Source organism: Athene noctua, chromosome 1 (assembly GCF_965140245.1).
Source record: "Athene noctua chromosome 1, bAthNoc1.hap1.1, whole genome shotgun sequence".
Taxonomy (NCBI): Eukaryota; Metazoa; Chordata; class Aves; order Strigiformes; family Strigidae; genus Athene; species Athene noctua.
The window spans coordinates 56,374,007-56,516,089 of record NC_134037.1 but is presented as its reverse complement, the minus strand read 5'-3'; the positions used below and the strand labels follow the sequence as shown (position 1 = coordinate 56,516,089).

At 40.2% G+C, this 142,083-nt stretch overlaps 1 protein-coding gene across 1 annotated transcript; it reads right to left on the bottom strand.

The window, feature by feature from the left end:
* Positions 1–82,378: 82,378 nt before the first annotated feature.
* RFX6 (regulatory factor X6) lies at positions 82,379–118,632 on the bottom strand. The gene is made up of 19 exons (XM_074923706.1): positions 118,434–118,632; positions 118,008–118,164; positions 116,277–116,400; positions 114,662–114,723; positions 106,777–106,854; positions 103,727–103,754; positions 99,277–99,384; positions 96,857–96,934; positions 96,650–96,763; positions 94,610–94,659; positions 93,690–93,849; positions 92,138–92,282; positions 90,973–91,082; positions 88,815–88,932; positions 87,591–87,713; positions 85,960–86,175; positions 84,919–85,428; positions 83,715–83,933; positions 82,379–82,545 (listed from the first exon to the last, which is right to left on the bottom strand). The coding sequence occupies exons 1-19, from the start codon at positions 118,630–118,632 to the stop codon at positions 82,379–82,381; spliced, it is 2,766 nt and encodes a 921-aa protein (XP_074779807.1).
* Between the last annotated feature and the right edge of the window lie 23,451 nt (positions 118,633–142,083).

The following is a 142,083-nucleotide window of genomic DNA, read 5'->3' as shown; positions in this document are numbered from 1 at the left end:
ACAGAGGGAGGTTACACAGGCTGGCTCCTGTGAAAGATCTCATTCCTGTTGTTGCTGAAACTCTTGCTGTATCCAAAGACTGAGTCTTGCAGCCTCTGCCAATAGGCTTCCTCCAAACTGATTTTAAGACAGAAATGCCTTACTGACTCTTGAAGATTTTGATTGCATGCCTCATTGTGTGTGATTTATCCATGGAAAGGGTGAGAACTGGGTGTTTAATAAGACTGTGATTGTTACCCAGTGATGAGTACTTCCCCAGCCTTTGCTCCTATTCCGTGTTCTCAGGACCCAGTAGAATAAATGAGTTCATGTGATGAACTCACATTTTTATTTCACATTATTGCTGTTACAGCGGAGATGTGATTTGTCAGGAACATAAGGACCTGCAGGGACATGCCTCCAAGTGGCTTGTGTAGATATTCATGACAGGAGATAAGGCCTAGTACTTCTTAGAATCATTGACTTTAACCTTGTTTTCTTCCTTACTATTAAGAAAAGGAGGGAGATATGTAAATTATATTATCCTGACAATGCCCTTTTTGCTTTCAGAGTAGGAACAATCTCTCATTCCTCTTTCATTTCAACTTCAGAGATAGCCTCTGCTTAATAAAGTTGGTTGTATCTCTCTTGTATCAAGTATGTTCTAACATTATGTGACCTGCTGAACCATGACATGGTTAAATCAAATGCTCAAAATGGCTTATTTGCTCAGAAGTATATTTCATGTATTTTTGATGCTCTGGGCAATTTCTCCTTGCTTCTAGTTAGGGCTAGAGGTACAAAGTTTCTGGAAGTTTTGAAGCTGCAGGAAGCAACATTCCTCCCCAAGTATTTTCAGGTTTTCTTGTAGTTGTTTATTTTCTAATAACTGAACTTTGAAACATCAATGTGGGCTACTTATTTGTAATCAACCCAAAATTTCTTAAATTTAAGAGTGAATTATACTGTTTAGTTAGAAAAACAGGTGTATCTTTCTAGAGGAAATAGTAGAAATATTAGTGTTCAATCCTGGATGGTTTAAGAATAGAAGAGATGGAAACTTTGACAGAAAAGTAATGTCTTTCTTTTAGCTGCTTGCCTTGCTACATCACATCTTCATAAAAACTTTGTGTTTATATATGTGTTCTTTTGGTTCGAATAATGAAAATAGAGCTAATAGTGAATACTCCATTTCACTCCATGAACATGTATGTATGTGGAGATATTTTTGTATTATTAACACTGCACAATGTTAAGTAATTTGACCTAAGGAACAGAGGAATTTTGATAATGCAAAGCTTCAAGTTTTCTAGTGAAGTAACATCATGTGAAAGGCTTAACTTTTATAGAGGGAAAACTGATTGCTTGATGTTCAGCAGCTATGTATGTCCTTTAAGAAAATACTCAAGAGATTCTCTCATTGTTGCTTCCAAGAGAAAATATCTCTTCTGTGTGGAAAATGTTTCCTTTTAATTTTTACAAAGCTTTACAATTGTTTGCACAGCCAACCACAGAAAAAAATGATGAAGAAAACAGATTCATATTCTGAAGTTTCCAGGTTCTCTCACAGACCCTCAGACCTTTAAGCAGCCTGCAGGGACCCAGCAGAAGTGCTGTACCTCCCATGTATTTATCAGTAGAAAGCATCTTGGTTGGAGCGTGTGAGAGCTGTACAAGAAGACAAAGATCTTTCATGTTACCTTGCTTCTTTCCCTTCACTCACTTGAAAGCTGCTATGGAAATAATCCTGTAGCCTGAAGAAATTGTGACCATACTTGGCTAACACTCAGGATTCACTCAGATGAGAGATTTTTTTTGCATAAGCTTTACACTTTGTGGACTTCCCTAATGTTTAGATCTGAATTCAAGCCTTGAGAGTGTTGAGATCTGCAGTTTTGTTCACAGATGACGGCTGGGGATGCTAGTGACTAAGTAGCTTTGTAGGTAGTGGACAATGAAGAGAGTTAAACTGCAGTTGGCTGTTCTGCCTATACTAAGGTAGCCTGTCCTTTGAACTCCGTGGTAACTTTTTTACAGATGTGTGAGGAAGCTCCAGCCTGGAATCAGATCCAAGTAATCTGGGCTACTCAGGACATGCTCTGACCAAGAGTTGAATATGACATTGTAGTCATTGCTTCCTTACTGATGTGTGGGGTGTTTTTATCTTAATTTATCTCATTGTATTAACATTAGCATTAGCATTAACATTAGCATTAGCATTAGCATTATCTGTCTCTTAAAGAGGAAGAACCCATGGCCAGGAAGAACATATACAAACACTCTGCCCTTGAATGAGTGACTAAGATAAAGGGTCTGGAGCCACCAGCAAGGGCTTTGCTGTCATGGGGTGACCTGTGACCACTGACCATATGTGGCCACAAAGTCTTGGACTGTGCCCTGTGCTTTGAGACAGTCTATTCTCTTAAAGAAGAGAATATGTGACAGCCATCTCTGTCCCTGGGGACTCCCAACCTTATCCTTGGGTTGAAATCCACTTTCAGTAAGTCAGATACGGATGGTGATATCCCATCTTTCCTTCCTCTGGTTTACTGCCTGGAAAAATCCTATAGTCCAGCCCCCTCTAGGCAGTGTGGGGCTACAGGGTCTGGAAACTTCCCCTGAGTAGAAACTGTGTCACAGGGTAGGATACCCTGGGGCTGCCGGTAGGTTTTGTGTCCAGATGTCAGCCAGGGCCAAAGGAGAAGCCTGTGTCATCTCCCCAGGAATAGGGACGGGCTGAGAATACAGGACCTGCACTGGGGATCTCACTTGTGACTGCACAGGGTCTGCTCACCACATGAGACCTTGCTGGTGGCTGGGAACATTGATGACCACACAGCTTTGTAGGCCACCTTGGATGGAACATTATGTTTGCTGGAAAAAATTAAACTGGAGTTTACTTTTTTGCCTGTGCTAAGGTAGGCTGCCCTTTGAACCACCTTTCAGCTTTTTGGGAATGTAGCAGCACTGGTTAGTGCTGTAGGACTCAGCATTATTTGATTTCAGGAGAGAGGGTCTTCCAGGTAATTCATACATCCTTGAAATGGAAAATTTCATTTTTCCCTCTGATGCACTGACTTTTCAAATCAATGTCTATTTTGCACATACCTACATTAAAGTAACATACATGCAAACTGTATTTTTTTTTTTTTTTTAAATCAGGGTGGGGAGAGGATTATCAATTTACATGAAAAAATATGAAAATGTAGCTGATAGTATTGAAATATCTGGAATATCTTATCATTGGAGATAAATTCCAGAGATGAGAAAATTTGTAGTTACACGAAGCATTCAGTTAAGTACAACCTGACAAGATCTAAAAGTGGGTCTACTTTGTTACCACCATTTACCTTATTGTGTGAGCACCATTTTGATCTATAACTTGGGCTTGAGTTGGGAGACATGATGAATTTAAAATCTAAGTCCCCACAGCTGAAGCTGAAGAGCTGCTTTATCATCTTTCTATTTACTGTGTGGTGGGCCCACACGGAGAAACTTGATTACACAGATACTAAACCTCATTTCAATATTAGATATTCTTTAATGTTCTGTATTTTTTATGGCCTGAATGTTGCCTCAAACTGTCCTGGCACATGTGCAATGAAAGGTCCTTACAATCAAATGCATCAAAATCAGGGTTACTCATTGTCAGAAATTTCTGCTTGCCTCTGATGTCAGACCACGTCTGCTGGTGCTAGTCCAAGGGAGATGTCCATACGCACAGAAATGGCCAGGAAGATGCAGGCAGTTTGGGGTTTATATGGTCATATGTACAAGTGTAGGCATGTTGTTCCTCATATTCTCGACTATATGTTGGCCATCAATTGAGTGAGCCATCTTGGTTATCTGAAAGGATTCTCAATATCATAAAGAGTCCAAATTGTTTTGAGTGACTCTTTGTTGGGATTCAAGAGGACTTTCTGCGAGAGAATGGACATGTGAGCAATCCCACATGAGAACAAGACTGATAAGAGCCTCAGCTGAGCAAGAATGCGATAAGGATGTGACCCTGAATGAGGGGGGAGAAACTCGATGAGACAAACACCCCCCGGAAGGGGTTGGGACGGAAGAGGAAGTTACACAAGGCAGGAAGCCTGGCAAGGCTGATGTGGCACTTTTTATCCAATCATAAGAAGGTTTAAAGCGCGGGCTAAGTTAACTGTCCAATCTTGAGGACTTGTACTGCATGTTACTCACGTGTGCGGGAGAACATTATAAAAGGGCTTTCTTAGTTGTAATAAACGGGCATTGCTTGATCACATTGGTCGTGTGCGTGCTCAGCTCTCCCGCAACTCTTGTCAAAGATGGAAAATGAATGCTCACAGGAAATCTCTAAAGTGTGCTCTCTGAAGAGCATAATACTTGGATTTACCCTTCATCAAACTGCTCACTGAAATCAAAGACTTGGAGAGTTCAGAGTTCCTGTGTCAGGACTTCTTATGTGACCTTTGTCAAACTGAGAGTTTGGGGCAGTTTTGACCTAAAGAGTGTTTGTAAAATTAATTCCTTAACCAGTTTCACTCAGCTCAATGTGTTTGAGGGAACCCTGTTGCTTGACTGTAATCTGTAGGGCTACACTTCCTTTCATAGAATGAGATCATCAGATTAGCAGAAGGAGAGTAAAACCACCCAGAAGGGTGGAAGTACACAGAGTATGAAGTTAGATTTGCATAAAATGGATGGGAACCTTTGGTCCAGGCCATCCATGATCATACCATATTTGGTACCTGAGCTGGCCATTCAGTTGGAGAAACCTTGAAGCACCTATAAGGCTGGAGACACCAAGAAATTATATTATGTAGTGTGGATAACACACACCGGATTATAGACCAGGAGCTATCCTGTACAAGGGGAGGAGTGGATTTGACAAGTGAACTGAAACAAGATTTAGAGATCCTGGACAGATACAGTGATGCACAAATAGAAGTTCATGAGGACATTGCTTCAGGGTTATGTAATGGAATTGGTAGCTGTCTATAATTGTCCAGCTGGACTACTTAAATGAACTGAATAACTAATTGAACCTGTCTCATGTTATAAACTTTTTTCATCTGGGCTTTTTTTCAGTGATCCCTGTAATGTCATCGTGGCTAATTTTAGCTGCCATTTTCCCCTTGAGGATATTTACCAACACCGTGCCCACAGCCTTTGTAGTACAGGAAGTTAGGGCTGCAGGATGTCTCTCCAGGCTGAATGCTCTCCTGTCAATGAGATCAAATTATAAGTAGCTGCACTAATCTGCCTATCATCAGAAATAGCCAAAGAAAAATGCACAAATGTAAACATAAAAGGGATCTCTCATAATCTGCATACTTGTCATAGTTCACCATAAATCAGCCTAAATGCCAGCGGGCTTGTTCTTTTTGACACGATCTGGAGGCTAGCTTCACTTGTTGACATCTTATCTTCTCACAAGATACTGTGTATTAGTAAAGTTAATTGACTAATCATTTTCATCACTGGGAGTGTAAGTAAATAATTCCATCTATTTCTACCTAGGCTTCTGTTTACGGTCCGAGGGTGCCAAGCATTCAGACTAAATGAAAATATACCCTCTAGTAAACATGCACGGCATCCCCCATAACAAGCTGCAGAAACTCTCTGAAGCATTGCTGTTATGTTGTGGGGAATCCTGAGAATCTTAGGCTTAACTCACCATGCCGGTCAGCCTCCCGCAGGGCTGACCAGGCGGAGGCTGGGACGGTGGGGGGATGCATCTGGGCAGACCCATGTTAGAGCACCAGCATCTGTCATTCTTAGGGAAAGGGTGCAGGTCTGCAAGTAATAAATTAGCGGTGGCTGGGAATGTGCCTAAGACGATGTGGTAACACTCTTCAGCTAGATGAGAGGAGCTGGAGGGTTATCTAATAGCTGATGTTTTCCATCTTTGTCCCTGCACAATCAGCCATAAATATTTTGTTCCTTTGAGCAGTTTTTCCTACTGGTGGTGAAGGGAAATTTGCTGCTGCTTCTTCCTTCCATATCTTTGCCGTCTGGTGAATTAAAGAAAAACTGACTGTGAATTAGACTTTGGCTGTACTTGTGGTTTCAGTGACAAGACTTCAGTGAGGGTTAGAGTTAGTAGTCCTGAACTTTTGCTTTAATTTGTGATGAAGATTTTCTAGATGATGTAGGGGCAAGTTATAAAATTGATAGCTCCCCATTTGTCCCACAGGGATACAGGACCAGGGTTTTTTTCAGCTGTATCTCAGAATTAGTTATGGATTGTTTGATATCTCCAGATTCCCTCTATGGTGCGTTGTGTTCTGTTTCTTTGTGCAAAATCTTACTTTGTCTAGAAAAGTGTCTTGGATTCTCTTTGGGCACTGGGTGTCTAAACGATACAGCCTGGACACTGTAACCGATTCCAACCACACTGACTTGTTTGTGTGACTTGCTCCAGACACTTTTTTCTTCACGCCACCCCCTCCCATTTACAAGAAAGTAGAGTCCTGTGCTGGCTGATATATTTCCCTGCTTACTTTGGTGCTGGTTCTTTCAGCTGTGACTTCTGCCATCAAGGGTATCGATTAGTGCTGGGGATTTTTGCCATGCACAACCACCTGGTTTGAGACCACCAACTCATTTTCTCTGATGGGCTGCAGCCATGAGAGGCAGCAACTGCTGACTGCTGCTGAGGCTGGCCTTGCTCACACACAGGATTTACAGGTGAAAGGCTTGCAATGAAATGCTGAGACCAGAATGGTTCGCTCCCTGCCAGACCAAACTAACCCGTCTGTCGTCAACAGTTTTGGCCTACTCTCTTGTGTTAACTAAACTAAACCCTACTGTTTCTACTCATTAGGTCACAAGAAGTGGTGACAGCTAGTTGCTTCTTCATAAAGTGATCTTTAGAGAACAGCTTTTTAAGACTTAAAAAGCTGAATTGTAATTGAGAAAAGGACCTAACCACATACTTATGTACCCCTATATTCATCTGTGCTTAAAATAGGGCTTTCTTGAATAGGTAGGGACCTAAACACAAACTAAACACTGAAGATTTTAGTACACAGAGACAGGGAACTGCAACTTTATGTCCTGAATGCTTAAAATATATTTCACCAAATGAGAAGGCCACTTATACGTGAATTTAAATAAGTGATTCTAATGTATATTATCTCACATCTATAGCACGTTCCCATTTCCAAAAAGCTATCATGTTAATCCCCCAGATGAAATTCTGTTGACATCTTTGTTTAGCTTATAGATGATCTTAGTTTACGAGATCTTTTCTTCTCATTTTAGCATGCAAAAAATCTTTTATGTGGCTATTTCAAAACACAGTCTTGCATGCAAGTCATATTTACTTCAGACCAAGTTGTCCTCTGAGGAGCAGGGTTGCATAAAAGGTATGGGGGAGGGAGTTAAATGTAACATTTAATGAGAAGTCCATTCAAACCCTCTAGCAACTGGAACTAATGGGGACAGACAGGGTTGTGAAATGTGAGCCCATAAGATCTCCACTGAGAGATATCCATTCCACTTCGTCCTCCCAGGCCTTACTTCCCAGAGATGTTGGGTTCTTTTCTTTAAATCAGTCCAGATATTTATGAATAAGAGCAGTACCACAGTGATTTCTTTCTAAAGGTATTTCTTGAAATCCAAGAAATCTTCTTTCCAGAGAGTCTGTTTTTAGCAGCGCTTTAGGCGGTTGGCTTTCTGAGGTAACATGTTGATTCTTTTTTCTACTCAATGCAATGAATGGGTTTCTGACTGTGATTTGATTCCTACAGAAAACAAAACTTTTTTTTTTTTTTTTTTTTTTTGTGGTTCCTCAATGAAACAAGCTTTAATAATACAAGTTTGTTACATTAGAATTGGTAACAGTTTACCCTTACACAATCCTTAGGGGTATAGCAGGTGTTAACAGAGTAACAGCATCTTGGGTAGAGCTTTCTGTGGAAGGACAGCAAATTACTGTAGCTCACGAAAGAGGGGATATTTTAACAAAGGAAAATATCTGTAGATGAGCATATCCTGCAGATTTCTGAGTCCAATTATGAATTGCTTATGTATTGGACACTTGACAGTGCACCATGTGAACACTTTGATCATCTGAACGTCTATGAACATCCAAACTATGAACATCTGAACAATTTATGTATTGGGGAAATTAAGTAAAGACACTTCTGTATGGTCTTCCTGGTCAGAATTCAAAATTTGAGTCCAATGTAATCAACCACCTTTAATAGTTGGAAATATGCTTTATTACTTTGCTGGTACCAGAGTAACTTTGTGTCAAGCTCAGTATAAACACCCCCTGTAACAGTGCCAGCCTAATTCAGGTTACTCAGTACTCTGTGGCTCTGGTCACAGAGGACCCTGAATACACTGAAAGGGATAAAGTAGGCTCAGACAGTAAAAAGGACAAAGGAATTACTCTGGCTGGCGAAAAGAATATCTTTTGACTTCAGAGTGGTGGATGGAAAAGAGAAGGAGTGGGGAAAAAAAGATGTTCCATTGATGCAACCATGAAGAACTGCAGATATTGCTGAGTGAAGACTAAGGAGAAGTGCAGTCTTCTGGGATGCCATGAGGATTTAGTCAATTGGATCCTGTGCTTGCCTCTGGGTAATGAGGCATTCCAGGCCGAATGTTTTGCATGGATCATATTTATTATTTTCTTGGCCACCCAGCTGGCTGGAAGACGGCTGGCATGGTAGTGAGAAAGTCTTCTGGACTTAGTTTGGTGTACAGCACCTTTGATATTTATGTTGTATCCTTCATCCAATAATATCTGAGCTGGAAATATCCCCGATTGCAAGGATTAGGGAAAAAAGAGAGTAGGGAAAAAATATGGTAGGCCAGCAAAGGAATTTTCATGATGAAAAGTACCTCCTTAAGATTCTTTAGTGGCTTAGCTGCTTCAGAGACTACAAGAGCAAGCAAGCAACTGGGTATACTTGGAAGTCTTAAGCACAAACTGAGGACACTGCAGGATGTGCTGGGGAAGCTGGAGGCATTTATAGCTGTGGTGCCAAGGAGGACACTTGCATTCTGCACTGGGATTAAAACCAGTGTTACTGTTCCATTGACTGCATTTATAGCAAGGAAAGATGTTTAAGCACAAGAAGAGAAATTCCTTTTAAATGAGAAGGAGTACTGTTCTCATCTCTCCACTAACATGCTCAGCCAATTAGACATGGAAGAGAATAAGTATGGACTACTATACATTTTCACTTTCATACAACTAGCTTCAATCAACATACCCACAGTATATGAACATTATATCAACATGTAGTCAGAAAATAGCATATAACTGTAAAATAATTCAGACACTTTTCTGCCTGACATAGACTTTAAATTACACTAGTGTTTCCATCAAACAAGATCTTACTTCTGTCAGCATCTTTGCTTGAAAATACTGTGCCCTTCCAAAATTAAAGCTCCTGCTCTTTGAGTAGTGAATGTATATTATTGCTAAAAGTACAAAGAAGTGGAATACCTCCCTTCATACAAAATTTAGTGCAATCTTAACGAGGGTGGCAGGACCATAATTGAAAGCTTTTATGTGACTGCAACAATACATGTGCTGCATAGAATTAATTATCAAGAAGTGAAATGTGTGGGTGATGTCAGCCTGGAAATATCTAATCAAGATGTCTGCTGGTAGGTTACCTTCAAACATGTAACCTACTTAACCTGTAACATAATGAGGATAACTGTAAAGCTTCAAGTAGCTTCCCAGCAACTCTGGCTATTGTTTGGAGATTATTTATGTTTAGCTAGTCTGGTACACAGCTCCAAAATGTGATGCTCTCACCTGCCTGGATGGTTTACTCATAATTCATAACTGTGATCAGCTTTAGCAAAAATGAACTATGTATGCTTTTTTTTAAGTGAATTTGACCAGAACTCATTTTTGGCCCCTTAAGAAAGCAGTTCAAACCAAATTTCACACCCCTGACAACCCTATCCCTGGACATGAGAATTAGAAGAGCTCACTGAATACTGGAAGCACTGACTTCAGTCCTGCTCCACTTAACGACGCAACAGGTATATTATGGAACTGTGCCTGGCGAGACTCTGTGTGCCAACTGTCCCAAGAGATATCTGTGGGTGGTTTTCCTGGCTATGGATTAGTATTGTGAGAACTAGTTAACTGACTCCCCCCTTGTACATGTCCACTAATATGATCTTGTCAAATTTTCCTTATTTACAAAATTCTAACTAGTTTTGTTAAGTAATTTAGCAGCACAAATCTAAAGAAAGTCAAGGACACTTGTCATTGTCATCCCACTTAAGGATATAAGGTCTATTAAGTGCATATACAGGGGAAAACTCCACATCCAGTTGTAAGACAAATATCACAGTTTAATAACCATTCATATTGCTTTTATCCTATATTTGGATGGGTAATACCAGACGAGGTGATATAATTAACAGGCAGATGGATATAATCTGGGGAAGTCATTTATGCTTAGTAAAGATTGTCATGGAGCCTTGGACTGGTAGGTGTTATGTACAAGATTTGATCTCCCTGTGCCTAGACTGTCATTACCACCAGATTTGTCAGGAACTTGGAGAGAGAGCTGAGACTTTGTCGTTTGAGATTCTCTGTATGTCTTGTTTAATTCTGTTTCTTGCTGCAGGGTCACAAACACTTACCAGGAGTTGTTCCCACTAAACTATCAAAACCCAACATGGTTTCCTTTTTCTGAACGTAACACACACAGAGGAAGCAACTAAAACCGTGAGCAAAGATTATTAAAAAAAAAAAAAAAAAAAAAAAGTCTTTCTGGGACAGGTACTATGCAAAGTATCTATTGATTGGGCTAAATTGGCAAATTACGGGTATCTCAGAGTTGACATGGTCACCACCTTGTAGACTCTACTGTTGCTCTGTGGCAGCCTAGAATACCTCTTTGACATGCCTGGAAATGCCATTTTTCCAGGGTCATTATCTTCCTAGTTGCCTATCCAGAAATTAATTTCACTGATCAATGTAATTCTCAGTTATGTTGTAGCAGAGAAATCACCAAAGAGGGTTGCACCAACTTAGAACAATGCACAGGCATTGTGGCTTTCTCAAACGTAGTCTGTAGTACACTGATTAAGAAGGGATCTATTGTATTGGAAAGGTGTTTACAGTCAAAATGAATGAAATAGGATATGGATAATTAGGATGGCCATGTTACTGGAAAAGAAACAGGGAGCAAGCTCCTAATTCTATTTGAAGCTAATTAGGTGGCCTGTCACTTTGATAAAATGGTTGGGCTCACAGAATCTGCTTTGTTGAGGGTATCTCTTCTTTAATTGGCCTGTCAATTACAATTTGCCATGAAATGCTGCAAACTGCTTGCATCCTGTTTTCAGTCTGTCTTACAAAATGGGTCCCAGAAACAGGGTTTTCTTTTCTTTGACCAAAAAAACCCACCCCCAAACCATTAAAATGAGTACTGGTTGTTATTCTCCTGGTTTGTTTAACTGTTTTTGCTATTCACTTTGATGCCTTCAGGACTGAGCTACTGAAGTCTTCCATAACTGCAAAGGCAGGAGTTCTGCTCATGGTTAAAGTTGCAGTGGAAGAATTAGATGTAAATTGGGCATGGTACATGGGACGTTGCTCTTTCCTGGGGTGATGAGCTGAGAATGCTAAAACTGAATGAGAGAAGCAGCAGAATAGGTGCCTTACTGGAACAAGATATTTTTTACATCATTAAGGGTTAGCTGAGAAACTGAAAATCAGCAAGTACTTTTTAGAAGGAGCATGGAAATAAGCAAATGTGAAATAGCAATCTATTGACCTCTGGTAACTTGATGTCTTGATTTAGGCAACTACTTAACAAGCTTGAAAAAAAAATTAGTGCCAGCAATACTGGACTTTTTATGGTAGTTCACTAGTTACTCAGATGAGGAACTGCCACCATGTGACAAAACATTAACAGCTGACTCAAAGACATGCTTGGTCAAAGCAAAGGCCATTTTTTCCCATGTTTGTATTAGTTGTTTCTATTTTCCTGGCTGAGAAAAACAGTTTGGCTAAATGCAAGGGTGCTCTATGCTAGCTGAGGGGCAGTTTTCCTTTAGGAAGCAAAAACCAAGAAGAATTGCTCTGAATTTACCCTGTTGACAGACCCAATAGTGCTAACCAGTACATGAATTTAATTCTCGTATTCCTGGGCATGCAGCTTTTTTATTCTCACAGAGCTGCTGTAGCCAGTATCTAGTCCCTATTCTTGTCCTTTCCCTTTGCACCATTCAGGTGGTATGAAAGCTATTTCAAAGAGATTTCTGTAGGGAAATCATTCTTTCTCTGTCTCCAATGTCAGAATGAGCTGGAGAAGGCAGAAGCAACCATAAGTGCTCTTGTGAAAGTGAAATTAAACGGGTGCCATAAATCCAGGAATAGGTGTGGTATGGATTTGGATGTCAAAATCTAAGTCACTATTGGCCTCTAGTAACTCTCATAACTGTTGAAACTATTTGAAGTTTCTGGCTAAGCCAAATCCTGTTTCTCTCCTCTTATGGACTGTAGCAAAATGTCCCTGATCTTAGGAGGTGTGAAGCCTGTTTTGCAAAACAGCATTTGTTTGAAAGCACTCAGCCCTGTCTCAGATCTGCATGGAGAACAGTCTGATTTAAGATTTTTTCCAAAGTTTGGATTAGGTAGAGAAACACTCATTTCCTCTCTGAATTTCCTCTCCTTTTTTCCTAAGGCCAAGTTCTATTAACACATATTCAGCAACTTTCCTCTGCGACAAAATGTTTATATGTTTGTAGCCTTTGCTTAACTTTCAGACTGGAATAATTCAGCTGGAAGACCTACAGCCATCATCTAGTCCAACAGCTATTTTAGGTTTTTGCCATGACTCGGATTTGAAGTGAGGTGGCTGCAGCCACAATGCAGAGTAGTAACCACTCTACAGTCATGGCTGCCTGGCGTCTGGTGCCACCGCTGTGCACAGACATTGAAAGCTTGCCTTTATTCTGATGCTATGTCTAGTGGTGTGACTTAAAATTTGATTTGGGTAGGAGAATTCAAAAACCTAAATAAAATGATGACTCAAAACCTACACGTTTGCCAACCCCTTGAATAGCTGTTTACACTCTACTTTTACTATAAATTGGTACCTCATGGCTTCTTTGTATAAGACAGTGAGCTAGTCTAGGAGGATGACCTAGTTATTTTTAAAGCCCGCTTATGTCAATGCTCTCTGTCCTGTGACCATGTTGGCCACCATTATTTCGGGGTGAGGTCAGTCTTTTTCTTTGCTCGGGCCGCTTGCCAGTTTCTCAACACCTGCCTTGAAAGTGACAGCTCTATGGGTGTCCTCATAAATTACAAATCATGTGCCTCTGCCCTGATGCCTTGGGACAGGCACAAAGTTAGAAACTGCCCTGTAACCCAAGCCCCGGGGCTGCTGGATGGGACAGCTGAGCAGCAGGCAGCTAGCCGCAGCAGCGGGGGGCCGGCTATGCCGCAGCCCCCCGGCAGCACCCAGACTGGTGTGGAGGAAACTCTGTGTGTGCTGGTGCCAGCAGGCATGTGGCTGTGCCCGGTGAGAGCCAGGGCTGGCCCCCAGGTAGGGGTCTTCCCCCACGGGGAAGGGTCGAGAGACCAAATGACTAACAAGGGGTTGCTGCGGGTTTTGCGCAGCACCTCTGCCCTCGCGTGCCCGGGATGAACTGAACCGACAGGAACAGGACAGGGAGCAGGGAGCGGGGCATGGGGCTCTCCATACTGAATGGACAGTCCTGTGCACAGTTGTCACTACACTGTTTGCCACCTCCCAGCTCCTCAGTTACAGCTCTGGCATATATTTTACCACAGCACCAACTCCATGATGTCTCTTCCTCCTCCCAGTGTGTACCGCAGACACTCAGCCAGCATACACGTGTTCCACAGCCTGACACAGTCCTAAAGCTTGAATTCAGCAAAACACTTAGGTGTTCCCCTTCCCCTCAAACCTAGCTGCTTGGTCTACCCTGCTCTCACCACCCCACCATGCAGGTTACATCCATCCACAGGGAAACTGTAAGGCCAGTGAGACAAGCTGTAACACCCCACTGCCCTAAGCTGCCCACTGCTTTCCCAGATATGTGTTGTCCCCACTCTGTTGCAGGATCCATACCTGGTAGTGCCCAATGTCTGGGGAGCAGCACCTGCTCTATCACCGTGCTGTAGTCCTCTCTGAGCTCCACAACTGAATATACCTGACACAATTGCTAATGTGATCCCCGATGGACTGGTATGCTGTGAGCTCCTGGCATGGAAAAGCAATACAAGCACTGAACAGAACAGAGACTGCTCAGGCATCCTACTCAACCTACCATTATGCCTAAAGGCACAAGCAAACTCCATCACTGTTGACATGGAATCCTCATCTGTATGATTAAACTGCAGCAAAATGCAACCATGATTTTTTTTCAAATGATCCATGAGGTGTATTTCAACAGAGACTGTTTTCTCTCTTCTAGCTAATGGGCATCTTCTATGTTCCTTTGGAAGACTGGATAGCGTGTACAGCTGATGGCCTTTCCCATTCACTGGTAAGAGAAGGCTGCATAGGGGTGCTGATCAGAGCTGCCTGTAAGCACACACCACCTTGCTTTCTTTTGATTTTAGATTCATGTGAAGATAAATTGTACTTCCTTACAGTTGTGCTTCTGAAACACTGAGCTGGGACTGATGAGTAGTCTGAAAAACAAATTTACCTGCTTTGTGAAATAATGAGGTTACATCTCTTTTTTTGGGCGGTGCTACAGATTAGGTCTCAAATTGGCTGATTGAAGGTGGATGAGTGAGAATCCAAAGACAATTTTCTCGAAGTTTTGTAACATTGGCTGCTCCAATTCCTGCATGTGATTCATCTTCCAAAGCACACTGTATTGTGTGTGGTTATCACCTTGGACCTGGTACGGATATTTTTTCTAGAGGGTGGTATCTTCTCAGAGAAAACATCTATGACCTCCAGCCAACTCAGAGTAAACCTTGTAGGGATTTCCAAATCCGATTTTATTTTCTGCAGTTCGTGAACACACTACTACCACAGTAATGAAAAAAATGTTTTGACATAAAAACATGCCATAGCGAAGGAGCTATTAATCAGAATGACAAGAGGTAGTGCCTTGGAGCAGTCATCACCTAGTGTTTCTCAATACAGACCTTTAGTGATAAGGTCCAAGTCCCATTCAGTACTTCCCATATCGTATATCAAATTAAGTGCATAGGCATCTATTGGAGTTGGAGTGCTACTTGTAGTGCTGCACTGTGTAGTTTGTCAAGTCCCTTGGTACACATGTTCCTTGAGCTCCTTTCAGCTATTCTGCAAACTCTTTTCTTCTTCCTCTCTCAGCCCTGTTAGCAACTGCCAGCACTGAGGACTTGAAGTCCCTTTTTCCAGATAGCAGCAGCAACAGTGATAAGAGTATGGGCATACAGGATTTGAGATCTTCTGCCTTAGAAGCATCTATCACCCCATCCCTGCATTTGGTTACATTTTATATGTAGATGGGACAATCCAGTCAAAACTGTAGTTTCATAATGCTCAGTTTCCATGATACAGGACATACACACACACATACACACACAAACCCTGAAAAGGCTTTCCTTAGGTGGTAGTATCAACAGGTGCAGGAAGATACCTGAATTGGGAAGAAAATACATCCAAGTGATTTCCTGATGAAAACAGGGGAAAATTAATTTATTCCTGCAATGAGGATTTGGACCTGATGATAACATAGGATGCACACCCCTCTTTTGGTAGGGAAAAATAAAAGTATGAGAAGTTGAAGCTCAGCCTAAAGGCCAAACATCTAATTTGTTCTGTCTTAATAACTCTTTCTTACTGTTTCAGGGAAAGGCTGGGTGGGGTTTGTCACCTCTTTGGTCTGAATTTTCTTTGGATGTGAGGGAATTCCATGAACTCTAGGGATGGCAAGGGAGGAGATCCCTAGTAGGGTGTAACAATTAAAGGACTATGTATGCACACAAGGTGGCTGTATATATATTCGAAAGGCCAGATCTCAGAATTTTATGTTGAACTTTAGGCTATTTATCTTATCTAGCCTTCAGGGATGCAAAAGTCTATGTCCAGCTGTGTCTTTCAAGAAAAGAATAATCTTCTATCTATTATTTTCCATAAAACAAAAAACCAAAATGTTTTTTGTAGTTTCAGGGTTCTTGAAGTAACCTATGTAAGCAAAAGGATTAAGAATAGAAATGAAGCAGGAGGAGCATCTCTGGGGAAGGCTGCTCCACTGCTGGGAGAGTGGTGGGGCCAGTTCCTGCCTCTGTGGTATCCTTGTCCTACTCGTCCCACCTGGTGCAGCTCTGGAAGGCACACTAAGTGGGGTATGTGCCTACTCTCCTCTGGGCCTGGTAGTGACAGCAGCTCCTGGCCCCAGGCCAGGGTAGCTGTGGCCTGGGACGAGGCTTTCAGAGGGCTGAGAGTCATCTGCTGGCCCAACAGCTGCTCGCAGCTCCTGGGGTAAGCGGGGGACTGGGATGGAGCAGCCTGCTGGGTGCTGGAACATGGCCCCGCAGTGGGGAGGGGAAATGGTCGGGCTGCAGGAGAGCTCAGTGGGGGCTAAGGCATGACGAGGAGACTGGGGAAAAACAAATGGGAAAGAGCTCTGAGCCCATTAGTAATAAGAAGAAGTAAAGGTAAATCCTCAGCACAGAAGGTAAGTACTTCTTGCCATGTCATGGTTTTGCTTTCTTCTTTTCTTCCCCTAATAGAAAGCACTCACAAAACCAATATTGTTAATAAACTTTGGAAAAATATCACCTCACACCTTTTCAAACCTTAAGGCAATGATGCCATTGCCAAGGTTATTGTCTATTTGCCATCCACGAGCAACAGCAGCAAATATTTTAAATCAAAGTAGGGGGTCACCCCAGTGACAGCAGCACCTGGCCTTTGGTGGACTAACGTGTTGGGTAACTCAGCTAAAGGTCAGGCTGAGATTGCCTTGGGGAAAATAAGATGGTGTTTGCCACACTGATCTAATAGCACTTACAGTTGTCTTAATCAGATCATCAGTAATATGGAAATAAGGAATGATCCACTGAAGAAATTTTTCCAGGGAAAAAAATTATGCTAGTTGTTGAAGAAAGCAGAGATTATGATATTTCTGCAGGTAAGATTGAACAATTCAGAAAAAACCATGGGGCTCAAAGAGCTAATAATCGTGCTTTTTGTCTTTAAACAGAACTTTTGGAGTGAGCCAGCATGTTCTGAAATCAGTGGAAAATGGGACCTTTAAGTTATTCAAAACTATCAAAATCCTGGTGCTCTAGGATTAAGCTTGTCTCAGAAAGGTGGTAGTCCTTCATGGATTTAGAGCATGACAAGACGTCAGATGACTGTTAATTTTATTCTTGCTCTGAAACACACCTGTGCCTCCAGAGACCTGATTCTCCTTGAAGAAGTAATTTAATATTCTGCAGCCTCCACTTCCCTTCCCTGCATTTTCTCTTCTCATCAACTTTGACCGTCAGTGACTGGGTATGAGGCCTCTATCTCAGTCTTAGCTTCTCAACCCTCCAGTGTTATAGGGATGTAAATAAAAGCAATGTCATGTGAAAACACAGGACCATTCGTTACTGTACAATTTGTGGTGCTGAATTAATCATACACTGAAAAAGTGGCAGCTGTGGGACTCATGGTGAGTTTACTGCACAAAAATGTGGTTTGTCTGCTGAAACATTTCCTAGATATTCTTCATTGGATGCAGAGTGCAATTATGTTTGAATTTCTGTTGGTAATGTAGTTAGTGAAGAACACAGAACAAAATGAAGCATGCCTTTCTCCTGAAGGGTTGATAATCCAAGGTCCTAAACCTGGACCACACTTATGAACATGTTTAATTTCATGAAGATGAGCAGAAGATTCTTACTTGTGTGTAAAAATACTTTTCAACTGTAACTACTGTGTCAAGAAAGGTCTTGACAAAAGTTTTTATCATTCAGGATGATTTTTACTTTTTACCCATTCCTCTCCCCATCAGTTTTACGTTTACTTGACTTGATTTCTGTGGGACAAATTGTGTGCCTAAAGTAGCCTGAGAACCAAAAAAAGTCTTGGTAGGATCTGAGCCATAGAACAAGATAATTATGGCCTCACTTCAGCTTGTGAATAGCTTTCAGCATTTCCATAGTTAGCCCACAAAACATTTAATAATTCAAGTCAGAGAGTAATACTAGGAGGAAAAACATTTTATTTAATTAGGGTCTTACATATTTTCTTGGTTGTGTCCATCATGGGAAAACTTCTGAACTAAAATTTGCTAAAGAAGGCTAAAGAGTCACCTTCCAATTTCATTATACAGTCAGGTTTTTATGAGAAAAAATGGAGTAGAAAGCACATCAATGACACCAGATCAGTTTTATAATTTAAATGCCAGAACCTTGAAAGGCCACAGTTACTAACTTGTTTTACACTGCTACAGAGCAGAAAAGTAGTTAATGTTGTAGGAATCCCTGGTCAGAAGAGAGAAAAACATGAGTTGGTTTCTGTGACCACGTATGTACAGACAGGAGCCTGTGAGAATGGGAGGTGTGCATGGTTGTGCCCATGATGTGCTGGCGGGTGCCAAATAACCATGTCTTGGTGTGGCTATTGATGATGAGCATATCTTGCGACGAGAGGAAGAGGTTCTGTGGCTGTCATGAGACAGAATAAAATTTCCGTAGCTTGATCTTCTTAATCCCATTTGTGGGGCTTTTACACCTATGACAAGATGCTGCCTCGCCATTGCTTTATCTATGATTCTGTACCGATGCCTTGTTCTGTGGGAAAAGTGAGTGTGTCTGCATAAGGCAAAAAGTGAAGGAATGGACTAAGAATGTTTATAAATATAGTCTAGCAATTTATATATTTGCATGTGGGAAAAGATAAGTGTGTGTTCTACAAAAAAAAGTCAATTGTCCTGTTTGTATGAAAGTAAATGTCATTGTTCTCTACCCTGGGTCTGCATCACCTTTCAAGATCTCTTCAAGTATTATTCTGACTTCCCTAACAGTCACAAAGCAGACCCTAGCACCTTGTTCGATCCAGATACACATATACAAACTCTATTTTGTAAATTTTTATTCAAATATTTTAACTTAAATAATTTGTTTTGGTAACAACTTCTCACTGTTATCAGATGCAGTACATCATTTTGTGCTGAGAAGAGGTAGATTTATGGCTTCTCCTGTCTGTCAACAGTACTCCCACCGGCAATTGAAAAGAATGATGTCAGACATTCACCCATGTTCTTGGGCAAGAAAAAAGGCTGGTAGTAATGAGGGACCTGTTCATGGAAATAATACAAGATCATTAAGCTTCCCAAAGGGATGTGTTACAGCATTTTGCTTCTGGTCTTCTAATATATTTGAAGAGATACATAACTATCACCGGCAACAAAGCATCTCCCAATCATTGACCTCCCATGAAAACTCTAGGCATTTTTTATTATAATCCAACAAAAATAATTGAACAATAAAAAGAATATGTTTAAAAATATTTTTTCTTGTTTAATCACTACACAGGTTTTGCTGTGTTCAAAGAGTTTGGTGTTCAGATCTTGCCTGAAGCTAGAGATAAAAACACCTTTCATCCTTATAAAAGCTGAAAGGCCGCTTTAAGTGCTGTGGAAGCAAGTTCAGCACCTCTTGATGTCAATTTGGATATATGCAGGTGAATCTGTTTACACTTAATACATACAATGGTTTAATACACTCCAAGGCCAAGAGAATTCAAAAGCAGCACTTGCTGAAAGCTTTCCTTCCTTCAGCTTGTTCCTCTGAATTTAGCACCTCATTGGAAACCATGACAGTAAGTTTTCTACCCTAGCAATATTTTAATAAGGGCAAATAACATGTACCAAGATGATCTGGAGGATACCCAGCACTCCCTTTTTTTTGATGTCTTCATTAAAGGACAAATTTAATGCCTATTTGATTTCACATACCTGGTTTGTGCAGTAGGGAGGTTGGCATGTTCATTCACTGTTTCCACATATCAGTTGCCTAACCACCGTGCTGAGAATAACAAAACATTTGGGGGACTTTTTCTGCCTTTGTTTTGCACCAGAGTGTTGTTGAAATGCACACCTTAGGGATAATAACAAATAAATGGAGGGACATCGCATTGAATTTCAGATTTCTGTCTTTGAGTTATGCTAGAGCCACCTTATCAACTTCAGTGAAGTTTACCTAAACACCTAGATATCTCCAAAGATGAATATTTCCACATTTAGTTGAGCAGAAACAAGAATATATTGTCTGTTTCCCTCTTAAAACACAATGAGGTCTGGGTGGAGGAGTGAGCTGAAGTATCCACAGCAAAGAAAGACTTGAGTGCTGTGCTTTCAAGGCACCAGCTGCACTGGAGCCATCAGGGCTCCATGTAATAGGGTGCACCGATGCAGCCTCTCTCTCCCTTTAGGGGATCAAATTTGCTAAGTGCTTAATGTCAGTGGAGTTCTCTTGGTGATCAGGTTGGTATTGCCTTTCCAACGCAGACTGTTAAAGTGCACGGACTATTATTCGCTTACTCAATTAACTGCTAAGGAGACAGAAAAAATATGTGCCCAGAGGAGAAAATGAAGCCATCTTTATTTGCTGGCTAATCAAAATCCAATGGCTTTTGAAGACAGCATGAAATGATCATTAATTAGGAGGAATACCTAAATTTGGAGTTCAAAGAACCTTGTACAAGGCAAGAAAGAAAGGCCTGGAGGACAGAGTTTGTTCCCTGAGTTGATGGGGCCTTTGTGGATTTAGTCAGCCTGTATCTGAACTGGCCCTGGCCTGAAACACCCTCCAGTTCCCACAGGTATATGTATCTGCAAGCCAGAGATTCAGTTCATTGTAGAATATGGGTCCCAAAGAGCAATATGTTAATTCGGCAATAGTTTCAGTGTATGGTAAACAGAGAGTCCTTAAGCTGAGGGTAGGTTGAGACCACTACTGACTGCTCCTTGCTCTCTCATGCTCTGACATCAAAGAAGCCATCAAAATGCTGGGTGATAACCCAAGCTGAACACTGCCCCTGCTCTCCTTGGGGCATGTGTGCTAGTGTACAAGCAAGTCAAGGAAACACCTAAATGGCAGGGAGGCTTAGCTGTGGCCACCACCGCGCACACACCTGGGGCCATGTCCGTGGAAAGGCTCTGAAGATGTGCTTATGATAAGGACAGTGGGACAGTCCCGCTGAAATCTAAAGGGATGTGGAAAGGGCAGGGGAAATGCTGTAGGAGTTGACACCCAGGGCTAGGAGGAAACAAACCATGTAGTTGCTGCACAAAACCTGCCTTGTGGTCCAGAGCAGTGCAGCCAGTGGCTGTCCTGATGGATATCCCAGAGCTGAGGCTGAGATGGCAAAGGCACCTGGGTGAGAAGGAGCAGGGAAGAGAGGTGGCATAGCTATGGCCTGAAGAAAGGGGGACTGGGAAGAGGAAGACCTGCCCAGCCATGGAAATTTTTTCCTGTGTTTTCTTCTTTATCCCAGAAGGGAGATGGTCAACAGTTTCTACTCACAAGGTCCTATGCCTCTATGTCTGTTGTTTTTCCTGCCAGGGTTTCTGGCAAGGCATCTCTGCATCTATGTGGTGACCTGATTGTAGCCACTGCGGTGAACCATGGGGGATGTACTTAGAAAGTACTTAAAATTAGTATATAAGGCAGTAAAAATAAGACAAAATTAATTTCCAAAATAAGAAAAATCTGAAAGTCTGTAGGTCTCGTAACAGTGAGCACCCTTAGCTTACAGTCAAACTTTGTTTTATTTTCACTAAAAAAAAGCTGATTACAAAATGTGCTGCCAATTGTGTCCAGAGGAGTAGATTTAGGATTTGTATATTCCTCATTCAAAGGATGTATACACAAAGTATAATACTTGAAGGTGTTATAAATGTGAAAAGATATTCTGCGAACACATAAATACAATACAGCACTACTGCTTTTTTTTTTTTTTTCAGAACAATATCACTGCAATTCTCTGTGAGTAGAAATCTGTCTTCAGATACGAGGCAGGGTTGGACCATGTTTTTGAGAAGAAATTTTGTCATTAATATGCTAATTTATTAAAATAATTATGAGGTAACCCAGACAGCTATAGGGAAACCTGAGGAAAACAGGAGAGCAAAACTAGTGACAGAAAATAAAACACAATTTTCTCAGGGTCAAGGGGCTGGGGTATTTGTCTCCTGGGAAATAAACACTTTAATATGTGTAGATCTGACCTCAACCACTATCTTAAAGATTAGCCTGAAAGATAGCTCTCTGGAAGGGCACACAGAGAACTACATGTGATAATTTCCTGGAATTTCTGGATTGAAACAGATAAGAGCTGTCATGTTGACATCTGTGAATTGATATGACCTTTTTATTGCAAGCTGATAAGACTGCGATCAGCAAAGAACCATGCTCAGAAGCGCTTAATAGAGGACCTAACTAGTTAAATTTGAGAAAAAGAAGCAAAACTGAAAGACTTCAGTTCTACATAGATCAAAGTGGTATTTGCAGACTCTCTCATAGAAGGACTGGTTCCTGGTCAAATTTATTGTCTTATTTCTATATGCTAAATGACATTAAAAAGTGTATCCTGGTCACAAATCTTCAAGAAAGCAACATCTGCGGTTCCAGGAAGTACAAATATGTGAAAAAATGAGTCTTGTCTACAAGTACACCATACTTTGCACTTTTTCTTTGCAAATTACTTAATTTATGGATTAAATCCAGAAATGAGGAAATAGGGACCTGATAAATAACATTTTAAGATGTCATGGTTTTGAAGAATACCGCTTGAAATTGTATTCACCATAGTTATTTTACCATTACTTTTCATAGAGAAAACTGTAACAGAGCTTTCAGAATATGTGCTTCCTCTTTATTTATAAAGCTTAGATATTTTCATTGGGCTTTTCCTTTGTAGTCAACCTATATTATTTATACAGGAAAGACTGGGAACAGGGGCAGAAATCTTGTTAAGACAAAAAATTGAGTTTTGCCATGGATTCTAATAAAGCCAGACAAAGGCTTTACTAGGTCTTCTTTCCACTACCATGCTACTGACCGTGACAGTCACAAGTCCTAACAACAACTCATATTAGAGTAATGATATAGTTCAGTGTGAATAAAGACAAAATGTTTGTGGGAGAAAGGCTATTTAGACCTTTTTGTCTGTATGGAGACGTCTTAGTGTTCCAGTACAGAAGTGCTGGGCAAGCATATGGCCAAAAGCTGAAGGCTGAAAGCTCATACAAAGCACAGTGAGATCCATCGTTATGGAATAAAATCACTTCCTCTCAAATGACTCTCCAGATTTGTCACTCTGAATATACAAGTGGACAGCCTTCCCCCCAGAGACCATCCATTCCCAAGTGTGGCTGGATATTTACTGTGATAATTTATCACAGTAAATATATTTCTCTGCGACTGTAGAATCATAGCTTCATAGAATAAATTTAGGTTGGCTAAAGGTTGTCCAGTCTAATCACATGCTTGAGACAGGGCTAACTTCAAAGTTAGAACAGGTTGCTCAGGGCTTTATCAAGACAGATTTTCCAGGATGGAGATGCACCAGCTTTTTTGGATAGGTGTTTCAGTGCTTGCTGTAAAAGATGTTTTCCTTGTGTTCAGTCAGCATTTCTACTGCTGCAGCTTGGGAGTGTTGTCTCTAGTCCTTTCATTTATATCTCTGGCTCTATCATCTCTGCAATCCTCTGTAGATACACTGGTAGAAGACTGCTATTAGATTTACCTTCTTGCTGTGTCTTCTCCAGGCCAGAAAAACCCATCTCCCTCAGTTTTTTCTTTTATATTGGATACTCCACACCCCTAACGATTCTGCTAGCCCTTTGCTGGACTTGCTCCAGACTGACCATACCACTTGAGCCAGTTCTTCAGCTTTTAGGAGACAGCTCTTTTAGGAGACAGCTCAAACCATCCTTACAAAGCCGTTCTGGTAAAATGGATGTCATAGTGGTGCCCATTTTCCACCATTTCTATACAATGGTAGTAGCAAGGTGTATTTAGGGACACAACTTTATATATCCTGGTTTTAATTACCAAGGTACTAAAGAGAATGTGTAAAGCACTTGATAATAACATGCACGTTAAAGACCTGCTGGAGCATTTATTAGAAGAGCATTTCTTTCTTCTTTATCATGTCAATGTATATAGGGAGGATGGTTTTCCTGTCCCTTTTAAAAGAAAAATATTAGGCTTTGATTCTCTGGTTTCTTTTCATCTTCTTCTAGCTTAAAAAGCTTGTGGAAAGGAATAAAAAAAGGATAGAATAGAAAAGAAATCACAAAAGGAAGATATCAATAAGAAGCTCTACTGACTATTCTCTAAGCAGTTTCCAAGCAACTTTTAATGGAAGGTCAGGCACAAGCAAGATAAAGGGAGGAAAAAACAAGACATTATTTCATACAATAAAGTGACTGTGAATGCTGCCAGTTACAGAGGAATAGATTGGCCAGCCTGAACACTTATTTATGTTTTTCTGTGAATACAAATGAAAATCCTGTATAAAGGGCACTATCAAATTTGAGCGGGAGTGTTAATTCCAGCAATAGGTTTGCATTGCTCCTCCGAGAGGCTTTCATCACTGAATATGAGATGTTGACTCTGTGGTAATAATAATAGTCCTGTTGGACTCCCTCAGCTCCTTCTGTCAGATCTATAATACTTTTTGTATTTAATTAATCATGTCCCACATTTGGCGTGAGTTATGCGGATAGGGCAACAGAGACATAGAGAGGTGGAGTGACTTTACCAGAATTTCTGTAGCTATCCACAGATGTCCTAAGGCAGAGATTGCAACGGCCAGAGGTGTGCCTTTGTTCAAGAAGAGATAACCATACATGCAGACAACCCTAGCTACCCAGGAGTTCTGGTCCCCTACAGCAGCTTCCTGTGGAAAGAAAGAGGTTGTATCTGAAGCGCATATATCTGTATGAGTAAGTTATGTATAGTGTCTACTTCTTTCTTCATCCACCATCTGGCAGCCTAGACAGCTGGCAGCTGAAATAGTCCTTTTGAACTCGAGTGCCATAGCAGGCAGTCCATCCCTTAGGTCCCAAAGTCATAGATCATGAAGCATCCCTCTGTACTCTGTGACCTGTATTGTGGTCAATGAGCAAAAGCTCATGTGTCCATGTCAAGAAAAGCCCTAGGAAGGAATCCAGGTGTTGATCTAGAGGCCTAAAAATTGAAGCGTCTCAATTATTAGTTACCTTGAGAATGCTGGCCCACTGAGTGGTGATAGCAAGTGCAAAACAAAACCTTTTTCTTTTAGTTTCAGTCTTGGAGTGAAGAGTTAAGATGACAAGCTGATAATGTTTGGTTTGGTAAAGCTTCGCTTCTCACAGCTGGATTTTCTGATGTCTGTACCAAGATGATACTACAGGCTGTCTCTCCACATAGCACTGACAGTTCTCCCCTCCTATCCTGCCTGTCTTCAGGTTAAAAAAAGATAGGCAAGTGAAAAAAAGTCTGTATTTGAATTTTCAACCAAAGAAAATATTTTTGTCAGGTGTTATTTATGATGAGGTTCTGGTTCAGAATCCTGTATGGTCAGAGGCCTGAAGAAGAGCATCGAGTCATTTAGGCACTTAGGAGGTCCCCAGCCTTGATCCTGTGTTTAATCTGCTAGCCCCATATAGCAGTCTTGGATACCCCTAGGACATGCCAGACTCACATACCACCTATATCTAGGCAACAGAAACCTGCCCTTTCCCTCCCAGTGCTGCTAGCTAAGAGAGTTAATATTGTCAGACTGCAAAGGCTTTTTGCTATCTGGGAATAAGGTCCGCACACACACATGTACAAGAGCTGTGATGAATTGCTACAGCTGAACATGGTCTTTCAGAAGCATCTCTCTGCACATGCTCTTATGTATGCTTTCCGGGGCTGCAGGGTAATGCTGAGGCCACTCTCCTCTCTCTGGATCCTTGCTTGCCAGGCACAGCTGGTTCATAATCCAGTCCACTGGGATCCTGAAACAGAGAGAAGTCACATTATGCCCTAGCAATACATGAGAACTGGTGACCAGATAGTCCTGGTTTTAAAATGTGAGGTCTGAGTACATCTTTGATGTCCATGCTACATTTTGTCCAGACAAATTGATTACAGATATTAAAGTGAAGGGATCAGGTTTTTAAGACGATTTTAGCTACAGAAGTCTGCTCAGCTCTTACTTTTGATTTCCAATCATGTACATAAGACTTGCTGGAGGGCACAAGAAACAGTCTCAGAATTCACCCCATAGTATGCTATGGGTTGGTTATAGTGCATTTCCCCTGTTATAAAAATAGACTGAGCAAGGTTTTGAAGGACAGTTTTTGATAAATGAATCTGTTCCTGTGTTCTGCAGACATGTTATGAATGAGACTCTTTTAGTATCAAGGGTAACCAATGAACCAGGACACTGATGTCTGACAACATACACTTACAGAAGAAGCAGGTATACTTCAGTAGACCATTGTCTGTAAAATGCACTCAGATACATCTGAAAATTGCTGTGAAAATCTCAGTATTCTTGCAGTACTTTTCCTATTAGACACGGTTTTGTATTTTTTATTTAAATCTCAGCCCTTTCCAAACTGTATGCAAACTGCACGTATCCCAAGCTTATGCCTGTGAAGAAGGACACTAGTGAGAGCTAATTACATCCTAACCAAACATCCTGAATTCAGTCTGAAGCAGAAAAGAGATTTTTCACAAGAACTTCTCAGCAGTGGACGTGGCAACAAATTATCAAGGGTTCAATAACATCTTAGACTGGTGCAGCTGTGTCTACAGTAAGCTTTGAAGTCAGACCTTAGCCAGTATGATTTGTTCTATGTATAGACTGATACAGGGACCAGCAGTCCTCCTTTGACTTCTCCCAATGCACTAGACCAACCAGCTTTGTGGTCCAGATCCGCTCATCTGAACTCACCTCCTAGGCTGAAGTCAGTGATGCAGCTGCCAGCTCTAGGTCAGGAGATGGATGTGAGAGGAGATTTCTACCTCAGAGTAGGTCGATATTGGTTTTATGTGGATTGCTCTGCTCTCCCCTGAAGCTGTCTGGTGCCTAGTTTTGAGCTTGTGGGCTATGTTGTGGATAATAGGCTGAGAAGTAGTTCAACAGGGCAGTGCTAGTTTGTGGTGGATGTCTCTTCTAAGACAAAAGGTTACAAGAATTCCAGTATTTTACTTACAAAGTTCTTGTTTTCTTTGCTTGCTTTTAATTTAGGATTGAGAAAACTTCTTCAGTCATAATGGGAAAAGAACATCTTGAGGCCCATGCAATTGCATTTATTTTAATTTAAGATAGTTTATGAAAGTTATTTATCATGATTCAATCATGCAATATATGAGACAGCTTTCTTCATGTTTTCTCACTACATTTTTTCCTGCCTTTATTATCTAATTCCTTCTTTACCTGCTTTTAGGCTTGGGGGGGTTACTTTGAGAGTTACTTGAGATTTTTTTTCAAAGTAATAATCTGCACAGCAGTCAGCAGCTGGGCATCTTAGTGGGACCGTGGTATGTGCATGTTCCACAGAACTACTTGCTCCCTTGTTTCTGAGGCCAATTTAAAGCTCTCATCTCAGTCTCCATGAAAAATCTTTTGAGTATTTGAGAAAACGTCTCAGCTGGAGCAGGGTTTCTTTTAAGCCAATAAAGCTAATGGTGCCTAATAAAACTCCTTGTAGCTAAGGAAAAAACATGACTAGATGAAGCCTCTGAGTGGAATTAACTACAAGAAGGAATGAGTTTAAGCCCAGTTTAAGTTGTTTTTGGAGCAGCTGAAAACATTTTAAAAACAATCTTCTTGTAAAAACCAAAGACAAGAAATTACAGCAATAACAGCAGGAAATTTGGGTCTTTCAGCTGGTTCTCCACAACAGGCTTTTAAGAAAACATTAGTAATGGGACAACAGGTAAGGTGATATCATGGCTATAAAGACAAAGGACTGCAGGTAGGAGCAAAAAAATCCATCTTTCTAACTGTTGCTTTCAGGGTAGTGGCCTCTCATATATCAGCATTTGGAGATGAGTTATTTTAAATCGGATTTAAAACATCAATAACTTACAGATCTACCTTTTAATTCCTAACCTGTGTCCTCCTGCCCAATTCAAATCTTGTCTTTTTTCTTTCCTGTAACACTTAAGGGATGTTTACCCACCATTTCAGGATTTATCTAGCTAAAACATGACTCTTTATTTTCACTTTCTACACCTTGTCTCAACACTGTACCGACATATCATCCTGTGGGCAGGACTGTTCTCAGCCTTACATTTCTCCCAGCTTTTGGCAGAGGAGCCATCTTATCACAAGACGTCTTACCCCAAGTGTCCTGAGGACTACTGTGCCCACCCTGACTCCAGTCCCGTGTTCTCCCTCCCTCCCTTACGTTGCTTGTGCTTTGGTGCAAGCATGTCAGTGAGTTGTGCTGCTTTAAGACAAACTTGAAGTTTTTGGAAGATTTCATCTTCAAGCTGGGTTGGTTCCCTGAATATCCTCCCTGTGAGGTTTTATGGACTGTAGTGTCAATACCTGGGGAGAAAACAGTCTGGACTGCAGCTGAGTTAAGGTACTACAGAAGGGTACCTTAATTGATGACATTATTCTGTATAATTTATTCAAAATATAGCTTTTCCTGTTCACCATAGTGTTTTTGTTACTGCAAAATTATCTTCCCTGATCTTGATGAAACACCATCCTGTCTCATTACTGCTGTTGCAAAGACCATTTTCTCATCCCATCATGTTCCCTGGACAACCCTTCCCTATGCAGCCTCCACCAATTCCCCATTTTTCTCTTCATTAAACACTTCAAACTCAGGGCCCTTCCTGGGCTTTTTTAGCATGACTCAACAGTTCTTAATCACTCTCAAAACACCAACTTCCTTCTCCAGTTACTCCCTACTGCCATCATATGCTCAGTTTCAAGATGCTTTTGCCCATGCAGTTATCCATGTTAGAGAAGCTACCAGATATCCATGTTATTATCTTTCCCGAGCCCCCTTCTAAAGACTGCTTTAGTCTGTGATACCTACAACAGGAAAACAAAAAAAAAGATGACAAATAGCTGGTGTGCTCAGTCTATAGACTGCTGTGTCAGCCAACATTGTATTATTGGACCTCTTCTCATGCTCATATCTTTTTCTGTACTTATTTTATGCCAATGCAATATCTAACAGAGCAGCATCCTCGTCCAGATTTCTCACTTTGGGGGTGGAAGGAGGTTACTACTCCATTTTTATTGACTACTTCAACTTTACTAGGTGTGCAAGTTGCCAATATGTTGATTCATACAGTCCAAAGTTCAAAACAGAAGAAAATATGAACTGGTAAAAATTATCTGAACAGCTCATCCATGTTAGATTCAAATGTAGAAGCATTATCTGGAGAAATGTCATCAATGTAATTTTTTTTTTTTACGAAGTTCTTTCTCACATAGTAAATAGTATAAACTACAATAGAAAGACTGAATATAAATGCAAAGATTTTTTTTCATTATTTTTAAATAAATGTAAAAAAAGGTCATGAACTTCATTGTTCCATGGTGAAGGTGCTCAAAGAGACAGATTTTCAATAAAAACTCAAGAGCATATCTCCAAGTGACCCGTATCTGCCACTGGAGCCAGGACTTTGAAAATGTTTCCACGGTTTTCCCATGGCTTACAGGCTGATTTTCCAAATGCTTTTAAATATTTGTCCATTTATGCATGTGTTCCTAAAGGAATCTGAAATGTTTTGAAAACCTGGGTACAAATTGGTAAGCTGAGTGCTTAAAAATATGTAGTAGGACATATCTGCTAAGATAAAGAATTACTGTTATTTGAATTTTCTTGGGAGTTTCACAAACTAAGACTTTAAAATTGACTGTAAATGGAATCAAACTAAATCAAATAAAACTTCCAGGAGAACTTTGTGGCTTGGCACAGTCAAGCTTCAATGCAGACTGAAGGAACCCATTTTTCTCCTCCAATGTTTGTTTTTATGAAGCCGTTTTGTATATAATGATGTGATGATATGTTACCGTGGATGTAGCACTAAATATAGCGTGAGAATATGTGTGCTATTTGAAGTGATCATACAAGGGTATGTTGTGGAGACTGCACTTGCTGTATATGCAGTACCCTATTTATAACAGATATATAGGATGGATTTAGTGTACTAGAAGTAAGCATTTGAACTGAAGACTTGTAAGGACATGGTGATAGGGCTCAACAAACCAGAGTATCCAATGTGTCAAAAAGAATACTGAATTCATGAAATGTACATAAAATTAGCTGCTTTTTTCTGTACTAACATAAAGCATCTCTGGCTTGATTTCATTTTACACCTAAACTTAGTAGGCAATCTTGCAATTTATGGTGGGTTTTTTGCACCCACAAACAAGCCAACTGAAATCAAGTAATTCCTCAGTGTATAGGCTGTGTTCATGTGGCAAATTACACAATTATAATCTAGTGCTGGTAGGTGCCACTAGGAGCCATGCCTTAATGAATCAAGGCCTGCTATCTGTTTTCTCGTAGGAAATTATATTTTTCCAGAGACTAATTCTCTCTCCCTTCCTTTGGAATGCTTGAACACACTTTGTTACAGCTTTGATAAATTTTATTGACCCTACAACTTTCATGTAACCAGATAGAAAAGCTGAGCATTTACTTCATCACCTATGACTGAAAAGAAATAGTTTTTTTCCTGGCTTTTGCACAGACTTCTATACTGTTTTACTGCACTTTTTTTTTTTTGACATTATCTCCAGTGTTAACATTCCTGAAGTATAAACTTCCTTCACAAAGAATTTAAGTTTGGCCATAGGCTGTTGGTTGTGAACACTGAACCTATTTAAAGTAGGCATATGACTTGCAGATTGATCTCAGAGACCAATGAAGGGTGTGTTGAGGAAATTTATTTCCTTGTAGCAGTCAAAATAGATGATTTGGCTGATTTGGCACACATTAAAAATTTTTAGCTTACCTGGGAAGCTGAAACACCACAACATCCAAAAATGAAAGCGATACACAACTCTGACTTCATCTGTATGTGTTTCTGAAACAAATCATTACAAGTAGTAAATGTGAACACAACTTGAGAAACTTTTATAATTCTAATCAGCAAATACATAGTTATAATATTTCTAGAGATTGGCTGTATATGTACCAATACAGAATTTTGCTCTTAATTGCATCATTCTTTCAAAGATCATAAGGATTTTCTTGGCTTCCAGGCATAGCAAAGATAGCACAAGGATGTACCATATGCCCTGTGCAATGGAATCTCTTTCCAGCATCTTTTCTAAGATCACAAGCTTCTGATCCAACATCCTTTGATTCCTAAATGAAGGAGTACAGGGTTAAGCTGATTGATGTCTGCATGCCCTCTTCTACTGATGGTCTGGATGGAGACATGCTGTGGCAATCTTGCCCTTTAGGGTTCAACCCAAGCTCCCTCAGCTGCTGAATGCAGTAACTGGTTCTGGGTCTGACCCAGCCTTTGCAGCGAGGATGATACCCTTGGGAGCACACAGAGCCTCTATGATTTGCATGGAACCATTCTCTGCCCAGTGAACCCCATTGTCTAGTCCAAAGTCCATCATGAAAGGAGAACTCAGCATTTAAGAGCCCTGGTCCGAGCTAAAGTCTCTTGCTGTGTCTACTTTAAGCCTGACTGATCTAGGGACACTGCTTCTCAAGGCTGGTACTGACTTAACTCTACATTTGTTAATTTCTCTCTCCCATTTACATCACACAGATGCCATTAACACGCATGAACAAAGACTTAGCATGTAGATCCCTGTTGTCATAATTTTGTGCTCTTAAAATAAATCCTTCTGTAAGAATTCAGGAAAATTAAGGAGTTTCCCTGAGTCCTTTCTTGCCAGGTTCATGAGTCCCATTTATCAACTCCAGCATGAGAAGCCCAGTCTGCTATGGCTGCTGGAGACTGTCAACAGTGTTTGAGCGAAACCTATATGCTCATCAGTAGTGTAGGGTGTTTTCAGCTGAAGGGTCATGACCTTTGAGAGAAGTCATGCAGTGAAAAGCAGACCATGGCCTAAACCTTTGTGATGCATTTAGTCTCTGGCCCAAAGGCTGCACCTCCACATCCAGCAGTGTGGAAACACTGCAATATCTGTTCCTGCACAAGGATAGTTTTTTATTGTCGTGACATTGGTCCTTTATATATAGATGCCTTATATAAAATACTGGCATTGTAGGTGATGTAGAGCCTATACACTGTGTTACTATAACAGTTCCAGTTTTTCTCAAAGCAAAAGCCATGAGATCCTAAAGACAGTATTTTCAAGAGAAGCCTATTCACAGCTGAAGTTGGGCTGTCAAAAGAGTTTTCTAGGGCTGATTTGTCAGTAAGAGGAACTGGACATACCTTTGGAAGCCTGGCCCCAGATGTGCTAAGCAAAGTGTAACCAGGCTCGCAACACTTCTGAAAGTCCAGCATTCAGACCTCACAGGAAACTTGAGGCAAAATTTGGAGTGGAACCCAGGACTTGTTTCCAGGTTTCTCTGGCCCGAGATGAACATTCCTGTTTACTCAAGAGAAGCACGCCATGTTCAGCTCCAAGTGTAAAGGCAAACCTGGTCAGTGCAGAGTTACCAAGACTGTAGTTTGGCACTGCATAAAAATACCAGCTCTTTGCATGAGATTTGATGACTGCCAGTAGTCAAAGTGAGGCTTGTTTGAAACTTTTTTTAAAGGATTTTAGTCAAGCCGAAGCATTTTCATCAAGAAGATGGAGAACTTTTTGAACAAGAGGTGTAAACTTATTTTCTAATACAGACATAGGAACATACCTGTCTCCCCTACTTGGCCACATACTTAGACTGCCAGAAGACACCATTCCTTTATTCATAGGCATAAAAGCTTCTGACAGCTTTCCTTTTCTGCAGAAAATCTTGATTTTGGTCTGAGGGACACCATGACATCCATGTACAAGCCAATGTGATGGATGGTAGCTGGAAGCAATGCCTGGAGAAGAGCATGATAAGCCTCTCAACCCTGGGCTCAGTCTAACCGAAGTCAGGCACAAGTGTGGTGAGAGCTGCTCCAAATCCGTACGACCTTGACCAGAAATACTTCTGAAAGCACTTTCAGAGTTTGAAATGTTTTGTCTAGGTCTGTCAGCGGTCTCTGCACTGGAGGGAGTGTGAGGACTACTGTGTCTGGTGTCATCCAGATAATAGGCTAATGGTCTGCAACGAGCTCTGTCCTGCTACCAGCCTTCACATGGCTGGAGACGACTCACCTTCATGAAACTGATCTTGCACGGGGTTTTTTCCATTCTTTGGGCATAGGCCCTCCCAGACTTTTCTCCAGAATTAGTTTTTGGCTTAATGAATGGCTGGGCCTCTTGACATGAGTGAGCTCTATTATTGTGAAGGAGAGGGGGCAGGTCTATTTTTTTTTTTTAGTAGATGATGTTTTGACCTCTTTGGTCTGTCATATCCTGCACCACAGAGGAGAGCAGGGACCTAAGCAATGAATGAAACTCTGAATAGAAAACACTATTGTTTAATTTTTTAAAAAATGAATATTATAGGGGTTAATTGCATGATTTAACATTTTAAAACTTTGCATTCCTCCTCTGCTTTGGAGAGTAAAAGGCCCTATTATCATTTCCAGGCCAGATGTTTCAGTTTATTGAGCCTGTTTGATCCCTGCACCTGTCTAAAACCAGCAGTTGCTGGATTAGTGTAAGGAGCTGAATTAAAAAATCTGGACAACTGTTACTGAACAAGTGAATGGTGTGAAAATGAGCAGGCTTTTGGTATAAAGGATTTACTGTTTGTGACACAAGGCAGTACACATCATTTACAGGGCGAAATGAGCACGCAGCGTTCATTCTGCATGTCCATGTGCTGGAATATACATTACAAAGTGACAATTACAGGAACTTCCAGTGAGGGAAAGAAAAGAAGGGGGGGAGCAAGGGAAGCAGGGGACACATTACACCATCCATCTGTGAGACAGCCGTTCAGTTACAAGGAATTATATATTATTTCTGGTGGATTACACTGATTATAAAAAGAAGAATTTGGTTCCTGCCCCCACAGTGAACATTGCTGTGCATCCTGAAGGAAGCAATGGCTTTTCACTTGCCCCTTTTCCTGTGCTGTGGCTCTTTCCTTTGCTCCCTGCTCCCTCCTGTTTTTTCTGTTTTGACTAAAATGCACTGTGTCATGTGACGTACAGGAGTTGTTTCATGTCTCAGTTCTTTTCAATATATCTGGAACTATGTCCAGCTCTAGTGGGTCAGAGACCAAGATCTGTCTCGCCTACTAACCTGTCTCTGACAGCTGAGATTAAGTGGATGGGTAGTGTTCATACATCCTTACAGCTTAAGATCCCTCAAAACAAATATGCCTCAAACACACACTCTAGAGGACAAAGTGCAAGAGTTAGCTTGTTGGAAAACTGTTTCACAAACTGCCATTGACTTCTGCCAGTGAAGGTATAAATCTTGCTAGTTGATATTATCACTGATTTACTTTTTATATATAGCAGAGCCTAAAGATTAGGGGTAGACATAGGTATGAAAATCTCAGTTAAGTGAAGATAAATTGTTTCCCTGCTGTGTGAGGTATGTCTTGGGTCATTTGTTGTATGTCACATAAACAGAGGTGACTTCCCTCCCTGCTCCCCCTACCCCTCAGCCTTGACTATTAAATCTGCCCTTTCCATTTGAAAAAGTCAAGCGTGTATTCAAATAATCAGCACAAGGTTGTTCCTGCCTCTGCAAAGATCATAGCTAAAGTTGATGAGATTAAGGACTGTGGATGTTACATCTGCTTTATAGGTAGAAGCGTAGCAAAATGAAGTTACTCATCCAACATCAAACAGCTCAGTCTATGGTAAGAAGTAAAATCAGATGTTCTGTGTGACACCTCAGAGGTTTAACCACAAGTTCATATGCCCTCCAGCCTTCTTGACATCATTTTCAATGCCTTACTTATCTGTATGCACTGACCCTGTATTTGTGTAAATAAACTGAACTAAGTGACTATGGCTGGAGCATATGTGTCTACATGCAAAGGTAGGCTTGGTCCACAGTCATCAGGAACCCTCTTTTTATGCCCAGATGGAAGACAGCTTGTGAAGCTTGTTCAGAAACTGGTATGATAAAGGCAAGACTTGCATCTTCCCAGCACCTTCTCATATTGTTGCAAAGGGACTGACCCATTGCCCAGGCAGGTTTCTGAGTGTAGACCCTGATGTGCTGATGGTGCAGATGTTCTTTGTGTTTGGAAGACACTGTGTGGAGAAATCTCAGAAATCAATTAGTTCCAGATTTCAAAAAGTATGTTTGTGTGCCCTCTTTCTCATTGACATGTTTTAGTGACGTAGGTTCCCAAACTCCATGACTTCCAGGGGACTAGTGCCTAAAAACCTGTAAAACTCTGGGTTCTGGTCAGTTATGACAATTAGAAAGCAAGAATGGCACATCCCAGAATGTCCTATGTTGAGGCAGCTGGACAACTGCGGTTTAGTTCTACTTCTTATTGTAATACTTTATACACATACAGCTAGTAAAATGACAAAAGCTTGACATCAGACACTGTTTCAGCATCTTTATATAAAGTCTTTGAGGAATAAGGAAAAAACTCTTGATTTTTCATTCAGATTATAGACAGTGCACCCTATTAATTATCTGTTGATGTGCTTATTAATTACTGATTTTTAATAGGGATATATTTATGAGTTTTAGCTAGAAAATGGAGAAAGTATAATTTTTTGTGCAGATTTTTTATTGTTCTGGTTTTGCTTTTTAAAAATTGCTATTTTTAAAGTGTTTAACTTGTGCAAATACACAATCAAATATATATATATATATGCACGTAGCTTTTCTATGTATTTAATCCTGTATGTGAGAATACTTTTTCTATTCTAATGAAGAAGAATTTTACTGGGCAACTGTTTTTACATTTTATTGTTGTTTTTCACTGGAAAAATTATGTTCTTATTAAAGATCTTTTTAAATGTCTATTTCTTTTTTGGTCACGATAGCCAAGGTAAAGGAACCATATATCCAAATGAGATGTATCTGGCTAAGTTAAACTTTGATGTAATTGTCTTAAAACTGGTTGTTGCATGTAAAATGAATGCAACCACCGAAACCTGTTACAGACTTAGTAAAAAAAAAAAAAAAAAGAAAAAAGATTAAAATGTTATATTAAGTACCATTAATTTCTTAAGTGCCTTGCTAATTTCAGTTCTGTGAAGTCTTCATTCAGCAGTCCTTCTGGGATGTTGTTTTAGAATAACCAGCCTTGGAGCTTTTCTGTTTAGTGTCACCAGTGTCCCAGTAAAAGGCATACAGCAGAGCACTCTGCTAGTCTGATACTTCCAGTTACTTGAGTTCCTCAAAACTATTTATCAGCAATGCTCTCTGATTCTGAACTCATTCAGAGTATATCACTGGCATGAAAAATGCTTTTGTGTTTTGACGCTAACTTGCAGACATGCCAATGAGTTGGCATGTCTTAGTTATAATCACAGAATCACAGGATTGTCTAGGTTGGAAAAGACCTTGAAGATCATCCAGTCCAACCATTAACCTAACACTGACAGTTCCCAACTACACCATATCCCTCAGCGCTGGGTCAACCCAACTCTTAAACACCTCCAGGGATGGGGACTCCACCACCTCCCTGGGCAGCCCATTCCAACACCCAACAACCCATTCTGTAAAGAAATGCTTCCTAATATCCAGTCTAAACCTTCCCTGGTGCAACTTGAGGCCATTACCTCTTGTCTTATCGCTTACTGCTTGGTGAAAGAGACTCATCCCCAGCTCTCTGCAACCTCCTTTCAGGGAGCTGTAGAGGGCGATGAGGTCTCCCCTCAGCCTCCTCTTCTCCAGACTAAACACCCCCAGTTCCCTCAGCCGCTCCCCGTACGACCTGTGCTCCAGACCCTGCACCAGCTTCGTTGCCCTTCTCTGGACACGCTCGAGTCATTCAATGTCCTTTTTGTAGTGAGGGGCCCAAAACTGAACACAGGAATCGAGGTGCAGCCTCACCAGTGCTGACTCCAGGGGTCAGATCCCTTCCCTGTCCCTGCTGGCCACGCTATTGCTGACACAAGCCAGGATGCCATTGGCCTTCTTGGCCCCCTGGGCACACTGCTGGCTCCTGTTCAGCCGGCTGTCAATCAACACCCCCAGGTCCCTCTCTGACTGGCTTATGAGACAGTTAGTTTAATTTCTCTGACTACAGATCATCTTTAATGGTTATCACTCTCAGGCTGAAGCTACTCTGAGCCCCTAGAAATAATGGCACATACATTCTCCTTGTTGATTCAAACCCTAGTGCTCTGTCCTGTCTATGAAGAAGCTGATGAATACCTGCAAGGTGGGGGTCAACTGCACAAGGGTGCTTGTTAATAAAAATATTTAGTAATACCAAAAAGTCCCGTGTTATTTATATGGGAATGCAAGAGGTGGACAGCTTCATGTAATGTAATTTATGACTGGCTCCTGTTGGTCACGGTGGCTGTAAGTGGCATTTACTGCTGTATCATCTGATGTTGCCCAATTACCATTAAAGCACAAGATACAAAGGGAAACATGATTTCTGACTGTGATTATGGGTTTCTGCAGTGAAAGGTGACTAAAGCTTGGACACAGTAAAGCTTCCAAGGGTCCTGCTTGAGTTTGGCACTTCCTTGAAAAGGGTTATGTGGGTGAGAAATTCTCGCACATCCTTGTATAGGAGGAGAGGGGGGCATGAGGCCATTGTGAGACATGTAGTGTCTTTGTCAATATGAACTTATTGTAACTTGAAACTACTTGTACAGCTTCAGAGCCCTCTGAGGGACAGCTGAGTGACATGGTGCCTTTGAAGATGTGGTTGTATCACTGGCAAGACACCAATAGACAAAACATTAAACTCACCTGACCTGTCTTGTGTGTCACCCAGCCCTGTTTTAGGCACCTGACCTTAAATAAAATCCACAGCTTTTGTTGGTCTGTGGCTAATCCAGGTGGAGGAGGAAGGGGAGCTGCAGAAACACAATTTCTCCCTTGTATGGGAAGGATTAGAGTTGCCAATTTTGACATTCTACATACTCTTAAAATTCTTGTGCTGTCTGTAAATGGGGGGGGGGGGAAAAGAAAAAGAAAACAAAAACAAACCCAAGGGACTGCATTGTGTGTGCTGAGCCTGAGCTATGAACCTGGAAGCTGGAGACCCATTTTGTCCCTTTGCACTTGCAATTTAAATACACACTGATCCTTCCAATGCTGTGTTGAGTAAGAAAGAAGTAAACAGGCTAATGCCAAAATCCCCGTTTACAGGATTGCTCAGTGGTAAGAAAACGACTTGGATCCCTGTGACTGGGAGTGAGTGGGAAGAGGGAAACCCCTTCCCAGAGGGGAAAGGGGGGCGTGGATGCAGAACTTGGAATACCAGGTTCTTTGACAGATGATGAGATGGTGGTAGAGAAAGGAAAAAACTAATGACTCTACCTCCTCTCAAGTCTCTTTAACCAATATACATCAAGAGTGAGTACGCACATCTTGTCCCTGAGTGGCAGAGAGCTTATATTTAACACTTTTGTGAATTAATCATACAGCTGAACACAGAAATAATCAGGACCTGGTTACTGTCAGTCTGCCATCATTAATTTATATGCCAAAGTTCTGAAATATTTAATTTAAAATTAGTATGGGGCAGAGTTGAATTCAACACATGTTCAGGAGCATGCCTCTAACAGCTCCTCCTCTTTTCCTTTAAAGTTAATTTAGCTGAGTAGTCCTGGGGCACTAAGCTGTCCATAATGGTTTTATCTTTCTGAATTGTTCAAATAAATGTTCTCAATCCACTTATGATCAGCATGCTACTGAATTTCAGCAGACTGAACTAAACAGCATCTCTGACATAGTGAAATGTGTAGTACCAGGATGGATGTAACCTTGTAGAAAACTCCAGAATCCCGCCACTTCTGGTCTGTAGTGAGCTAGTGGCTCTTTGTGATCCTCTAAAATGGACTGTTTTAAAAAATGTTGAGATCTCTATGGGTTAGCTAATGAGAGCATGTCTGCTTTGAAACAGTTACAAATAGTGATGTGGGACAAATGTTTTTTATGGCTCAGGATAGTTTATGTGACATTGGAACCAGCTGAGGAACAAGAGAGCAAGTGTGGCACTAGCTTGGGTCTCACCTGAGCCACAGAAGTACAGAAGCAGGGGGTGACGCGGTGGATGTTTTTTACCTAACCTATTTTTTTATTACATTACCTGTCAGGGAACTTCTGTTGGCAAGTAGTTTCTTCACAGTTTATTAAATAAACTGTGGGTTTAGTAAGAAGAGACTGAAATGCAGATTATGACTATTTTATTGAACTCTTGGAACGCACCTTCACTTTTAGGCAGGTGAATTACAGATTAGCTAGGCTCTCCTCTGAAGAAATCATGCCATCAGTTTAATTACAAGTGAAACCACCTTCAGAATGACTTGCTGATACTGACTTAGGGAATTCTGAGAAGAACCCAGATCCGCCAGTCATAGCGATGGCTGCACCGGGGACTGTAAAAATCCATGTATGAAAACATTACTTCACTTCGGGTAGTGTGTAATAAGCAGTGTTTACTTCATGTAAAACGCATCTTAAGCCTGCAATTGTCTGGATGTTTCAGCATAGCCTAATATTAAGGCAGCACATTAATAAGCATAAAAGCATAATAAGACAACACATTAAGGCTAAATGGAATTGTCTACCTCACACAATGGACAACCAACCCATAAACCCAGAGTTTAAAGTTATTTTACTCTGGTTCAGACAACGAACCACCATCTTTATACTCAACTTGGGTTGATGTGAAATGGGATTAAATGTTTTATTCAAAGTGGGGTTTGGATCAAACATTCTTCAAATAAAAAATAATCAACACTGATAATATCACTATGAATTGAAAAATTAGAAGGTGCTAAAACAAATAATGCATTCTGAAGGTTCTGTTTTATTGCACTTTGTGAAACTTGAACTTTGTGAAAGACTTGGTATTGCAAATCTGCCTTTCTGTGAAAATTTTGGTTTGTGTTGCAATAATTTTGCAAGATTCTTGTTGGAGCCAGCTATTTTCCTTTTTAAAAGTATTTTGACCTGATTCTTACGTGCCCAGCTGAAGTGCACTGACAGCTGCTTTCTGTGCTGAGGGGATATGTAGCTAACCTGCTATTTTTGTGATTCCTATGGTGCAGCTCTTAAACTCTAACATGCTTATTTTTGTAACATGAGAGGGAGAGCTGAGGCACAAGAACCTTCAAGCCCAGGTACACAAAAGCACCTGGAAAGAAGAAAGAGTAAGCCATTAAACCTCACCTCGGTGAGACCAAAGGGTCAGAAGTACTCTTCATACCTGCACTGAGTCTCTGCCACCATTCAGTAAGGACTATCAGGTTAATGGGGTCAGTCAGAGAGAAAATAAACTCTTGCTTTGCAGCTTCATGAGGCAGTCCCTCCACAGAGAAAGGCCTGTGCTCTGGCCCTTTGCCTTGAAGTGCATATCTATTTTTCAGCAAGACTGTTGTCAGTAGAAATCAGAGGTCAGAGCAGATTTCTCTCCTCTCCTACTTTGATCTCAAGTGAATGCACTTACCTGGTTATGGAGTCATGCTCCTGTTTGCATGATCTTGGTCTTGCTGACCCTCTGAGTTGCTGTCTGAGCCCCTCAGGGACAGTGAAGGTTAGATGTACTGCTGCAGAGCTTGGAGGCTAGACGTTGAGGGTTTGAACCTTCTCAAAGGTCTCCCACTCCCTGACTCAATGCTTTGCACTGTTATTTAGGAAAGCAATTGCCAGCTCTCACGCAAAAAGATGCACCTTTTGGGACAAAATATAGGGCTATGAAACTCTAAGGACTTAAGCTGCATAAGACAGCTGAAAGTCAGAGGCAGATTTGCTCATTAGTGTGGCTTGTTCCTGTTCTCTGGCATCAAAATTCCTGGGTCTCACAGGGTGCATGAAATGTTCTTCCAGGCCCCAAGGGACCCCGTCAGACCCTGATGTAGGACTGATCTCATGCAACTTCTGTGAGAATGCACATAAAAGGTCTAAAATAATGTCTCCTACAGTCAAAAGCTAGTTTGTCCTGCTCTGCCTTTGCATTCAAGGAGGGGAAACACAGGAAAAAATTTGCACTGCAAGGTAATTGGTAATCTACAGCAGAACTGAGCAAAATCTCTACGGGGCATCGCAAGGGTTTAGTGGTCACTGGCAAACTTATCAACACCAGGTAATAACACACCTCCTAACTGTCTAACTGATCACAGCCACTCTGTGGCTCATAAGCCTTCATGACACATAAATTATTCTATGTAATTTTCATAAATGAGGGTAACTCTCACTAATGTCCAGAAATTAAGTTAAACAGATGGACACAGATATCCACTGTGGGGTGCTCCCACTGTGAATAACATAGCTGAATCAGTTTTGTGACCAAAATTTTAGAGTAGAAGGAACAGAAAACAGCCTTTGTCAAAACAGAGCAGATGCCATTAACTAAAAAGCAACATAGAAAGCACTTTTGACTTTCACTTGCTAAATGTAATCTAACATTTACCCACCACAAGGCAGAGGTCAATGTCTCTTCCCTTCTAGCAAATACTGGCTATGGAGGAAAACTAAGGAGTAGTGTTCTTCCTTTGAACAGCGCTTCCATTAGCAGAAATACTGCTATTTCTAAGTGGCTTTGCTGTTGAAACACATGGACACCGTGCTTAAGAGTTTGAGATCTTTCAAAGCAACAATAGTCGCTTCTAAGCCAAAAATCTTCTTGAACTTAAACATTTTAGACAGAAATTAAAAAAAAAAAAAGTTTGTGGCATCCCCAAAAGACTGAGCTTTGCCTTTTAAACTTTAGGCTGGAGATGAAAAACACTTCTGTTCCTTCCTCTGGGCTTATACTCACTTTGCAATGAAGTATCCGTTCTTCATTTGCACTTAAAATTGAAGTAGGGAACCCATTCATTGATATGTGCTCTATCAGTTATTAGTAACTGAATGGGTTATTATGGCCTCATTTTTTGAAAATCCAGCAGAATAGCCACTACCTATGCTCCTGCCAGCCCTGGTTGTTTTCTGCTTTTTGGGCATAGGGAGACTCTTGGGCAGCACAGAGCAGAACTAGGAATGTCTATGCTTCACCTTCTTCACCCTCAGCAAAGGTTTGCTACAGCTGTTGAGCCAGTCTTTGCATGAGTCTGCACACTGTCTTATGCTTCAGACTAAACAGAAAGGATACTAAGCATTAACAGATCAATGGTAATAATTTTCATATCCCTTGTAAATTATAAAATTCTCCTTGGGAAAACAGACAGTCATGCATTGTCTGGAATATGTGCTTGCATCCCTGAAAAATTTCTCTCTGAAAATTTTTACTGACTGTATTGCACCTGATGCATGATTTTATAAGGTTGTGTGTGGCTTCTATACAAAGTGAAATATTTTCTCCCTTTTATTTTCCATTGCTTTGGTTGAGACTTGCCACTTGAGATACTGTTTTTGTCACTGAACCAGGGAATTAAGTCGTCTTTTCCTGAAAAACTCTTGAAAAATTATCAAAGAATATTACAGTCACTTTTGTTCATGTACATGCTTTTTAAAAGTAGTAGCAGACAATTAAAAATATTAACAGAAAGTTAAGATGTTCTACAGCTGAAAAGTGGCAAATATTTTATTTCATGGCAAACATCATACGCTGTTCAGGAGAATTAACGTATAAATGTGTCCTTTACACTGTTCACAGAAGCCCTTCCTCTGTATAATGAGGTGCATATTTATGACAAAAACATTGTAGGAGAAATCAAAGTGATTCTAAGCCAAGGTAAAGGTACTTCTTAGGTTGTAAATTGCTGTATTAGAAGATATATCAGTATAGTTGTATTTTGATTCACTCTTTCCTTTGAGAAGAAATCCTATTCATGTTTTAGTGTTTTCATATAGTCAGCCTCATTTGGAGGTATTCAGTCTTTTTTGTGTGGGAAACCATCTAACAGCAGCTACTCAGCTCTTTATGAATAGAAACTCAATTTCTTAAGTATAATAGAGCTGTTCATTGGGTCTGTCCTTGTGTTCTACCGTTGAAATTCAAAATATATGTTCATTAAAAAAAAAAAAAAGTGACATTATTCAGTCCACATCCAAAAGGATAGAAACCTAAACATTTCTTTATGAAGGTGAAATGAGGTGGCATGTAACAAAAAGGTGAGGATTTGTTGTACTGTCGTGTAGCTAGATACAACAAACAATGTGGAGTATATAATATAACAGCTCTAAGAAATACACTACAGTCTTTGATGGCAGTTTTCTCTGGAGTATTCTTCCTATGGTGCTGAATATCTGAGCAAGGCTGTCAATCTCAGAGCAGCTAAACAGTATTTTCTGTTCTGTTCTGAAAAGGGGATGAGGCTAAAGAATGATTTGTAAATTTGGTCGGTACCTCTTCATGATTTTAGGATAATTCTGAGTTGGCTGCTTGCAAAGGAGCTGGTCTTGCTCTGCCTGAGGAGTTTTTCACTGGCTTCAGAGAAAAATTATTTGCTAGGGAAGCAAGAGTTTAGCTGTCTACAATAAAACCAAAATTTTTCTATAAGTCCCTTGGTTCCAGTAAAGGTGAGCTTAACTGTTAAAACAGGGTTAATTACAAAATCACTGCTGGACAGTAAGATTTCAAAGACTTTTTCTGAGGAGAAGCTTCATTGTTTTGGGTTTAGGGACAGAAGCACAATCACAGGGAACCAGGGGAAATACCATGTTGCTTCTTGTTACCCCCTCTCCCCTGGTGTCTGAGTTTCCCTGTGTTCATTCTTCTAACAGATCCCTAAAGTGCCACTATGGGGCTTCTCCTGAGCTCCACAGATTTCAGGGTGTGCTGGACCCCAAGGCTCACTGCACTAATGACCTGCATCCACGGGACCATCTGTCCCTTGCACAGCCCCTGTGTGGTAGGACGGATGTGTCACCAGGCTTTTTGTGTCACATGCTGGTGTCTGTGCAGGTTGCCCACATGCTGCTCTTGCTGCTGCTGGGGAAGATGTGTTGGGTGCCACCAGGAGCTCTGCTCTGCAGTAATCTAACTGGGTTTCACAGAATCACAGAACAGCTGAGGTAGTAAGGTCCCTCTGGTGATCATTCAATACACCCTCCTTGCTCTAGGTGACCAGGACTGTGCCCAGCCAGGTTTTGAATATCTCCAAGAATGGAGGATCCACAATGTCTCTGGGAAATCTGTAACCTGTAGGGTTTGATACTGGGTATTCAACATGTTTGACATTTTTGATCTGTAATGGTTGTCCTCATTCATGGGGTGGCACTTACCTGTGCTGGTCTAACTAAAGGCAGCACAGGAGACTGTTCCCACCAGCCCCCATCATTATCTCTGCAAGGTTCATGGCAGGTATCAGCCCCAGGGGTGCTGGATGGGCTCCCCAGTTCTTCCAGGCATGAAGCTATTGGGTTCAGGGTCCTGGACTTTTACCTCGCAGCAGAGTTGGATGCCTGCCAATGTGCCTGGGGTCTCTTCCATTGTTTAACTGCACCACTGTTGATCTGTGGCCTCCCATGAGACTCCCAATAAGCATGTTAGACCCACTGGGCTACCAGAGTGAAAGTCAACATGTGAGAATAATGGCATAAGGGTGGGGTAAAACTTCCTAAGGCAAGCTGGGTAAGAGAAGGACCAGTCTACTGGGACACAGAGGAACAGCAGCTGATGATTACTAGGGCCCACACAAAGTTGCTTGTTACCTCTCTGTATGGGGGACGCCAGGGAGGTACAAGGTAGACAATGGTACGTGGTTTTTTTGAGAAGTGCACTTCCGAGAATGTTGGTCAAATCCCAGCAACTGATAATGTCATAAATTGAGGACAGAGCTTGAAAAAGCTTTTTGTTTATTAATATACAGTGCAGGAACTTTAAGCCAGTAGGGTTTAGGCATCTGATTTCTCATCAGGGCTTACATCCTGAACTCTTACTCACGAGAGTGTGTTGGGCTCTCAGCAGAATGGCAGGCGCATTTGAAGATCCCTCTCAAGTTTCCCTGAGAGCCGACAAGAGTTGGGTTCCTGAAAAATTCTGGAAAAAATATTTTGGCACTTAAGCATAAGATTTTTCTCACTAAAATCAACATGCATAATTGTTTAATATTTTTACTAGAGCATAACATGCTTTGAAAGATATAACTATTCTTCCTGTATTTCAAAAGATCAGTTTAGGAAGTAAAGTAAAATGGAAACATTTAATTACTCTTCTTCTTCTAAACCTCTTTTTAATTATATATTATTTTGTTCTCTGCTGTCTTGTGACAGAGACCTGGTTTGCTCATTCATTCTGTTCTCACAGTGCAACTTGAGCTGCATTCAGTGTTATGTTACTTCCTTCCTGCACCAAGAAACCTCTATCATGCCCAATTTACACTCTCTGCTTTCACTACATATTGTGTCAGCATTCCAGGCTGCAGTTAACGGTGATTAAGACAGACAGAAATGCCTGAAATCCTCTAGCAATCCTGTCTGGAACACAGTAGCTGACAACTTCTCTGCTACTTGTTCTGTTACAAGTTCAACTTGCTTGCACTCTTTGCTCAAATGCAAAAGTTGTTTTTTTCTTAAGAAATACTTAGCCTGGAAAATAGCTCTTCAGTTTTGTTTAACAATTTTTAAAACTTCACTGACATATGACCACAGCTTCTCCCTTTCCATTGGCATGATATTACTAAGGTGTACAAAGCATATGCTTTGACTGTGTTCAATTGCATGGAGATACAAGCTCAACTTTGGCTCCTTTTGGTGTTTGGCAGTCTCTGTCTATTTGTGGAGAGCCATTAATTGCATGTTAAAACCTCCAAGTTCTACTGGCATGAAAAAAAAGAGATGGCTCAATCAATATGAAAATTAGTCAAAATTTAGGGTTGAGGGAGGTCTTTGCCCAAAACTATACTCCAGCCTTTCATGAAGCTTGCTAGATTTCAAGTGAATGCTGTCAAACCACTTTTAGCCTATTTTGCTAAAACATGGGACTTCTGCAAGTAAACTCTGCCTAGTCTGCCTGTGTGGTTGTTTGCATGCAGTTGTCCATTTCAAGGACATGAAGAACAGAGACCTCCATGATATTGAACTCCTGTCTTGAGAAAGCTCCATGACACCGAACTCCTATATCTTGAGATAGCTATCAGATACGTGTAGGAAACACACCAAGATTAGTATTTTCCCAAAGGGAAATGTAATTTGAACTCAACCAGATTACTAGGGAGCAGAAAATCCATGCAAGGCAGCCATAGAAAACCTCTCTGCATGACTTCTGCTGCTCATGGGATTATCTGCTTAAATTTCTTTTCCTCATCTGCTCCTGCTGGTAGGGTTGAGCTGGTCATCTCTGCCAGCCTCTACTCCTGCTGCAGGTGTTACTTTCTAACAGACTCTTTTCCTTCCTCTCCCCGCCAGCCCCTGGGGCCCACAGGGAGGAGCTGCTCTGGCTGCAGCAGTTATGAATGGGGCAGCTGATCGGGGAGTGAGCGACGGCTCGATAACCTACAGACTGATTCTCACAAACATGTCTGTTGTGACCACCTAGTTTACGGTATCATTCTTGTTTCATGAGTATGAAAGCCCTCCTTTAACTTCTACTCCCCAATCTCACTGAAGTGTATCCTCCATTAGCCAGTGCAAGTTCCTCTCCTAAAGAGCATGACTTCAAACCCAGAAATTGCCCTGTGCTGTCTGAGACGCTGTCTGGAGCAAGGCCCTATGACAGTAAATCTGCATTTCAGCTTCCTTGTTGCAGGGTGACCACTCCTAAGAGAGCAAACACAGAGATCAGACAGAAAATCCATGCTTGCTTTAGCGGGGTCTTGGGACATCACAGGGGTGCGGAGAGGAGGACGCGCCTTCTCCTGCAGAGCAGGATGCTGGTGGAAGGCTTCAAGGCAGGATCTCTGTAGCAGGACTTCCTCCTCTGATCGGAAACAGAGATAAGAGTGAAACTCTAGATAGAGAGTCTCTCCTCAAACTGAAGATTTAATGGATTCTGAATGGTCATGTATCCATCTAATGCATTTAGCCTGTGGCAGGAAAAAAAGAAAGAAACGGTTAGGAAATCCAGGACTGATCTTAAAACTACTGTGAAGCAGATCTAGGCACATAAATAACTGAGTAGAAGGTTCGTTCTCCCCCCAAAAATTCAGAGAAATAATAGGTTCAGAAAGCAATTTATCTGTATGTTTAGCAAATTAATATAATCACTGGAAAAACCACCCATTTTAGGAAGAATGTCATAAAGACCAGGATTTAGGGTCATTTTTTGCTTCTAGTTTAGGTCTTTTCTCAAGACAGTGCTAAATTACAGATTGCACAGAGTACGTAATGCCTAAACAGTACATAGTTCAGGCAAGTGAGACTCGTGCCTTGTCACAATATTGATATGAGTGTTTTATTAAGGAGTACTCAGACACTGCCTTTGTGACAGTGTAAACATGACGATTAACTGGAGTGAAGAGGACAGGATAAGTATACCATGAACAAATAGTTCATCTGGCATCATCTGACAAAGACACACCTTTCCAGCATTCAAAAACATTAGTGGTGTAAACAGAAAAGTTGAGAAATGTGGACAGAAAACAAAGCAAAGATGACTTTGGGGAACTGTTTGTGAAGCACCTCTGACACGCTAAAACTCCAGTGTCATTTGTTAGCAGTAAATTTGGATCTTTGCACTTTGGGGTAGTTGGTAGCATTGACACATTTTTTGTGAGGGACTTCATTGCCATCTGTCTGTGGTCTTTGTGAACTTTATTTATTTTCATCACTTCTTAAATATGCATACTATGAGGCACCCATCTTAGAGATGGAGGGCACATGCCAAAGTATACTCATGTAGATTTGCACTGTCTCCTTTTTCCATTTTGATAACTACAGTCACTGACTGAAAAATCAGTCCCAGATGGGATGGATCCCACTGCAAACCTTGTTCCTCACCTCAAGCTTTTGACTAGACTCCACTGAAGATATTGTGAATGCTGGGCTCCTGTGCTGTCTTGTGTAGGGTTGGAGTAAGGCATTTGCATATACACCTCCTGAAACTGGAAGCAGGGAAGAGGGAAATGAAAATAAATATGGATATGCCTTAATGATATGCGAGCAGTTCTTTCCTCTCTCCTCTCAGAGACCTGCTAAGCCCTCAGCATAGAGCAGTTTCACGTGAGCATGCTTTCAGGGACTGGACTCACAGATTCATTTTGAGCAAATGGAGAACAACTGGTACAACTTAAAACAATATTATTAGCTCAAGAGCTTGTACCACAAGATCGTAGCTCACATTCTGCAGAAAACCAAAGGCCAACCCTGCCAGGAGGTGTTGATCTCACACTGTCCTCCCTGTTGCTCCCTCCCCCTCTCTTTCAGTCATTTCTAAGAGGCTTCAAATAATGATTTTGTCATTGCTGTGGGTTAGTGAGTGCAGTTCCCCTTCTCCTCTTGCCATTAGGGTCTTTCATGTCTTATTATCGAGGTGTCTAATCTTCCTGCCCTTTGTTGAGCATTGCAAGCCTTGTTGCAGCTGTTCTGCACAAGTTTAATCTAACTCACTAGATAGATGTGTGGATGAGACTCTCCAAATGCTCGTGTTCTGGTTAGATGTTATCATGAAAACATATCAGCCTTGACCTTTCACATAACTTAGCTAGCCATGTCCCCCAGCCACATAAATTTCATGCCTGTTCATCAGCTGCTGTGACTCAGAAAGGCATTTTATCTCCCTCACTTTTGACATCTTAATTTGGTTACAGGGCTTTCCTAGAAGGTGTTCTTTGTATATTTTCATCCCCAACTTTTGGCTGCTGGCAGATATTAGACAGCAGAGTGCAGCCTGGACACTTTCATTTGTAGAACATGAGCTAATTAGCACATTTAATGGGTTTAATGAATTGCACCGGAGTCATATAGAAATAATGCTTTGCATGTCTCTAGCAATAACAGGGAATGCAAATTAGTAGATGCCATACTTCCTTGTAACTGCTTTGAATCAACTGATGGTCTGAGCTGGAGTGGTACCTATGTGTATCCATTTATGAAAGCTGCTATTATTTGGTTTCTGTGTTCATATATGTTTATACTTGTCACAGTGAGAGTACCTACATGTTGCTGTTTCTGCTAGCGCGTGGTTCCCATTTTGTTTTGGTACCGTTTACCATTCATAATGAGATCCTAAGAGATAACACTGCTTTATGATGAAGGGTTACCTTCTATTTCTTAATCCCTTGTTATGCAGTGTTACATGTATTAGATAGTTTACATATTAGATGTTAATTAAAGGGGAGCAGATGGAATCTGTCAGCATCAGAAAGGCTGCATGTTCAAGTCTCTGAGCCAGCAAAAGCAATCCACTGGTTTTCCAGGGAGGCAGCCCACTGACTAAAACTCATGTGTCAATGGACAGTGAGAACTGCAATTTCTTTTCAATTTAGCTGCAGTGCAATTGATTGATAGCAAAGAAATTAAAAAGTAGTTAAAAAAACAGACTTGCTGAGTAGCAGCTGCTGCTTATATCAGTATATCCTTGATGGCAAAATATCTTCGATGCCAAACACGAAGTGTTGTGCAAAAACCTAACACTTGATTTTATTCACTACTCTTCCACCTTTCTGCAAACAGATTTATTTCTGTGTAGCAAAAAAACAGTGTATTTTTTTTCCACCGCTGATGCTCCAAAACTGTTGTATATTTGTCACATGCAAACAAACCTCTCAGTTTTCCAAGTGTGCAGAGTAAATTGAAGGATGGGTTATGAAGCTGTTAGTATACACACCGCTTTGGGTGGGAAGGGGGTAAGTGGCTATGCTTTCAGGCTCAGCCTTTTGCAAAGTCCCATCTCTACTCAGAAATGTGCTCAAACATGTAAGTAAACCAGCAGAGAATTTGGCCTCTGTGGTGGTGAGTGTCACTGGTCAGTCAGCTGCAATATTATTTATTTTCTCTCTTTAAGTCTATTCTCGGTGGTGCACGTTGTGGTATGGCTGCAGAAGCTGCTTTCTGACAGCTCTGATAGTATGTGACACAAACTTTGTAGTGGCAAAAGATTATGAATCAACTTTTTCACAGAAAGGCCAAAGTAGTCTTCAGAACATTCATTGTGAACCTTAGAAGAGGAAAGATCAGAAGCAAATGGAAACAATGACTGAAGAGGGGATGGGAGAGAAGAAAAAGTAGAGGCAGCTGTAATGGATATTTATCAAAATTATACTCCTGGTTTTGACTTTCAACACCTCCTAGCTCCTTTCCTGCTCTCAGGTGTGGAGCCTCTGTTCACCTAAACCACATTTTTATATCAGGTCTTCCTGCCCACCAGCTTAGGGCCCGATGGAGAGAGATGAAGTGAATCTGACGTATGAGAGAACAAAAGGAAAATATGGGAAAAGAAGGCTGTCAAAAGGGGTTGTGGCATACTTGTGTACAGATCCCTTTGTTGGTTTCCAGCTTTTCACATCCTTATGCAAAGCAGTTGTTTTCTGATGGTGGGGTTGTGTGCAGCCACATGTTTGGTAAATGCCTGGGGAGAATGGGGTGAGCTCTTGGCTCCCACAATGCTTCGAGTGCATGACCAGTCATCAACTCTCCAAAATAAAAATATGTGCAGAAACAACATCACAGCACGTAGCAGCTTTGACTGACAGGTATGCTCCAGTGAATGTATTTATGTTGTCGGGACTAATATCTGGAAGGCAACTGTCTCAGCTGAAGTGGAGATAATTAACTATGAAATAAGTGAAAATAAAATATATTTTCCATGATCTGATGACATTGCAGAACTGCAGTCTTCTACCCTCTTTAAAATGTCTTTTTGTGCTAAAAGGAAGGGCCAGATCTTGATTCCTCTGGAAAACCCTTTAAAAAAAGACTGGACTTTCTCTGGAGTGACTAAGCAAGGTTCCATGTAAGCAGCTTTCAAGGCCACATGCCTTTAAATGTTATATCTTGTTTTGTGTTACGGTGGTGGCTGGGCTTCCCAACCCATTAAACCAAGCACTGGCAAACAGAATTATGTCCCTGGTTCAGAGTGAACTGGGGTTTTAAAATCAGTATGGCTTTTGGTACCATATCAGATACCTGGGATAAATCCAAGTTATACTACCAGAAAACAGCTGCATTTCTTGACCAAATGGGTAGTCTTAGTGTTTTTTATGTTTAAGAAGATTGACATTCCACAAAATGTGCTGATTACCTCTAAGCATATTTTTGTAGCGTGTAGTTTCTTAGTCTTGGTAGGCTTGAACATACTTCTTTCTTGGTAGTCTTGAACAAACTTTAATTCTTTTGCTCAGGATTGATATCAGGTAACTGGCACAAGTTTCCCTAGGTCAACTTCTTCAGTCATTTCCCCTTTCTTTCTTTTTTTTTTTTTTTTAAAAAAAAGACAGTTTTCTATCCTTTGTTATCTTCTTAGTTTATTACTGAGTGCTTAGAAACAAATTCTGATCTGAAGAGCTCCTTAGCTTATCCTTCAGGATTTTGGATACAAGTTTGAACTTGTTGGTTTTGCAAATAAGTATTTTTAACCAATGTCTACCTCATGTTCTTTTCTTCCCAAACAATAAGATTCATCTTCCATTTATAACTCCATATAGACTTATTTGTTCTAAAGGTGGCACTGCAGCCTCTCTTAAATCTCTTTATTTTTTCTGTACCCCATTTTTAATTATGCCATCTGTTTCTATATTAACCTGATACCTGGTGTGGATTTATCTATTGTATATGTTTTTTTAACGTCTTATCTTCAGTTTTAATGAAATGGTCACTGATAATTTAGATATTCCTTTAATTTCTCTAAATGGAAATTGTGTATTACATTTTATAGCTAAAAGCTTTCATCTTCTTCCCTCCTTATAACTGTAGTAATTTAAAAAAAAAATAATCAAATGTTCATGTCTATTTTTAACTAGCACAGATTTTTCTAAGCAATTTATTTTTTATTTTTTTTTTTTAGTATCTGTGGAATTATATCTGTTGGTCATCCATTCTTCAAACAGTTCCTACTTAAAACTGATTTTCAAGTGTGCTAGAAACTGCTAAAAACTTTTGAAATATTCAAGTTTCAGGTATGCTAATTTGTTCTCTACTCTGCTCCCACCACATAAAAGAATATTAGATCACAATATTCTCCCCTTGGCAAATGTGTTTTCTTTATATTTTATTTCTAAGTCAGTGATAAATACTTTGTCCATCAGAGAGAAGCCAAATACTGAATTAACCTGTAAGGGATAGTATGGTCTCTTGATTATTCCTTTTACAAAAGCTATAAGAGCTTTGTTACTAGCATCAGGTCCACTAGAAGTTGGGGGGATTATGGACGGATACAGTAGAATTTGTTCATCTCTAAACATACATGCAGCGCTAGATCCATCTATAATGTAGTTACTTAAAACTTTAAATCATGAAGTGCCCTGCACTGATGATGTCTTTGCAGAAAGCTGAAACCTCCTCTTGCAGCATGCCCTTCTCCAGTTCTAATGGACAAATTAATTAATCTCTTAATTTCAACATTCAAGGTGCAATCTGCACTCCCAGTGTCCATCACTTTTCTTCTGTGAGCTTATCTGATTCACAGAGGGATTTTAGGTCAAGTGCTATTTCAGCTTGGTTTTGGTGCCTGAGCAAGACTCAGCAAAGCTGGATCCGATATTAGGGCAGGCAGGAAAGAGGAGAAACTTACTGAGCATGCGTGGACTGGCCGAGGAGTTCATCTACTGACTGCATGGTCATGGCCCTTACCCAGATGGGCTGAAGTTGGAGTGAGTCTTTTCATCTCAGAGCGTGGATGCAGAGCTGTTGCTGAGGATGCAACACTGGCTAGATGTGTCTTGTTGAAATATGTTACCTTAATTTCTTAGCAAGAGTTTCACATTAATTTTCATCTGCTGCACAGATAGATTAGAAAAATGTTTTCCTCCTGAGATTAATGTATAATGACATCTATCCAAAGAATGCTTAAGTATTCACACTTCAGAGAAACTGACCTTTAAGCCACACTTAGTGAAAGTAAGCTAAAATCAGTATTGCATTCTTGTTACCAAGGACACTTATAATCATCTTCTTAATTGTCCTTGACAATCTTATCATTAAAGATCTTGGCATTAATTAACTATATAATGTCCTTTGCCTGATAAAATCAGCCTTGCTGGCACAATAGGCATTGTATTCCCCAGACATTCCTTGCAGGGACTGTATCTATAGCAGGGGTCGTTCATGCTACTAATGTTGCCCGGATGACACACAAACATTTGGAGCACTTAATTGTCCGAGAAGTGAGCTGAATGAAGGCAGTGGTGACGCTGTAAAATATGTTCCAACTCAGTGTTTCTTAAGGGAGCTTTTATGCCTAGATTAGTATCAGTGTTTAATTGACAGCCTCTTCACTTAGTTAATTACTTGGGCTATTGTGGCAAAAAAGAGATAAATGGACAAAGGCATTTGTGATATGAATCACTACCAATACAGAAACAAATATGTGAGTGCTGTGAAGACCGACAGGAAAAATACTGAGTCTTATCTTTCTCATGCTGGAGTATAATCTTCTTTCAGCATTTTCAAAGGAAAACCTGAATCACCATAATAACATTGATGGTTCAAAGGTGGACAGGTTCAATGCTTTTATATTTTTCAGATGACTGTTAGGAAAGATTGCAAGTTGAAGGCTGAAAGTTCAATCTGTATGTCATATATCAAAACAGAGTCAGACAAAAACTGCCTATAATTCCATATCTGCATGCACACAAAATATGTGTAATTAACAACACAGCCCACTTTCATAAATTGGAATTATCTTTAAATAATGGAGGACTTGAAAGACCTTTTGTGCTTTCTTAAAGCACAATACCTAGCCAAACTATATTTGGGCTATATTATATTGTTATGCAACAACCACTTTCCATTTTAAAAAATTGAAAGACTAAAATTTTGATGTGGTCTGTAAATCTCTCACATCTTAATTCACCAACTCTGGTTATGCTTAAAATGTGAACAAGCACAAGATCTTTCAAATGCAAATGTGGAAATACAGTAGTCCTGCTGAGAATGCTTTCCAGAAAGTACAGTCAGAGTCATCTTGGTGTCTCACCCCGACCTCTTGAGTGTTCGTCCCATCTCCAGCTGCACTGCCAGCAGATCCTAGCCAAAAGCAAGCAGCTGCTGAAGGGAAGCATTTTTTAGCATGGTTGTGTGTGGGCCTGAGGCCTCCAGTCCCTGGGAAAGCAAATTTCTACTTCTGTCCTGTAGTCATACAATGGGTTAATTAGGGACATTGCCCATAAACTGAGAGAGGCAACAAACCTATCAGGTTTGGTAGCAGTGATCTTGGGACATTGCTGACTCCCTGCCAATGGCCATGGCAGGAATCTTCATAACTGTCCTCCCTGTCCGCCCCTCTAAGCAGAGCTATAGAAGGCAAGACTAGAAATACCCATGTGATTTCTGGTTCTTTGTTCTGTGGTGTTCCATAGCCTATTTCCTACCCAAATGTTGTGTATTACCACAAAAACCCAACGGGCTTAAGCAGTGAGGTGGGAAGGGCTGTGAAACCTCCTCCCTTTGCCAGTGCCACTGTACCTCTATGATGAACAATCAGGGCACAAGAAACTTTTTGAGCACAGACTCTAAAATTGCTTTGGACCACCCTCTAAAGATTGGGGATCCCATGCTGGCTCATCAAAGCAAAGAATATTTTAATATTGTTAGCACTAGCAATCCTCAAAATCATAAATCATGTGAGCAGCAACAGCTCAGTCCCATTTCAGTCTTGTATTTCCAAGCACAAAATGATCAGTTCCCCATATAATGTTTTAACGGGTAGCTGTGGGGTGCAATTTCACTATCAACTTATGCTATGAGCCACTGATGGAGCAAGAGGTCAGCTCTCCTCTTCTCTGATCCAGGTTACATGTCCTCGCCCCTGTCGCTGGTACCCAGCTGCTGCACGGCTCAGCTGAGCCACCTTCTGCTGGCTTCTCTGGCTGGAAGTTGGCAGTGAAGAGCAAAGCAGTTGACAGATGAAGTGATGAAGCTTGCTGCACCAATACACAGGAAGGGGCAGGATACACAGGCGGGGGACCAGGGACAACAAAACTGTCCTTCTAGGGGAGAGCCTGCATCTAGTTTGGCCTCAGCACATCATGAATCCATGTGTTTGTGGTGTATGTGATGTGTCTGAATGCAGAGAGGACCAGCCAGAAGTTTGCACTTCAGCTAGAATAACTGTGGTTAGTTCTGGGCAGAGACCTTTTGACTCAATGTGCCTGTCAGACTGTCTATTAGCATTTTTCCAATCAAGATTCCTTAGGCACAGTTTTTAATATGGAAATTATATTGCTTATGAAAATGAGCAAACTTTTATTGTATATTTTCTCCCTTAATGATCCTTCTGGAAAGTCATCATTCCCCACTAAGGAAACTGGGAGCAGGTGTTGGGCAGAAGTAGACTAAGCCCCATTATTGCTACCACTGCATCTGAACTGACTGCAGAGATGTACAGGTATACCCTGTGAATCTTGGCAATGCTCATGTCCCATAAAGCATCAGGACATGCAATTTTTCCTTACAGAGCATTAATTGGCTTTTTCCCACTCTGATGAGATAATTCAGATTCCTAGATTCAAGCGAATTTTTTCTTATCTGGTTCTGTTTGTACTTTGCACCTCTCTTCCATTCATTCACCTCTCATTAACCATTTTGCAGAACAGATTTCACAAAACATTATGTATTCCACAGCAAACAAAAAGGGTTGCAAAAGTTTGGATTCTCCATTACTCCATTCCAGACTCCCAGGAGATACTTTGAGTTAATGCAAGAGTTTAGTTTTCTTTCTCATTTTCATTTGTCACATGAGAAATATGAATGCTGGGGAATGTGTTGGGGAAAGCCAACAGCTGAATAGATGGGAAGACTTAGGTGACAGTGAAATTCAGCAGTAGAGTAAAAAGATCACTCCAAAGCGTCTGTATTTGGATCTGAACAAGGACTGAATAGAGGTCCCAAAGGCCATGGTGCCTGAACTTTGACTTGCTGTAGGCTGAAATATGCCTTCCAGTGCATTTAGGGGCAGGGCTATGTTTCACGGTTTTGGGTACAACTCCCAAGCTTCCCTCACCCTCAGGCCCTGCCAGAATCATAACTGAGGCCAGCTTCCTGTTGTTTCAGGTCACCGTCATTTCATCTGCCTTTAGACACTACATTTTCATAACTCGAGGAATACCATATTAGCTATCTCAACAGTTAGGCTTTTGCCCTGACTGCTTATTTTGGAAGTCATCACATGTGTCATAAAAGTCTATCGAACAGATGGGATTTGGTGGATGAGCTAAAACCAAAGATGGGGTCTCTAAGGAGCTGCCTTTAAATGATTGCACCTGACCTGTAGGAATAAGCACAGCCAGCCTAACATCTTGTTGTGCATCAAGTTAATTCAGGTGGTTTGTGATACTGTAGTATATAAAGAAACTGCTTTTCCTGCTTTTCGTTGTATTATTTTATTAGTCCTGTAAAAGTTCAAAGACTCAAAAAACCCCCTGCAGTATTTTGAAATTACATGCACCCAGGAAAGAAGCAAACTTTGAAAGAATGAGTCAGAGATAAGAATAAGATGGTTTCTGGGACTGGTGTTCAGGCAAACAAGTCATGATGAGGGGGTCCAAGTCTTTCTCGGCTACTTGTTGTCCCTGTAGACACAACCACTGGTAGAAATGAATGGTCATTTCTGTCCAAAAGTTTGACTTGGTAGCTAACTACAGCTGAGCATTGATTGCCTTGATGCCTACTGACACAGGGAAATCAGAAGTCACAGTGACAGAACCAGTCACTGGTCAAGAATAGTCCAGAAATGGTTGGAAGAAGATAGATAATTTCAAGAGATTCTCTTTCATCTTGCCTAGCCCTGTTTACAGGACAGTGTCATGCCTAGCCCTGTTTACAGGATGGTGTCACCTGAGGCAGTTGCAATGACAGTCTCCACTGCATTGCTAGCACTTGGATGTCAAGTTAGTTTCCCATGAGACTGGTCGGTTGGGACATGCATTTTTGGCTTGCCAGCTGTAATGTTAAACAAAGCAACACAGATATGTGTTTAGCAGATTTATTCTGAAAGCATAAAACCTAGACTGTTTTAAAAAATGAAATGTACAAATTGCTGAATGTGATCAAGTCTCCAAAAGAGTACCGGAACTACCTTCTTTGTGTTCTTAATTACTTAAAGTGCCCTTCCATAAAATGCTGAAAACATTCATTAAAACTATCGATCATTAGAAGGTAAGACATACACAATGTCCTTATTTTAGTTTCAGATTACGTGTGTGATAATATCATTGAACAGTTTGATGCAAGACAGCTCTTTGAGCAGTCACTGCTGAAAGATGAGACTTGGTTAAAATAATAAATTTTTAAAATGATTTTGAATTAAAAATTGAAATAGTAATTTACCATTTTTGCATTGAAAGTCACAGCAGGTACCCATAGGACACTATATGCTCCTGCATATGAAAAGCACTATTAGCGTAAGCACCAACATAAAGAAGCACACAACAAGCCTGGGGTACTGACAGGGGGAGCACGAAGGGAGAAGGTGGATAAAAGTGCAGCTTTCATTCAATTTACTTCTGATAGATATTCTTTGCTAGGGGAATGGTATGACTACCTCTCTACATAAGAGATCTCCTGATGTCCAGTGCACATACTCGGTTCACAGTCACTGCACACGTGCAACTACAACAGCCTGCCTACAGTACAAATAAATGGTTTGCTAAGCAGGTGGCTTGAGAGCCACAGCGTAGGGATGGGTGTGCTAATCAAGAGGGAGACTCTTCAAAAGTGCAAAGGACAACAGAACTTTCAGCTCCCCCTGATGCTTTTAAAAGTCTTCCACAAACCCAGTGACTCAGAGTGAAGGCACGCCTGCCAGGTTCTGCGCAGTTGCCTGCTCCTTTGCTTTTGTGATGCGCTAAGCAGTTGCAGGCCAGAAGAAGTTAGGATACCATGTAACTATGTCAACATGCTGTTGAGCATGGTCTAATAAGCCCTGCTGAGAGGTAGCATCTGTTTCCTCCGTCTCAGTTTAGCACTAACAGGGATACATCTGCTGACTTATATCTGGCTGGCTTGGTACCTGAGATGAATGACTGTCAATGTCTGATCATTTACAACCTGAAGAAGGATTTTATCCAGCGCAAGTCAACATTATTAATCTTTTTCCAAAGTATTAGGTTGCTCTCTCATTCTTAAGAAAATAAAAAAAGTAATTTAGAGAAGTCTTTATTATGAGAAAAATGTTTTCATTCAATCTGATGTGCCACAGAACCTGCAGACATGCCCACTTACCACATCATACTCTCTGTAAGGATGGAAAGCGCTCAGGCCTCAAACCCATCAGATTCAGACAGGGCCAATACAAAGTAATAGAGACCACTAACTAGCTCTGAAGCCGAACATTTACAGAGGATAGCTGTAATTGAATGTCATCTACTCCTAGGCAAGCTGAAAGCTTGAATGTCTGCCAAGGATGAGCCAAGCCAAGGGACATGACTTGGCTCTTCCTTTCAGAGACTTGATGGGGGCCAAGGGAACTTGATGTATGTGTATGGCAAAGCATATAAATTAAATGGTTTTTGACAGTGGCCACCAGAAAGCACCGTCAGCATCCTGTCACTTGGCTCTGCTCTCGTCCTGCCTCACAGGCTGCAGCAAGTAGCTCAGGGTGAAGGGCACGAATAGCTGGATTACATCTGAATCCACCCGTGCGTACTGCAGGTCATGAGTCCCCTTTGGTATGGCAAGGGATGAGAACACAAAATGCCTTCATTTCTCAGTCCAGGCTTTTATTTTGCCAACTACTGGCAACTAACCCTGGAAGAAAACATTGTGGCTTTTTTCACTTGTTGCTTTGTTTTCAAAGGAGCAGTTTCCAGTGCAATCAAGAGTGTGTGAGGACAAGAAAAAGGAGGTATCAGCATTGGCCTTTGTGAATAACTATTCAACAGCAGCACTGTTTAACATTTCACACCACAAATCTGTTTGAATCAGAGACAAGCCCAAATCCCATGAAACAGGAGGCATGATCTTCCTAGAATTAGTGAGCACACTCTGTTAATACACATCCTAACTTTTGGAATCTGTAGCTTTAATAATATTTATACAAAAAGAAATTCAAATGACACTGCTAATTTGAAGCTAATGGCAGCTGAATGAACCATAATTTATCTCTAAGTTATAGCTGAGCATAAGAATTGCAGTGCCAAAAATGAAAAGAGGTTTCCCAGATATTTACCACCAATGAGAGAAATGCCTGTAATGCCTGATGGAGGAGCTGGTGTGCACTGCTCCAGTGCCTGCGGCACCACTCAGGTTGGAAGGCATGTGCTGGAGGCAAATGGGTTTATGATCCGTCAGTCACCACAGAAATGAGAATATACTCTCACTGATGAATCGCATGGTACTTCTCCACATTTTCCAGCTCATAGTGCACAATAAATAGATTAGGTGAAGGATGAATATGTGAAACAAAGCGATGCTATTTACCTCTGGGTGTAAAGGATAAATGAGTGGAAAGGAGAAACACTGTACAAATATTTTAACGCTAATGGACAATGTTGTTAACTCTATGTAATACAAAAGTAATGAGTACTATAACACAGCATACCAAGAACAGAGACCTGTTATACATGCAAAGAATAAGGCTGGCAGTAAAAGATAGTCCTTGCAACTATGAAGTTCCAGGCTAACTGAAAGGGAGGATATTTACACATGGGAAGCTGAGTCATTCAGAGATTGAGAGAGAGGCATCCTCCAAGGGAGAGTCAGCCTGATGGAGTCAAGCTTGGGGATGTGCCTGTCCCTTTCCTGGGACCAAGGAAGCACAGAGGAGACCCCAGCTCAGTACAGATGACTCTGAGGGACTTCAGAAAATCTCCCTGGGAAGCCTCTGGCAGAGCAAGGAGTAGATGCTACACACTCAAAATTCATGTACCATAACAAAAGACATTCTTTCTCTTTCCCTAAATAGTGCCTGAAGTGTGTGTGATTAAACAAAACCCATCATACAGTTGTATTACCACAGATCAATGGTTAGACAATTAAGGAGGGGAAAAAAAAAAAAAAAAAGTAAATCAGTGGTTAGGGCAAAACTTTGTTTTAATTTAGTTAAAGAAGTGAACAAACTCTGGAGCTACTTCAGTTGAAGGAATTCAGAAATTTGCAGTCTTTTTGGAGAGGGGTTGATTCAGTTTATTTTTAGTGTGTGAGGCCTTACATAGCACATTTGGACCTAGATATGGGTATGAGTGCTGATCCCATCCTGCATTTACAGTTGTTTTGATCGGGAATTTTAACGTTGGCCCAAAGAACTGAGCACCATTTTTAATGAAGATGTAAGCTATGGCAAGTGATTCAGGTTTGAGAAATGACAGCAAGTACTAGTGTTCAGAAGACCTCACTGGACCATATCATGTTAAAATTCATCTCTTGTTAAAGTCCAATATCTTCTTTACAGCCGCTTACCTTCTTCACCGAAGCCAATAACTTTATAGATAGACATAAACTCTCACAAATAATATTCAGGAGAATTTGTTTTTTTAGACAAGGAATTTGGAAGATCTTGCAGAAAAAAAAAATAAAAAATTGATCATCCTAGACCGCATTAGTGTTTGATCTGAAGCTGAGGGTACTGACTCAATCATTTCACATGAAATGTCGCTCTCTAAATCAAGAGTCATCTCACACCCTGAGTAGTTGTCTAAAATAGGTCAGATGAATTATCCTCTGGAGGAAGGAGTGCAGGATGCCTACAGAGGCTAAATAATTAAGGTTTCTGACTTTTAAAGTTAATGAGATGAATCCTGTGATGGGGAACTGTAGTTTGCAGTATACTACGAAAAAGGCCCTACATTGAAGGCTACATTCAAAATTAAGAATTTTAAATGTCCCTTCATCATCCCATCAGAATCAGCTTAAATTCATGTTGGGACGAGGGTGAAGCAGCACACAGCGACACACTTCAAGGCTGTGCCACAGTGTGCACAATGAAGCAGAGTTAAGATTGTTCAGGCAATTTAATGTTTTAATTGATAACATGAAGTCATTTGTTTACACTGGATTTTCCCCAGTATAACTCGGACTGTAGAAGAACTTAAATTATCTTTTAATGAACTCCATCTTCACTGATGACCCATGAAACAGTTTGCAGTGTACAACATGGTGTTATTACACTTGGCAAAGCGGCTATTTTCACAGACTGCTCATAAAAGCACTGTAACAGAAAAGACTGATTCAAAGAAACACTTCCTCAGACAATTCACTTACAAAATACTTTTTCTTCTACATTTTGCACATTGGATGATATAGCTCAAAAAATCTCACTCTGCTTTTTTTTTTTTTTTCCCTTCAGTTCTGGGAAGAAAGCTCTCCCTAAATTGCTAGTGAAGCGTGTCCCCAAATGTCCTATTTCCTTAACAGGTGATAATGTTCTTCTGGAAATGACAACTAGCCCCAGCTGTTGAAACATTTTGAAGACTGATTGTACTGATGAAGGGTTACTTCATGTGATGAAACTCCAATCAGTAGTCCAAATATAGGATTACTTCTAGCCCCTTTGTTTTGAGAAATGCTTCACTTACTGACACATGGGTTTAAGCACACTGAGGGATTTTCCCCTCACAGGCGTCAGTTTGGTAGATCATTTGCAGGATTGATAGTTTTGTAAGCTCAAAGCAGTGATGGACCTGAAGGGGTCAGTGGTAGCATAGCTGCAAGCTGAAGGTAGGCAAACATAAAGGCATCATATGGAAAAACCTGTCTGCAATTAAGTCTTCAGAGAAAAAGAAAAGGAGAAACAAAATCTGGTGTTCTCCTTCCCCCAGTTCCTTGTGTGAGCCTCTGACTTCTCTGTTTTCTATGATGGCGCAAAGAGGAAATTATTTGGGGGGAACCAGAAAACCCTTCATTTAAGTAAAATTCTTGTAAACTTACAAATACCATATATGCCTATTCATCTTGGTGATTTTCTGGCATCTACGGTGACAATATGTTTTTCGTCATATTTGTAACAAAATAGTACCAGAAGATACTGTGTATGGAAAAGCAGTATAAAGGTGGATTGCAAGTCACATCAAGCAGACACATTTTTTTTTTTTTTTTCATTATCTTTCCAATTCTTAATGGGACCTTAAGACTCTGTGGCTAAGTAAACAGTGTTATGAGAGCACATTAAGTTTTCTTCTGCCTCTTTTTTCATGGAAAAAGTAAGAAATATGTGCACTGAGGTTTCAGCTCTGGAAGATGTTGCTTGTTATTACCCAGAATTGGGCCTTTTGCAATAGCAAATATACTTTAAATATATTACAATTAAGTACCACCATAGCTTTAGCACAGAGAAACACACTTTAGGTAAAACAGCATTTTGCTAATAATTTCTGTGTGAAAGAAGAACGCTCAAACACCATACATGAGTGATATGAAAGTACATACACATAAGTTTGTTCATCTGTAAATTAATAAGGAGTTAATGATAAATACTCTAATAGAAAATGTTGTATATTAAAGTTGCCATAGTGTCTTTAACTCACCCTGCTATGCCATGGGAACTCCAACCTACAGTTTATTAGCTGCTGTATGATGCACACCTAATTCTTTATTTTGGTGCATGCAGGGATGCATAATGGACTTTTTTATGATTCACTTGAGGAAAGATGTTAAGGAGGTGGGAATACTATGAACATTTTTTGAAGAGGGATTATGGTTAAATGTTTATTTCCTTTTATCATTCCTTTCTTGATAATAAATTTCTTTTTGGTGAGGAGGAAGGAGTGGTACAAGGGACTAGGGAAAGAACATATGTTATTATGGATTTTGCATTGCCACAAATTTAACTGTGTTGTGAATTAGGGGCGCTACAAAGTGAAAGTGTGTGTTCAATTTACCTTGAAGGACAGTAAAAATAATGTGTATCTCATGACTCTTGTGGCTGTAGCAGAGATAATCAAAGCACAGGTATTTACATGTAGAAATCCAAAGTCTTTAATTCTGTTATCTCCAAGGGTGTTCTTTTTCCTCTCTGCTTTCTCTAAGAAAGCCTCCACTGTTGTGTTTGCAGTTTACATTGTTCTTCCATTCTTTGGCTCTATTCAACACATTTTCTTCTAGGCAAAATCAAGAATTAGAATGAATAATGTTTATGTGTACACAACTTTTCTCATCCTCTGCCTATACATTTCAAAAGTGTAAACAAATTTACTGAAAGATCATTACAATGTCTCCTAGTTTTCTTCTGCTGTTTATCTATTCTATTTGTCTGTTACTGTAAAATTAGATGATTTCAGCAGGTGACAAGGGGACAAAAGGTTTTAATAGAAGGGACCTTGCTGAGTGACACTGCCAACCAGGGAGAAGTGGGGTATGTACATATCTTGGAGATTTGGTTTATGAGTTTGGCACTAGTGGAACAATGTAATTTGAATGATGAAAAATAATTCATTATGATATTTCAAGTGATTCAAGGAGTTACACTGGAATTTGTTTTTACATGCATTTCTATTTTAACAAAGAAAACTATCATATGGTATTAGGAGAAACGAGCATGAAGAAAAGGTTTTACCATAAATGAGAGAGATGTCAAGATATGCTTTAGAAACATATTCCTAAATTGAATTTGGCCTTGAGTCTATGCAAGCACAAGGGCCACAAGCAAAAACAAGACAAAGCTCAAGCTAGGCTTAGTGAGGTACTTTAGAGCTTTGTAGTACATCCCCTAATAACAAATTTATGGCTGAAAATACCTCTATTATCATACAGCCCCTGTGAGATAAGGATGTGTTAGCTATTCCATTAACCCTTCCCCATTGTCTCCATGCTTGTTTTAACCAAAAAAAAGCTCGTAAAAAAAAAGAAAGTGCAAGACTGAAAGTCATCATAGAAAGCTGAATTGTTAGGCATGAGCCATCATGCCCAGGGAGCAGCTGGCAGTTGCTCGTCTCCCTGGATGATACCTGGCAGGTAGCAGTCAATCCTTTGTGGACCAGTGGGTCTTGATGAAAAAATGGGAATTGGGGCCCCCATCCTGCTGGAGTGGGCTGGAGGACACAAGGGCAGTAAGAGAGGCACTGCTGCTGCGCAGTGATCCCCCACACCATGAGCTGTGTGGGACACTCGTTAGAGGGTCAGAGGAGTGTCCTTCTGCAGAGAGAGATGGAGCGAGCAGGGCAGCTGGGAGGTGGTAGGGCTCCGAGTGGGGGGAGATGAAAGGAGGAGAAACTGAAAACAACTATGCACGCCTCCGGGTCTCCAAAGGCTAAAGCTGTTAAACTTTGGAACCACACTAGCTCCAGGAAATAGCTGAAGTTCACATCCTATCCTCACAGTCTGCATTTAGCTGCACATTTACTCCTAAGTTTATTTTTAATTTTATGGCCGGTCCACATGCCACCGGTTGGCCTATGCTCCTGGCCCTGCCATATTTACTTGGGAGATTCAAATAATTCTTTTTTTCTTTTCTTTTTTTTTTTTTTTTTAGTACAATGCTAAACCAGACAGAAACTAACTTCCACGTTCCCCAACTTTCCTTAACTGTTAATGGTAATTTTTTTCAGATTTGCATAGCAACTTTTACTTTAGGAATATACAAGAAGGCAATGTAAGCAAGGTGGTTAAATAGTTACTTAAAGTTGTTAAATGATAATAACACAGGGATCTGTTGCATCATTAACAAAATTAAATGTTTTAAATCATTACGAATCCAGGAGCTGAGGAATTAAACACTTGATCAAATAGTCAAGTCCCAGACCTTCCTAAAACTGGGAACCTCAGTTGGCACATCTGGATCCTGCCCACCCTGCACACGGTGGGGATCTGGCCAGGGGAAGTCAGCACCAAGGCTTTGTCATCTCCCCCACTGGGGCCAGAGGGAGGAGGAAGAGGAGGTGGCAGGAGGTGTCCAAGATGTCCAACCTCTTAGTACTGTACAGCAGAATGAAAAGCAAAGGGAAGCCCATCAGGTGATGCTTCCTTAGGCTTTCCTGAGCCACTGTGGGACTAGAGGAGAAAATCCATCACCCAAGGGAACATCTGTAGCAGATAGATTTTCCCCACAAACACTAGAGGAATCTGAAAACCCACAGTAGCTGTAATGATGTCAGTTTTGACAATAATATTCATCTTGGCTGAGGTCAAGAACACACTTCTCTGAATGTGGAACATTCACAGGGAGTTAGTCATATAAACCCAGATGGCAAAGCCAGCCACAGCATGGAAGATTTTACTACAGAACAGGGTTGGAGCTATGGTGAACTCACAGTGCATTGAAAAGAAAATGTCTTCAGAGCATCTCAGGTTAGTACTCACATAATGCTCAAAGCCTTTGCGCATTTGGTAGAGTCTTTTTTAAAAAAAACTATGACTAGTTTACCATAACATTTTAAAATTGATAAGTCCCATTTCCATCTATCAGAAAATCTGATGATAGTTGGATGTGGTTTTGGGAGCAATTTTTAAAGAAATGTCCTCGTCCAACTCCTTCAAGGATCCTGTGTTACGTGTATAGGAAACTCTCACACATTCACCTCTGTCGTTAGTGCTAACACCTCTCACCAAACCCCTGCAAACAGTGCCCTGTTTGTGTGAAATCAACGGCGCCGATTTCCTCTGGATTTTGTTAAGCGCCTAAGTACGTGGTAGAAATCTGGCAGATAGTGGGAAAAAATGAAGGTTTAACTGGCACCACAACAGTGTTAAAAGGGGGATTAGTATTAGCATGTGCTTTGAATTCAGAGTAATAGAAGTAAAACCAGACGCGTTTTGTTTGGCATCTATTTCATGTCCCAGTGAAAATGGCATACCACCATTTGATCAGGCACGAAGCCATCCCAACAGATGGTCCCCAGCAGCAGCAGCCAAGAGACCATGTATGAACATCAAATGTGTTTGCAAGGGCAGGACTCCAGGCTGCCAATGTCAAAATTGTTTTCCATTCCCAGCTTCCGTGCCGATGGCTAGCGGGGCTATGCAGCCGCTTCGCTGGCCCAGAGACCAACCCAGCGCTGTGGGGAGGGTGTACGGTCAGGAGTGTTGTCAGACCTTTTGTGCACACCTCCCTCTGGCCTTTTGGAGGAGGCCTTCATCACGTCAGCTTAAAAACACTCCTGGACACACCATTTGGGTATAAATAAGAAGATGGAAAAAGCGTGGGCTTCTGCTCCATGATTTTCTCAGGACCTGCGTAGGCATAAGGGCACCAAAAGTGCTTACAGAATGGGCGCATCTGGAAGACAAGAAGACATTTCTTTAAGGACCAAACAAGTACAGATGAGCACATGTTACTGTGCCAGCCACTTCGTGTTGCAAGGAGATTTTCTTTTCAGTTCCCAATTAGCTGACTGCTGAGCAAATCTGTTGCTCATGTTCCTGGATTGTAGCCTACATAGGTTGTGAGTTTGGCTTGCAGATGTTTAGTTAATCCACTGTGGATCTGAATGAGCCCCAGATCTTCCCTCTCCCAGTCATCACACCTTTATCTCCAGGAGAAAATGTCATTCAGGTTCTGTTGAACCCTTTGCAGTCACCAAGTACCTTCCTCCTGTTGTACCTGTGCAGATTCCCAGGAAAGACTGGAGCACTGAGATCACAGTCAAAATCCCTGCTTCTCCTTACCTTTTCTCATCCTGCTCCAAAACAGAATTTATATTTATACTGCCAGGCCAAATGCTTCCTCTCTATCACCTGTCAGAAGAAAGAAGACAGACAAGCAAGCCTAAAACCTTGGTAGAATGGCTGTAACACTAGTTCAGCATGCTCTCCGCTGTGCCCACCACTGCTGGGCCTGGCCTGGGCAGACCCACAGGCACGGAGCAGGAGTGGTGGCAGCAGGTGTCTCCAGTCAGCTCCTCACAGTCCTGTCTCTGCCTGGTGCATTGTGCAAAGAGAGGAGACCTCCGAGGCCACCTGACCCTAAGCAGTGATCCCCACACCCCACGGCGCACAGGGGTCACCGGCAGTGGAGAGGATTTTTTACCTCTTCTTCATCTTCTACACGTTGTTCTGCTCTAGAGGAGCCTTTACCCTTTCGAATTACAAAAATACTCTAAAGTTCCTTCGGAGTTCACCATGCTGAGGATCAGCCTCTCTTCACTTAGGTTCATGGCTTAATTGCCATCCACTGTGTATCATGGTGTTGTCCATCAAGGAGCTTCCTAGAGCTTAACAAGCCAGACACATAAGCTTCACAAGCATGCAAATATAGATATATGTATTCCAAATAACTTCTCTCATTGCTGAAGTGCAGCCATCCTGCCATGAATTGTGGCAATTTTTCAACAATGTGCAGCTGCATTACAAAACCGTGCAGGATAGGAAGTGAAGGATACCTCATTTCAAGGAAACCCAGGAGGAATCTGAGGTTGGCTCCATAGAATTAATCCCATGTGAATTTGTCTCCTGACCAGGTTAAATATTTGGCAAGTGGAAAGGAAACAAGAACATATTTCATTAATACTGAGGCTTTAATTTGCTTATATTTGAACCCTTTTGTGTGTATGAACCTTGAAAATAGCTTGTGATTCAACATCAAATGCTTTTGTGAAACTGTCCTGCCAAGTGAAACTTGTTTGAGCTCCATTGATGTTCCAATACCAACAACTGATACAATCTGGCTAAACCCTAAATTTCCATTTGTTAGCTCTTTGAATGTTTCCAATACTAAACAAAGTGTCAAAAAATGAAATGGATCTATGAATATGTTGGAGAGCAAAAATGGGGGTTACATGCACTGATTTATATATTCAGTGAATACCAAAAGGTCTTGAATCTGGCTAGGGTGCCAGAGTTGGTGCCAAACTAACTCCAAACAGCTTTTCCAATAGCATCTCCCCTCACTGAGGTCTCAGGTGGACCAGCTCTAGAAAACGCTGACAGGGTCAAGACGATGACACTTCCAGCAAAATCTTTCAGCACCACCTAATGAATGGCAAAGTCTTTTTCCTGGCAACCTGCAAGTCTGTGGGAATTCCTCAATCACAGTTTGAGCAAGCCTAGGGTCTGGGGCAAGAGAGAAGAAAAATACATCACTTGAAAATAATGTGTCTGCCTGCAGCTTCCAGCTGAAAACTCGTCAAGGAGTAAGTCAGAAGCAGCCTACTTGCAGTGACCTTAGTTTTGCTCAGGTTTGTTTGACTTAGCAACAGGTTCACTACAGGTACTTTACCGTTTTCTACAGGTTTGTTTGTTTTTCCTTCAGAATGAAATAAGCAAAGATTATAGCAAAACTGCATCAGTTCCATGTGCATCAAGCAGCAGCAACTTCTTTGCGGGTCTGACGTAAAGCCCTGCTTATCACGTTGACAGATTTTTAAATCATCTTTTTCACCCATTTAAAGCAAATCCTGGAAAACAGGAGAGAGAAATTTTATAGTTTTATCTATTATGAAGTTTTATGGTTCTTTTGGTGGTACGCACATACTTTCACATAAAGTAGCAGCACTGAAGCAATGAAGTCTCCAGTGGTATCTCTGGCCCTTCTCTTGAGGGATTTTTTTTTTCTTTTGTGCTTTTGTGGCAGGTTGCAACGTTTTGGAGAAGGGTGTGCTGCCATCGTCATACTTAAGGACTCCTGTGACGCTCTGCAGCAATTTCAATTCTGATCTTTAACCGGGTTCTTTGCAATTCCGTTCAAATACTTACTGGACACGGGCGTGTTTTTTTCCCTTTCAAATTCTTCTTCCACTGGGCACAAGGGTGCTTTGCTTCCCTGAGCCTCCTTGGGGTCTTGCTAACAGGGCTGGGGGAGTTTTTCGAGCTTTCCCGGACTATGCTGCCATCTCCTGATCAAAGCTGAGGCTTCCCCTGCTGAAAGCCGGCCGGGCCGAAGGCTTGCAACCTCTTTCTCCTTCTCTTTCCAGAAAGGACAGTAAATGGCTTTTGACCCTGCTCTGCAAGGCACCGCGTCCCTCTCCTCCCGCCTGCTCAGTCTGGCGTGACCGTGTGTGCAGGGGCCACGCGTGGGCTGCGTGTCCCGCGGCTGGACGTGGAGGAGGACCACGGCTGCTGGGAGGTGCTCAGTGGCCCCTCCTTGCCCCGGCAGGCACGGGAGAGGCTGGGCAAAGGCTGTCCCCATTCTGGGACGGTGAGGAACATTTTCTTAATTTAGATTTTCAGGAAGGCTTTTTTTGACACGTCCAAGCCCACCTTTTTTGATACACTCAGTGTTTGCCCACCGCCATGGTGCACCTCTGAGTCCGGCGGGCTCTGCCCCATCTCCTCCCCTCTCCCCATCTCACTCATCTCACTTTGGTCTTTCTCCTCTTCCTGCGGCTGCGGCCGCCTCCTGACACTCCTGCGTGTCGCTGCCTGCCTTTCCCACTGACGCCAGGGGCGCTTTTGGGGTCCCCCCCGCAGCAGTAACACTGGGAGGCGGCGCAGGAGAAGGACGGACGGCAGCACCCGCACCCGGGCGCGATAAAGGCTGCCCCGCCGCCGGGGCTCCACGCGGAGGTAGAAAAACCGCAGCCGGCCGAGAGCGCGACGTCTCTTCGCCGGCTCCTCCGTGCCGCAGACTGCACGGTCTTGCGCGCACCGCACCCCGCGGCGCACCGCACCCCGCGGCGCACCGCACCCCACCATGCACCGCACCCCGCGGCGCACCGCACCCCGCGGCGCACCGCACCCCACCATGCACCGCACCCCGCGGCGCACCGCACCCCGCCGCGCACCGCACCCCGCGGCGCTCTGGCACCACGCCCCGCGCGGAGCCCGCTCCGCGACCCCGCCCCGTCTGCGCCGCCCCGCGCCCCGCCCACACTCCCGCTGCGCCTCCGCCGTGCCCCGCCCGACCCCGCTCCGAGCCCACCGCTCGCCCTGCACCTTGCCCGCCACACGTCCACACCGCGCCCTGCACCGCGGCCCGCGCTGCATCTCGCACCGCGCCCCCACCGCGCTCACCGCGGGTCGGCAGCTCCGCGTGGCGCCGCGCCCGCCAGGGGGCGCCCCAGGGCCGAGGCGGTGTGGCCTGCCCTGACGGCCTCCCATCACAGCCCTTAATTGCCATTTCGTTTATTTTATTTTATTTTATTTTATTTTATTTTATTTTATTTTATTTTATTTTATTTTATTTTATTTTATTTTATTTTATTTTATTTTATTTGTATTAATTGTTTTGCCTGAAGGCAAAAAAACCCCTTACCTACATTTGCGAGGTCTGAGGGTGCATTTTGCAGTAATGATTTCAGGGATGCGCTTGCTAGCTCGAAAGGAACAAGTACAACATGAACGGCCCCACTGTACCTTTATTTCCCTCTCAGATACTCGGTATCTCTCTTACACCCAAAACAAGAGTGATATTTATTCTTTAGCCCTTACTCTCTTTATTTATTCAGGTTTATTTATCCTAGTAAGTGAGCCAATATAGGAAAATCTTTTTAGCAATAAGGCATAAATTTGCTACTATGTTCCTTCTAATACAGGAGTAAAGATTTAATGGTAGCATACCATTCCTCTTACAGTATGCTTTCTCTCACTAAAGTAATGGCAAGGGGAATAAGACAGGTGGTGGTATCTATAAACTCTGCTAATGGCCCCATCAACATATGTTTAATGTATTCTAAACTATACTTCACATCCTACTGTTGCTAGTACATTTCCTTTGGCACCTCTTCTCAACAAAGAAATTTGGAGAGGAAAGGAAACATTAATAAACCCAAAGTGTTTAATTTAAAAGCAGATATAAAGTTTAACACTGCTCATAAGAAGGCTTATTTGACAAAAGATCAGCTCATTAGAGACCTCAATAATTTTGTTGCCAGCATTAGTGAAAGGCTTTGACAAAGCAAAGGGCTTTTTAGATATAGTTATGGCCTTTCTGCTGCATTTGGTGTTTGATCATGTCATGCAACAGCATCACTTTCTAATGGATTACAAAAGTTGACTAGTCATGAGACAACCCTGGGTAAATGTTTGTTGGGAGAAAAAGAGGTCGTCTACAACAACAGATTTTCCACTGTTTAGCTTTTTTAAACACATCTTCCTCTATTAAAAATATATTATGTTTTTTAATGCATGGTTATATTTAAGGCTGAATTCAGATCTCCTGCTTTTTGGTGAGGCCTTGAACAAGCCTGTGCTGCTGTTTCACCTCCAAACTTTCAGAGGGTGAATTTTAGGAGGTGACAACTTGCCTTCATCCTCCTCCCTGCACCTGAGATGACGCCAGCACAGCAGGGCCATAATCCCTGGCAGCGTCACCAAGTGCTTCAAGAGCACCGATAACAGTGATGACGGCACCGACAGTCTTTGTGCCAGCAGTAGGTAGCCAAAGCTTTGCCAATGAATTTGGAGTGAAGTCAGCTGTCTTCAGAATGCAGGGCTCCTACAAAGAATTATTGCTGCAGGAACAGTCTCCTGTGAGTGTGTGAAGTCAAGACTCCAGTTATTAAGATCGAATTCTGCCTGGTCTATTCATGAAATCCCTTCTGAAATCAACATTCACTGTGGCAGAGAAAGGCAGAATTGGATGCCATGGATGCCAATGTACATCGTGTGAAACAGCTACTGTCAGGCAGCCTGGCTTAACAACAGTATTACACTTGATCACTAGAAGCACTTTCTTCCAAAGAGTTGTGTTTCTTAAAAAATATTGTAACTGCTATGTTAACATGTTTTTCCTGGTGAGTGCTTGTCTAGCAAGGATGACAGACAAAATTCCCAGCTGAGCTGTAGTATTCATAGCATCCCTCTGATTAGCAGTATCTACTCTAAGCTGAAATCGCTCAGATCAACCTTTTTTCTCACACCCTGCTCAGGATATAAGGCTCTTTCCAAAAAGTAGACACTTGATGTGATACTGGGGCAAAACAACAGAGTCAGTTGTAAAGTGACTGTGCAGGAGAGGTGAGGAGTGCTCAGGTACCAAACCCCAGCTGGACTTTAGGTACCCAAACTCCTATGTATCACTATGTATGTGATCTACCTAATGTACACCTGTAGGAATTGGCTCCTCACAGAAAGCAGCCTCAGTCCTTAGCTCCTCTTGGGATTCAGAAGGAGAAGAAATGGTGCTTTTGCTTCACAGCTTCTCCCTCAAGGTATCTGCCCAGGCAAGGGGGGCCCACAGTCAACTTCCTCTCCTGGTGGAGAAGAGTCCCACTCCAGAACTGGGTGCTGAGCGTCAGGCCCAGGGGTTCTGGGTGAGACCAGCCATTGAACAGTTACTGGCTTAAATGCAGAATTATCCCGAGAGCAGACACGGCAGTTGTGTCCTACATGCATGATGGGGAGAGGCTGAGATCTGATACAAACTTGTGGGTTCTGCCCTGGGCTAAGATTTTTTAAAATGCTGTGACCATGCCTTATTTCTTTGGATTGATTTCCTAGTTACAAGTACATGCTTAGGGTAAAAAAGAGAAGCAAGCATGAGAATAAAATAAATTACTAGAAATTCAGAAGGCCTCTACAATATGCTTTAAAGGGCTATTTGTTATTATAGATGGTAACAAAACCATTTATTATCATATTCTAGGAAAAAATACAAGTATCTTCTATTCATATAAAGTAATCATTCAAATGCCTTTTGTGTTTTAAGTGCTACATGAAATGATTTCCAACAGAATGTTAGTTTATGTTTTTTTCTATTACAGAGGATCAGTTCCATGCTAATGAAATGAAGCACTTCAGCTTGCACTTAGCCTTAATTGAAAGTCAATGAATCTACTTATATATGTAAAGTTAATTTAATAAAAGCAGGACTGGAATATGCAGCAATCTGCAGGAGCAGGTCCTAGGAATGTTTTCTCTTTCCTCTTAATGATTAAAGACGATTTTCCTTTAGATTCACTAGGATGTCCGTTCCCCCCCATTTTAGCCAGTGCAGCTCTCCATCCTGAATTCTGTTAGTTATTAAGAACTCCAGAGAAACAGATCAGCTACTAGAAAATCTTATTTTGCTTAGCAAATATGATCTCAGACATCCAAAGTTACTCTTCATCTTTCAAACTCTCTAAAAAAAATTATAAAGGGGTAACACAATTGTGAGAATTCCTCTGTTTTGTAGTGTCTCTATTGGAGACTGTTTTCCCTCTTGCTTGAGGTTCTGATTTTGCTTAGGGGTCAGTGAGGGTCAGTGGCGAGAAGAGGTGTTGCAGATGATCTCCCATTTGTCTATTTTTGCTTTTTAATTTCATGAGTCTGTATCTCTTGTCACTGGCTTTCCAGACCCTGCTTTTACCCATCTAGCTCAGCAGGAGAGCAATGCCTCACAGTGCTTTGTACGTAGGGTGGATGGTGGGTATCTGATGCTGTGTCGTGGCGGAAGCAGTTGGGGCCAGTTTTTAGCATACTACTAACAAAGCAGAGTTAGACTTCTGATTCTTTCAGCTCCACGTTTGAGTTGATGGGGACATAAGGGACATAAGCCAACAGAGGGAGGGTTTGTCACTATTAAAGAATATGTAGAATCTGTACACACTCAGTAAAGATGAAGACCAAGGCTCTCAGTTGCAAGAGCACAACATGCTGTGTAGAGCTGCTGCTTTTCCTGCATGTGAAAAATCAAATTTGTGCCATTTGCAATTATCCCCAAATTTTCCTTTCCCTGTGCCTTTCCAGGTCCTGTTATTTTTTCTATAAAATCCAATCCAAAATAAAAAATTGCCTATTTCAATGAATTTTATTTTCGTTTTATATATAAATAACTTTACCTGCTCATCTTTTTTGCCTCTGTATTCATTCTTAGTAAGGTGCTAATAATTGTCTCAGTCCTTGCTGAGCTTCAGCTTGCAGTATAGTATTGCAGTTTGTTTCTTCGGGGTTGTTTGTGGCTCTCTCACAGCCGCCCATTGATACTGAAGCAGAGATGGTTAACAAATACAAGCTGGGAAAATCAGTTGATCTTCCGTTTGCTGAAGGCCTGATGGAGAGCTGTACTGCAGTAGCTAATGCAAAGTTCTGGTTAAATATTGTCTTACCGTTTGCACTATACCGTCTGTTGTTTTTACACTAAAGGCTTAGCAGAGGTTGGAGGCAGTATTGACTTTGTAATTAAACTATTTTAACTTCAGGATTTTGTAATCACCGTACTTAAACCATCTGTTACGGTACATGGGCGATTTCCCCACCCCCCGCTCCACCCCTCCTCTCCGGGAACAAAACGCCATCATGTTTTTAACTGCAAAGCCCCTCTTACAATGGGGGTAGGAAGGGAGGATGAGGATAATTTCCTTTTTTCTAAGACAACATGCAAAAACTCATGGAGCTTTCACTCCTTGCCAGGGGAGATGCACGTAGGACTTCCACTCCTGGCTTCTCCTGTCCCAGGGGCAAAGTAGAGGGCTTCTCAGTGGGGCACCTCCCTTTCCTGACTTAGGCCTCATCAGGGACTTCCAGCTGGAGAAGTAAGGAAAGGGGATGGAGAAGTAAGGAAAGGGGATGGAGCCTGAGCTCTATCAGGGTAGAACCTGGCAAGTGGGGTTGCTCATGTGGGGAACCACTGTGCTCTTTGTGCTTTGTGAAAGAAAACAGATGAAAGGGTTAAGGCAGAAGACAGAGCAGCAGATTTTGGGAAGCTATTTGTGTCTGTTGACCTACCTGTTTATCTCCCTTGCTAACCAGGACATCCAACACCTTGTATCTGAAGTTCTTGATGCTGCTCAAACAGTAGCACCACTGCCTGTATAATCTTGGACAAATCCCTCAGGATTTGCCTACTCCTTCAAGCTGCACTAAGTCATTATGAAGAAAGACATAGCAAACTGTTCCAGGCGTATAGCAATCTGGTATTCCTAGCAAAATTAACATTAGCACTTGGCAACACCAAATTCTGGGTTTCACCAGTGTAACTAAGTCAGTGCAAAAAAGATGATCTTAGCTAAAGGAGTTATGATAGCAATACTGGTAGGTATTAAAACCTGGGCTGTCTTTCTCTGTATTGGTAAAACAAATTAACAGCATCTTTTCCTTTCTCCTGTTTGTGTGGAATTCTTTCGTTTTGTTTTGTTTCACTGAGTTGGTTTGGTCTGCAGTTTCAGCGGATCCAAATGCATGCTGAATGCGTGCTGAGATAAAGTAGGGGTTTTCCTATTTTACATGTATAAAGTTAATCAGAAGTCTGGATTCTTGGTTCCTGGTTTGCTGCTCTGAATTTAAATCACTATGTCAGACATCTTTGTGCACCCCTTAGTTAAAAATATCTTTTAATTTTGCTTTATCTTGCCTCAGTTTTGTGTGTTCATCTACATTTTCTTACCAGCAGTCAGTTCTACAGAGCTTTTTTTTTTTTTTTAATATCTAGTCACATAAACCCAAGGTATTGGAAAAAAAAGAGATAAATATGATTGGTAGGGAATCTTCCCAGCTGTACTGAGCAGAGTTCACGGATTTTCTCTTGTTCTAGTTTGCCAAAGAAGAATTTTCTTTCAGGACAGATGAAAATGCTGAATCAGATGGCAAAAGTTCTATATACCAAAATATCAGATCCAATTGTTCTCTCACATATCATGCTCATCACACACATTGTGTAGACCAATGCTTTGATCTCAGCCTAAGTTTGTTTGGCATTATAGCTTCTGAAGCTTTTTTGGGGGACAGCAGATAAAGAAGTGCTTGAGGGAGGCAGACTTTTGCTGTTAAGCAGAGCAAGCACACCAAGGAGTCCCGAGGCTGCATTTGCTTGTGTAGATAGAGGGCTGGCCACCGTTTGATGGGTCTTACACGGCCTGCCCCACTGACTTGCTTCATGAACTTGTCTTAGGAAAATGATGATGATTTCTTCAAGATGGGAGGTTGAAAGAAAATTGGTCAATGCAGCTTGACTGTAGGTGGGTGAGAAATTCCATTTAATTCAGTCCTGTCTGACAGCAGGAAACACTGTTATCAATGATACTGGGTTTCGCTAATTTCTATTTCCTCTGTAAAGAAAATGCATGTTTCTATGTATTTCCTTCCCTAAACAAGGACCCTTGTACTATGCTGTGGTTGTTGTGAAAAGGCGTAGCATGTCACCTGGTGCTACTGTAGGCCAGTGACATGAAACAAGACCACCCCCCGACCATGCACACCCCCACTCTGTGGATTTTGTTTGTATCTCTGTGGCTCTTCAGCACGCACTTGCCTGGCAAAACCATTTTGTTAATGCCAGTCAGCAGGAACTGCTAAGTGCACAACACTTTAGAAGAACTGTTTGCTTACTTGAGAAACTAAATGCAGATGTAGAAGCCTTACCTTACCTTTCTGATGGTCAATAAGATGAAAGAACAGAGGCTAGCGTTTTCAGGAGCTGGACCCAGAGTTGCATGGGTTTTTAACATGTTTTCATGTGTTGCAAGGGTGAAGATTGCTTTCTTTAAAGATCGATAGGTAAGTATTGCTATAGAAGTAAGTTTTCTATAAATTAGATGCCTGGATATTTTTAGGAGGTATCTTCTATTACAGCATTAAGGATTAAATCCTCATTATGTATCAAAAGCTCTCTGCACCCATCAACATTAATGAAGATAAACTACAAACTCCATTTTCAAAAATGCTTGGGCCCTTGTTAGCTTATCTCCTTGGTCATCTCTTGGCTTAGCCCTCAGGACATGTAACATATAGCCAGATGTTGATTAAACACACCTTCTCCACTGCACACTATCTGGACTTCATCCAATTTCAGCTGAGAGGCTGTGTAATGCCCAGTTCAACCTGCCTTGCTAAGTCACCAGTATTACTTGGAGGTGGGTGTTAACTCTCACTGATGGCATTGTTGCAGGGCCGCAGCCAGCCTGGGGCTGGGGCTTACAGAGTAAGCCCAAGCAGGTGGGCAAACATCTCACCCTGACCTTGCAAACTGCACTGAGACTTTCTAGAGCCAACAGTCATGAAGTGACTTAAAGCTTGTCATGTACTCTACTGCGTCACTACCACATGTACTGTTGACAACCAGACTCCTCAACCTCAACTGAGCCGTCTAGGGTCCCCATAGGATGCATGGAGAGGCTCATGTTTCACATGGAAATCATGTGAGTCACAAGTCTAAGGATCTGTGCAAGCAACAAGTGCTAAGCAAAGGGATTTGCTGAGCAAAAGTATCCCCTAGGGACAGCCATCTGCCAAACTCTATTTTGCCTGGAGGTAGACAAGAGAGGGACACAGGCCTAAATAGTTCTGCTTTGCTTGTGTCTGAGTTGTCCAGGACTCAGGGGCATATCACTTATCAGTGATAGATCATGCCTTGACTGCTGGCAGAAGTAGCATGAACCTCATTCCCAGCTCCTTGATGAGGCTACTATTGGAAGACTGTGAAAGGCTGGGGAGGAAAATCTGGGTCACATCAATGATGTAGAGCAGATACGGACCCTGGAGTGGACTTTGATTTTTACTGTTTTCCTGCAGAGGGAACTGCTTGGCCCAAGGGTGAGGCCAGGGTGTACTCCAGCAGTTACACAGGATGGACTGTATAATCTATAAGGAGATAAAGGCCACTCTGCAAAGCAAAGGAACAAACCAAGCTGACTTATATAGATGTCTTCAGTTTCTTCTGATGGCACTGTTCAACTTCCTGTAAACTTTGGAGCAGGTTCAGAGATCTGATTTTATTCCAAATGAGCAAACACTATAATCAGCTGGAATAGCTCAATATCAAATCTGTCTTGGTTCATATTTATTTATTTAAGCAAAGTGTTATATCCCCAGTACAATGGCCTGAGTCCATTTCAGTCTCATCCTCAATATTTTACCATTTAAAAAATTAATTTCCCTGGATTTTTCCACATACCTTTCATTTAGGATGAAATATACCTTTGATTTTAGAGTAACTTAATAGTGTACGTCACTTTTTCTATTCTTTTTTAAAATTCTTTAAAAATTACCCATACTATCAACTATACAATGACAAGTGTTTTGGTAGTTTCAGAAATGGAACTGAAAGAGAACTGTAACATCTGGGGCACTGAAGGTAGTTCATCAGGAGCCAGAAGATGGATAACTGCTACTTTAAGCATACCTGAAGATTGACCTCATGATCTCCAAAATTAAAATACTTATCAAGAACTGGAAGTTGGGGCTGTCAGAAACTTAACAGCCACTGTGGATTGGGTGTGGAGGAAACCAGATCCAATATATCAGCCAGTGGATGGCACACCTACGTGGGAAAAAAGCATGTAGAATCAAAGTAAAGATGCTGTTAGAGGACGCTGTATGTCTGGGCTAGTTTTTGAAGGCTGATGATACTTTGAAGAAGTTTGGTAAAGACCATATTAGACAGAAAGGAAGGGCTGTTTAGTGTCCACCTCTGTATTACATATAGTTGGTATTTTTATTGTAGTGGAGATTTTCTAAAACATGCCATTTTAACGAAATTTTGAGTGATCCCTATGTATCCTGATGAGAAACTGATGACTAATCAATAAAGTCAGCTTCTGAAGAAAACTGAATGATATGAGAAAATTAAATATTACAAGAATTAAAAAAGCATCTAGTATCAAACTCTAAATGTACAATTTCACTGTATGTCTCTTTTTACTGTAGCAACGAGGGCACAAGGGCAGTATGAACATGTGGCCCTTTATTTGATCAAGGATAATAATCAACTAAACCAAAAGGAAGGGAAGTAGATTTTCCTAGTTCAGCTGCTAATATAATCTTTTACATGTTTCCAGTTGTGTAACCATTGCTCCATGCATCAGTGTAACATGCAGCCATTGCTAAATGGGGAAAAAGTGTGCAAATAATAAAGAATCCAAAATGCAGAGAAATGTTATTTAGTGTCACTAAATATGCAATGGACACAGTAGTTTGCCTCTCTCCATTTCAGATCCCAGCCTTGGTTTTCTCCCGTTTTGCCCATTCATGCCTCTGTTGGCAAGCTCAGGTCCTCATGAGACCTGATTCTGCTGAGCCTTGTAATTGCTGCAAATGTCTGGTGACCATGGAAGCATCATAATTGGTGGTAGGATCTCCTGATTTCCTGATCTTTCACCATCCCAGTAATGTTGATTACTTGAGGTCTAATCTTTAGCATTGATGCAGCATCTCTCTAGAGGTTACAGATCCTACAGTCCTTCCATTAAGGATATAATTCTTGTCTTAGGCTGTGAAAGATGCATCTTTCAAAAAAGTTTCAGCTAATGACTACTTAGACATGATCCTGGCTTACACAATTACTGACCTAGTCCTAGCTTTTTATTCCAGCTTAGTCCTAGTCTTTTATTCCAACTCTTAGCTGAAGCTAATGACTATGTCAATGACTCTTACAAATTTCAGTAATGAGCACAGGTCCTTGCAGGTCTTAAATCCATAATCAGTTCAGATTCATTGCTTCATGTTGGCCTGAACTCCAACCATTACCTTAAATTCTTCAATGCCAGCCTCAGAAATATGATTGTCAATGTGATGTCCATCACCTAAAACCTCAAATTAGTCTCACTCGTTTCTTCTAGACCTGCGTTTATCCTAAAGGGCTCATCCTCTTTCATTTCCAAAAGTAAATTCCAAATCAACTTTAAGGCTACTCTTAAGACTAGACTTTGAAGGAATCATAACTAGACCACCTGAACCCCTGACGTTAATCCTAATGCCAAAGCTAAGGCTAATTTAAGCTCCACCCTGAGGACATCACTAAGAAGAAAGAAGCAAGTTTTCCTGAATTAACTGTTAATTATGTAGGTTAATTATGTATGGTATGTTATTATGCAGGCTCATACAACATAGTAGAACAGATTTGGCCTGTTCATCCATCTTTTTGCCTTTTGTAGCACCATTTCAAATTCACAGATATTGGCAGATAGATCAAAAGGATTTAGTTTTCCCTCTTTCCTTCTCAGAAAAAAAAAAAAAAAAAAAAGTAGCTTTCATTTTTTTGTTGTTTTTTTTTTTTTTTGTCCTTTAGGAAATATTAATTTGACACTGAGTGTACTTAATATGTACAATTTTTGTATTACTGATTTTCTGATATGTATATATTAAACCCAACATATTAATGCATCCACAAAATGCAACTGGACTGGGTAATACAAGACCACCAAGTAATTCCACTGATTCTTCATATTTTTTACTGTAATGCTGCTATACCACCAAACATAAAAATCTTCCTGTGGGGTATCCACAAAAGCTATGTATGATTTCATTTCCCGCAGACAAAACTTGCTGAATTCATCAAATCACACATGTGACTTAACTAATGTATCATGATATGGAAATTTCTCATTTGAATTTGTTAGTTACAATTATTATGGGTTTGTTTTGTTGTTTTGTTTTGCAGCACCATGAGACATTTCTTTTAACCGGCTGTTTGCTGTTGACAACAGCATGGCACTTTATGCTACTCTGTGTTTTGCAGCCATCACAAGAATCTGCGCATTTAGTGATATATGGTTTTTATCTCAGATAAAGTGTAGATAAAGTAATTTACGTCAAGAAAAAAACCCAGACCAAAACACAATACAAAGTGGTTCATGTGAAAAAAATAAAATGACTGGAAATGATGCCTATAAATGACATGAGTCACTATGTATCACAAACTGCTTTTTATGTAGGACCTGATGGACTAAGACCCTGTCTGCTAATGGCTGCCTACTTCCTCTAAATTCTACATATTGCTGTCACGTAAATTCAACAGTCTGGAAGTTTCCAACTTAGTTATTTATGCTGTGCCATTTATAAGCAGAGGCAGCCAAGCATTTTAGGATAGTGACATATCCCTTACTTTCATACTCCCCTTCCCCATCTTATCTCACTTGGAATGGGAGGGATCTCTCTTCACTGACTATACAGGTGACCTGCTTAGATAGGGAACCTGACTTTTATAGGACTAATTTTAGGAGAAAATATATCCTGTTCTGAATAATCCTGAAGAAAGAACTCTTTTGCAGTATGTACTTCACTTGCTGTAAAGCCCTACCCAACAAATATTTGTTTGAACAGCCTGTATTACCACTACACGTCATTGGGAACTTTTATTGGAACCAAAACTTGCATCATTATGGCATTTTTGGCCACAGCATAAGACTTCACCCTGAATTAGGAAGCAATTGAGCTGAAGTCTTCGACTTCTCGGTTACTGAACTATGGTGTCTCGTTTCTGCATAAAGTACTTCATATCAGGAATTATTCATGAGCTAGCCCAGTCAACGCTCATTATTACTTTTCTGCTGCAGTCAGACCTCTCATGACAGAAAACTCTAAAGGAAGTTATACAGGATTAGAAATAAAAACTTCATCATGGTGTAATCCATTTTCTTCCACCAAAAATACCCTGCTATCCAGTTCCTCAATATCCAGCATATATTCGATGGACTAAATGGAAATATGAACAACAAATAACATCAGAAGACTGGATTTAAATCCAAATCTGAATCTGATGTTGGGACAATCTGATTATAAAATAACACCTGCCATTTCATGAATGTGTAGCAAGAAGCTTGTTTTGCAAGCTTGTTCTCTTCTCTGCCCTCTGTTGTGAATATTCTTCACTTGGCTTCTCCAGAAACATATATAAATGCATGTTTGTATACAGAATATCATGGCACTTGTAAAACATTTTTTAAATGAAAATAGCTGATCTGGAGCATTGCAATATTTTTTAATCTTTACTACTTTTGGTCTCAGTATACACAGTTGCCCTTAACCCATAAAGGCTGATGAACATCTTTTTGTGGATTTGCACCAGTAGCAATTTTGGGTTCAAGACCACAAGTAATTTTGAAATCCCATGATATTTTGTGGCATAGTTTAATTTGTTTCAGTTACCCAGCTACAGTAGCAGGCTACTGCAATTAGCTGGCTTATGATATTTGTATGTTTTGTTGTTTTTATTTTAAGAGAAAGTAGTTTATTTTAAAAGAAAAAAATCCCCACAACATGTGTTATTTATTTCCTGAGGAGTTTCACTTGCACAAGTAGGTACTAAACATTTGAAATTGACTTTCCAGAGCACAACAGTAAAAAACTTAATAATTTGGCTTAGTTTCATTTAAAACAGTAAAAATTGACCTTGTAAACATTTCCATAGGAGGTAGGATACATACATTTGACAATCTGTCAAATAAGAGAAAGTAAACAGTTACTCTGTGGTCCTAATAAATAATGAGCAACACAGGCATTAAATAAACATTTTTATACAAAAAGATATAAGTGAAAGACTAGAATAGCATTTTTAATAAATTAGGAATAGATGTAATCATTTCTTTACAATTTATTCTTGTTTGCAAGAATCAGTGGCTCTTTTGGCTCATCCTGAATTTCTGACTGAAAAGATGTAATATTGAGAACAATCCTGAGTGATTCACAGACAGGACCCAATCTGAATATAGCTACTTTTCTTTTGTGGAGGGCTGCTAATATCTCTAAAATGGCCCCTTTAACACCTATATGTAATACTTTTCTATTCCACCAACTGAAGGGGATTGTCATCATAGCCTTAATGTCTGGATTTGGAAAGTAAGCCTAATGCACTGACATGTCTCTTCCAGTCAGGTTCCTCCAGCAGCTGCTCCCATGAAGACTGTGTTGATTGGTGGTAAAGATGACACCATATCTCTGCTTGGTGGGCCATGGGACTCCAGATTTTCCTGAGAAGGGAACTGACCAGATGTTCCATACATACACTGGGATGAAGATGTAGTTTGCATGTTTGAAGCTGTGGGAAAAAAAGGTTACCATCATTGCAAGTTTTCTATCTGTAGAATTTAACAAAAAATGCAATCCAATTTCATCTGATGAAAACCCTTATCTATCAGGCACACCATGTGAAGGATGGAAATGTCAACACTTCTGTACTTCATTCAATTTACCTCTACTTCTAGAACTTTTCTTCAGTGGCTCCTCACACCATCAAGGAATAGGTCAAAACCCACGTATAAGTGAACTCTGCTAAAATCCAGGTAAGGGCTTGAAGTTTATGGCTTGCATATAAGCCACCTTCTGTGAAAACTGTACAAAGCTATTTATGTGTGCTATACTCATCTTTCCGTATCTTGCACCATTCAGGTTCATATTCACTAGTGGTACCACTGCCACCACCTGGCACATATCAACTTAGAATACAGAAGGCACTTGATGGTCACAGTCCCTGTGTGGTGGTGCTGGGGTTTTTTCCCCTCTTCAGCATCCTTTAAAGAACTGAGCACTGTATTCTTGCAGAGACTTAATAGGGCAAGTAACATCTGATCTTCTGTGCAAGTTTAACAGGTAAGTAGTGGGAAGAGGTAATCTTGTGGAGAAACAAACAGTGCCCTAGTTTTTATCTTCCATGCAACTCTTTTTAAAATGCGAGACCAAACTCAGCTGCCATTTGTTTAATGCATATACCAAACCCTTCGGGGTTAGGTAGTTTCACCTAAAATTCACCATCAATGGGAGCTTTGCCTAATACACACAGCTGTTGAAGCACAGGACGGGAAGGGACTATACCACAGGAAGCTGGTATTTAGACATCCCTGACCCAGGATTCATTTGATCTGTTTGACAGTGAGGATCCTTAAGAGCCCTTAGAAGAGCCCAGTCTGTTATTAGCTCACTTAATAGTTAGAAAGTGTTTCCCAGTATGGACTTTTCTGCAATCCAGGCCAGTTAATCCACTACTCATGGACAATGGATCACAGTCCTCCTTATGGGAATGTAGAGTTATTAAACCCACTGTCCTGGAATTTTAAGGAAAACATATATTACAATACATCCTAGGTACTGAGCTATTTTGTCTCTATATCACACTTCATTTACTATATATGTGAGATATAGTTTAATACTCAGCACTTGTTAGGATGCTACAAAGTTGATAGCTCTTCCTCAGTCATTGGCTATACTTACGCATAGGCGTCCGACAGACAATCGAAGGTGAGGACTCCGTGTAATACGAGTCTGTGTGTTTTCTTCCGCTGTCATCCAAGATATTCAGTGGATCATGTATATCACTGTATGATGGCAATGATCGAACGCTGCTTACACTGCTGATTACAGAAACATGTTGATCCACCATTGTTCCAAGCCTGTGAGATTCTGGATAATTTATATTGTTTCCATAATATCCTATTGACAGGAGATTGGAAAAAAGCAGAGTGAAACTACTGTTGAAGAGAATGAGGAGGGTAGGAGACTGTGATAACCTGGGACAGAAGGTAATTGTTACTGGCTGAGTCCCTTGAGAATAAGATTATTTATGTACACATACAGCCTTGTAACTTTAGTAACATTGCAGTGACTGACCCAAAAAAAAGGGTGCTAACAAGTGAGCAAAAAGATCCTAGCAGTTCAGTCATCCCTTCAGTACAGAATTGCCCTGCCATTCTAATTTCAGAATCAAACAGTAGTTGCCATAAGAGACACCATGAGAACTCCTATCCACAGTTCAGTGCTCCCTTCTGAAGCTCACCATCAAGGAAAGCAAACATGGAAAGAAAATCTGCATCATAGTACATATTTACTGCATATACAAATTCACATAAAAACAACATTTCTAGTGTGTCTTTCTTCCAGAAAAGGGAAGTGCTTTTGCTAACTGTACCTCTGAAGCAGATTGTGGCAATAACTTTACATTTTAAGTATGAGAAATATTAGGGCCAAAGTCTCAAACTAATACACATTTTTATACTTCATTTCACCACTCTCACCCTGTGACGAGAATGGCCCATTCTGCTGTTTCCAGAGGTAAGCTATCTTATGCTTGCTCTACTTCACAGTAGATGTTTTGGGGGCTTTTCAAGAGATTGTTAAATCACAAGGTCATCCTGCTTTTCCTTCCTTTGTGCAAGATATGGCAGTGGTGCCAAAGGAAGATTAGTATAGGTGCAGCAGATGCATTTGAGGTCATCTGAGGATTCACCAGAGGAAAATACATCCTTAAGAAGCTTGTTAAACTGCTTTACAATCTCTGTGTGTGTCATTAGAGAAGTGGAAAACAGGAAGGTACAAATAAGAGCCGAAAAACATCATCCATAGAAAAAATCAGAGAAAAGGTGTTTTCCTCCATCAAGGAAAGAGAAACAGAAGGGAAAAAGAAAATATATATTAATACCGTTGGAAGTGTTAGCAGGATATGCTGCTCCTGGGCACGTAGACACTGAGTTGCTCAAGAAATTGAAACTCCCGGTGTTCAGAAACTGCATATTGTGTGTGTCCTGAGACATGGATGAGGGACCATAGCTGGAAGGGGATCTGGCATTGTATGGAGACACAGCACAACTGTTGCTGAAGTAGTCTCTGGAGAACTGCTGTTCACTCAAGGCATTGAATCGGCTGTGCTCTGCTCTGTGGTGGTAAACTCCTGAAGTGGAATGGGCCTGAGTTCTGAACATAGCCTGGTAATTGGAATTGTTTCCATAGTAATTCTGATTAGTTTGTGACAAAGTCTGATAAAGCGGTTCTGAGTAGGAAGAGCACTGTGAATGTGTGGATAACACTGGACCTACACTTGGAGGTCTCACAGCCATTGGCCCCTGGTTGATAACACTTCCTCGGCTGACCATGGCTGGTGAAATGGGTGGAGTCATCAGGTGACCAGTGCTTTGAGGCAGCTCCATTTGACCTGGAATAAATAAGCATTAGTTGTGATTAGCATTCATACTGCAGTACTGCTGACTAGATAGGATCTGTTAAGAAACTAACCCTCCAGTGAAGTGTACATTACCATTTGAAACCTTCAGAAGGGATATGCATTGGCTCCCACCTATACAATACAAGTTCTTTAATCCATGGCTTCAGGCTATAAAACTTCCCACTTCCATTCTCCAGTTTGGATACTGCCACGTTCTGTGAGAAATCCCCACAGTTACAAGCCTCAAGTTTTCCAAATGTTACTGTTCATTCTCTTCTCACAAGAACCTCATCAAGCCACTAGGTATAGGATAGTTTTACTGTTGTTCTAAGAGGATCTATTACTGACAGGGCTCTACAATTGCCACCTTCTGTAAATGAGCACAGAGGGTAAACTCATGAAACACTATTTACTAGAGGTCTTCATAAATACATACGGCCTTTGCTCCTACAGCAACATGCTACTGTGGATTGAAAGACTAACAAGCAAATAAGAGAAGAAGAAACTAGAACTGATACATACCTGTATGCAGCTGCTGCATATTCTCACTGTCTCCTGTGGTGAAGGGGTTCAGACCAGAAGGTGCAGTGCTAGGCTGGCTAGCTGACAAGGACATGTAGGTTTGCTCTGCTAGACATTCATTTTTGACTGAAGCGTCACTGGGCAGAGGAGTAGCTTTGTTACGATTTGCTAGGAAGCAAGAGCTTGGTGACGCAGTAAAGGTGGCTTTGCTTGCATCTGGAAGAGTAAGTGAAAACTCTTGGTGGCTGTTATGTGTATGCTTATTGCACATAAATTCAACAATAGTATATAGACAGAATATCAGCTGCCTTATTTGTTCATATTTGGTTGCTTACTTCAAAACCCAGTGAAGCCTCCATATTTTGCATGTAGCCATTGAATACAAATATTGCTCTAGTCTTGATCTTCCCAGTGGAACTGCTTGTGTCATTTTCCTCAATCACAGATCTACATCACAGAGTATCAGCTCCTTACTGAAGCCATTATAGCAAAGGTATGAATCATATTTATTCCCCTGAGGTAAATATCAGCTATGAAGTCAAGTAAGTTGCATTAAGAGTGAATCAGGCTCATGACACTTCATACTAAAGAATTAATAATGGGAATTTTAGAATACTCAAACTCTATTTTCATACTGGGATCTAGAGAAAAGCATTTGTTATACTCAGTAGTTCTTCAGTTTTCTGCAGACTAATGATAAACTCATTGGAAGTTCTACTATTCTTCAGTGGAAACTATGACTTTACCTTATGGTTTCACGTATGTGACCTAAGAATCCAAGCATAAGGCAACTGCTGCACAGGATAATTTTTTTTCCTGAAGGCTGAATTGGAAGAAAAAGTGCAACATCTACTGTCAGACAAACTCCATGTGAGTTTCTGGCAGCAAAGTGCAGATTTAGAGTAACAATAACCAGAAAGTTAAAGATTGATTACTGGTGCTAATGTTATTAAAAAACAATTCAGCAGAACCCAGTCGAGTTTCACTGGATTTTTACGGATTAACTTGGACCAGAATTTGATAGAAATCAATCTCAATTAATTTTATAGCAAAAGACCTGGAGTATATGACTTCAAACTGTCTAACCTTGAAGAAGCTTGGTAGATGGAAAATGTTAAGGACAGTGTTTTAAATACATTTGGTTTCTCTTCCACTTTTCCACACAGTAACACTTCAGCCAGATGTTAAATAGGGCTCCAAACTTATGTTCCAACCTTGAAGGGATATTTGCATTTTGGTAACATTTAATATGTTCCTAATTCAAGGTGTAATTACATATTTAAGTTTTGGCAGAAAAAATGGATTAGGAATTCCTGCCCCTTCTGCTATTTATACCTCTTTTCACGCTTCAGCATGTGGCACCCCAGATGTACCTACAAGTGTTTGTTGCATCCAAGGCCATTTCAGTGATCCAGTGTATTCACATTCCCACAAAATGTTATTAAGTGAATTATGGTGAGAAAGTGGGAATGAATTGTTGATTGAATGGTCACAAGCTTTTCAGTTGAATTTGATAATGTTGCATATAACTACACCTTCAGGAGAAGACAGTAAGCCTGCTCCTGTTTAAACAAATAACGCCAATTTCTAAAAATACAGGAGTACATTCAAAAGAACCAAGCTCTAGTTACCTAAATTCTTCATGTATTTGTCCAGTAGATTCTGGAGTTCTTGTTCCTTGTCATTATTGAACTGTGTCTCCATTGCGAGCAGAATGTACTCATCTAGTAGCATGCGGATCAAATGAAAAGAACCTTTTGGAGGAGAGAGAGAGAGAGAGTAGCTGAGTTATCTTTGTGACCATCTCTCACCATTCTAGGAGAAGCGAGGGAAACAAACAAATAATTGTGGACTTTAAATGACCTGGTAAGACCAACAAGGAATAGTGCCTAACTTCTAGCTCTAATCTCTCTTTGCACTGGCCCACCTAGCTCAATTGTTTACTGTCCTGTAGGCTATTTGACCACTAATTACATCAAAGAAAAATACTGATGAAAGTGAGACATGCTTTATACTTGAAGAGGGCACACAGTGGAGATAGATAAGGCTGAAGTCTGCTAGAATGCCTCTGCTCTATTTCTGTTTGCCTTGCGCTAAATAACCAGACAATAACTGGTGAAGTCTTTGACCTTATTTCAAGGATATATCACATTAAAAACATGTTTCTCCTTACAGGCATTTCAAATACCTTCTGAATTCTAGATAATAAAATACCTACAGCTAAACTTAGGGAAGCGTGTATTAGATTTAAACTGAGTTTTACTTGCTCTACCATCTTCTATTTTATAAAAGGTTCTTTCTGAGAGTCCCCAAAAATGTAAACATTTCTGAAGATGGAAATGTGAACCTTAGTTTTTAAAAGCCACAGACACTGTAGAATTGGCTGTATGCTGATCCCAGAATTAAATGAGTGGTGATCTGCCATATTCCTTTTTCTTTTATGAAAACATACTATGCACAAGAACTTCTATACAGCAGTCATCTTTTATCAAACTGTTCCACATGTAAAATTAATAATTTAAATCTTCTGTTCCCTATACCAAGATATGCAGTTACACTTCCACTGCCATATCAAAACAAATAGAGCTTCTAGATCTTAAATTGAAAAGCAGTATCAAACTGCAATTCAAAACAAAAGTACCTGTTAAAAATGAACATGTAACACAGGTCACCAACAAAATATTGCTAGCATTTACTGTAAAATGTTACTTTGAAAACCACATTATTCAGCATTTGTATCTTTGATCAAAGAATCTTTAGACTAGGACAGGTTCCTCTGCTCAGGAAATGGTGGAAAGATGGTAAGTGCTAGCATGTATGTACAAAATAAGAGTATTTTCACAAAGCTCAGGTACCAAAACTTGACGCGTTGTTTAGAGTTAGGTTATGCATCACTCGAGCACCAAAAAAACTCCATTTGAGAAGGAAGTCTTGAGCTCTCTTCTTTAATGACCTCCCATTTTGCTTGCTTGCCTGAAAGAGAATAGTAAAACACTGGTAAGTCTGCTGACTTGCTTTCTGCACACAGAAGAGAAGAAAGAACTGAATATGCTTGAGAGTTCAAGGAGTCCTTGACTCAGGCTGATGTGGCAGGGTGGATGAAGCTGCCTGATTCAAATTATCTTCATAATGTGTGTCCTAAAGTGATAAAGAAGAGCAGCATTCACTATTTTCATTCAGTGCAACCAGAGCAGAGCTCTGACAACGTTAGATGAAGCAAACTGCTTATTGCTTGGGCTCTGCTGTGCCCTAAAGCTATATAAGTTACCTCATACTCTAATATTAAAGGTGCCAAATTGTTTTGCAAGTATACAGGTGTACAGGGCAGAAAGAAAGAAAAAAAACCCCACCCTCCAGTGCTATGTTATTCCACATAAACAGGGAACAGAAATTGGTCTTTGTACTTTAATAAATCTGTATAATACTGGCCAGACTTTCTCTTAAAAATGGTATGTTTACTATCATAACATTGATGCTTTCAACGCTGCCTATTTCATACTGTCACTTTGCTCTGGCAGTGATTTGTTTGTGTGGTAATGTATAACCTGTTGCTTTCTTAAACAGCAAGCAGAGAAGCTGTAGTGTGAGTTTGACAGTAATCACGCTTTAGCATGAACAGAAGACAGACAGCAATGGAAGGATTACATGTTCTGTAAATTATTAGCTTCTGCTTAGCTTACCTAGTATCGGGACTTGTTGGTATTTCTTACCCTTAACTACAGGAAAACAATGTTAGGAACTATAGCTGTTAACTTCAATAATACAGTACCATATAGTAGATGCTGAATGGGAGAGTACTTCACCTTTTCTGCCTGGCTTGTTTATCAGGAACTGTCTTCTGAAATTGTGGAATCAATTTTAGACCATAATAATTCGGTTCTAAAATAAGCTGTGATTGCTCAGCTTCAGTGGGAGTTTTGTGTCTATATTAGTGCTTATGGGGGCTCTGCTGCCCTGAATCATCCAAAGCTCCTCACTGCGCTGCTCATGTATGACAGCACATGTTAGGAAACTCAGCGTGCTTTAAAAAGAAAGGAATTATCACTGTCTCCATTAAAATTTGGAAAAAACAGGTGAAGTAAGGAAAAATGACATGCCCATGGTTATTCTGTAAGTGGCAGAGTCACTATTCTGCAAGCTAGTCAAAGCTAACTGCACTGCCTCCTCCTCTTACATCCATTCACATCAAGATGCTCCTAAAATGATGGATAAGCTATTGCTTTTCCATATAGAACAAGACTTGATGAGAAGACCAGTGTTCAGCTACTAACAAGCAATGTGTAACATTTTATTCTGCTAGTTTACATTCATTAGAGTCATCAATTGGGTAAATATCTCTTACTTAAGACATAACTCAGACCTCAATTAATTTGTTTGAGCTTTAGTGTAATCATTCCTGTATAACTACATGCATATAAAATTCTTGTGACTATAAAACATCTTGTAAATTGGGGGGGTGGGGGTTGTGGGGGGGGTGAGGGGCGGAATATCCAGTTGAAACCATCAATAACTGTGTTAAGCATCTTATAAAGCTACAAAACTGTATCTTCATCCTGGTCTGTAGAAATCCTTCTACAGTTTAGCTACTTATGAGTCCATGTGCTACATTAATTTATACCACATACACCACCATCTGAATACCATGAAAGAAAGAATTGCTTCTCTAAGCATTTGCTCACCTTACTGAGCAATACCCCTGTGCTTCTGCATGCACAGATAAGGTGGATGGATTACTTTCATGTACAGTTTATGACAGATCTGACTTTAATGTTTTAGTTAAGGTATTCCTCAGTTTGTCACACACATAAGACTATTCAACAGCACTTAACATGAATAATTAGAACAAACAGCACTGGAATCTTTCACATCAAATGAAGAACTTCCCTGTTATAATAAGGAGATGGGAGCAGAGATAAGAATCCCATATGGGAAACCAATGGGACTGCATAAATAAGGGACAGATTAAGGGGAGTAGGATTTGGTCTTGAGTCAGGCAGAACATTTGAAAGGTACCTTGATAACCCTTTGCTCAACCACAGTATCCAACCATTCAATAAATGATTCCACAGTGGCATTCTTCTTTAGAAGGTCCTTCAGTTCTTGGAACACTGTAATAGAGTCATCTACCATGTAAAAAGGAGAACATATCATTGCACGCTATTCTGAACGTGAGAAAAAGCCACTCACCAGCCATATGACAATATTGTAGCATGGAAAGGAAAAGCAAAGAATTAGAGCAGTGAAGAAATATGCAATTTTCCAGCAAAGCAGACACACATATGTCACACATATATGTTTTAATTACTTAAGCATTACAATGTTACAGGTTGTAAGACAATGAAGTTTTACAAGAAAATAAAATAATAAAAAAAGATATTTTTCATTCCTTTTTAAGATTCAGCTTTGAAAACTATTCTATTACTAAGTTTAGTAGCAAAGCTTTGTCAGTAATGTGGTAGATTGGTATACTGTCACAGGTTTCCCTTGTATTTTACAAGTTTCTCACAATCTAATGTAAAGCTAACTTCCTCAATTCCCATTTGCAAAAAAGTGCCTGAATGGGCAGTTATTTCTCTTCTCCTTTTTTTAACCACTGTGAAATAAGACAAAGAAAACATAGAAAACAATTATTTTACACAAAAAGTAGGAAATGGGCAACTCAAATGAAAATGTGAATAGAATTGTGAACCATTGAAGAGAACAAACTTTCATGATGAAAGTAACAATATTTGGAGTACAACACATTGCTATTCCTTTCAGCTCTACAAACTCTGTTCAGTATGAGTCCTATGACAAAAGTTATCTTTTAATAGAGAAAATGGCTATATCTTTTTTTCAACAACAGGTGTGTATATGAGAATTAACACTCTCAAAATTTGTACTTTATTCTGTGTATGAAAGTAGTTGTTACACTTTATAGAAAATTATAGGGTTTTTTAAAGATCAGCTTTCAGATAAAAAAATCTATTCATCACCAAAAAAAAAATTAAACTAGCTCAAATATCCATTAAATTAAACCATAATCATAGGAAATTTTTGAGACATCAATACTGAGCTAGATTAGAGAATGCACTGACAACATGTGCCTTTTCTCAGTCCATCTCCAAGTAGACTAGTGTGGCATGGAATGAAAGAGCAAATTACTTTTAACAGTTCAAATATACCACCATGGACTTACATTCACTGTAGACCTCTCCATCAGAGTCTGTGCTCCCTGAGACTGCAAGGAGTGCCTGAGAGCCAATACTATTCAAATCAACTTTTTCAATATCCGACACCATGGAATTCACCACATGCTGATCAAAAAGGGCTGGTCGAGCAATCTGCAAAGGCAAGGTAAAATGCTGAGACCTTGGCATGGTTTAACCCCAGCTAGCAACTAAGCACCACACAGCTGCTCACTGACTCCCCAACCTGGGATGGGGGAGAGACTTGGAAGTGTAAAAGTAAGACAACTTGTGGGTTGAGATAAAAGCAGTTTAGTAATTTTAGAATAAGAATAGTAAGGAAAAGAAAAAAAAAAAAAAAGAAGAAGAAACAGAGAAAAAAACAACCCAAGAAAGACAAGTGATGCAAATGAATCACAATCACTCACCACCAATCAACCAATGTCCAGCCAATCCCCGAGCAGTGGTGTCCCTGCTAACCTTATCCCTAGTTTTATGCTGAGCATGACATCATATGGTATGGAATATCCCTTTGGTCAGCTGGCTTTAGCTGTTCCAACTGTGTCCCTGAACAACTTTATGTGCACCTTCAACCTACTCGCTCGTAGGGTGGGGTGAGAGGCAGAAAAGGCCTTGGCTCTGTGTAAGCACTGCTCAGCAATAATGAAAACATCCCTGTGTTATCAACACTGTTTCCAGCACAAAACCAAAACATAGCCTCATGCTAACTACTATGAAGAAAATTAACTCTATCCCAGACAAAACCAGTACAGACCCACACATGAGGATCACCTGAATAACTCCTCAGAGAAGAATCATGTTCTGTTTAATATTCTTATCATGGCTGGGTTTTTTTGTAAATCGGATGAGATAATGTTTCCCTTCCATTAGACTTCTAATGCTCTTTTAATGTGACTTCCTATCACAACATTTTCACAATGTCACCCATGTGCTACTTCTGTCTTAATATTTATGAAAGAGAAAACTAAGTCAAGATGAATATATGGTACAGTTATTCATGAGGATTATCACCTCAAAGCCCAAGCTGTTAGCACTTAAGTTACTTGAAAGGCATTGTATCCTTTTGTATAATCTGCCAAACCATCACAGGGAGGTGCCTCCTAATTGCAGATAGCCTTGGAGCCCTCAGCTACATGTCACTCATGTTCTCCTTTCAGTCAAAACTCAAAAAGAAATAAGCTCACTAAAGGACATCATGGACAAGACAGTGAACCTTTGCTAAGCAAGAAAGATCATCTGATATTTTCCAATTTGGAATTAAACCATACCCATATATTCCACCTCATCATTTGACTGCCAAAAGTTCCCATGATAGTAGTTCATTACAACCATGGTCTTTTCTCTCTTTTCTACTACAAAAGTCTGAAGTTTTGGTCAGATCTATTTACGGCCCCTTCCTTCTTGCATGGTTAGAACTACAAGATATAAGTCTTCCATGGCTGAAGTTGAACCTTGAAAAAACAATGCACTGAATCTCATAGCCAGCAAGGTGTGCTGAATGTAACTGACAATTTTTTGGATGTATAGTCTTATTCTGTTTACCTGTGCTAGGTGCAGGAATGATGTCTGTCGTTTCAAGGAAGAAACAAATCTTCGTGCAATAGGCAGTTTCTTATCTGTCAGGTTTTCTGGTAGATTTTCCAAAGAGGAAACAACCCACTGTTCCCAGTTTTTTGCAAAATTTCTTATATCTGCCAGTAAACTACAGGAAAAAAATGTGTTTTAGAAAAACATCAATAAAAATTGTCTTGCATTAGTTTAAAGAATTGGGTTTCACTCTGTGATTACCAGACTCCTGGACATATCTGTGAATTACTCCTCAGGTGTCACCAAAAGGGAACAGGAAATGACCAATCATCAAAAGGCTAAATTGACTATATATTGATCCTTACCTCCCCTGAGAAAAAATGTAAGCCATCTGATGATTGAAATAGGTTGAAAAATAATAGCTTTAATAATAAAACATAAGAAATCCAAGAATAATTAGAGATATCTGAAGCTAAAGGCCTTTGTCAGATATAAACCCCTAAACAAGATGCCCTTCAAGGGAAAGGAAAGATGAGAAAATTCAGAACTTATAGTAATCCTCTTATTCATGTCTTGCTGAGAAAATGCTTAGATATTATGGCGATGCATAGGATACAAACCTGAGAAGTATTCTGAAAAAAGGTAATTATTTTCCTTAAACAACACATTTGTTTCTTTTTTGATCTTCTAGGGCTTTAGTGTAGAAGAAACCCATTTCAAATTATGCAACGAGCCAGTAAAATGGGACATTAAAATACCATGTAGTATTTTAAGGCTCTTCAATAGCTGTCTTCAGAGCTGACAGTATTTTGCCACACATACTCTACTGTTCTGAAAATGAGCATAAATATCTCTAGGATATAGAATTTCTGCTATTTATCTGGAATGTGCCTAACAAACAGAATGTATCATTATTATTATTGACAAATACCTACCTTTCTGGCATTTCTTGCATTGTTGCAGGGATGAGTACATCTGTAAGGACCTTCAAAAAGGTAACAGAAAATGGTATCAAGCTTCTACTGGCCATTTATTCATTCATGTTCATCTTGTCTACTTAGATTGCAAAGGACGGAATAAAGCCATTCAACCTATTGTCCAGATATTTATATACCTAGATTTCTCCCATCACTATTAGATAGGAATGTATGAGATATTTATATACCTAGATAGCTCACCTTTTTAATGTATGCCAGCATGCCATTTAAACAATAAATTTTTAATGTATGCCAGCATGCCATTTAAACAATAAATCACTCCTGACCTGAAGTAGGGAAATCAGTAGAAGTGAGATGCATAAACAGTCAGTAAAGCAGATATTCAAGCATCTCCGAAGTCCTCGAGTGCTATTAGTCATTTGACTCTTCTTTCTGCCATACTGGATGAGGCACTGAATGTGTCCAGAGTTTAGGACAAATCTCTTATAGCTACGTGTGGTGTGGGGCTGTTTTGGAAGAAAACTGCCATCTGGCATGCCTTCTGGGGAAGGAATGTTATTGTGGAGAGCAAAGTTGTTAGCCTATATTCCAAAAATCTGTTTCCATCACTATTATAAATGGTTTGATAACAACGCAACAAAATTCCCGCTTCTTTCTTGAAGCACTGCTGTCAAGAATATCTAACATGATTGTAAGTGAGAAACAGTGAGAGACAGAGAAGAAGCACAATAAATAGTACATTTATGAACTTTTGAGAAATTCTGTCTTATTCAATTTATAATTCAGTGCTCCTGTAGTATTTCTTCTTCTGTCACATTAAATATTTATTACAAATAAAGTTAATGTTGGGATAGCACATTTAGAGCAGGAAAAAAATCATTAACTCAAGGCATGCTGTAACATATACAAGTAAATGAAGCTTAATGGTGCATCTCCAGGGTAGTAATTGTGATCTTTGATGCTAAATAAAACACCTCTCCTTACTTTAGAGCTTGATATGCTCATAGAAAATATGTATTTTCACCTTTTCTGGATTTTTTTCCCATATTTTTGTCCAGTAAAGAATGACAAATAGATTAAAATAAGGCACTCACTGAGGAACAGCCCCAAGCCTCTTGCTTTCACTGCTTGGTGTCTACTGTTATGCTGATAGTTGTTTCTTACCATCAATATGTGGTTATGAAATGTGTTAGAGAGGATGCAGTCTTTTTCTATTTATATGGCATGTCCTATCACAGAAACTTGAAGTACTTTACAGCTATTAATTAAGGATCTGATTTTCCAAATCAAAAACTCAGGAAACTCTGGTGGCATTGTTTTCTTTATTTTTTCCCCAGTGTTCTGTTGCTTAATCCTGACCTTGCACTACTCCTTAGTGTCACCTAGTTTTAACTACTTGTGTGGTCATGCTGTGAACTAGATCAAAGAATTCATATGGCACAAATACTCTGCAAAACAAATGTTCCTTAAATTTCTTTTTAAACTCAAACTAGTTCAGAGTACAGCAGTTCTGCTGGTACATCTAGCAGCATAGGAACAGAAATGAAATGTAGCAGACAGGAGAGGCAGGAATATCTTAACTCAGTATTGTTCCAGATTTGTAACTTGAAACCGTGGCCTGATATAACCTGTGAGGAGCAGATTCACATGTGGAATCACCTCACTGATCTGCCACAGACTCTCTTTGCTGGTAGAAACTGCAATAATCTTTAAAGTAAAAACAAGGCTTCAGCTTTCATCCAGGCTTAACTTAGTCAGTCTTGTCAGTGAAGCATACAAGCATTTCTTTTAGCTACATTCAAGCAAGTAGGTCAGTATTTCACCATTAGTGTGCTGCTTGTAGTCACACATCAATTGTGCAGCAGACCTGAGACTGGAGTTCAGCTCTTACATGTGCCAGTGAATCCTTGCAATTTACACAGATAAGAGGCTGAAAGTAGTCATGGCATCCTGCTATTCTAACTTCAACGCTGTTTTTACGCAAGCAAAAGCTGTAACATGGTTGAGATTATTCATGTAGCTAATTGCTTCATTTACCTTATACAGTATTGAGTCACAAACACAGAAGATGTCAACGATGATGGGATTTTCAAGCAGGGGAAGAAGATGGTCAGGCATTCCTTGCCAAAAATGTAATAAGAAATGCTGAATCTAAAGGAGCAGAAACCAGATTCATGGACATAAATAATGCTTTCTTGGCTCCCTGTGCATATATACCAAGAATGTGTGTTCAAACAACCTTACCTCTTCAAAGTTCCCATTAATTGCATTGTCAAGGACACACTGACAGTGTGTTTTGTACATCATGATAAGAGTATCTACCTATTTTGGAAGAAAGAAAGATTAAACAGAGTTTCTTAGCTCTCTACTGCTATAGTGATCTAGGTTTCTGCTTTCTGTAGCTAGTATTTAAATAAAAAATAGAAACTGTATTACAATGCATATTTACAAATAGGCAGTCTATATATCCTGAAGTGATGAGGTCACTAATCTCTTTTTTTTTTTTGACACCTTTAATTCTCAATGCTGTTGTCAGAAATGTAGCATCTTGGAAATGTGGATATCAAAGTAAGGCAACAGCTAGATTAGCCAGTCAGATGGTAAAGTAAATTCACCTTTCTGAAGCGAAGATTAATCCCAAAGAGTAGTGCAAGTTAATCATTAGGCTACTATAGGCGTCTATGAGTGTTCTGAAACATCATCTAGTTGGACAAATGAGAAAATAGCTGCCAGTCATTTGGTCAAAGTTTAATCACTGCCTTACACGAACTGAACTTTAAAAAGCAGAACTCTCTTTCATCTCATCAGGCTAATTTATCTGAGTGGAGTGTTCCCTTATTTTAATAACTGTGCAGAGGTATTACAAGACTTCGTAAAAAGGTAGTAGATTTTTAAAATTGTATCAAATTATAAACCAAGAAATTTGTAAAGTATTTTAAGGAAAGAAAAATGCTAGCAAAACCATCCTTATGGTCCAGAATCACAGAAAGTTTGTCACAGCTTCTCTGGCAAATGAATATCAGGTTTCAAATGAACCTACTATCACCTTATTTCAATTGGTTTAGCATATAGATTTCTTTGAAAATGGACCTTGCTGACTTCCAGAGCTGCTTCTGTAACTACACAACTTTGAAAAACAATGGCAAAGTGTGAGATACAAGAACATTTTAAAGAAGTTTTTTTATAGGAGTTGATGGAAGTTGAAAGTTTGGGTAAGTTCTCTTCAGAAGCATAAAATGCGGAAATTATCAATCTATTTTAGTGCAGACTGCTACATGTATGGACTCTCCAGAGATCTCAGTTGCATGCAATTTTTTAGGAGTTTAATGCAGGAGTCAAACTTCATGTATGGGCTCTATTCAACACAGTACCTAAATATATTAGGTTCAATAATCCTTAGTCAATTAAGCTGAAGGAGGGGAAAGACACTAAGGAAAGAAAACATGAAATAAAAGAACAAGGAATGTGGAAAGAGCAGCAAGGAAAGAGAGGGCAGGAGACACATGGAAATTTATCTCCCCACAGTCTCCTCATAACTCCATGAGTCTGTCCCTAGACAGTCACCCACAAAGCCCTGCTGGTTCCAACATTAGAGCAATTACATGCTGCTGAACCAAAAATGAAGAGAAAATGAGTTGCATCTTTTTCTTCATTTTCGGAGTGGTAAAATTGAGTTTTGCTTACACTGCTGTGTTGGCTCTGCAGGGAACCTCAAATGCTCTTCAGATTTAAATGTTATGAGAATGCTGTATACATGAGAGGTGTCAATTAACTGACGGAGACTATAGCAGTAGGTGATGCACACTGCTGAGTACACCAGTTGGGCTTTGTTTAGGAACTGTAAGATTTCCAGCTAAGATCTCTGTACTATAGATGACTCCTTTTGTTTAACTCCTCACAACAGGAATCATAGGCTTCGCTACTTTCATAGAACAACATAAGAGGAAAGGCACATAAAACAAAAAGCTTTAAAGCAACATATCTCAAGACAGCCTCCATTATGACCTGTACTGGAGGTTAAATTGGAGAGTTCACAATGTGTATCAAAAGTTTTCTAGCACAGTGCAGGGAAGTAGCAGCCTGTAACATGACCAGAAACAACACACATGTAACACACAGGCAAGGAGTCAAAGACATAAAGCATATGCCAGCAATACTTCTAACTGAACAGTTACCTTTAGGATGAGTAATACTGCATATTAATTTGAAGAATATGATTTTACTAATTAAAAAAAAAAAGCTCAAATTTGCTCAAATTTTCACAGTCTCATTTCAAACAATTAATGAAAAGGAGTAAAGTTCATCTAATTATTTGTTGTGAATTATTTGTCCTGATCTAATCAGAACAAAATTTACCTTAAATCCAAAGGCATTTGGAATGAATACAACTCTTAGTTATTTGTTTGTTTTGCTCTCCGTCTTACATACCATCAGTTTGTAAAATACTAGGTCAGTTAATAGGTAAATAATTCAACCACCTTTCCAGTGGAAAGCCAGTTAATCGGTGTTAGTAAAGGTTTGCCCCCTCTATAAATCAGTCACTTCTGTTTGATTATGGACATTTCTGGCTCTTTCATGTCAATACCTCAAAGGCTAAGATATGAAGAAACATTCTGTGGCAATTTTTGATCTGTAAGTCAGAAGAGAAGTAGCTCACATTTTACCTTGTCTTTAGAAATGCACCCTTGAAGCAAAAGGTGTTGAGCACTTGGAAACTCTGGGAGGAGAGTTCCAGTTTTGGAACTCAGAGAATATTTACGAGTGAAACCACCCTGGAACAGAACAGAAAAAAACAGGAACATTTTACAGCTAATATAGATTTAACTCAAACCAACAATTCATGCCAAACTTGTATATTATCTCTCATATACAAGTATATTTGAGTCTCTCAAAGTTCCAGAATATTTAGATTCAGATAATCCTTCCAAAATATCGATGCTTATTCAGATCTGGATTCCAGCTCAGGAAGGTAATTAAATATATGCCTAGATCTAAACTTCACCAAATACATTTTTCAGTGATGCAGCTTTTGAGCCTCATTAATTCATGGAATTCTACAAGCTTTGGATTTAATCTATGTTTAAAACTAAAGAGGAATATTACTCTCCTCTACAGTATGGACTGTGATATCCTCAGGGAGACCCTAAATTTAATTTAATATGTAGCTTTCTAGTGCAAGGATCTGGAGATATTGTTCTCCCCTGGTCTCTTCCTGCTCTGATAGCACAGCAATAGTGATTTCTGCTGGTTTACTATGGTAACCATTATTTTATCATAAATTTTGATAATATTTTATGGTGTTACAGTTGCAATGGTTTGTAGGGTCTATGGACACTTCCGAACTAAGTATTTGTTATATAGCTCTCTGTGATTGTGGCAGACTTGACATGACACCCCAGTTTCCTTTCTCAGTAAGAATGATATTCCCAGATGTTTATTGTTCTCCATTTACTTTTCTGAGGCACGGTCAATGATGACCTGGAGACAAGATCAATTTCTCCTGAACTATGCTACATTCTGCTGATCTGAGAGTTTCTTTCAATTCTTAAAGAGTTCACCTCTCAAGCATCTTTATCTTGTGACATCTAAAGTATCGTAGACACATCTTGTACGAGTTACAGAGTGAGGAAAGATAATTGAATAATTATTAGGTGTTAGTCTTTAGAGAGATGGGAATGAAGGATGAAACATTAAGCACTCTTGTATGTCTGGATACTGACCGTGAAGCAATATGTGGTAAATCAACCTTTGTTTAGATTCCTAACCTAATACTCTCACAAAATGTGATTTAGTCTACTTCTCAGTAAAGTTGAGCTGTAACATTCTGTAATAATATAGTGTTACTATGCTTATATTTATAATGCTTACCACATTATGCTTATTAAGCTCTCAAATTATATAATTAAGATTAAACCCTCGTCCTCAAGAGAAGAAATAAAATCTGTACAATGATTCTGTCCTTACTGACTGAATTGTACTTATAGGATTGCATTCAAACCTAGAAAAGACTATTTGGCTGATACCTCTTGTTCCATTATAGCCCACCCAGTCCTTACATCAAGGCAGCCTACAGAGCCTTAAGCAGGCCTTCCGCATATTCCTGCAGTAAACCCATTTACTTCTGACAGGTTCCCTTTGTACTAATGGATGGAATTTATGACCCTGCATGAGGCTTTTGAACGGTACTTGAAGTGGCCTTTTCCTACTCCTTTGCATACAGTCAGATTTCACTGAAGTGGGAATAGTGGGTATATAGTGTAACATTTGTTGTAAAAGTGTGCAAAGGGGAGTACTTTCCCATAAATGTTGATTCATGGATGGGAGGCCAGTTTCAAGTGAAATTCTCTTAAATACTGAATTCAGAAAACTATAGCTGACATCCACCATATATATAGCCCTATTTTTATAGGGTGATATGTCTGCCAAAACAGACAGCAAGGAATGAAAGCGTACATTCTGTAAACACACTTTGCCTGTGCTATCTACTATTCAAATACATATAAAGCTCGAAGTCAAAGAAATTGTAGAAAATTAGAAACATTAGTACTAATTCATGTCAATACTTTTACAGTGTTATAATTGCCTATCAGTATCAGGAGGTTTACTTTTTTTAATAACAAGAGTAATCCTAATGATTTTATTATGCAGTTACGCACAAATATATTAAAAGCTCTGATTAAAAGGGATTAGTTAATTTAAAAGAAGGCAGTGATGGTGGTGGGAGGTTTTAAGAGAAGATAATCTGCAATGTTTTTTACCTTGCTAATGGACTTATATGACTGTGCTTCAGTTCTAGGCTTAATATTTTAACCCACTACCACTTGCCCTTTCAATTTAATGCCATCTGTTTCTAATGGCCATTTAACATTAAGATAATGACAGTAATATTATCTGCCTAATTAACCATACAGACTGTAATGGAGCACTAACTGGTTTAGATAAAAGAATTTGCTGATATCTCCCCCTACAGAGAGAATACTAGAAAATGTGATAAAACATACCAGAAGTAAACAGTGTCCCTGGCACTCAATAAGTGTTCATTCAAATGCCATTTACTCAGTATATTTAGACAATCAGTGCTTTAACATCTTTTCAATGTCTTTATGTTCCTTCTGAGAATTACACCTTATGCAATCATTGTAAATCTTTCTGGAATACCTAATTGCATGTACTTTTGAGCAAATGAATAAGGATGTATCACCTGTTCACTTTAATGGAAAGTATGATGCCAAATTTTCAACACACAATGAGGTTGTTAACATTCAGTTTTGACCATAAAAGACATGCTTTTCTTTTAAGACTTGTCTGAATAATTTTAGACAACACAAATCTAGACAATCCAAAATTCATACTTCTTCACTTATTTCCACTGACTTCTCTGTGATTCTTTTTCTGGGAGGACAAAGCTATTGAACTTTGGAGCAGAAACAAGAGAAGGTTTCTGGGACTGTCAGTTCCCCAACAGACTGGGAATGCCACAACAGAGATAGAAGTAAATGTGCATTCATTTATGCCATTTTTCATCCCAAAACTCTGAAAGAATGAATGCTGTAGTAGTGCTCGTGAAAATGTGGGATATGCCATGGCTTCGCACTACCATTTTTTTATAAGATAGTTGATTATCTGAACATGCAGCAGATCTAATCTATCTGAACCTCACTAAAATACTTAACATGGTATCACCATAGGAAATTATTAGTTATGTCGGTGAGAAGGGGATTAGATTAGTACAAGAACCTAAAATGTTTAAGAAACTGACCTGAGCTGAAATGCTAACAGGTTGTGTTGACAGGGAAACTACTGGGTTGAAAAGGGATTGAAGTGAAGATTCTCAAAGATCAGACTTGGGGCTGATCTCATTGAACATTTAATAGATGAAATTGGCTGACATAAGCTAATGAAATCATCAATAAAGAGGAAGACCAAGAGGTCATGTAGAAAGATCTGGATGGCTTTGAGATAATGGCAATAGAGGGGACGAAAATCAATAGAGCAAAGCTACACTCTCAAGAACCAGTAAGAATTTCTGCTATCAGCTAGGAGCTGCTTATCTAAAAATGAAAAAGGAGAGACTTGCTGTGTATCAGTTGATCACAGAGGGTATATTTAGCCTAGTAAATAAAGTGGTGTCAAGAAACATTCCCAGGCAATACTAGAACAGAATGGCCCCTGTCATTCTTTTCTCCCATGCCAGTTAGCAGTTTCCCAAAAAATTCCTAGCCGTGCTTCAACAGTTACTATATTCTAGGGACTCTTCTCCATGGCAACGTGGCTGAAATGAGCCTATGTTGTTTTGTAGGTTCAGGAGTTTAATAATATGGACGCAGGCTATTCCATGCCAGTTGAACTCAGTGTCAAAGAAAAATCCTGGGAGCAATCCTTAACCCTTAATATACAATAATCCATAATCTTCTAGTATAAATATGACCAGAATGACACTGACTATACCCATAGTATACAGTAGTGAAAATGTAGGCTACTTGGGGGAAAAAAACACCACCACCAAAAAAGTAAACACAGCTTTAGGGTTTATCAGAAGGGATATTTCCAATAGACATCGGAGATATGCCATTTACAAGGCTGTATAATTTTTTTTCTATAAAGATATTCAAATCTGAATAAGTACAGTGAAAGGCTATAAGTGACTAAAAGCTGCTGCTTGTTCTGTGTAGCAAGCAAAAGCAGCAAAAAGACATCACAGGAAAATGTCATGAGGAGCAAAAAATTGAGAAATACTATCCCGACCAGGAGTTTATTTAAAAAACCCTCTTTTGGCTTCCATCAGACAAATGAGATTCTCAGAAAGCCCTCCTGCAAAAGTAATGGATGCAAAAAATTAAGCTAGAGTTTGATCCTTTGCTTAAGAGGGTCTATTATGAACCTCTGTGGTTATGGGGAACTGGATTGGAACAGGAACCCCAGAAGGTGTCTTCCAGTCTTATTTTCCTTTGAATATTTAGAGGAGCAAATACTCAGCTTCATGAAAAAGGTTATGCAGTCTAATCTTTAATGAAAAATATTGCTGTAATTTTCAAGGAAGTGAATGTAAATAAAACCACAGGTCACATAATATTTGAATAACAGAAGTGAAAGGAAACAGACTACAGCACTTACCTCATTCTTTAACTTGCTTCCAGAGAACCTTTGAAAATAAACACAATTTATTATTTTTTTATAAGCAGAACATTTTTAGAGTTTGTATATATATACACATAGAAAATAGATATATTAAATAAATCCATTAGAAAAAGTATCACATTTCCCCAAATGTAATTATAATAAAAATCATGTGTTTTTCTTAACATCTTCCATTGGTTTGCAAGGGCCTGAGGATATCAGGAAACCTACTGATGTCTTCTAAAACATGACAATTCAGATCACTGACCAAATAGTAAAGGATAAAACCCAGTTTCAGTTTTTTGTTTGGATCTTTGCAACTTCACAAATAGCAAAAGGGCAGCATAGGTGCAAGTCCATAGGCTCTTTACTAGGAAATTCATAAAGTTTTTGATACAGCTGAGTAAAATCAGAGTAGAAAAAATATATTTAGAATTTACGCTTCTCAAGAAAATGAAGAAATCATAGTGATTTTCCATTCTTTTTTCCCCACAGTGCTATTCTGATGCAGGTGAAATGCATTTCTGAGATCAAAGATTCATTAACTAGCAAAAATGTGTTGCAGTATAGTGAATGTCCTATTAAGAGTCCAACTGAGAGATTCCCAGTGAAGTCACTGGACTCTCAGGCAACTCTTCAGTGAAGAAATTAGAAAGCATGTGTTTTAAATTATAACTACTAAACTAGAGAATGTGTAATGATAGAGATTCTAATGGATCAGCATAATGATAAATGTTGATTGATTATTGTTATTTCCTGTTCTGCTAGCTGCCAACTGATAAGATACTATGGGCAACATGAAGTCTTATAATTATTAGCAGCAATATTGTGATTTCATTCTGTTGAGATGCTCTGCTGGCAGGAGAGAAAACCAGAGGCTGAGCGGATGATCCAGCATATGTTACCTAGAGTTCCCTTGGTTGTTCATAAATGGGTATGAAAGAAGGCATCACTCAGTTGATTACAACGTGGATCCAATTAGCTTCATAGCTGGATGTATTTGTTATGGACTGCGGATTTCCACATGCGCAGCAAAATGAACACAGAATGTACAGCAAAAACATGAGGCAGCATCTGCTAGCATTGTTCTTCCAGTGCCTTAATTGCGAGCTAAAGCTACTCTTCAGACAGTGCTGCTGAAAGTAACGATTTTTGATGTTAGGTATGCTCCTTTCACAGTCCAATGCTTGATATTAAAGGAACCGGGAGGTCAAATTAACAGTGGAATTTAAGGATTTGGCCATCTGCAACCCTGCATTTAAGGACTATTGTGCTCATCTCAATTATGTAAATATTAATACACAAATGCCAATTAAGTTTGAAATGGCAGTAGAAGCCTAGTTGTATTTAGGCAACTAAACTGAGGCCCATTGCCCTTTCTAATCTTTTGACAAACTGCATCTAACATGCCCTGTGCTAAAGGCCTCCATATGCCTATATTTGTGCATGGACATGGTGTGATCTGATACCATTATCAACACATATATTTTCCCTGACTATTCCCCAAGCTTGTTTCAGGAACCATTTTTATAGCTCACCTACCAGAACAGACAATGGACAAATGACAGATTTTATGATGGATCATTATATGCAGCAGCCAGCAATTTGTAGATTTACACTCAATTTTGAATCCCCACACTGCTTGATTCTTTCCTTAGCCAGAAGCTTGTTCTCAACTCCAAGCTACTGCATCAGTCTCTTCACACAGACAAATTCAACTACAGTGATGGCCCAGACTGTGCAAAATGAGCATTTAAGCTTCTGTTCTAAATCAGCTAGGGAGGCAATTTGACTGCTGAACATTCAACATCTTGTACATAAGAAAGCAAGTCCTAACACAAAGAAAGTTTCCTAATTAGTGAATCTAGTCAGCACTCCTGAAAATCTTGGAGAGTATCTGTGCCATCTTTATGTGAGTGTATATTGTCAGAAATCCAGCTGGGGGGAATTTTGCAGAACCTCCACTTTCTTTGCAATCATTGTTGGTACACTGTCCAAGGACAGAGCTTTACATGAAAAGGGCACTGGCTGACATAAAGCTGAGGACTAAGATTGATTATATTCCCTTAAATGAAAATAACTGTCTTTTAGTTAATTGAATGAGCAATTTGTTCAAGACAATTCTGTATTATGAAACAATCTAATCTCACTGTGTACTAGCAACATTTTCACAGCTCTGGATAAATACTGGACAAGGAAATGGCCTATTCCAGTCTGTTATACCGTAAGTAAGTCCTGCAGTGGAGAGATCCCTCCTTTTAAGCATCATTGGCAACATTACCATCAATTTTTACACTTGTCCTATTGTTTGGAAAAAGTCTCTTTGGATATTACCTAAATCTGCCAGCAACCGAATTTTCTGTGTGTGATGATAAACTGATTTATTCCTTTCCTTTCTGAGAGTCCCCACTTATACAGGTATACTGCTGTAGACAATGAAAGCCGTCATTCAAGCCATATGTGAACAGAGACATTTGTTTTACGAACTATTAATCTTTGGCAAACCAACAGGCAGCTATCGTAACGTATTGATTCTGCTAGCTGTCCCTTAAATAAATATAATTAGAGCTTCCTGGGTTAGGTTTAAACTGATATTAGCCAGTCAAAGGACCTGTAAATATTAATCTACGCTGACCCCTCCCTTCTGCCCACAGGTGCCAGCTTCACACCGTTCTCCAGACGTTTCATAATGGGAAGCTGTCCTGGGGAAAGAACTCAGAGAGTGACACGCAAGCAAACAGAATGAGACAAGTGTTCTGGAAATGGCATTTTGCTGCCTCACAAGAACTTGAACAAATCCTGTGCTGTTAGAAGTTGATGCAGCTCTGCGCTGACTGCGGTGGGGCCATGATGGAAGACACCAGCAAAAGATCTAGACCAACCTCTTAAAACAAAATCAATGTCTTTAGGAAGCAAACCACTACTTAAATCTAGGAATGCCAGACATATGCTGCAATACTAGTTCTGGTATCAACAAAAATTAGTGTCTTAAGAAAGGTTCAGGTTAGACCTTCCCTGACTAAGTCTCAGAAGTTATGTTATTGTACCTGGTTAAGCCTTTTCCAGAATACACAGAGTGGTAGTATGCACTGCTTTCTTTAATGCCAATTCCATAATAGTGATACCTGTGGAAAAAAAAAAAAAAAGAGGAGTGTTTATGAGTGATGTGTCAAGAGAAGGAAACTATCAAACTGATTTTCAATGCTTTCTAAAAACTTCTCTTAACAGTGTCTACCAATTTCTTTCACTGACATCAAACAAAATCTGGTCTCAGAGAAAACAGTATTGTCGTGATTTGATCCAAAATTCAAGGACAGGATATTCTTTAAATTTAAAACACTTTCTCTCTTACAAGAATGTAGCTGGGACAGCAGATCTCCTAGAAACGTTACATCTCTTTTCCCTAATGTGTATTCTCTTTCATTTTACTTCATTTTTTGAAAGTGTGCTGTGTTTGAATCTACAAGGATTATTTTATCAGGCTTACCACTGTTATATTTACACAGTCCCACAGAGCACTTCTCAGTTGAAAATAACTCCCCAGTGTACCCTATAAACTAGTGTTCAGCCTCCTGTGACTGAAAATACTCATCCATCCATTTTTCTCTGAGGTTGTAGGCTGACTGATTTTGAAGTATTCAGCCACTTAAGCAATTCTCATCCACATTTGTCTCCCTTGCTGCTCCTCTGGAGATTACTGCTCCCAAACAGAGCTGGAAGAAGGAGACATGTGCCTATCACTCAGGCTCTGCAGTGCTGAGCCCAACACCTTAACCAAAGACACTGGAGAGGGTGGGTTGGTGATAAGAAAACTGGCTATGGAGTGGATACTTACTGCTTCCCACTGTTTTTGCTACAGAAGAAGTGACCTTCAGGAGAAGGGCAGGAGAGCAAGCTGGGGGCAGCTTTCTTTACCAGTCATAGCAAAGTTTGCTTAAGTTCATCTATCCAAGGTGATAGGACCTGTCTTAGAAATTCCACTCAATAGATTTAAAAACTGATTTTGTCAAACTGAATTTGTCTAAGAATGTTATGGACAGTATACTCAGGTTAATTTGTTTTTTACTAAAATTAGCTTGAAAACACCATGACCGCTGCTTTAACTGAACTGCTTCAAAGTAACACTTGTAGTTCAAGTACATTGTGTGTAAACCAAGCCTAACGCAGAGGTAACACTTTGCAACGCATTACACTAATGTCACTGAAACTTCTCAAAAGCTTGAAGAAATGCACTCTCAAGACACAAAACTCCCGGCAAATAGCTCACAGAACACATAAATAAGTTTTCTGCTCATCTCTGCTGTTCCTAGTGATGTCCGTTAAAAAAAATCACAATCTTACTGTTTGTTCTTGTATGTGACAGTCACAGATAAGAACAAAACCTTAAAATGCTTTATATTTACAAAGCTGACTAAAGGCATTAGGTACAAATGATATTTAAGAAGATGTTAATTAAGGTGATATATTTGCTTAGCCTAGGTGGCTTTGAAAATCTCAGCTGAAATAGTCATTCTGTTTCTGGACAGTCTGTTGTGTGCATTCAGGATTTTACAGCCAAGAAACATGACAGAAAGTGGCTACTGTTAAACATCACAGCTTTTATTGCTTGCTTGAAACTGATGAGTCTATATAATGCCACTAGATCACAGTGGCACCTGACAACCCATAGGAAGGACAAAAGTTTCTCCCCTATTTCTTTACTGTTAGTTTTCTTGTCCCCTACGTGCATTTTTCTGAAGGATAGTAATGTGGTGAACTGACCATTTTTAAATACCTGCTAATACTCAGAAGCTCAGACTGCTTATGACCATCTGCTCATAACAGTTCCCCTTTTATCTGTTAAAGTCAGGGTTGGCTGATCAAAGCAAAGTGAGACCTCAAGATGGTTTAGGATGCCAATGGGACCTTTCATTCAATGTCTAATGTCAGACTGCTGTCCTCCAGTCTACATACAGTGAACCCATGTGTCACCTGTGTTGCGAGTTAAAGTCCTGATGGTTTTCAATCGCTACGTTTAGTTTAGGACTATTAAAGAGACAGACTTGGCCCGAAGACCTAGATCTGGAAATTCCTAATATTTGACAGAGTTCTTACACAAATGCTAAAGGCATGAACATTTTTTCTTCTTGCATGAAAAGGAAGTCATTTTAGATGTGACACAAGAGGCATTGAAAATATACATGTATGGATTCTTCAAAATAACAGCATTTACTTAGTCTTGACATTGCGAGGTTTGTGCATTGAACAGGATGAAAAACAAAATAGAGCTGTGGTTGCTTCTTTAACAATGTTATCTGCACATTTGTCATTGGCCATGTAAGCAAGCAGTTGCCTACATCTCATTCCAGTTCCCTAAATCTCCCAGTTTCAATCACATGCCATTTTTTAAATTCTAAAAATAAAATTTCACTCCCACCACAAATTTGGAATTCCCCCCTGCTAAAGTTGGAGTGGGCCAGAGGCAAGGAAAAGCATTACTTTTTTACGAAGTTAGGATTCAATATCTAGATTATTCAATATCTAATTCAATATTAACATATTTGGGCTAGAACCAGGAACTGCTGCATGATTTGTATTCTCAGGCTTCCAGTGGTAGACAATATACTTGTTCCTGTTCTGGAATGCCCCAAGATATCAGAATTTACCATTGTGACATATTGTTATGTAAAGAATAGATATTTACTGTACCTATTCTGTGTGTATTAATGGCATAGCAGTTATCATTCTGATTGCCTTCAGCAATTTATGTAGCTGAATTTTAGTACTAAAAAATACAGCTTTCCAGTCATGACACAGAAGCAATCAGAACAATTATAATCTGTACTTTCCAAGTTCTGTCTGGCATACTTCACAGAGTAATAAGATGTGAAGATTTTTATTCTCTTACAAACCAAAGTCATTAACTGAATAGCTTATTTTAGGCTCCCTGTTGAGAGTAGTACACCCATTCCAGACACACTGATAGCATCTTTAACCTACAGCTTCAAGTACCTTCTTTCTGTCTCTTTATATGTATATTTCTATGTGTATATACAGTATATATGTATTTTACTGTTTATATTTCTATTTTATAATTAATAAAATGAAACCTGTCATCATAAGGAACTTATTCTCACTTTTGTAACAAACCTTTTAAAAAACAAGCTGCATTGCTTTCCTCTTTTAATTTCAGTGGCTTGTTGTAACATATGTTCCTACGCAACTAGTAGCCCTGATTTTAGCATACACTGACACAAATGATAGCTGATAAGGAAATGATAGGCTTAAGCTGTTCAGGGACTTGCAATAACTTGTTATCACAGGGCCAGCTGCCATATCAGTTTTATTAACCCACTAAATCACTCCTAATAAATAAGATAATAGTTTTCAGACATGATGGATAAAAGCTAAGATTCATCATTGATCAAAGTCTGCAAAGAAATTAAATTGTAACTTGAGCTCAAACAGTCTTCTGTGTGTATGATCTGAGCAGTATGTACGTCCTCCTGAAGAGCTGCTCCAGGTAATTCATGTATTGTGAAAGTTATAACTGAATTCTAGCAGTGACAACATATGTTCAACATTACCTATGCAAAAAGGAGGATTCAGAACCTGCGGCACAGACAACTGTTGCCTACGAAATACTCATCTAAGAGAACAGTTTGCAGTATTTACTGTGCTGGTCTTCCGCTCAGCAGGACTGGAGAAAACTTCCCCTACATTCAGTAATCTGGAGTGATTAGCATGGGCATGAGAGATGTATGAACTTTGTTAACAAAATTGTGTCCGATATGTTGTACCTTCTTGGTCAAATGTTTAAATAAGTGTTTTGGTATTGACACTTTTGTACATATGGGTTATTGAATGTAAACACAGAGAGAGAGAGAGAGAGAGAGACTCTGACTTGAAGTTCTAGGTCTTATTAGATCTGGTTTAAGTCTCCTTTGCCCAGAACTGGAGATGACAAATGCTGCTTGGAATCAGAGAAGGAACTCACAGTTTGTATCTCACACCTTAGAACAGAACCTGTATCCCACACCTTAGAGCAGGAGTTCTTTTTCTAATCCAATTCATGCTCATGAGAATGCTAGAAAGAGCTTAGCCTTGTTCTGCTGTGGGAGAAAACCAATTTCTGTCAACTTGAAGATGATGGAAAAACAAACTGATTTTCTTTGCTTTCTTCTGGCCACAGCCAGGTGCTATCAATAGGTTACCATGTACACATGCAGTGTCCAGTAAGATGCTTTATTCCTGGGGAGTTAGCTTCTCTTTGCAATATAAGAAAAATTACTCCATTGTGGAGGAAGTGTGTTTTTTCTTTCATGCTTTTGCAGCATCTGGCTCAGTAGAGCCCTGGACAATGATCAGAGCTCCTAGGCAATGCTGCTATATGAAACATCACTATCAGGAATAGTTAGCACTATTACTGCTCCTACTAACATTATATTGAAATAATGATAGCAACAACAGAAACAAAACAATGTCACTACAATACCATGCTTAATAAAACAGGATTTAATTGCTAGTAAGAATTGTTTCTTACCAGTCCCAGTAATCCAGCTTTGTTTAGCACAGAAACAGTTTAAAACATTTAGAGTCCGTGCTGACATAAAAGCAGAGGGTAACTAGGCATTTACTGAAACTGATGAACAGTGCTTTAATTTGCTTATTAATTTAATAGAAATACTTCTGTAGATTGTATTTGTGTGACTAACTGCCACCTGGTGAAAGCCAGAATGAATTTGTTTCTTGGTGAGTCTGTGGTTCTGAGGGGAATACGGTCCACAACATCAGAGATAGATAAATAGACAGTCAGAGATCATTATTTATACTGCCACTTTTCTATGACCACTTGCTGCTGTATTCAGTCTCTGAACTGGAAATACTGTAACTTGTGCCTTTTGTAAGGTTCTTTTTTGCACAGCAAGAACAATTGTAAATGCATCTTTGGAAATGGGAATTACAGAGGAAAAGTCTCTGAAGAAAACTCTGATGGAAAAAAAAAGAGAAACAAATGCCAGATGTTCAAACAAAACCTGCTAATGCCTCATCCCTTTGAGGAGATTGTCCAAGAACAGTTAATCCATATGAAAATATGGCACATAATGCCACCAAGGTCAATATGAATATGGGATCTGTTGAAGAATTGCTGGGCATGAGGTATTTCTGTGATAATACTGTTAAATGCCTTAGAAAAAAAGAGGAAAATAGTGACACATGTCCCAACACAATTAATTTTGTAGCTAGATTCCTATGTCAAATACTAGATTTGGAACATAATCCTTTACTTAATAGAGGTTGATTTACTGTGCTTTAAATTATGCAGACACGTGATATGTTTTGGAAGTTTGGATCCTGATTGGATCTTGTTTATCAATTCATTGGATATGTCAGAACAAAAATATAATGAGCATTTGGGAGACTTTTCCCCTTGTATTATCTCATTCATTACAATTTGAAAGAGGTTCTCCAAATATGTTGGGTTATGAACCTAAGACTTTACCAAGGCATTGATAAATTAGTAGGTTGTCAAATATTCCTGCACAGATTGTGAATGCCAGATCTCCTAAAATCTTAAACACAACACCAGCAGCAAATGTCCATCTGCAAAGCTAAATCTACATCAGAATATGCCTGTAACCATAGCTGAAGTTCATGACGGCAGACAGTACATGAAATCTCTCTGTTCTATAAATAACCTTTCTAATAGTAACTATCTTCAGAACCACTCTATTGGGCATCTATAGGTCATCTACAAAAAAAAAAAAAAGAGGTGAACTTCAGTTCCAGCTTCCCTCTATTCAATGCAGACTGTGTACTCTCTCCTGAAAAAAAGTCAATTAATTATAAATTTGTAAGACTGTGACAGAAACTATTTTTTCCTGTGTTAAAAAAGGACAAATATTCTATGTAGGCTTTATTTTCTTTGGATTTTATTTTTATTAATGATTATTTAAAATAAATACTTGAGACATACTCAAGAAATAGGATGTATGTAAACATTTGGAATTTAAATTCTTCCCCACATTCGTTTATAATGCAACGAAACCTAAAATTCACAAATGATATCTCCAATGCATTCTTCAGCAAAACTAAGGTAGAATCAACTGGCTATTTTTCATATTTCTAAGGCAGGAATAAAACCAAGCATAACAACATGAAACAACCCCTCAAAATTATACAAGTAAACAATGCATCTTTCAGACATTCCTACTATTTTGCAAAGCACTTAGGAAAACCAGTCTTGTACTTTTTTTCCTTTTCGGTCTCCTTTTGTTTAGAGCTTTGCTTATAAATTACTGAAAGACAAGAGTTAACTTTGTCTTTCAAGGCTAAGTTATTCAAAATAAAGTGTTTTTCCAAACAAACAAAATATTTTAGTTTCTTCTGTTAATACCAGTATTCTGGATTTCTTATTCATCAGCAAAATGTTTCTTTGCTAATATTCTGGAGATTGTTTTTTTATTTCAGTAAACCATCAACTCTGCGCTGTCTTCTGTAAGTCAAGGATAGTTTCCTGAATCTTATTCAGTAAGTACCTAAACACATTTGTAATTTTAAGCATGAGAAAAATCCTAGGGCTACTTACATATTTACAGGCATGCATCTCCTAAAATATAGGCATTAATAATAAATGTTTAATTTTTGTGTATGCACAGAAAGCTGGACACAATATCTATCTTAATTTGATCCTCGTAACAATGTCTTATTTTTAGGAAAACCTACTTTGAAATCAATAGAAATATATAGATCTGGTCCAAATTTGATTTGGGATTGAAAACCATTAGGTTTTTGGAGTTACTTTAAAAGAACAAAATTATTAACTAGCCTTATTTTATGTTGAATGGCATGGCCATGCTATTTAGGTTTAAATATTTTTTTTTTTAATTGGATATTGATAAACACTGAAAGAACAGTTTAAAGCAAAACACTCGGGAAAGCTCAGAGCCAATCTTGGTTCCAGGCAATACAGAGAACCACTGTATTTGTGACTCCCCAAATAGGGATGGAAGTTTCCTAGAGTTACCTAACTCATAGCTTGGTGCTAGCAATGCCCTAGAGCATTATTTCGACTTCTCTACATTCCTCATATCAATACACCGCACGTTTTTTCACTTCCTTAAGAGGCAGCATTCCCCTACTAAAAAGCAAAATCAGACTGGGGACAATTCATCAGTCCTTCCTCAGCAATCTTGATATCAGGACGTAGGAGGGAGGGTGGATGTAAGGGAATATGTTGTTACCACTGCTCGTAACAGTTTTACACTAACTTTACCATGGCCAAAAGCATAATGCCAGAAACAGAACTAATAAAAATTTCACCACAGGGATATATAATTATCCGTATCTATTCCTACAGCCTAATATTCCACAGATCAAATATACAAATTGGATATATTTGATACATTATTTATGAAATGACTACACTATAGGTTGTGTACTTTTCAGAGTTGTTATAAATTACCCACAACAAAGAGCAGACTTGCACTTTTTTTCTCAGTTTAAGACAAAGCTTTTTTCTAGTGTCTTTAAATGAATCCATACTGTTATGGATAGAACACACTGAAAGTTGTTAAGTTTGCAAAAGGCAAACAAAATCAGTTAAACTGCACGTTATTTATAGGAAGATGAGCAGGTCTAACAAAGATATATGTATTATATAACCTTTTTCATATGTAACATTTTGAGATATATTTGCAACAAATGCATGGCTCTATAAATATAATGACAAGTTTTAGAAGCTTAATCAATTCAACTTTAGAAATTATGCCTGAAGTAGTGTTTTCAGATTTGAACTCTCTGTCAGTTTCATCATGTACAAGAAAGTTACCACTTGCAGCTTGTCATCGGAATAAATCCCCCTGCCAAATAGTATATGTTATGGAGACATGGAAATACATGTCACTCCTCGAATGTATTTTCTAAATGGATAAACACATAATTGTGCCTTACTTTGAATGGCCCCTTGTTCCAAGCCGCCTTGTGGTAAGGAGAGGGAATTTCTGACGAATGGTCTAAAGAGAAAATAACTGTATTAATTTCTAACACGGATATACTTTCTTAGTAATATGTTTCTAGAAAAATCTTAGTGTAAAAATATTGTCTAATGTAGTCCATGAATAAATATTTGTGGCACTTATGTCACAACATAAACAATTAAGCATGTTTTACACTGCAGGGGTCCTTCTATCCTTGTCCATCTTGCTGACTATCTCCAGTCTTCCCACCCACAAACTCCTTCCCACCCTTCCCACCTGTTCTTCCTTTCTGTTTTCACTTCTGTGATTTAAAATCTAGTTTTCTTCACCAGGATCCTGTTTCATTCAGGTCCCTAAAGTACAACTGTGTCTTTTGCTTCAGAGATCTAAACCAAACCAAGGAAAGATCTGCCCTCTAGCTATTCTGTTTTCAGAGTCAAACTACTAAAAATAAATTGATTTTTGACATGAAAAATGAAATCTGAAGGTTAAAGCAAGCAAATAGTTGCCTCACAGGTACTTCTGTGTCTACACTGTCAAAGTGCTCAACAGTCTTAAACTTACTTATGCTCACCAAAACCCTGTGGAAGCTTCTGTTAGATCTATGCTCCACGTAAAGAACTCAGGTTATGTGATTTAATCCAAGTCAAGCAAAATATTCTGTCACTGGATTGAGATTAGTGCCCTAAAAACATCCTACTCTTCCTGTAAAGGAAGATGCTTAACGTGAAAGAATTATTAAGTAAAAAAGTAATTCAGTAATAGAAGTAGATCTAGTAGATACATCTGATAGATTACCATTGGAACAATGTTTAAATGGAAATCTGTTGTCTTCCTCATTTATACCAAAGCTGTGTAACGAAAATTAGACATACACTTTCTCAGTATACCTCATTCAAGAGGAAAAAATTAGTAAGTGAACATTTTATGAACTGGATTTTAAATCCATTATTATTATTTAATTAAATTAATGCATTTTGCTATGTATGAACAATGACTAGATCAGTAGTGTTTAAAAAAAGATGATCCTTGAAGCAGTTTGGGTTTCCTGTTTCACTAACTACTCAGGATTTAATCTGGTAAGTTTACATCTCCCTTTCATTAAATTATTTCAGGATTAATTGTAGAGAAGGGTGGAAAAGAGGATGAATCAACAATTTTTCATTCAGGAGCTCTTTGTGTTATTAATTTTTATTCCCTCTCGTATTGCTTCTTGTGTCACATCTCACTTTACACTGCCTTTAGTATAATTAAAAAGTGTCTTCCATGTCAGATCTGGCATTGTGGAAAGAACCCTATTGATGTCATCATCTTTTTGACAAAAAAAAAAAAAAAAAAAAAAAAAAAAAGGTCTCAAAGACAATGCCTTTTTTGTATGAAATAACAATAAATCAAAGAGCATTTCAGCTTTATTCTCCTAAAGTTGATGTCATGAAATCACTTCGTATGGAACAGTGTAGGTAGTTTGACTCCATGTACATTAGCAGTAGAAAACATGTGAATTTGAGAGGAATTTTGACACAGGTGTACTAAATTGTGATTCTACAAAAGACATAATCTAACGAATTATGAAGGCATTCAGTCTTTACCTTTCCAAAAGTTGCAGCACAAGCAGGTTCCAACTTCTCTTTTCTGCAAAAGTCTAAATAATGTGCATAAAGGATGCATCTTGGTAAACAAACTCCTTCACAGACAATGTAGTTTTCTTCCAGCCTGTATAGAGAAAGAAACTGCAAGAGTAAGAAGCAACATGCCAAGTCTCCCAATTTCATTTTCTTTCTGGTTTTTGGTACTGTCCTTTTTTTATTATTATTATTTTTATTTTATTTTACTGAAGAATTAGATGAGATCACACAGATTAGTTTCTCCTGAACAAGTCAGATCTACAGACTGACTCCACACTTGGTGCTTTGGTTAGTTGCAGAATATGGAAAACCTGGGGCCAGGTCCCTTTTCTTAATGAGTCTTTTTCAATGTCTGGACTTTTTTGCTTTACATAAATAATTAAATGATCCTCACCTAAGAGCCAGCCTTGCTCTGAAAATAAGAGCACTAACTAGACTATGAAAGCCTTGGGTTTAAGTCTGTTCTTTGTGTAGATCAGGGACTTGAACTTAGATCTTCTGTTCCACTGTACCTCTAACACCTGGACTAATGTTTCTTTTCTTCCTACTTTTGATTTTTAATTTCCATGCTGGACCTGAAACTGTTTCTTGATCAAATCATACTGAAAAGAAACAAACTTTTTTTGAAGAGGGTGTATTTTTATGTAGCTTCACAATCAGTTTACACAGAATACAAGTGCCTAGTGATGGTCATTAAAGTAAAATTTTTAAAACTGAAGTAAAAAACCTGGCTGTCTTCACTTGAACTGAACTCTTGGTAACAGCTGGGTATTTCACTGTTGTCCTGTTTCTTTTCTTTATCAGTTTACATTATTTGCTACTCCTGGGATGATGTTCAATAAATTTATTTCTCAAATTACACAAATCTGTAAGAAAATACTGTGTAGTAAATGCTGCATACTGAGTAATTTTGCACTGACTCACCAGACTTAAATCCTTACAATTTACACTCAGATGTCAGACATAAACTAGACTAAGAAACTCGATGATTAGGATTACTCTCATTTTTCAGTGAGAAGGAAAACCATCTAGATTCACAGTCTGCATTTGGTAACTGTTTCCATTTAATTCAACAGCACTCCTCCCTAATTTCAAGCGTGCTTTAACAGAAACATTTATCAATTAATGTCTGCAGAATTTGACCTCTTATTTGGTTAATTTTTGCCCAGAAAGAAAAGAAGTAAAGCTAGGGCTTCCATGGATGGTAGAATATCACGTAAAAAAATACATTATAAGACAGTGAAAATCTAACAGTCATAGACTTAAAAGATAATCAAAACATCCCCTCATATATGCAGTTCTTAAGTCATTTCTACATTTTTTCGATACACTTCATCAGTGGCCACGTACTGTGAGAATCCGAGAGAGATTTCTGTTAACGGATAAACCTGCGCTAATTTTAAAAAAATCAGAAACTTGGGGGTGGATGTCCTTACTTGCAGACGAGGCTCATCCGATAAAAACCCAACTAACCAAACACCCCACAACCGACATATATTCCTGAAAGAGCCGTGAGACGTAACCCTCCTTGCCGGCTCAGCTTTTCGAGAAGCGTCCCTCTGGGCCCGGGGGACAGACACACCGGCCCGGTCCTGCCGGCGGCTGCCGGCCCGGGGAAGACGCGGGGTGGCCGCGCCGAGCGGCCGGGCCGGTGGCCCCGGGGCGGGCAGCGGGGTCTGGCCGCCGGAGCCCTACCATTGCAGGGTGAGCTGCGTCTGCTTCTTCTTGTCCTTCATGATCTGCGTGATGCTCTTCTTCGCAGACGGGCTCTGCTCCGCGGCTTTTAGCGCGCCGTCCCGACTACCCGCATCCTCTTCTTCTGAGGAGAGCGCTTCGCTGTGAAAGCGTGTTTCTGAGCGCCGGGGGAACAAGAAGAGAAACCCCCGGGCTTCGTTACGGTCTGGCAGCACGCCGCCTCCCCCCGGCGCGACGGCAGCCCTGCGGGCATCCGGTTAACCGCCCGCCCGCCCGCCGCTGCCCGAGGGGACGGGCCCGGCCGCCCCGAGCCCGCGCAGCCATCCCCGCCTTACCTCGCGTCCCCGCTGGGTCCCCGAGCGGCAGCGACGAGCCCCGAGTCCCCCCCGCCCGCAAAGGGAGCGCCGCCGGCACCCCGCCTCTTACCTGACTTGATGCCGGCGGGCAGCGCCGGCTCCGGGAGCCGCCTCTCGGCGCCCACCGCGGCGCAGAGCCCCTCCTGGGCGTAGGGCAGCGCGCCTCGCCCCAGCAAGCCCGCGTAGCAGTCCTCCTGCGCGGCGGCCGACACGGCCTGCGCGGCCGGCAGGTGCAGGAAGGCGTCCTCTTGCCCGGGCCCCTTGGCCATGCTCCTCACCGGCGCCCGCTCTGCCCCGCCGCGGCGCGAGCGGCGCCCATGGGCGGCGGGGGGGGACGGGGCGCGACGGGGCGGTAGCGGCGGCCTCAGAGGGCGGGGGGCGCCGGCTCAGGCATGGGCCGCGCCGGCCGCTGGCGCGGGGCTCGGGCGCCTCGGCCAAGCGCCGCCGCCCGCAGCGTGCGGGGAGAGAGGCGACGCGGCGGCGGCGGGGGACGGGTGTGCCCTGGGGCGCCTTCCAGCGGGGCTGCACGGCTCCCGGGCGCGCAGGGGCGGCCGGGCCCGCGGCGCCACCCCCTCCTCACGGCAGCTCCCCCGCGCCCGCGGAGGGGGCGCCGCCTTGGGTGGGGTCCCGGCGGTCGCTGTCGGGCGGCGGCGGGCAGCTCTCCCGCCCCGTCCCTGCCGCCGCCTCCCGCCCGCCGCGGCGCGCAGTGAGGCTGGTCGCGCCGGGCCGGGAGGGGACGGGCCGTGGCGGAAGGCCCGGGAGGTTCGGGGGAGCCGGCCCGCAGCGGATCTGCTGGGGACTTAATCATTAACTCCCGCCGGCGGCGGCGGCTCTCGCTTGTGTGAAGGAGCAGCGCTCGGCCCGCCGCGGCAAAGGGACGGGGGCGGCCGCGGGGGCCCCCCTCATCCCCCCCGGGGAGGGCGAGCGGCGGCCGACGGGCCCTCGGCCCCTCGCAGCAGCCTCCTGACAGCCGCAAGGCGAAGAGCAGGAGCCGGGTACCTCCTGGTGCCTCCTGGGCACCGTCTGCTACTTTCAGTATTTCCCTGTTTCCTAGTGTCATTTTGCGGGTATTGGAACAAAACATCTTGATTTCGCACAGATAAATCACGCTGATCTGGCAAACGTGTCTTTGCTTTGCTCCATTTCAGCACGCCGACTGAGAGAGATGGCAGGGGACAATCACAGAAAGATGGTCCCTGCTTTTTCCAGAGAGCAAAGTTGTCAATAGGATGGAAAATTAGCCTGATCACTGCAACATCCAGTTTTAATATGTCCTCATTAAAAGCAAAATCTTGGCCACTGTGCTCCCAGATAAGGGCTGGGAGACTCTAGTATGGCTTGTGGTGGCAAGCAGCCCAGAAATGCTCTATTAGATGAATGTTAGACACGTTCTTCTAGCCATCGAGTAGTGCTGGGCTGTCACAGGCACAAAATCTGTGAGGGGCTGTTCTTCCTTCTACTCCCTTTGTCTTCTGTTTCACCTCAAGTCATTGATCCAACCGGCAGTATAAAGCAGCAGAATATTACCACTTCCACTCCTACACAAATGCACTAGCAGACCCGCTATCAGCTATCGCATCCATATTTAACAAAGCCGCAGGTGTGCCCATATTTGCCAAAACCGCATCGTAAGCATGAATGACAGACTTCAGAAATGAGGAAGACCCTTGAGGGAGTCCCAGAATCAAAAATGGCATTTAGCCTGAACTTTCTGCTGCTTCTATTTACACCACTTCCCTTAGCTGTGTAAAATATTATTCTTTCCTTACTGGTTACTCTATTCAAATATTTCTTCACTGTACCCATGTCCCCTTCTTACTTTGTATGTGAAGCTATACATGACCTTGCCCATATGCCTATGTCCATACGTGACTTTGTCAGTGTATCAGTTCTTAGCATAACTCACTGAAACAGCTCAGCTTCTGGTTTTGATGGCTTTGTTTTGAGGTTACATTAAAATTGCATTTGACCCTCTGACTTCTCTGTGACTTCTGGCTGACCCATGTACTTCAGAATTTGGCCCACAAGGTTCAGTATTTCTACAGTATAATAAAACCTCCCAGCTACTAATGGTTCTGTTGAATCTTTTGTGAGCAAAGTCCGATGTGCTGTTGTCTTTTTGGTAATATGGAGGTAAATGTATTTATTTGCTGCGTAAGAGCAGCATTCTCTTTTGCTGTGATGTTCAAATATCCTTAGTGACACTAATGAATTATAGCCATCATCAACACAAGGATTAACTGAGTGAGGGGGTCTGGTCCAGGGACCAGCTAGTTTCCACCCTGGGGCAACAGCTATTTGTAGTCCCTTCCTCTCCCTTGTGAAGGCCAGGCACTGATTTAATTAGCTTTACCTAAAATTGATGATAATTTTAAGAGCTTTGCAGTAAAAGTTCTCCTTGGACCTAGTAACCTTCTCTGGCTCATACAAGCCATCTCCAACTAGTTCTTTCAAAGCCAGTGAAAGACTGGTGTGTGGTGTTACCTGCTTTATAGAAAAATAAGCTTATGTTTGCAGTAGTAAAGAAAGAAAAGTGGATAGGCCAGTGCTCCTAAGTAAACACATGATGTTTAAAGCATGCATAAGAACAGGTACACCATCCAGTGCTAATATGTGAGCAAACATATCTACTCAATAATTAATAGACATTTTAAAGGGATTTTTTTAAAATAAGTAACTTATACTAAATTAAATATAAAATATTTTCTTGTGACAGGAGACAGACGGTGCTCTTTAATAAACTCAAATTGTTTTAAAAAAGGTTCTATATGAAATCATTGGCAATTAAAGTAATATATAGGACAGAAAGATTAATCCTGGCAAGAAAAGGGAAACTGTGGTGTTTTAACTCTTCACTCATGCAGCAGTAAAGCAGCCAAATCCTTTGGCTTTCTAGAAAATATCTTTCTGTAGTTGGAGGTTGGTGCTGTGTCTGTTTAAAGTCACAGGGAGTGCTACTCAGCCAAGCCAGCCTATGACTCTTGCCATTATGGGCTTGTCCCTCCTACTGATACTAGTGCTGTAGGTGTGCTTGGCAATGTGGACGTACAGTCTTCAAGTTCCAGCATCTTATCCTCTGCCACTTAGTCCTGCTGATGTTCTTGAAAGTTTTGCTTATTACCTCATTCAGTCTTATTTTCACAGTCATGGTCTACAGTGCTGAAAGACTTAATGGACTGACGGAGATCATCTTGTCCATCCCATCTCTTCCAGTGCAACAAGGCAGGATTACAGACAGGTATTGTTATACCTACATGATTCCCAAAACTGTCTCACTTGTTCTTAAAGATCTCTGGTGATGGAGAGTCACATCATACCCAGGCCATCTGTCAATGAAAAATGTTCATTAGTGTCAAACAATCTCCCTTTAGCTTGTGACCGTTGCATCTTTTTTCTATTTATCTAAGAACACAACTGCTCATCTTCAGTTTTCCTCTCTTTTTTGGACTGTTATCATGTGTCCTCTCTGATTGTAATTTCATTACCCAAAACCACCAGTGTGATTAAATTGACTACCAGTTTCTTGCATCTCCTTGTGTCTTACAGTGTTGCTCCTGCCTCCAAACTCCTTTCAACTTATTTTTTCTCTTTGCTTGAACTTATCTTTGCCTTTTTGATTCAGCAGGGTAGATATCTTTTCCATTCCTCAGAGTATACCTACTCAGCAGTCACCATGTCATACTTTGCTGCCGGGGAGTTCTTGGAGTAGTTTTAGCTGTCATATTTCTGGTACATGAATGGTACATCTGTGGTGTTTTACTGGCACTGTGGAACTCCCAACATGGTCTGCCAAACCCAGCCAAAAAGCCCAGGGAGTTGTCCACAGGTTTGCAGTCTCAAGTAATTTTCTTTACCACTTCACAATTTTCTTTATAACTTCCTTAAAAATCATGACACCTTCACACTCTTGGAACTAAAACAGTTGCCCTAGCTTTGCTCTTCATCTTCTTTTTTACTTATTTCATCCCTCATTACCTTCTTTCAGACTATTCCTACTTTCATCCAGTTCCTACCATTCTATTTGTACCATGTTTCTTCCATTTTCAAGTCCATTTACCAGTCTGTTGAGCCAGACTTCTTCAACTCTGCCTTCAGTGACACCTTTGCTATTATTTTTATTTGCCTGGCTTCCCAAGAGCCTTTGCCTCACTAATGCGTTCTGAACTACCTAACCATCAGAAGCAAATCATCACAAGTCCATCTTCTGTTTACTGGACCTTAAATGTGAGAAGTTGTCACACCTGCCTATTGAAGGTGTTGATTGGAGTCAACTGAAAAGGTCTCTTGCAAAATAACTAGCACACTGTGTGCTACTTTTTTACCTCAAGGAGCTAATTCCTAGTTTTCTGTTGTTTCATGCAATCTCAGAAGCATTCATCCTGATGGAAAGGTCCTATTTCATATAAACAAAATATCCTGATTTTACCTCAAGGAGCTAATTCCTAGTTTTCTGTTGTTTCATGCAATCTCAGAAGCATTCATCCTGATGGAAAGGTCCTATTTCATATAAACAAAATATCCTGATTTTACCTCAAGGAGCTAATTCCTAGTTTTCTGTTGTTTCATGTAATCTCAGAAGCATTCATCCTGATGGAAAGGTCCTATTTCATATAAACAAAATATTCCGAGTTCATTATTGCTTAGCATTCTTATCCTTGTACTCCCTTCGAAGGTGACCATCATGGATGTCCCTGCTCATTGTAGGGGGGTTGGACTAGATGAGCTTTAAAGGTCCCTTCCAACCCAAACTATTCTGTGATTCCATGATTTGTCCCTGAAGCATGGGATACCTCTTGTCTAACTTTGTCTCAGAGTTAGTTTTCTGAGTCTAATCTGGTCACCTCAGTCTCCTTTTATAGTCAGTGGAGAGAAAAAAGTGTTTCCCAGGGATAATGCAAACCAGGCACATTACTCACTAAAACAAATCACCCTCTTGCAAATCTGAGAGCCTAAGAAGTCTTGCTTAGCTTTAGGTGAATTTTGTCATGGTGTGATCCCACCAAAATTCAACACATTCTGTTATACAGCCTGGAGTAAATGCTCAGATGCATGTGCTCTGTAGCACAGCAGAAATATTTTTCAATAATTTACATGTGAAATATCTTCTATATTGACACTCAGGCATTGCAGTGTTCCTTTTTCTTGTTGCCAACACAACACATTGAAACAAAATGTGTTCAGTTTTATATTGGTGTGACTTGCCAGTAACAACAATCTATCTACTTGAGGGACTCTGTGTGTTGAACTGAAAAAGATTTGGAAGATAAATGCATCAATAGAAATACAATTTGTTACTTATCCATTCCTGTGTAACTTCACAATGTTTATGTAAGTATTAGAAACTGTTTCACCTCATATCCTCCCCACACAAATGAACTACACAGAAGCTCTGATACGATGTTGATGTTCAGGACTGTTTGGTAGACTTTTTAACACCTATTTCTTTCCAAATACGCTGACAGTACAGTAACAGCATGGTATGGTACATACCATGGTATTCCACCAGGAAATGATAAAGTAATTTCTCACTATTATCAGCATTTGTAATTTTTTCTGGCTTGACATAACAGGAATCGAGCTCCTTCCAAAGCTACATTTCTGGTTTCCTCTGACTCATTACAAGAAACAGTTTTAACTACCAACAATTCAAACAAGACTCTTTTCCCATTTTTTTCAATCCTTACCACATCTCAGTGTTTACTTTTCGAAAGTATTTTGCTCTTGACAAAAAAAAAATTTCAGTGTGTTAAGCTAAAAGCCCCTGTGCTTTTCACCCTGTCACTGCCCATGCCTTTTGAAAGGATATAACCAGGACTAAGTTTTTTAATCATACAAATTTCTTCAGAGAAATATCTACCTGTGAATTAAAGGGTCAAAGCATTGAAGTAGCCTCCATAATCTTAGGTTTACTGTTTCTAATAGTTACCCATTCTTTCTGATAAACTAATTATAATGATGGCTTTAGATCATCACTCACTATCAGGAAAAATTCTTAGCCTTTGCGTGTTTATTGCAGCTTTTTTCTGAGCCCTTCCCAAGGTGCTTATGCCGCAGCAAATTTTTATAATTAATTTCTCTCAAGAATTTGTTTAGTTCTGGTGGCTTGAGTCACCAGCTGTGTGAATGCAAACAAATGAATTCTTAGGAAAAGCAAAGGGAAAGAAAGAGGGGGACCCTCAAAGTTTTAGCACTTCTCCATTAGATTTCTTTTCTATTGCAAAGGAGCATATTTGCATCATTCGTTGCTTCCACACAATGCTGTGCCTTCTCTGAAACTTGAAAAAAAAGGAGGTGGGGAGAGATGCAAAGCAGGGTGGGGGGCATTGGGGAAGGAAAGGGCCGTCTTTAACTGTGGGGCCAGGGACTTCTGCTCTCAGTGGGGAAGGGAAGGAGCATCCTTCACAGCTGCATCAAGGGAGTGCAACCTGCACTCAGCAGGCTCTGTGAGCCCCGCTGCTAGTCCCGAGGCTGTAAAATCACACAAAAATGGTTGAATCTTATCTGTGCAGTCAAGAGAGTGAGCAGATAATATTCAAAACTATGGTACTGCAGTGAGCACAAGCTATGCCCAGCTCCGTTTTGTGCACGTGTGTGTGTGTGTCTGCACAAACATAGCACAACAAACTGATTACCCAAACAATGCTATTGCCCCCGTGCCTAACTACCCTCACATTGTCTTTTTAAGTTTCCATTGTGGCTTATTAACAGTTTCACAGCCTGTATTTTCCCAGCCTGGTGCTGAGAAGATCCACAAAATTTGGTCTGCCAGTAACTATATGAGCAGTGTCAGATCTGTGAAAACAGAGGCTTGTCTAACAAATTAATTCAGCATAGAAGCTTAGAGTTCCCTTTGTAAGGAACAAATGGTGGCATCCAGTAGATGGTGATGTTTAATAATGTATTTCCTGCTCTGTCTCCAGCTGATAAAGCCAGACATGTCTGTCTGTCTCTTTACATTTGAGTATTTTACTTATTTCCTATTCTTACAATCTTTAAATGAAAACCAATTCTGTTTTGTATAGAAGTAGACACTTCTGTTCTCCCCAAAGAGCAAACTTCAAAATAAATAAACTAACATTATATATTTGTATTACACTAATCTCTTCATCATTCACGTCTCCATCCTCTGCAGACACAGGGAGACTCTACAGTTTGTAGGAGGCTGAGGTAAACTGCAGGTGGGGACTTCATAGTCTGACCTTATGTAGCTACATGGAAGTAAAAATTTCCCATGCTTACCTCTCTTTCAAGCTGATGTTAGACAGGTATCTCAGGTTGCTTATCTTGATTTTAAAATGCCGTTTTTCAGTATGTATTCTTTTTCCTTTGCCAAATTGGATGAAAATGTTTGTATTCTTATAAGTACGTGCTCCTACAAGCTTGCAGACTTAACAGCCACTTCACTATTCATGTATTTCTGCTGTGCTTTGGTGGGCAGCATCCAGGAAAAGAAAAGTAAGGAGGCCAGCCGAGTTTGTCACTGCTATACAGCTATACAAACATCTCCAGTTTCTCTGTGAATGATCCAAGAATAGACCTGAGGTTGGAAAATATGTTCACCCTTGAAGAAGTGGTTTAGAGAGTTTTTGCAGATACTCCAAGCAGCTCTGTTAGCAACACTTGTCCTTGTATACCTAGTCTATCTGCAAATAACTGCAAAATAGGTGTTAACATTTAACTCAGTCTTTAATAGCAAGACTAGTTGTACTGAGGGAATCCAGCCTCCTCAGCCAGAAGACAGAGACTGGGAGAACGACCCCCCGCAATCCAGGAGGAGACAGTCAGTGACCTCCTGCATCACACAGACACACACAAGTCTATGGGACTGGATGGGATACACCCAAGGGTGCTGAAGGAGCTGGCTGGGGTGCTCGCCAAGCCGCTTTCCATCATTTACCAGCAGTCCTGGCTGACCGGGGAGGTCCCGACAGATTGGAAATTGGCCAATGTGACACCCATATATAAAAAGGTTCAGAAGAATGATCCAGGAAATTACAGGCCTGTCAACTTGACTTCAGTGTCCGGGAAGCTGATGGAGCAGCTCATCCTGAGTACCATCACACAACACATGTGGGACAACCAGATGGTCAGGCCCAGTCAGCACGGGTTTATGAAAGGCAGGTCCTGCTTGACAAACTTGATCCCCTTCTACGACAGGGCAACCTGCTTATTAGATGAGGGAAAGGCTGTGGATGTTGTTTACCTTGACTTTAGTAAGGCCTTTGACACTGTTTCCCACAGCATTCTCCTGGTGAAACTGGCTGCTCATGGCTTGGATGGGCACACTCTTCACTGGGTAAAAAACTGTCTGGATGGCCAGGCCCAAAGAGTTGTGGTGAACAGAGTTAAATCCAGTTGGTGACCGGTCATGAGTGGTGTCCCCCATGTGTCGTTTTTGGGGCCACTCCTGTTTAACATCTTTATTGATGATCTAGACGAGGGGATCGAGTGCACCCTCAGTCAGTTTGCAGGTGACACCCAGCTGGGTGGGAGTGTTGATCTGCTCGAGGGCAGGGAGGCTCTGCAGAGAGACCTGGACAGGCTGGAGCCATGGGCTGAGGCCAACTGGAGGAGTTTCAATAAGGGCAAATGTCGGGGGCTGCCCTTGGGCCACAACAACCCCCAGCAGCGCTACAGGCTTGGGGAGGAGTGGCTGGAGAGCTGCCAGTCAGAGAGGGACCTGGGGGGGGTGATTGACAGCCGGCTGAACAGGAGCCAGCAGTGTGCCCAGGGGGCCAAGAAGGCCAATGGCATCCTGGCTTGTGTCAGCAATAGCGTGGCCAGCAGGGACAGGGAAGGGATCTGACCCCCGTACTTGGCACTGGTGAGGCCGCCCCTCGATTCCTGTGTTCAGTTTTGGGCCCCTCACTCCAAAAAGGACATTGAATGACTCGAGCGTGTCCAGAGAAGGGCAACAAAGCTGGTGCAGGGTCTGGAGCACAGGTCGTACGGGGAGCGGCTGAGGGAACTGGGGGTGTTTAGTCTGGAGAAGAGGAGGCTGAGGGGAGACCTCATCGCCCTCTACAGCTCCCTGAAAGGAGGTTGCAGAGAGCTGGGGATGAGTCTCTTTAACCAAGGAACAAGTGATAGGACAAGAGGTAATGGCCTCAAGTTGCACCAGGGAAGGTTTAGACTGGATATTAGGAAGCATTTCTTTACAGAAGGGGTTGTTGGGCGTTGGACTGGGCTGCCCAGGGAGGTGGTGGAGTCCCCATCCCCGGAGGTGTTTAAGAGTTGGGTTGACATAGCGCTGAGGGATATGGTGTAGTTGGGAACTGTCATTGTTAGGTCAGTGGTTGGACTAGGTGATCTTCAATGTCTTTTCCAACCTAGACGATTCTGTGATTCTGTAATAGAAGCAAACCACTAAAGTCAAGGGACTATTCTCTTTATATAAAGCAAAAACCTAAAGGCTCTACCACAGGTTGGGTACAGCTCCCTCAAGTCCTCTATTCACAGACAGCTCACCACTGCTAAAACCAGGTTGTTTTCCGCTTCTGTGTCTCTGTCCACCTTACTCTTGGCCGCACACTCTCACTGCTAACCTTGTGCCAACTTCAGCACTTGTCAGACACTTCTGTGTCTGTTTAATTCACTGAAATAACAGAAAACAAGACCAGGAAAAAACAGTGAAGAGCTTTCTGATATTTCAATGTGTTAAATCAGCCAGGGAGTGTGAAAAGAGAATATGGGTGGGACAGTACATCTGGGACTGAGGGAAAGGGAAGGAGGATGGGGTAGGATAGAGAAGGAAGAGGATATGTGAGAATGGAAGGGAGCAAGATCTCCGCAGTGCTGCAGCAACAAGATGTCAGATCTGATGAACTGCCTGTGCCACCTCAGATGTATTCAATAGTTGTCATGGGTGATATGTGTCTGGCAAAAGATGCCTATTAGATTTATACAGCCTTCATTGAACAAATCATCTCACTCAGATGCTATGCAACATTACAGTTCAGTAATGTATAACCAACCTCTTCCCTTTTCCTTTTTTGTTTTTTTTTTTTAATCCCAGTCTTGGCTTTCCATCTTTTATAGAACATTATCAATGTTCTTCCTGCTAAATGTGAACAGAAGTGCACTGCACAAGGAATCTACGAAGTGCTATGACTGGGTGTATCTGAGCCTGGTGTTCTCTTGCTTTGGATAATTCTGTTTTTTCACTCCAGAAAATCTTTTTTTCTTGAGTTTGGTTAGCCAGTCTACAGAAAGCCTCAGGGACAGACAGTACCTTCACTTGGAAGTTGCTCAGGCCCTTGATTAATCTGGAAACAAAACTATTGCTTGCCTTTTGCGTATGCCCATTTGTAGTGTATTGTCTGTATTGAGATTCAGGAGTCTGGCTTTGAATACCTGTTTCCTGACAGAGAGAGATTAATGCACTCACTAATCTTTGAGTTATAGCAATTCCACTAAGTTTTCTAAGGTTAGGAAACACGAGTTTGTAGTCACCTGTGCCTGATTATCACTGACACAATGGTCTTGCCAGAAATTGATATAGCCAGTTATTTTTAAATTCTGGGACAAAAGATAAAATTATGGTGTTTTTTCTGCATAGTATATTTGGACAATATTTTCTAAAACATGTTTTTTATATATATAAAACTTAATGACAGACAATGTCAGAGCAATTCAATGCCTGATCCAAAGGCAATAGTATTCTGCCCACTGCCCTTAATGGGCTGTTGATTAGGTCTTTATTTGCTAAGTAAACAATAGATAAAAGTTTGTCACATGTACACAGTATTGTGCTCTAAGTGAAACCACAGGTTTTTACCAGTAACAGATTCTGGAATCTGCTCGGGAGGTAAATGGGCTCTGATACCCGTGTCAGAGAAGTGATGTTGTTTATTGTCAAAGATCTCTTATCTCCAAGCATAAGGTGGTCACATTGCTTTCAGAGCAGCTGAGTGTAAATACTGGCCAAAGACAAGATCCTTGGGATACCTGGGGTAGCAGAGGGAAACCCAGCCATGCCCTGGGGAGGGCGCAGCGTGAAGCCTCACATGTAGTAGAGTACTGAAAGATTTGTGTGATATGGATTGCTTGGCAAAGGAATACTAGATACATTCAGTAATGTTCACGTTCCTAACAGGCAAGGTGCTTTCCAAACAACTGGCATTAAATAAGTAAGCTTGCTTATTTCCTACTCTGTTCAACACACCAAGCCAAAGGAGGTTGAGTATCTCCTCAGCCCCAGCCAGCCTCAGCTAGTCCTTTTCTTCACCCAGAACACCTTCAACACCACCTGTTCAACCTGCTACGTGTTTTGAAAACATCAGAAAGGTCTTTGCTGTGTCTTTTATCAACAGAATAAGCAAACAGAACATTTGTGCAGGATTTAGCAGTACATCCCACTGCAATCTGAACTAACGTGTGCTTGAGTTAATGGTGTACTGAAGTGATGGGTGGGTTATTATGATGGTACTTAGTAAAGGGTGCTATGAGACAGGTCTTATTGCTTGCTTCCAGCATGTCTGATTTGCCCTTGGAAAAGTCACCTGGCCTATCTGTAAAATAAAGTTAAATGGTTCCTTGGATTCAGTTAGCTTGTAAATCTTTTGGGGGAAGAACTGTTTCTTATTATGCATAGTGCCTAGTATGCTATATATGCTTATAGTCTCAAACTACTGAAATATTACAAGCAATAGTATATGCTGATATTTATTAAAGGGACATTACAGTTATCTTGTACAGAACAAATTTTTTCATAGGCATAGTTTTTTCTGACTTTTCCATGCAACCCTCCTATTATTCTTTATAAGGACTCCAAAAAAGATTATCTCATAATACTCTTATTTCAACAGTAAGGGGTAAATAACTGTTGATTCCATAGTACTTTCTATTTCGTGGTGAAAAATTATAATACATAGTAACAAAGACCAGCTTTTGGTATTTCTCTAGCCACATTTTAAACTTTTCATATATATGCATATAAACTTGCATAAAGCAGATGTGAATGTATACGCTCGTTTATCTAAATTCCAATCAAATGCTACTGCTACACTTCATTAAAAACACGGCACTTGGACATGCACTGTTTACAAATGGGAAATAACATAAATAAAACAGACTGAATAAGGGCTAGACCTGGTGAGAACAGTAGAGCTCTCATGGGAATGAAATTCACGATGAGAAATGCTGGAGATTAGGTTTCTTTAAAATATTTTGTGTTGGATTGATGGGATTAAACAATTCTGACCCTAAAATTCACATATGAGACTTTGTTGAACACCTACATATGCGTTTAAGAATTTTTTTTTTCTCTTTTATTTTATATATCTCACAACAGGCACATTACTGGCTACTGAAATAGCTGCAACTTCTTCAAAATCCTCTATTAATGTAGTCCTGGAAAGGCAGTTTGAAGAAGTACTTTTAAAATTTCTGTGCCTAAATTAGTCTTCAAACAAGGATATTATCTGTAATGTGAGTGTAGAGGAAGCTGTGTACTTCTGTGCAAAAGAGGTTAGGAGAGAGATTGTCAGTGACGGTGCATGTGTTAAATCCTCTGAAACATAATTTTCCAATTAGTGAACATGAACAAGAGATGTTTTCCTTTTATACTCTTATCTCACAGAATGAAATTATTTTTAAAGTCAATATTTGTTTGAATAAATCTCCTCTACTTAAATTTTAAATGTCTCTTCAATATGTATTTTCTGATTACTGAAAATGCAGGATGACTCTAAGCCTAGAGAAGCGTAACTCTAGGTGATCTCCAGGGGCCAGAGTTTGGGATTTTCTGTGCAAAACTGCTATAAAGAATTTCAGTCTTCATAAAACTGCTGCAGAAAATTTCAGTCTTCATAGTGTACATCACTGTCCAGAAGTGAACAGGTCCAGGATGAGCACTCCTTTTTCTTATCCTGTTATAAAGCAGTTTCTCTGTTGTTGATAAATAGTAAGGTAGGTGATATAACAATCATTGTCTGGCCCAGTGATATCTAGTGTCATGTTGGGCAACTAGGAAAAATTAGATCAAGTTCACACATTCATCCATCTCTTCATTCTGCATCTCTTCAAAGACTGCACTGCTTAAATGAGTTCTGTCATTTACAAGTCCGTTTAACTCTTAAAGCACTACTTGTCAGTACTGGTATGGAGAGGATTTCTTTTGCCTGTCCTTTAACAGTGGACTAGTCATTTAGGTATTTTCATACCTAAAGGCTGTATAATAGTTACTACTAAGAAGATTCCCCTGTGATTATAGTTGGGGGTTTTTGTTGGTTTTGGGGGTTTGGGTTTTTTGTGCATGAGGAACAATAATGGTGCCATTGTAGTCTTGGGATATTTAAATCCAACAAGACAGTCTTTCAGTGGCATTCAACTTGACATCTCACTGTCTACTGCTCTTTATGTTTTAAATCGGTCCACCAGCAAGCACCGAGTATAGTCTATGATCAAAATGCATGATCTGTACAAGGACAGAGGATGGGAGGAGTAAGGTACTATTTGAAGTACATATACTGAATGATGTGAGAGAAATATTATAATGTAATAGGCAGTCATACTCGTGACAAAATAATTTTGTAATTGTTTTTCTTGTTCTAGCTGCTTGCTTTTGCTTGCTACTTGGATACATATAAAAAGCTAGTATTTCTTCCAGATGACCTATTTCTTTTGTTCTTCCATTAACATTTATATCTTAATAACGCAATGCATATGTTACATTGCCATATACTAAAAATGCTATCTTCAGAGACCTTAGTGATTAACAGATTGCATTGTGTTTTGAATTTGAAGGTACATTGGTGCATTTCTAAACATGACAATCTCACATTTAATCTGGAGATCTGTCATGGTTCAGTACTGGAGGATACAGATCAGTCTAGTGTAGCCAAAACACATCTTCAGAATTAAGCTGTGAAATACTCTAGTGTAATTCAGACAATTATTTAGCTTCTGTTTCCTAATTTCTCGCTAATGAGATAGGACTAGATGTGGTACCTGTGCAGAGACATTTCTTACTGCCTCACTTCTTGGAATCATGTAATTATAAATCACCTTTCATTAACCTATAGATATATTCACAGACTCTAATGGGAATGCTACCTACTATCATCATTATCATCATCATCATGTTTTTATTGTGTCTGGTTGATGGTTTATGAATGCTTGTATGTGGAAATAATGACATTACCTTTTAAAAACAAATCATTGTCTCAAGAACAATGAGAACATTTTTTTTCAGCCTTTCAGTATATAAAGGAGACGTTTACCAAGGCCCACAGTGACAGGACAAGGGGCAATTGTTTTAAATTGAAAGAGGGTAGATTTAGATTGTATATAAGGAAGACATTTTTTACAATGAGGGTGGTGAGACACTGTAACAGGTTGCCCAGAGAAGTGGTGAATGCCCCATCACTGGAAGTTCAAGGCCAGGTTGGACAGGGCTTTGAACAACCTGGTGTAGTGAAAGATGTCCGTGCCCATGGCAGGGGGACTGGACTAAGTCCAGTCTTTAAACGTCCCTTCTTTAAAGGTCCCTTATCTTTAAAGGTCCCTTCCACCCCAAACCATTTTGTGAGTCCAAGAATCTGATGCCCACATACAACTTCTTAGACAAATATACATTAAAGAATTCTGCATCCACGTAAACAAGAACATTTATTCTATGGTTTTACAGAAAGTAGTATCTGCTTTTCAATGCATTTGAGGTAGATGAAGGATTTTAAGAAGTCTGGATATTAAAGTTATTATTAGTTCATAGTACAACCTTGGCGGCCACTGGTTATGAAACCACAGCTGTAGTTTCATTAAAATCGGGACTTTTTTCCATTTTATGTTTTGGTTTTCTGAGGTACCTCACAAATATGATTTTTCTTATCACTAGGAATCAAGTGAAAAGAGATCTTCTCCAGTGAGTGATGGAAATTATATAAACAAGTTGATGTGTGAAAAGAAGGAAACCGTACTGATTTTTAAAAAATCAAAACAGATGGGAAAACACTATAAGGACTGACCTCAAACTCCTGAAGTTCTTTTTTCTCTCTGCCCCTCTGGATTATAAAGTTGATATACCCTTTTACTGTTGAAGGAAGGGAAATCTCTAGAGCAACTTGTAGTACAAGGCTTTACGCTTATCCTTTCAGATTTTAAAGTTGGTCCATCTAACAGAAAACACTGGTGAAGGAAGTAACCTTTTAAAAATAGAGATATTTGAATATATCTCTAGGAAAATGCTTTATTTTTCCTTTTTTTTTTTTTTTTTAAGTAAAACGTCCTTGCTTTTCTATGAAATCATACAATTTCTTTCTTGCAGTGCGGCAATAACCATTTCATCAACACACTCACAATGGAAATACCTGAAAATTGTAGGAAATTGAATGCCTGAAAATCTACTATGGAGAGATGTAAAATGAAAAGCTGAAAAATCCACATAGCTAATGCCTTTTTCTTTCCGTCCATGGTTGACTAGTCAATTCTAAATGTCTTTTGGATAGCTGCTGACATAAGTTTTTTCTTCTTCAAATTAATGAAGGTCATGATAGTTGTTCTACCACCCTCACCTTTAAAGACTGGATGATTGCAAAGAGATTTAATACCAGTCTTAAGATCAGTCATGTTTTTTATGTACTGTTAACTACTTTGTATTATATTTCTAAAAGATGTGGGTAAGGAGAATGCTTGGGGCAGTAACTGCAGATTAATGATTTTATCTGTTCTTGTGGTATGTCTTCAAATTTGTCAGGGAGCAGAAATAACTTAAAGCAAGGTCTTATTTCCTATTTTCTCATTAGCCAAAATTAGTAATGCAGTATTTTCATGTATGTGAACTCTCTTTAACCAACAGTGCACAATATTCTGCAGGAAGTGTGTAGAGTGATATATTATTATACAAGATTTTAAGAAGGAACTTTTTAGCAGGAAACATTCCCAATGGCTTTAATTTGTGAAACTCTTTTTTTTCCACAGTCTTTAACTCTGAAGATTGAAGTCAGTCTCCAGAGTGACTCCTGCAGATTTGGTGTTTGGGGTTCTTTTCCTTATCTGAAAGGAATTTTTATGAGTGTCACCTGTTCTGCCTGTATTCTCTTTGCAGATGTATGTTTACTTTTATAACACAATCAGTTAAACCTTGTAAGGTGAGCTGAGATCTTTTAAGATCTCAAAAGAAGACCAAAATAAATTCAAAAGTCCAGAATAAGGGTGACAATTACAACATTGAATCCATTCTCAAAAAAAACCAAAAAAAGACACAATAAGTTGAGAGATGAAGTCCTATGGTCCAGAAAGTTTTAGAGTCAATTTGAAATGTATTTAAGCATCAAACCTGAACTGAGTTAATTCAGGCATAACATCTATTTACCTTTGGGAATCTTGACCCTTGCCTGAAGAGCTCCTTACAGCTGAGTAAGGAGCTCCTAACTTATCTCCTGTACGAACAAAAGGAGATTTAGGTTCTTAAAAAGAGAGTCCCCCAAGACCAGCTGGCTGAGCTCAGGACTGCCTACAGTAGTCTGTACTGAGGGGAGCCTCAAATACCACTTGGCTCTTGTACAATTTGGCACCTATGGATACCAGCCCTTCCCGAAAACACCACTGGAAGTGGCGTTGTCACTGAATCACACAATTGTTAAGGTTAGAAGGGACCTCTGGAGATCATCTACTCCAATCCCAAATTACCTTTCTCTGTGTCTAATAACTCAGCGTTTAGAAAGACGGTAAACAGATATGTATTTGATCAGATATGTGGTTTCAAGACAGTGACAAGATAGGGACTTGTATGAAATCAGGGCAAGTCAAAACCAACCCTTCCCTGGTGTGCTGCTCTAGATCCTGTCAGCCAGTACATTTGGGAGACAAGGACTCAGTATTCTCTTTTGTCTGAAGAGATTTAAGCCCGTGTTTTCCAAAAGTGTTCTTGGTAAAGTACACTGAGGGTGGGAAGCTAATGAATTATCATTCTTTCCTATGCTGATATTTGCATAGAGTAATTGAAGGCTTGGGCCAGAGACAAAGCCAATACTTCCATGATATTTTTTAGTGATGAAGGCATTCTCTTAAAAGTAGGGTCCACCTGACTTTCAGTCCCTGCTCCCAAAACCGAACCTTTTTTTTCATTTCTCTTATTCTAATTACTGCTTAATATTACCACTTCTGTTTCAGGTCCAAAATGACTGAAGTGCTCATATTTTTAAAGGAATTTATGTGGGATAAGAACTGTAAAAGTTAAAAATATCACTAAGTAATATTTGCAAAAGTGATTTAATGAGCGTAAGCACAAGGTCACTAAGATGACTATTTGGATTAAGGTAGCTATCTGTCCCTTTAACAGCCTGTATCCCAAACTAACACCCTCAGAACTCCCATGGTCAATGCATTTCCCATGGTCAATTCATTTGTAACCACTTATATTTTGAAATTCCTGTACACCTAATTCTATCTTAAGGTGTCCTCAGTATTAAAAATGCTAAGAGGCTTGACATCAACTTCATACCTTCTTGCCATCAGCATTTTCATGTGAGATGATCTCTAGTCTGGCTTTCTTGCAGATAGTCATTTCCAGAACATGCCAAATATACTAGGCAATACACCTCCAGGGATTTATGAATATACTGACTCTCTGGGGAGGGTTCCTAACATTCAGGCTAGAAGGGCTTTCTCAAAAAAACCCTCAATGACATTACAGTGAGTAGAGGGCGCTGGGAGCAGAAAGACCCAAGTCCCCCTCCTTTATGTAGCAAAGGTCTCACTATAGGATCGTGAGCAGCAATGGCCAGCCAGAAGGGCTGGACTCTCAGCCTCCAGCATCTCAGGAGAAAGCCCAGATAACTAAACTAGAGGTTTCCTTTCCCTCTGGGTGGCCCTTTCACTACAGGTTTGGCCCAAATGTTTGCACTGTCAATAGATGAATGACATTTTTGCTTTCTTGTTTTCCAATTAAGAGAGGAGGAGATGGAGCAAAGGAGAGAAGTAAAACGTGATGAAGAATTCTGAAAATGGCATCTCAACAAACCGGGTCATCCGACCATGCTGGCTTTTATGAAAAATTGTCCTACATCCATCCTATGCAGCTGACTATCTTCTTGGCTGGGTGGGATAGGAGTAGCCTTGCTAGATTGTTTTGAAAAAAACAGTTAATTTACAGAGGAATTCTATTTTGGAATGGCTAAAAATTTTGTCCTCAACATCAGAAAATTCACATCCACTTGATTTTTCATGACAAAATTGCATCTGACTTGAAATTTTATCTAAGTATATTAAAATATCAGAGAAAGAAGTGAAACAAACATCTCTGCTCTGAACTCAAAAATATGTAGAAATTCATTGTATCCCCCCCCTTCACAATTGTGCTTTAATTTCTTGTAGCTTTACTGTAGGATGAACAGCAGAGGTGCACTGAATATGCACAACACCGACTGTTGGCTAAAACACTTTCTGAAAAACAAATTACTGTGCAGCTGCCCTGAGAGTCCAGGCAGAAGGCTGAAAGTGCTGTCACAGCCCTCCTCTAGGCAGATGTTCCAGCATCTCAGTTTTCCACAAAAAGTACTCCAACAAAGCCATTTGCATTGAGGAAAATTCAACTTACAGAGAACATCAGGAGGCACATTATAATATTGTGACCTGATAAAGAAAAACAGGACTCGTCCTCCCCATTGTGCAGCTCAGCTGACACGCTCTAGAGGACAAACCCAATGAACTTGAAAATTGTGTTATTTTGTTTCACAGGAATTAATGTGACCACTTGGCTTCTATCCAAATTCCATTTCACTGTTGATGTGTTTTTAATTTTTAAGGTTTTTTTAATAACAGACCACAAATCAAAATAATGGGTATTATCCTTCCCATTCTTTAATTTTAATGTTTAATATTATGCTATGTAGGATCTCAGTAAACAGAAGAATTTTTAAAAGATAATTAAGTAATATGATACCTGCTTCTTTTTCTCTCCACTTAAACTTCCTTAAAAGAAACTCAGTAATCCAAAATCATTGGGTGAAATACAACGGTTCTGTTGATCTAGAAAGCTGGAATCCTAACCAATATTTTATCTTCTTAAAGTTTTGACCTCAGCACTATCTACTGTCTTTATTAGTATAGATGCAGTCCATCATTTTGAAAGGAAATGGCTCCATAAACTGATTGCATGGAAATGACAATGATTTCACAAGGAACAATTCCTTCTTCCTGGCCTGGAAGGTGTTAGCATACTCATTTGTAATGGCTTCCCTGCTGGAAGCAATGGTTGCTTCCAATTGCACAGGGTTTTTTAGTGGTGATTTTAAAGAGCAGTTCCACACATGTTTTCCTTGGTATTTCCGGTTTTTGGAGTGTTCTCAAATTCTGTTCATAGTCAATATATACTGAGCTTCATGCTTTGACTCTCTGGTTTTCAGTAGATTATCTTTCAATTAGCCTTTCAGCCTTGGTTGTGAGGCACTGCAGCTTCCATGGACTTCAGTAAGACCATGAGGAGCAGCTGGGATACCTGGGAGCCTTCCAAGCCCACTGCTTACTGCTCCAAAACAAAGGCAAACCAAGAGATGGCCTGCTGACCAAAGCAATAGGATACTATATCGGCTCTTGAGTAGAAAGGAGATATCAGCAGACACAGGCATTTCTACTGAACAGGTTCCTGGTGGCTTAAGTCTTCTGCAACCATGGCTTTTACAATATTGCCAGGCTCAATTAGTTATGTGAAAAGTAATACTTTTTTTAATAGACGTCTCATACAAGGTACATTCCTTTATTGCAGCACTGATTTATATTTGGGCTTGTCTTAGTTTAGCTTGTTTTCTCTTGCCTGCTTATGTTATTTATTACTTGTGTCAAAATACCCTATATAAACTGAGGGAATCACCATAAGCAAAGGACAGTGGTTATTCTAAAGAGTTTATGATCTGAATGGAAACACAATAATGTTCTCTGTTTCACAGATATGATATGAATCAGAAAAAGGTTCAGTCTAGAGTTTGGAGGCATTTTGACACTTGTTAATTTGGGAGATGGAGACTTCCAGAAACCTGGCTGTGAATGACTGACTAGGCTTTGGAACTCATGGCAGAAATCTGCAGATCAGGCACAAGAAATCTGTGGTAGAAGTGGGAACAAACCACTCAGTTCAAAATTCTGCCTCATCTTCCTTTCTCTGTGCCTCATGTCTTCTCCAGGAACAATACAAAAATGGATGGTCACTCTTAATTTACACAAGCACCACCTTCCCTGCAAATGACAGGATTTTATTTGAATGCTGCTGGGTTCTCCAAACAGTGTAATCTCCTTTGTGCCTGGATAGGTCCTCCTGAGTGGGAGGGGTTATCCCACTTTTTTGAGTAACAGTGAGGCTATCCAAATTTCTTCTTTCTTTCCTTAACTTTTGCGTATGCCTAGCAGAGGATTTCTCTCTCTGCTGTATGTTGGTTTGGAAACAACACAATTAAAAGCAGTTTAAAATAGAAAGTGATGAAAAATGTCTTTCTCCTTTAAAAGTATCCCACTGGATGGACTTCGGAGAAAAGGTATTCATTTTGGAATCTAACCCATTAACTTCTCCATGAAAAACCACAGCTAGGACAAAGTTCAGCCAAAACCTTGGTGTTTGTTTCCTTCACAGTATAGTCTCTCTTTGCTTGACCAAGCTACTGACATTTGCAAAACTTCCTTCTGCACAAAAGCCATAACCTGTCCAGGTCTAGAGGCTGCAAAGACAGGAGAGGCAGGTGGTCTATTTACAGGTTTCCACTGGTCTGAGGGTGGACTCAGCTGATCTCATACTCAAGTCCCTCTGGCTTCTCTTGCACATTTTGGATTGAGGATGTTTTCAATAGGCATGGCACTGTTGCCAAAAATTTACTAACTGTGAATTTGCAAGAAGTTACCATCTTCCAAAATCCACTTATTCTGGTACTTCTCAAAGGGAGGCTGAAGCCCATGTGGAAGAAGTAGCCATTTTGGCAGGTAACTTTGGTGCATACAGAGATACTAACAGCGTATCTTTGTCTCTCACCAGATCCTCCAAAGACTCTTAGAATTCATCTGTGCCTCTCAGAGTATCTCTGGGTTTGATAGGTCCTCTTTTCTGCCCTTGCACAGTCCATTAAGGGCTACTTTCTAGAGATGATGGTACTTCAAGAATTCCACTGAATCTTATGCTTGATTCTGCCTCCCGAGACATACTCTTATGCAGACAACCGTGAAAGTCTAGCGATACTACAATAATATGTCACTAAATTATAAGCAAAGAACATTTTATAACATACACTTATTTCTATTGGTATTTAAGTGTCAATGAAGAAGAGTTTTTGCAAAAACTTCCAGTTAATTCTGCAGTACTAGTTTAGGCCGAGCTATCTCAGTAACACTTCTAAGTACTTCTCATCACTAGCAGTAATTATGAGAGATAGATCTTGAAAATAAACAATAACAATAAAAGCCCTTCCCTGTGAAAATACTCTACACTGTGATGTAAACTCAATGTAGTTGAATTTGAAGCACACTTCATTTTGTGGTTCTTTTATAAATAACATGAAATTATGCACCAATTATGTGATGTTTATTTTGTCAACTTCCACTTTCTAAAGTGACCAAGTAAGGACTTTTGTTTGTAGGTAAGATCCTCTTCTATAGAAATTAATAACTTTTTAGTGACTGGCCAGGGTAAAGGTTTTTTTCTGCTTCTAATCAGAAATTATAACAAATTTGAAGTTTCAAACTATCAGTACTGTATTTCCATTAAATCCTTAATGCAGTAGTTAGTGTTAGGTCCTTAAAAATTACATTTTATATTAAAGGCATATGGCTGAATATTTCTTGTGCTTGCTTAAGGAAATGACTAGCTTTAATCTTATGCTTTAACTACATCTAAGTATACAGAAGTTTTATACATGTAGTTATATGCAAAATCAGGGTAAAGGAAACACCAGAGTATGTGGAACCAGGCTTTAGGGTGCATTACATGGATGGTAAGGAATGAGTACATGAATATTTGCAAACAAACGCCTCGTAACGCAGGGCCAGAGTCTGACTACAGTTATGCTGCTATAAGCCAAGAGGAAAACTCTTGGAATAACTGGAATTTTTGCAAGTCAGTGCAGAAGCAGAATAAACTGGTATCATCAACTGCCCATAAATGTATGTGATCAGACACATGAAAGAAAATGCAGGAAGATGTTTTCTGTATGCCCTGACCCAGCAGTGAGAATGCCATGTGAAAAGAAAGAAGACAGATGAAAGAAATACAAGATGTTATAACAAAGAGGCTGAATGGTAACTTAACTAGGGATTAACATATGCATTTGCAAGAAGTATTTCTTGTTGTAAACAGATTTTCTAACTGCAAAGAGACTAGTGTGGAAACAAAAGCAAAATATAATAATTCAAATAATTTATATAGTATGCATTATGCTTATCAGAAAGAATATGTAACGGAGATCCCATTTCTCTCTTTTGTTTGCCAGAAAACAATCACTGATTCAAATTTTCTATGTAAAATGTAGATTTTTTATAATACAATCATGGAAAATAAGCATGATGGCTGACCCCATTCTTTTGAGTGCTTTGGCATGCTACCAAAAGAAACAAAATCTGAAGAAGTCATTATGAGAAAAATAGAGAAATAAGCCAATGTCAAGAACAGAAAGGGACTATTGTCAAATTTGTGTCTTCTACGTAAATTAGTATGTTTTAGTAGCATGCTTCTGTCCTAAAGAGGTTCACTTTTGTGTTTATGGTTGGAGTTTATGAAAGCTCAGAGTCGGACCTCTGCTTCTCTTTCCCCCAGTTCCCTTCTGGCACAGCATCCAAATCTTGTGAATCTGAAGGGAATGGTGGCACCAAGAACAGCTACTTTCCAGTCCATGTTGGTGTCCTCCATCTGAGAACGTGCTTCCCTCTTGTCAGAAATCTAGGACTAATACTATATTTTCCCACTGCTCTGTTCTTATCAGATCAGCCAGCAGCAGACATGGCATGGCTTGTAAATACAGAACCTGATCATAGAATCATAGAATAGTTTGTGTTGTCTAGTTTTTTTTGTCCCATGGCAGGGACACCTTCCACTAGACCAGGCTGCTCAAAGCCCCGTTCAACCTGGCCTTGAACACTGCCAGGGAGGGGGCAGCCACAGCTTCTCTGGGCAACCTGTGCCAGTGCCTCACCACCCTCACAGGGAAGAATTTCTTCCTCATATCTCATCTAAATCTACCCTCTTTCATTTTAATGCTGTTACTACTAGTTTTATCTCTACACTCCCTGATAAAGAGTCCCTCCCCACCTTTCCTGTGGGCCCCCTCTAAGTACTGGAAGGCTGCTTCTGGAGCCTTCTCTTCTTTAGGCTGAACAGCCCCAACTCTCACAGCCTGTCCTCATGAGGGAGGTGCTCCAGCCCCCTGACCATCTTCATGGCCTCCTCTGGACCCACTCGAGCAGTTCCATGTCCTTCTTATGTTGGGGGCCCCAGGAGATGAACAGAGTACTCCAGGTAGGCTCTGACCCAAAACCCATTGAAGTCCCTAGGAGCTGTGTGTGCATTAGAACCGTGAATATTAGCTTATCCAAACTATTTATATATAAAAATTCTAAAACTTATCAGAAAAGCAGTATTTTGATAGTTTTGGGTTGTTTTCTTTTAGACCAGAATCTGATCTAAAGCATAGTGTGGCAGGGAGGTCTTTTTTCAGTAGTCTTTGTACTGGACTCTTAAAATATGGTCACAGCAATATCACTACCATATTCCATGACTGCTTGTTCTCACCCTGCACTCACTTGGAAAG

Bases quoted from the DNA above. Each gene is read 5' to 3' on its own strand.
- RFX6 (XM_074923706.1), bottom strand. From the start codon at position 118,632: ATGGCCAAGGGGCCCGGGCAAGAGGACGCCTTCCTGCACCTGCCGGCC. The intron at 94,660-96,649 runs GTAAATGAAGCA...ACCTTTTTGAAG, and splicing joins GTGACTCAATACTGTATAAG to GTCCTTACAGATGTACTCAT. The intron at 87,714-88,814 runs GTACCTGAGCTT...CTCCTCCAAAAG, and splicing joins AAACAACGCGTCAAGTTTTG to GTTCTTTTCATTTGATCCGC.